Below are 121,896 nucleotides of genomic sequence, written 5' to 3'. Positions count from 1 at the left end.
GAGACATGTTAATCACTAGGTATATGAAAAGTTTGAGCCTAGTGTGTTGTCTCTGAGGATCTGGGACCAAGCAATTTAAGATAAGGTCTTTAAGGGTGATATTTAATTTAAACCATCTGAATAAAGTGAAGTATTCTTGGATCTTTTCCAACATGAATTGTGCAAAAGTGATTAATTTGATTGCCTTTTTATTGGCATAGTCTCTTTGCTGCCTAATATGGAGTGCACCCAAAAACCTTTCTCTATAAAGGAAACTGGTAGATGCAGCATTATAGGTACAGTTTGATCAGAAATTTGGAGGTAGCGAAAGAAGAGAAAAACAATCCCAGAAAAGCCTGGTACTCCTTTATGCCCCCTTAACTACAGCATGCTCCTTCTAGACTTTCATAGTGTCACCAAAGATCACCTTCTATGTCTCCGACACCCCTACTACAAAGCTAATTCAGCCTCTCTATGCTTTATTTTTGCTTTATCGATAGTGCCTTGTACATCAAATGCTTTTTCATTTCTTTGAAGGCTTTCAAAATACTATGAAATATAGGCAGTGCTATTTTTTAAGTCAGTATATAGACTACAGAACCCGATTCTCTGAAATGCATAATTGATCAGATCCTGCATTTCCAGATTTCATCATTATGCCTGGCTGCAAAGACACCATTCTATCTGACAAGCAGTGCCTCATGCTGTGGAAGCCATATGAAAATACACAGGCACCAGTGCTATGGAGCACCTCACATACTCTCTCAGTCCAACTCCATATTTTGTGGAAATAATGCCTTTTAAAAATAGGTCCAGTTGTTGACAAGTGTTGCACTAAAATTTCTAGTCATTTCAGTTATTTTCCATTTCAGTGCTGATTACCAAAATAAAAATGTCTGCCTTATAATAATATAAATAAATGAGCAATGCTGTAGCTCAAGAGACTTGATCGCAGTATTCTTCCTGATTATTTTTTTCAAGTTTTTTCCTGAAAAGTCCAGAGGTGGTATTCAGCAGAGCAGCCAACATATAATTTGAGATATTTTAATTCAGATGATTTCAAATCTTATGTAGATTCAGTAATGTTGTCCATTTAGGGAGTACTGCTGAACATCCATTTATAAAACTTTAAACACCTACATTTACATCAGTGTTATAAACATTTCAAGTTATATATGCAATATCTGCAGGCCATTTGGATGAACAAGTTATACAGTTGGGGGTAATTCTATAAATATCTGTGTCGATTTAGGTGGAAAGTAAGCTTGCGTTAGTATTTCTCGTTTAGCGCATGGTTAGCGCGCACTAAAAACGCTAGCGCACCTTAGTAAAAGGAGCCCATAGTTACTTAGCCAGTCTTCCACAAGTTGCTTCCCTAAACAGTGGAACACCATCCTCCTCTTCCCAATTTGATCATTAATTTGGCCTACCAAATGAGGTTAATAAAATGAAGGCGAGTACAATATCTAACACACACCAAATTTGCTTACTATACACTGAAGATGCTCTTTCTGTTAATTGGCAACTTGCCAAGTCTTGGTCACATAGATGCTTGTGCTTTCAGTAGCTCTAGACATCAAACTGTCAAAGTCCTTTGGCAGTGCACACACAAGACTGTGTAGGAAGACGAGTCAGTGAAACGCATAGCATAAAGCTACATGCAAGAGTGTGTGAATGTTCTGCACCTTTTGAAAAATGAGAGAACATTCCTGTCCCTCTACCCACTCACCCCGGCACACCCTTGGTGAGCTTACACCTGATCTGTTTGGTACTCTGAAGCTTCAGACAGATTCTCTGAGAAACTGAGGAAGGTCTCTTGGAACTCTGTGCACACAATCTCAAATCGATAATGTCTGAACTCCACAGCAAGTGTGCCAAAATAGAAGAGGAAGCACATGACCAGGGTCCACTGGATCCGGGCTGCATACATGTGGATGTCCTGTGACATCAGGATAAAATCTGAGGTGAAGGAGTTAAGAGAAAACACAGTGAGATAAGGACAGTGACAGTTGCATATACTATTACTGCATTTATACCAGCAGCATTGTTTCTGTTCTATAATGATGTTAGAAATAATTATTTTTAAAGCATTGTTAACAGCATAGGGGCCAGTGGAGGTCTGGCAGTAGATTTAAGAGGTCAACACAACTTTTTCAACTGCTTAATTGCATACACTTTTTGGTGTGGAAATGAGATGCAGAATTTTCACAAATTCATAACTTTTCCCTTCATTGCCAGGCGTCAAGATTTTTGGGCTAGTAAAATGCCTTCATAGCACCAATCAGATCTTAGATCCTACAGCTGTAAAGAACTAACAGTGTCATAAGGCTAAAAGCACCTCATCTCCCCTCAATCTTTCATCCCTCACAGGCCAATGTGAAAAGACTCACTGCAGGTTCTTATTTGTATAAGTCAGTAGGAGCTGAAAAATAAGTCACTCAATGGTAGGGCTGATCCTGCCAAGTTAAGGGTAAGCATATTTTTGGATTTGAAAGCCAAACTAGGGGCCTAGTATGGGTAAAGGAAGGAGAGGTATCCCTAGGCTTAGAGGTACAATGGAAGTGACAGGCTCTTGGTTCTGTAGGTCACAGCTTGCTCATCTCTGGCCTCAAAGAAAGTTAGTCAGTTAGTACTCTGCTGCACTGAATGTGTAGCCAGGAAAATATATCACTAACAAAAGGCAAAGAAAAAAAAAAAATTCAATCAGAAAACAAACCAGAGTATCAAGCAGAAAAATCCATTTTCTCTAACAAAATTAGGACTGCAAGTCCATAGATGCTAGTTGTTAAAACTAAAATAGGCTTACCCCGTCATAAAGCCAGTTACATAGAAATATACACAGAAAATCAAGGCAAAGACCATATATGGCCTATCTATCCAGTCCAACCAAGCAAGCCATCTACTATCCCCTTCCTCTCCTTTACGGTCTTCGTGTCCACCAATTCCACAGAGGCCCATTCCACAAATTTACTAACCTTTCTGTGAAGAAGTACTTCCTCACATTAGTTCCGAGTCTGTTCTCTTTCACCTTCATCCTATGCCCTCTTATAGAGCTTCCCTTTCAAACAAAAGTCTCGCCTCCTGTGCTAGAAACCATATTTCTCATCAAAGAAATATAGAAAATGATGGCAGATAAAGATGCAACAGTCTATCCACACAAACTGCTCAGCTCTAAATCCCTTCTTCTCCCCTCAGATATCTTCTTGTCTCAGGCATTATCCCAGGACAAGCAGGCAGCATATTCTTAACGTATGGGTGACGTCACCGACGGAGCCCCGGTACGGACACTTTTAACTAGAAAGTTCCAGTTGACCGCACCGCGCATGCGCGGGTGCCTTCCCGCTCGACGGAGGAGAGCGTGGTCCCCAGTTTCTTCGTTTCCGCGGAGCGAAGAAGACGCATGTGTTTTCAACGGCCGTTGAAAAATCAATTCCTGCCTTCCCGCTCGCGTAATTTTTCGTTGTTTTTCTCTTTTTTCCCTTCGGGTTACTTTCCCTTTTATTTTCAAAAAAAAAAAAAATCGTCGGATTTTCTTTATTTTTCAGGCCGGCCCCGGCGCGGCCTGTTGCCACCATACAGGCCTCCGACTTTGATTTTGCGGAGGCCGTGTTTCCCTTCATGCCCCCTCAACCGGCTTTAAGAAGTGCCAGCGGTGTGCACGCCCGATCTCTCTTACCGACCGGCACAATTGGTGCCTGCAGTGCTTGGGTCCAGAGCATCAGGCGGACACCTGCACCCGCTGTGCTACGCTTAAAAAGCGCACCTTAAAAAATAGGCAGATCCAGCAAAATATTCTATTTGGTACCGGATCTGCCATGGAATCTGCCGTGACGTCGACGGCACCGCAAAAGTCGACACCGACTACTTCGACTCCACCGGATCCTTCTTTGGGGTCGCTGGCCCCAGGTAAGCCGGCTAAGAAGCCTTCCACTTCCCTTGAGCGCCCTCCTGCCACGGTTGCGACACCGGCAACCCCGGCACCGCATCGACCCCGCAAACGCTCCGCTCCGATATCGGTGAGTGCCTCGTCATCGGCCTCCTCATCGCCGGAGCGTAGAGCGGCACCTATGGTACCGAAGAAAAAAGCGGTACCGGTGCCTCCCCTGAATGACCGCATCACGGCAATACTCCAAACACAGTTACAGGAGCAGCTGCAACAACAGCTCCAACAACTGTTGCCGGCGTTGCTGGCAACCGCACCTTTCGGTACGGGACCGGTCCGAGCCTCGCACCGTTCCATCGGTGTCGACCCCCTCGGTACCGCTCAACACTTCCACGCCGGTCCTCTCGGCTGAGCCACATCTTTCCCAACCTACGGTACCGACCCGCTCTGATGCCGATCCTCCTCGGTACCAGGTACGGCACCGGTCTTCCTCACCCGGTACCGCCTCGGTCCGGGCAAGTCTCTCTCCAAAACCCGCCATGCAGAGCCCTCCACACCGATGTCCCGCCGTGCGCACCCCGACATCAGGGACCCAGACTTATGGGAAGAATCCCCACACGGTACCGAGGAAGACGCTTCCTCCACGGACGAGAAACCTTCAGTGACTGATACCGTCTCAAAACCTGAACAGTCCTCGTTCACCAAATTCCTTAGGGAGATGTCTGCTGCTCTTTCCATTCCCTTAAGAGTCCGACTCTAAAAAGTCACAGGCCTTTCTCGATGCCTTAGACTTTGAGCAACCTCCTAAGGAATTCCTCAAGTTACCCGTACATGACATCCTACGGGAAACTTTTTATAAGAACTGGGAGAACCCCCTCACTGTCCCGGGGGCCCCTCGCAAATTGGATAGCTTGTATCGGGTCATTCCCATCCCCGAGTTTGACAAGCCTCAATTGCCCCATGAATCTCTCCTGGTGGAGTCCACCTTAAAGAAAACTCAGGGCTCCAGTGTCTATGCCTCCACCCCTCCTGGCAGAGAGGGAAAAACTATGGATAAGTTTGTCAAGCGCCTTTTCCAGAATGCAATGCTGGCCAACAGGGCAAATAATTACACCTTTCACTTCTCCTTCTACATGAAGCATCTGGTGCAACAACTCTCCGCCTTACAAAAATACATCCCTGAACGTAAGGTGCCTCTTTTTCAACAACAAATTTCCAGCCTGCTCCAACTCCAGAAATTCATGGTGCGCTCCATTTATGACTCATTTGAGCTGACCTCTTGAGCGTCTGCCATGGCTGTTGCCATGCGGCGTCTGGCCTGGTTGAGAGTTTCTGACCTCGACATTAACCACCAAGACTGCCTGGCTAATGCACCTTGTCTTGGTGATGAACTCTTCGGGGAGTCCCTGGACTCAACAACCCAAAAACTCTCGGCTCACGAGACCAGGTGGGACACCCTGGTGAAGCCTAAAAAGAAGACCCCGCCTGCTCGCCCCTACAGACAGCAGTCTTCCTACCAACGCAGGTTCTCGGCCAGACCTCTCATCCCGCCTCAACAGCAGCCTCGCCGACCTCGTCAACAGCATCAAACTCAGGCTCGCTCACAGTCTCACCAACCTGCCAAGCCTTTTCCTCCGTCAAAACCTTCTCAGCCCTTTTGACTTTTTCCTCCAGGGCATAGCCAGTCTCCCACCATCATTGCCTCTTCCTCAGCCTATCGGAGGTCGCCTCCAACTCTTCCTCAGCCGTTGGGAGGTCATCACATCAGACCAATGGGTCCTCAACATCATTCGCCACGGCTACTCTCTCAACTTCCAGACTCTTCCACCAGACAATCCTCCCGTAGAGTCTGCTTCTCACTCCTCCCAAACCCCCCTCCTCCTGAGGGAGGTCCAATCCCTCCTTCTTCTCAATGCCATCGAAGAGGTGCCTCCGGACCAAAGGGGTCAGGGATTCTACTCCCGCTACTTCCTGGTTCCCAAGAAGACAGGAGACCTCCGTCCCATCCTCGATCTCAGGGACCTCAACAAGTGTCTGGTCAAGGACAAGTTCAGAATGCTCTCCCTTGCCACGCTTTACCCTCTTCTCTCTCAACACGACTGGCTATGTTCCCTGGACCTCAAAGAGGCCTACACTCACATCCCAATCAATCCGACTTCACGTCGCTACCTACGGTTTCAGATACAGCACCGTCACTATCAGTACAAAATGCTACCCTTTGGCCTCGCATCATCACCCAGGGTGTTCACCAAGTGCCTTATTGTGGTGGCGGCCTTCCTCAGGTCTCACGACCTCCAGGTGTTCCCCTACTTGGATGATTGGTTGGTGAAAGTGCCTACATCTCCGCTTGTGCTACAAGCCACTCATCACACCATCTCGCTCCTCCATCTACTGGGGTTCGAGATCAACTACCCCAAGTCGCACCTACTTCCCACACAGCGACTTCAATTCATTGGAGCAGTTCTGGACACCACTCTGATGAGGGCGTTTCTTCCCGCCGACCGACAACGGACCCTGCTCCATCTCTGTCGTCAGGTGCTCCTTCATCACTCCGTCCCAGCTCGGCAGATGATGGTCCTCCTGGGCCACATGGCCTCGACGGTCCATGTGCTTCCTCTGGCGCGACTCCACCTCAGGACACCTCAATGGACTCTTGCCAATCAATGGTCACAGACCACGGATCTTCTTTCTCATCCCATCTCTGTGACATCGTCTCTTCAGCGATCTCTTCACTGGTGGTTGAACTCCTCAAATTTTTCCAGGGGTCTACTCTTTCATCTACCCCCCTCACTCCATGATCATAACCACGGATGCCTCCCCCTATGCGTGGGGAGCTCACCTGGGAGATCTACGCACCCAGGGACTCTGGACCCCTCAGGAGCGTCAACATCACATCAATTTCCTGGAACTCAGAGCCATGTTCTATGCTCTCAAGGCCTTCCAGCACCTTCTCTACCCTCAGGTTCTTCTCTTGTGCACAGACAATCAAGTCGCCATGTACTACATAAACAAGCAAGGCGGCACCGGATACCCCCTCCTCTGTCAGGAGGCCCTCCGAATATGGACCTGGGCCACGACCCACAGTCTCTTCCTCAAGGCTGTATACATCCAGGGCGAACAGAACTCCCTGGCCGACAATCTCAGCCGCATCCTTCAACCCCACGAGTGGACTCTGGACCCTCCCACACTCCACTCCATCTTTGCTCGCTGGGGCACTCCACAGGTGGACCTCTTTGCAGCCCCTCACAACCATCAGCTGCCCCAGTTCTGTTCCAGACTCTTCTCTCCTCATCGTCTGACCCCAGACGCATTCCTGCTCGACTGGACGGATCGGTTCCTCTATGCCTTTCCTCCTCTACCTCTGATGTTGCGGACATTATCCAAACTCCGCAGGGACAGGGCCACCATGATTCTCATCGCCCCTCGGTGGCCTCGCCAACACTGGTTCTCCCTCCTGCTTCAGCTCAGCTCAAGGGAGCCCATTCCTCTTCCTGTGTTTCCTACTCTACTTACGCAGCAGCATCAGTCTCTACTACATCCCAATCTGTCTTCGCTCCACCTGACAGCTTGGTTTCTCTCGGGCTAACCTCTTCAGAGAATCTGTCTCAGCCCGTCCGTCGCATTTTGGATGCATCTAGGAAACCGGCCACCCTCCAATGTTACCATCAGAAGTGGACCAGGTTCTCCTCTTGGTGTCTCCTGCGTCATCACGATCCCACCTCATTGGCGGTGGAAACTGTATTGGACTATTTGCTCTCTCTCTCCGACGCTGGCCTCAAGTCTACCTCAATCAGAGTCCACCTCAGTGCCATCACTGCGTTTCATGAGCCTATCCTCGGAAAACCGCTTACGGCTCATCCTTTGGTTTCCCGGTTCATGAGAGGCCTCTTCAATGTCAAACCACCTCTGAAGCCTCCTCCTGTCGTCTGGGACCTGAATGTGGTTTTATCAGCTCTCATGAAACCTCCTTTTGAGCCTTTTGCCACAACTTCGCTCAAACTTCTAACATGGAAGGTGCTTTTCCTCATTGCCATCACCTCTGCCAGGAGGGTTAGTGAGATGCATGCACTGGTTGCCGACCCTCCTTTCACTGTTTTTCACCATGACAAGGTGGTTCTGCGTACCCATCCTAAATTCCTTCCCAAGGTGGTCTCGGACTTCCACCTCAACCAGTCCATTGTGTTGCCTGTCTTTTTCCCTAAGCCCCATTCTCATCCTGGGGAACAGGCGTTGCACACGCTGGACTGTAAGCGTGCCCTTGCATACTACCTTGACCGTACCAGGGCTCACCGCTCTTCATCTCGGCTCTTTCTGTCCTTCGACCCTAACCGTCTAGGTCGCCCTGTCTCTAAACGAACGCTTTCCAACTGGCTTGCTGCCTGCATTGCGTTCTGTTATGCTCGGGCCGGTCTCTCACTGGAAGGTGCTGTCACGGCCCACAGGGTCAGAGCTATGGCTGCTTCTGTGGCTTTCCTCCGTTCCACGCCCATCGAGGAAATCTGCAAGGCTGCCACTTGTTCCTCAGTTCACACGTTCACTACTCACTACTGTCTGGATACCTTCTCCAGACGGGATGGACACTTCGGCCAATCTGTGTTACAAAATTTATTCTCCTAATGGCCAACCATCCCTCCTCCCTCTCTGTTAGTTTGGAGGTCACCCATACGTTAAGAATATGCTGCCTGCTTGTCCTGGGATAAAGCACAGTTACTTACCGTAACAGGTGTTATCCAGGGACAGCAGGCAGATATTCTTAGGACCCACCCTCCTCCCCGGGTTGGCTTCTTAGCTGGCTTATCTTAACTGGGGACCACGCTCTCCTCCGTCGAGCGGGAAGGCACCCGCGCATGCGCGGTGCGGTCAACTAGAACTTTCTAGTTAAAAGTGTCCGTACCGGGGCTCCGTCGGTGACGTCACCCATACGTTAAGAATATCTGCCTGCTGTCCCTGGATAACACCTGTTACGGTAAGTAACTGTGCTTTCTTCGTCTACTTCACCACTCTATCTGCATTCACCACTATCTGTAAAGAATATTCTCTCTTCACCTTCATCCTTTGACCCATCATTCTAGAGCACTGTATTGCAAACTGCGTGACACAAGACGCCGGTAAGGAGGAGAGGCGCCGGCTGACTGCTTACAGGACGTGCCTCTCGCAGCGAGAGGTATGTCCCTGTAGGAAGTCAGATGGCACCGATGACTCTACTTCTCTCCCCACACCTCCCCTCCTCCAGGATCCCCCACCGACGAAGTGACAGGTTCAGGGTCACAGCCGGAGGGCCCCCGCAAATACACTGATGTCAACGTGATGACATCACACACGTCGACATCTGCGCACTTCCAAAAACCTTTTAGCATTTCAGGCTGCTTTCTATGACAGGGAATTTAGGCCACTGTTGCATAGTGCTTACTCTCTTACAAGCACTTTAGAACTCAATTGAAAACTCATCTTTTTAAAAAATATTTAGCGAACTAATTTAAATCATCCTTAGGTTATGTTATTTTTAATCTTTTGTTCACCGCATTGAACTTACGGTTATGCGGTTTATAAGTATGATGTTATGTTATGTTTAGTGTGCTGCGACACCAAAAAGTTTGCAGGACACTGTTCTAGAATTTCCTTTCCTAGGGCCAGCCCTGTCCTTTCAATTCAAAAAGGTCCACCTCCTGTGCATTTATGTCATGGAGGTATTTTAATGTCTCTATCACATTGCCCCTCTCCTGCCTTTCTTCCAAAGTATGACTATTTAGATGTTTAATTCTGTCTCCATATATTTTATGTCAAAGACTAATGACTATTATAGAAGCTGTTATTTGATTTATATCCTTTTGAAGGCTCTCTGAAATTGTATACAGCATTCTAAATGAGGTCCCAACAGAGTTAAATAGAGGCACTAATCACCTCATTTTTCCTGCTGGCCATTCCTCTCCCTATTCATCTGAGCATATTTGTGGTGTATACCAACACCTTATCTATCTGATTGACCACATTAAGATCATCAGTTATGATCGTCCCAGATACCACTCTTCTTTCATGCACAAAACTTCATGCAAAAAAGAAACTAAAACCCTGCTCTTCAGAAAAAATACATAAAACCTATTTAACATGACCAGTTCCTTCCCAATCTCCACCTACCACACCATCTACCCCTTTCAAATCTAAAATGTTTCTAATTACCCAATATGTATCACCTCCAGTTCCCGACAATTCTTACGTAACTCCTATGTAATTCCTATGACAATTCTTATGTAAAGTTACAATTCTTATAACCTCCTGATAAATCTTATGTAATCCGCCTTGAACCGCAATGTAATGTAATGTAAAACTTCACTCACTATACTGTACCACTTCTTGAGTACGGTATTTGCAGCCCAAATGCATGATCCTGCATTTTTTTTTTTTTTTTTTTTGCATTAGTGCTTAGTTGACAAACTCTAGACTAATTTCTTAAGCTTTGTTAGATTCTCCCTCATGTTTTCTATACCCTCCAGGGTGTCTACCCTGTTGCAGATTTTGGTGTCATTCACAAAGAGGCAAATCTTTACTGACAGCCCTTCTGCAATATCACTTACAAAAAATAATGAAAAGAACTGGACCAAGGATCAATCCCTGTAACACACCACCAGAAACATCCCTTTTCTTACGGTGAGCTCTATTTACCATCACTCATTGTCACCTTTCACTCAATCATTCTAACATGGTCATCTTCTCTGCCTGTATTATCATGCCTCTAGCACTTTAAAAGCACCTCAACAAGAGAGGGGCGGAAACCTAGATCACACTGTCTATTTTCTTGGCTCATAGATAATTAAAATAAAACAAAACAAAAAAGAAAAGAAAAGAAAAAGAGAAGCAATTTGTCCTAACTCAGAACCAATTTAAAAGAAACAGTCTATTCTTAGTTCATCTCTCTTTGTATTTCCTATGCCACTCTCTCTCACACAATGGCTGCTTTAAGAGGGACTTGTAAAGAAGATGGGACAGTGAAAGAACAATAATATTGAAAAATAAGAAAAAATCCTTTAATATCCTATATAAAATGAGTTACCATCCCAAACAGAGAGGGAGAGTGCAATTATGCCAAAGATGAACATGGCACCATCAGGAAAGTACCACATCTCCCAACCCTGATGTTGGTCTTTGAATCCCCTTTAAGTGGATTACCAAATCATCCAATATTTTAACTTTCTTTAAGCATAAGGCAGAAAGGATACAGAGGATCACACAAAGGGTTATAGTAGCCGCCAAAATAACCCTGAGTATTCCAACTTTTCTTCCTTCATTTTTGATATTTACTCTGAGAGTCAAAGCAGACTGAATCCAGCAGGTTAATGTGCCAAAGCCAAATGTCAAGGACGTGCCAATGTTATGTATTTCCTCATCATTTGTAAGCTACAAATGAAAAAAAAGAAAAATTTAGTGGTCTATGAAATACAGGAATGCCATGAGCCATGCATAATGACTTATGTAGCCTCTAGAACTACAGCTGAAAAGCTAAGTACACAAAGGATCCACTAAATGAACATCTCTCTTAACTTAATGAAGCAGATCATTCATTGGATAAAACTTTGCCGCAGACATCTATTTCAACATTCTCCTGTGCTCAGATTCATACTACTGCAAAAGGACATCATGGTACCAATGTTCCCTCTAAGGACCGAGTTCATATAAGCAAATATTTTCCATTTCATTACCCTGATGGTATTATACACATTGTAAATTAAGAAACTACAAATATAAATTTTAAAAAATAGAAAATAAGATGATATTTTATTGAAAGGATTTAAAAACATTTTTTCAGTTGGCTCTCAGAGGACACCACCTCCTTCCCCAGTCAAAACAATAAGTTCTCCTGAACTGAGAAAGGTAATTTTGGTCTCTTGACAGTTGGTCAAAAATGTCAATGAAAAAAGATAGCATCTTAATTCTATTTATTAACCTTTATAATCAAGGGTATCACACACAGCTCCATCTCCAGGGACAACTGACCGGCTCCCCCCAAAGAAGCGCAGAGTAATAGTCATCGGGGATTCCATGCTGAGGGGCACCGAGGGACCAATTTGCAGACCGGATATGCAATCTAGGGAGGTCTGCTGTCTGCCTGGAGCCAGGATATGAGATGTCACCGCCAGTCTGGATAGACTACTCACGCCCCGAGACCACTTTCCTATGCTTCTTGTCCACATAGGAACCAACGACACTGCCAGGAACACACCGGAGACCATCACCAGAGACTTTGGAGCACTGGGTGAGAGGCTGAAGCGGACAGGAGCGCAGGTGGTTTTCTCATCGATCCTCCCAGTTAGAGGCAAGGGAAGAGCCAGAGATGAACGTATCCAGAGGACGAACGAGTGGCTATAGGGATGGTGCCGGGATATGAACTTCGGATTCCTGAACCATGGGGAAGCGCTACAAGGACTTCAGGGACCAGACGGACTCCATCTGACCAGTAGGGGTAAGAACGTCTTCGGACACCGACTAGCCCACCTGCTTCACAGGGCTTTAAACTAGGTAAGTCGGGGGAGGGTACCCATTCACATATTAGTGCAGAAAGGAATTATCCTGATGTAGTGAGTCGAAACTCCGCTTCCATGTCCAAGGTAAGTACCCACATTGCAAACAGTTCTTTAGGAGTCACAGCGACTCGGGTAGGATACGCCTCACAGGGACTTAGCAAACACAAGATATGGAGGGCCATGTATGTCAATGCACACAGTTTAGGTAACAAAATTCTAGAATTGGAGGCTGAAATAAGGAATGCTGACCTAGATGTGGTGGCAATATCTGAAACTTGGTTCACGGACTCAAATGGGTGGGATATGGCTATACCGGGCTACAATCTACTTCGTCAGGACAGAGAGGGCAGGTTAGGAGGGGGGTAGCTCTATACATTAAAGAGGACATTAAAACCACCAGGATCACAGATGTCAAGTACACCGGGGAGTCCCTCTGGGTAAACCTGGCAAGAGGCAGAGAAAAATGCCTGTATCTAGGTGTGGTATACAGACCCCCAAGACAACTGGAAGACAGAGAATATCACTCTACGAGGAGAAGCTGTACTGCTAGGGGACTTCAATATGCCTGATGCAGACTGGAACTCATTTTCAGCGACAACCAGCGGTAGCAGGAGGCTCTTAACCTCCATAAAGGGAGCACGTCTCAAACAAATGGTAACGGAGCCCACTAGGGCCCAGGCGATCCTCGACCTGGTATTCACCAACGGGGAAAGCATCTCAGAGGTCTCAGTAGGAGATACGCTAGCCTCCAGCGACCACAACATAGTATGGTTCAATCTTAGGAAAGGCTTCCCTAGATCAAACACGAAAACAAAGGTACTCAATTTCCGGGGCACAGACTTCGCACGCATGGGAGATTTCGTCCATCGGACGCTGCAGGACCAAGCGGAGACCGATGATGTAGAAGCTAATTGGTTAACACTAAAATCAACCATACATGAAGCAACTAGATGCTTCATAAAATCAGTAAATAAACGACAAAGAAACAATAAACCCCCAATGGTTCACCGCGGAGATATCGCATCTCATTAAGGAGAAGAAAAAAGCATTTCTCTCCTACAAGCGCATGGAGAAAAGAGAGGCAAAGGTAGAATATAGGACCAGGTCTACAGCGGTCAAAATGGCAGTTAGGGAGGCAAAACTTCGAGTGGAAGAAATTCTGGCAAAAAACATTAAAAAGGGGGATAAATCCTTCTTCAGGTATATTAGTGACAGAAAAAGGAACACAGGCGGAATAGTACGTCTTAGAAGACCGGACAGAAGTTACGTGGAAGCAGATTCCGATAAAGCCGAACTACTGAATGAATACTTCTGCTCAGTCTTCACCTGTGAGGCACCAGGACACGGTCCGCAGTTGAAGGCAACACAAAGCACAGAAGACCCGTTTCAGAATTTTGAGTTCACACCAGGTGAAGTTTACAGTGAACTGGCAAGACTCAAGGTGAACAAAGCCATGGGACCAGACAATTTGCACCCAAGAGTGCTCAGAGAATTGAGCGATGTCCTGGCGAAATCGTTGGCTGAGCTATTTAATCTCTCCCTAAGTAAGGGGAAAGTTCCCCTGGACTGGAAATTAGCTAATGTCGTTCCTCTGCATAAAAAGGGTTGCAGGGCAGAGGCTGCGAATTATAGACCGGTGAGTCTCACATCAATAGTGTGCAAACTCATGGAAACACTAATTAAAAGCAAATTGGACACGATCTTGAATGAAGGGAATCTTCGGGATCCCAGTCAGCATGGATTCACCAAGGGTAGGTCCTGCCAATCCAATCTCATCAGCTTCTTTGACTGGGTAACAAGAAAGTTGAACTTGGGAGAGTCTTTGGACGTCGTGTACCTGGACTTCAGTAAAGCTTTTGACAGTGTCCCACACCGCAGGCTGCTAAGCAATATGGAATCGATGGGGATGGGAGAGACACTAACTGCATGGGTCAATGATTGGCTGAGTGGCAGACTTCAGAGGGTGGTGGTTAATGGTACCCTCTCTAAAACATCGGAGGTGACCAGTGGAGTGGTGCAGGGCTCAGTCCTGGGTCCACTCCTTTTCAACATATTCATAGGGGATCTGACTCAAGGGCTTCAAGGTAAAATAACACTATTCGCCGATGACGCCAAACTATGTAATATAGTAAGTGAATGCAGTTTACAGAATTATATGGCGCAGGACCTGCTTACATTGGAAAGTTGGTCCTCAACCTGGCAGCTAGGCTTCAATGCTAAGAAATGTAAGGTCATGCACCTCGGAAGCGGAAATCCATGCAGCACGTACTTCTTGAACGGAGAAACTTTAACTAGGACTTCAGCAGAATGAGATTTAGGAGTAATCATCAGTGCAGACATGAAAACTGCCAATCAAGTGGAGAAGGCTTCATCTAAGGCAAGGCAGATATTGGGTTGTATCAATAGAAGTTTCGTCAGCTGAAAGCCTGAAGTCATAATGCCGTTGTACAGGGCCATGGTGAGACCTCATCTGGAGTACTGTGTGAAATTCTGGAGGCCACATTACAGTAAAGATGTGCGCAGAATTGAATCGATTCAGCGGACGGCCACCAGGATGATCTCGAGGCTCAAGGGTCTCTCATACGAAGAGAGACTGAACAAATTGCAGCTCTACACTCTCGAGGAACGTAGGGAGAGGGGAGACATGATCGAAACATTTAAGTACCTCACGGGACATGTCGAAGTGGAAGATGATATCCTCTTTCTCAAGTCTCTTTCCAGGATTTTTCATTTCTTCTTTTCCTTTCGGCTTTCTTCAATTCATTTTTCTACCTCTGTCTAGATTTAACTCATTCTTACTATCTAGTCTTCAAGTTTCCTCATTTTTACGGTCTACTGTCAGTTTTCCATTTCTTTCCCTCACCCTCACTCTCCTATTTTACTTCCCTTTATTCCCAGTCTTTCATGAACTCTGCCCTCTTTCTATACAGTTTACCCCCTATATCTGCCCTTTCTTTCCCCTTCCATCATTATCTCCTTCCTTTCCTTTGGAAGTATTGTTACTAAATGGAGTGAGTAACCCTCCCTGATAACCTTAAGGACCCACGAGTCTTTTTGATGAGAGCCCAATGTCGATAATATAATTGTAGACCTCCAATAGGTTAGGGAACAAGCTGAGAGGGAGATAAGTTGGCCATGCTCCCTAGTAGCACGTCAAAAAGTCTGAGATGGCTTTTAAGGAGCCGAAGTCTGGGTCTTTTGAGGTCGCTGTTGATTTGTCTCTTCTGTGGTGGCAGTTTGGAAGAAGAGGTATGTTGCAGGGTTTCATCTCTTGTAAGAATAAGAAGCTGGTTTTGGAGCAGACTTAGATTATTGATTCTTAGTGTTTGATCTATTCAAATAGTTCCAATTCTGCTCATGCTGAGTCAGCTTTTGAGTAGCAGCCTCTATTCTATCACCAAAAAGTTCTTCTCCCAAGCATGGAATGTTGGCTAAATGGTCCTGAAGATTAATATCCATGTCAGAGACTTGTAGCCAAGCAAGATGTCTATAGAATCGAGAAAGGAGGAATCTCTTCAAAATTTCAAGAAACATTTAGAGCTTCTTTTACGAAGGTGCGCTAGGGCCTTAACGCGCGGAATAGTGTGCGCTAGCCGCTACCCCCTCCTTTTGAGCAGGCGGTAGATTTTCTGCTAATGCGTGCTAATCCAGTGCATGTGCTAAAAACGCTAGCGCACCTTCGTAAAAGGAGCCCTTAAAGTCACATTTTTTTCAACTGGCCTTTTTAAATTGATGAAATTAATTTGGGACTGCAGTCTGCATTTATAAATTTTTATAATTTTAAAATTTGTATTAATTAATTTAATGTTTTAATTTGGATATTATAGGATATTATGTAATAGAAATGTTATTATTTTTTCTTTTTCTTTTCTATTTCATAATTTGAATTGAGTTATATTGTAAACTGCTTTGATCCTTTTTTTGTTGTATATGTAGTATATAAAGATTTTAATAAACAAACATGGCAGATGCCATATATTTTCTGGTTTGTAGGAGACAGAGTGGCCTGCTGAAAATCCACAAGATGTTCTGGGGGAATATACTGCTCAAAGTCAGCCAACTTCTTTATAAGATATTTAAAATAAAATGACATGTAGGAGTTGTAATTAAGCACTATATTGGTCAACATAGAGATTTGGTAGAGATGGCGACCAAACTTGTCCATAGTATCATACTCATGCCCCGGTGGTGCAGAAGGGTAAACTCTGGTACTGGAGGATTTTTTGAGGTCAATTCCACAACCAACGATTGGTGTTGTAGTTGCAGTTTGTCAAATCCAGAACAAGAAATTATGTAGAGTGAATCAATTTTTCTTGGGGCTGCAGTAACAGAAAGAGGGGTCTTCCAGTTTCGAAAGAATGCCTCCTTAAGAAGATTATGCATGGTAACTTGAGAAGTTCTTTAGGAGGTTTGTCATAATCTAAGGCAGTGTTTCTCAACTCAGTCCTGGAGTACCCCCTTGCCAGTCAAATTTTCAGGATATCCACAATGAATATGCATGAAAGAAATTTGGATATAATGAAGGCAGTTTATGCAAATCAAGTTTATGCAAATTCATTATGGATATCCTGAAAATCTGACTGGCAAGGGGGTACTCCAGGAGAAAATAAGATGATATTTTATTGAAAGGATTTAAAAACATTTTTTCAGTTGGCTCTCAGAGAACACCACCTCCTTCCCCAGTCAAGACAATAAGTTCTCCTGAACTGAGAAAGGTAGTTTTGGTCTCTTGACAGTTGGTCAAAAATGTCAATGAAAAGACAGCATCTTAATTCTATTTATTAACCTTTATAATCAAGAGTATCACCACTACTTTATCCTAAATTAAAAATAAAATTATTTTTCTTTGTTTTCTGGCCATTCACTTCTCTGGCTTCTGCTTTCCTCTTTCCCAAGTCTCTTTCCAGGATTTTTCATTTCTTCTTTTCCTTTTGGCTTTCTTCAATTCATTTTTCTACCTCTGTCTAGATTTAACTCATTCTTACTATCTAGTCTTCTAAGGCATCAAGAAACTCTGTTCTGGGCTGTGTCAGCCTCTAATTTGAAAGGAAGCGGCTTGCCCAACAGTTTAATGTACTTAGTAAAGGAAAGTCCTTCAGGAGATCTTCTTGGAGGAGATGGATCTGAAGGTATGCCATATGATTCAGGGGCAGACAAAGTGAGATCAGAATCAACTGCAAGAACCCCAGGTGACTCTCTGTAAGATGAAGATTGTAGTGGAGATCAATAAGTCGATGCTCCTCAATGTCTACAGTACCAATCTGATGATGAAGGGAAGCGACGGGAAGTTCACTTATCCCTGGAAGTATGGGATTGATGCAATGCAGAATGACGGTGCCTCAATGCAGCATGTCTATTTATGAAGAGCGTCTATTTGTCAAAGATATCGATGCTTTGATGAAGAGCAACGAAGTTTTGATGGAGAGCATCTATGTCTACTGGCAGATCGATGAGAGGTAGACTGACGTCTTGATGGAGATATGGAAGCGGTACCCCGTGGCCTTGAGGTGCTATGCTTAGGCTGGGCCGGTACCGAGGGAGTCGATATAAGTACTGGCATCACATGCAATTTAAGCATGTTACCGGCCAAAGTCTTTTAAGCACTGATAAATTAGATGTAATTTAGGCATTCTGAGGCTGATGGTCCATCTGCACTGACATCACCCAAGATCAGATATGACCGATATAATCTCCCATAGCCCTTTGCTGACATTGGTTAGGCCAACAGAAAATAGTGACAGCTAGCAATGTAAGGCTGGGCTGGCAGCTTACAATAGTGTCTTTTATCCCGCCAATACCTTTCAGTTCTAGGTGGTTTACAACAAGAGTTGGCCTGGGCATTTACATGGTTAAGAGATATAGTATGCATCGGGATCTGTGGAGGGTCGATCAGGTTTAGTTAGATCATTTGACAAATTTCTTAAATAGAAAAGTTTTAAGTTCTTTCCTGAATGTTTTGTAGTTGGGCGTCATAGTCAGCAGATTGGAGAGGTGGCGGTCTAGTTTTGCTGCTCTGGTGGCTAATAGTCAGTCGTATATTTTTTTTGCTTTGTATACCTTTGATTGGGGGGGGGTGAAATGTGCATGAGTTCTCCTTGGTCTGGATGTGTTTTTCCTGATTAGGTGGTTGCTCAAATAGCTTGGTCCATTTCCATTTAAGGCTTTGAATAGGGTGCAGTAGAATTTGTATTGTATGAGTGCTTGTACTGGAAGCCAGTGTGAATCTCGGCAAGCGGTGGCGATGTAGTAATATTTTTTCAGCGAGTAAAATCAGTCTAAGAGCTATATTTTGGACTGTTTGTAATTGTTTTTGCATGTTGGTTGGGCATGACAGGTATAGGGTGGTACAGTAGTCCAGGAGTCCTAGGATTAGCGCTTGTACCAAGAGTTTGAATTGTTCGTTGTTGAAGTATTTTTGGATTTGCCTTATGTTGTGCATGGTTGCGAATGCCTTCGGGATCATTTTGCTGATTTGAAGTTGCATGGTGCAGCCTTTCGTCTATCATTATTCCCAGCAGTTTTAGGTTGGGTTGCATGGGGTATGTGATGGAGTCTATTTCTAGATTTGTTATGGTTGGGGTTTTGGTTTTTTCTAGAAGTAAGAAATTGGTTTTGTCTTGATTCATCTTTAATTTGTCTCTCATCCATTTGGACACTGTTTCTAGTGCAGTGTGTAATTTGTTCATTGTGTTGGGGTTAGTTTGGTTGAAAGGCAGGAAGATGGTGATGTCATCTTCATAGCTGTATGAAGTTATGTCTATTTCATCTAAGTGTGTGCCAAGTGTGGCTATGTAAAGGTTGAAGAGTATTGGAGATACTGGGGAGTCTTGGGGGACTCTGCAGGGGTTGTTCCAGGATTCTAACTGTTCCTTGTTTGCTTTAACTTTGTATTTTCTTTGAGCGGAGGAATCCTTCAAACAAATTGTGGATTTTGCCTGCGATTCCTATTGCCTCCAGTGTTTGTAGTAGGATGTTGTGATCTACTAGGCCAAATGCCGCTGTGAGATCGAGTTGTACGAGTAGCATTTTTTTTCCCTTTACTTAGGTGTTGTTTGGCTGTGTCTAGGAGGAAGATTAGTAGTGTTTCTGTGTTGTAGTTGCCTCTGAAGCCTGATTGTGAGAGGTGGAGTATGTTGTGGTTTTCTAAGTATTTGGTGAGAAGTTTTGCTACAAGGCCTTCCTTTAGCTTGACGTAAAAAGGTATGGAGGCTATAAGTCTGTAATTGGATGGCTGATCTGTAGCTCCCTTTGGGTCTTTCAGGATAGGGGTTATGATGATTTTGGATAGGTCTTGTGGAAATTGGCCCTCTGTTAGCATGTAACTGATCCACCGCATGAGGTGGGTGTGGAATTTAGTCCTGGCTGCTTTTAACAGATATAGGTGGCAGTGGTTGAGGTCGCGGGCTGCATGATTGTATTTGTTGTAGAGTCTTTCTAGGTTAGGCCATTGTAAGTTTGGGAAGTCTGACCAGTTTCTGTCTGCTGCGTAGGCCTCTTTTTCTAAGGATGGTAACAAAATTACATAACATAAACTTTATTCTTCTATACCACCACAATCAAATGATTCTAGGTGGTTTACACAAAAGAGAAACTGGACAATCAGCAAAATATTAATGGAGAAAATAAAACATGTTAGCTAAAAAAAGACAGTAAAATTTTTAAGTTATGAATAAAACTTCGAATTAGGAGATAAATTTATGAAATAGTATAGTCTTGATTTCTTTTCGAAATGCACTGTAAGACAGCATGGCTCCTCCAATATAATATGGTAGTGAGATTTCATCAAGATGGCTTGGGGTCCCAGTGAAAGTGTTTCTGGCTATTGAGATTTTGTTTCTGAAGAATTCAGCCAGTTGGTTTGCTTTGGGAGGGAGGGGCGGTTTTGGTGGCTAGGTAGGGTTTGGTGTCTGCGAGTTCCTTTATTAGTTTGAAAAGTTTTTTGGTGTCTTGGATTTCTGTGCCTATTTGACTAGTGTAGTTTGATTTTCTTTTAGCTTTTGTTTGTTCGGTATTCTCCAGGTTGTTTTTGTGTGTTCTTGGTTGTCTTTTCTCCATTCTCTTTCAAGACGTCTGCATTGTTGTTTGAGTTGTAGCAGTTTGTGTAAAAGATAAGGCTTTAAATAGGGTGAACTGGCAACGCCCATATGTTCAGCACGTATTTGTCGGCGCGTGCTTGTCAGCGCAGCTTTGTCCGCCACACTTTTGACGCATCATCATATATACATATTTAGCCTTTCTAAGCAAGTAGAACAAAAGTAGAAAAGTGAAAAAAATGGTCAAAGGCCACTTGGAAAAAAAACACTATGAGTTGAAGGCAACGCAGACTGGACGAAGTCTAGAAAAAAAGCACTTTTTTGCTCCATGGAAAATGAAGAACTGAGGAACTGCAAGTCAATGTTGGGCAGGAAGCCACTCATGCATGCGTGGTGTGGGCAGTCACAAAGTTTCTTAAAACTTAACTTGACAGTTCACTTTTAACACTATCCATACCGGGCTCCATGGATGTCATACGTGAGAATATGCTGCTTGCTTGTCCTAGGACAGACATGTCAAACTCTGGCCCACAGGCCAAATCTGGCCCGCGGTGTAATAAAATTTTGCCTGACAGACAATTTGCATTTAAGCTGGCCTGCCGGTACAAGAGCCACAAATTGAACTTCTTCATGTCTGATTTTAAGAAAAAGCTTGCAAGGAATGTTGCAACGATTATGCTCTCCTGTTTTGTTAAATTTTCACCACTGTGCAAATCAAACTGGTGCCGGGCAGCCTTTGAGGCTGCTGTGAGTGCTCAGTGACAGGCTGCCTTTTGGCTCTGGGGTGGCGACTTACTGGAATAGGCAAGCGCTGATTGGCTACAGACTTGCCTGCACTCCCTCCCACTTGTATCATGTTATGTCGAGCCCCGGCCAGATTGCAGGAAAAAAATAGAAAAGAAAAGAAACTTAGCTGGAGCCATTTTCTGCATTCAGGGTTTATTGTTCTTCCCTTTTTAAAGAGGGTTTTTTTTTTCTAATTTTAATTGTAAGACCGAGGTACTCTGAAATCCCAGCATTTCCAAACAATTCTTTGGCAGAATAAAGGCTTGGTCAGTGTAACACTAGAATGATAAAATGTTTTCATACCATCAGTGAAATGAATTGTGCATTGTCTGAAAAGAAATCTAAGGTAAATATCTTCATTGCTGTCCATATTCTGCTCTACTAAGTAAATCTGAAAAATTTACAGAATGTTAGCATTCATGTGCCAAGTATCCAATTAACTGTGAAAGTGCTAGCAGGGTGCCTAACGTGATATATAAGTGACACAGTGCATAAATGCAAGGGAAGTGTGTAACATGGAGAGGGAGGAGTGGAAGGTGAGTGAAACTCCCAGTTAAATGTGTGACTGAGTTAGGTGTGTCCCTTCTGCACTTATGTGACTGCGGTCTATGGCTGGTGTAACTGCATTTTTTGGTGGTGGCCCTAGATGCCACCACGTGGGTCGGGTTCTTTTTTTTTTGTTATACAAGTAATAGCACTAGCGCTCTAGACCAGTGTTCTTCAACCACCAGTCCATGGACCAGTGCCAGTCCACAGAAATTTCCTGCTGGTCCACAGGGCCAGCACGTGCATCAGGCCCAAAACAGTGTTCTTCGACCGCCGGTCCACGGTGCGATTGATGCGGCGTTATCTTTGAGCCAGCTCCCTCTTCCTAACTGATTCAGTGCACAAAGCCACGGGCAGTGGCTCCTACGGGCATCCTGCACCTGAACCGGAAGCCTTCTCTCTGACATTGCAACACCAGAGGGAAGGCTTCCAGATGAGGCACGGGACGTGCAAGGTGCAATTAGTACTATTATGGGGGCGGGGTCTGGGGTGGAGATTGGGTAGAGATGGGCGGGGTCTGGCACACGACTTAGCCCAGTGTTCTTCTACCGCCGGTCCACAGAATAATTCTTTTATTTCTGCCGGTCCATAGGTGTAAAAAGGTTGAAAAACACTGCTCTAGACCAACTTTGAAATTATTATTATTTTTTGTTATAGGATATTAAATCTTTATAACAGTAAATCTATTATTTTAGCTATACTTCTACTAAGACTAAGGGGTCCTTTCATTAAGGTGCACATTTAACGCGCGCTAAATTGGTTAGCGTACCTTAATAAAAGGATCCCTAAGTATCTTTAAAAAATTTGGCCCGCGACTTAGCCTTTGTTTTAGATTCTGGCCCCTTATGTGATTGAGTTTGATACCTCTGTCCTAGGATAAAGGTTAATTATACAATTACTGGCTGCTGGTAAACATATTACTTACACTTTTTTTTAAATAAGCCTTTGACAAATAATTTAGTTTTTCTTTCAAGTGTCAAAGACCCATGCTGCAAACACTTAAGAGTTAGAGCTTAAAAATGAATGAAGTTAAGATGGAGAAAAGTGCACCTCAATGAGCTCATTGGGTAGGGGAATGCTTCTTAAATTTCTATACCTGAAAATTTCCAAGAAGTGTCATTCCAAATGAAGCCAAGCACAATGAAACCAGGCCACTCACATTAAGCCAGGGATTCAGCACCCTGGGCTTTAGATGTATAAAGCGCAGAACTGCAACTATAAGGGCTAGAACACAGAACGAGAATAAAAGAAAACAGGAGTGGATTATGGCATCAGTTTTTTTTGGATACATTACTTGTGCTGCACACCACAAACAGATATTACAGTAAAATACTAGCTAGTACTTTTCAGTTCTTTCCAGTCATGATCCTGTGACACAAGGCATAAGAACATAACATAAGAATAGCCTTACTGGGTCAGACCAATGGTCCATCAAACTCAGTAGCCTGTTCTCACGGTGGCCAATCCAAATCCCTAGTATCTGTCCAAAACCCAAAGAGTAGCAACATTCCAGGCATTTTGTTATCATTCATTTTTATTATCTGAATAATGGTTTGTTTGTTGTTGGGGGTTTTTTTTTTGGAGGTTTTTTTTTTGGGGGGGTTGGGGGTGTTCTTTTTAAAAGACTTGGGGTAATATGCAAGTACAGCACTCAGTTGGCTTGCACTGGCCCATGAGTCCTAAATGGTTTTCTTATAGACATACTACAGGAAAATGACCTGGTGTAGGGACAGTCCTCAATTAAAAGCTCAGGATGTAGTAGGGCTTGCCTACAAGGCTATGGTCAAAGTGATGTTTTTTGTTTCTTTGTTTCAGAGAAAGCAATAACACCCTTTCTTGACTTAAAGTACCCAATGGGAAGCAATACCGACTTAATTGCTTGAAATAATCAATTCACCTATTGTTTTATCATCTGGCTTTAGGTCACTAATCTTTTTGTCCTAACAAATTATAAATTTGTCTTATGTAATTAAATGTACCATTAGCTATATTTCTTTTCCTAAAGACCCTTCTCCCCTTCAGCTGTTCATGCCATGTTTATGCTTTACATATTTTAGCGCGATACCTGCCTGCATGGGTAGTCTATCAGTATTTGAGAACAAGCACAGCATCATTCCCCGATTTATAATTGCAGACAGATCTAAGGCATTTCATTTTATAATTTATATAGATATCCAATTTTTTTATTTTTAGCACTACAAATTATTACTGATGTTTCTCAGAAGTTGGGTATTATTGCAATCTGGCTATCAGAAATGGACTCAAGAACCTTCCACAACAAATGCCATTCTTTTTCCATTTTATGATCTACCACTACTTACTTGTCTACTATCTATACATGATGTTTCAATTCCTTTAAGAGACTTAAAATTTTGGTAGTTACTTTAAATAAATCGCTCACATTTTCAGACCATAAATATTTTAAACTATTTAACATTGTATCATAGTAGATGACGGCAGACCTGGACAGTCAATCTAATATGCCCAATAAGATAAATTCATAGCATAAGTGATACTATATATGCATACTTGACCTTGATTTGTCCTTGCCTTTTTCAGAGCACAGACTGTATAAGTCTGCCTGCCTTGTTCAACTACTAAAGCTGTCATCGAATCCCTACTCTAGTTCATCCAAATCTGTTCAGCCATTATCAGGGCACATACCATAGAAGTCTGCCTGGAACTGGCTTTGCTTCCCAATCACTGGAGTTGCCATCTAAGCAATGCTAAGTTTGTTTTGATTTTATTCTTTCCATTACCGTTATTCTTCACCACCTCCCGCAGGAAGGCATTCCAGGGAAGGCATCCCAAGGCTCTGCCTGGACCTTCTCCTCTTTTCCATAAATACCCACTCTCTTGGTACACTGATCTTCTCTCATGGTTTTCAATATCACCTCTATGCTGATGACTCCCAGATCTACCTCTCCACACCAGATATCTACAGGATTTCAGGCCCAAATTTCAACCTGCCTGTCCAACATTGCAGTTTGGATATCTCACCGCCATCTCAAACTGAATATGGCTAAAACTGAACTCCTTTTCTTTCTGCTTAAACTCAACTCCCCCATCTCACCGTTCTCTATTTCTGTGGATAACACTATCCAAACTACAGACCAGTGAGTCTCACGTCTATAGTGTGCAAGCTCATGGAAACACTGATCAAATGACATCTTGACACAATCCTAGACGAGGAAAACCTACGTGATCCCCACCAGCACGGATTCACCCAGGGCAGATCCTGCAAATCTAACCTGATTAGTTTTTTTGACTGGGTTACTAGGCAGCTAGATGCCGGAGAGTCACTGGATGTGGTGTATTTGGACTTCAGTAAAGCTTTTGATAGCGTCCCACACCAAAGGTTATTGAACAAACTGAAATCAATAGGATTAGGGAAAACTCTAACTACATGGGTTGAGGATTGGCTGAGTGGTAGACTTCAGAGGGTGGTGGTAAACGGTACCCATCCAAAACGTCAGGCGTGATCAGTGGAGTGCCGCAGGGCTCGGTCTTGGGCCCGATTCTATTCAACTTATTCATAAGAGATATGACCCAAGGACTTAAAGGAAAGGTATCAATGTTCGCCGACGATGCTAAACTTTGCAACATAGTAGGTAAAAGCATTTTGCCTGATAATATGACGCAGGATCTACTGCTGCTTGAACGGTGGTCAGCAACATGGCAACTAGGCTTCAATGCTAAAAAGTGTAAGGTTATGCACCTGGGTAAGAGAAACCCGCACAGAACTTACATACTAAATGGTGAGACCTTGGCCAGGACCACGACGGAACGTGATCTAGGGGTGATCATTAGTGATGACATGAAGGTTGCAAATCAAGTGGAGAAAGCTTCCTCCAGGGCAAGGCAAATGATGGATTGTATCCGTAGAGGTTTTGTCAGCAGGAGACCTGAAGTTATGATGCCGCTGTACAGGCCCATGGTGAGGCCTCACTTGGAGTATTGCGTTCAATTCTGGAGACCACACTACCGGAAGGATGTGCTGAGAATCGAGTCGGTTCAACGAATGGCCACTAAGATGGTCTTGGGGCTCAAGGATCTCACATATGAAGAAAGACTGAATAAACTGAGGCTGTACTCACTTGAGGAACGAAGAGAGAGGGGTGATATGATTGAAACGTTTAAGTACATCACAGGCCATATCGAGTCGGAAGAAGATATCTTCTACCTCATGGGACCCTCGACCACCAGGGGGCATCCGCTGAAAATCAGGGGAGGGAAGTTTCATAGCGACTCCAGAAAATACTTCTTCATTGAAAGAGTAGTGGATCATTGGAACAAACTCCCACTGCAGGTGATTAAGGCCAACAGCGTGTCGGATTTTAAGAGAAAATGGGATATTCACATGGGATCCCTAAGGGAGTGAAACCAGGGGGCGGGTATTTGGAATGGGCAGACTTGGTGGGCTATAGCCCTTTTCTGCTGTCTTTTTCTATGTTTCTATGTTTCTATCCTCCTTCCTGTCTCATCAGCTCGCAACCTTTGACTCAGATCCAAAAAAACCGCCAAATCTTGTCGCTTCCTCCTCTATAATATTACTAAAATCCGTCTTCTTCTCTCTCAACACACTACCAAAACTCTTGTCCACGCTCTCATCACCTCATGCTTAAACTACTGCAACATACTTCTCTCAGGCCTCCCGTGCATCCGTCTCTCACTTCTTCAATTCGTTCAGAATTCTATTGCACAACTCATATTCCGTGAGAGCCACTATTCTCACATTAACCTTCTCCTCAAGTCACTTCATTGGCTCCCCGCCATTTCCGAATACAGTTTAAACTCCTCTTGCTGACTTACAAGTGCATTCACTCTGAAGCCCCCCCAATATCTCTCTTCACTTATCTCCTCCTATGCTCCTCCCCGTGATCTCTGTTTTCCGGGCAAGCTGCTCTTATCTGTACCCTTCTCTTGCACTATCAACTCCAGATTCCATCCCTTCTTTCTTGCGGCACCGTATGCCTGGAACAGGCTGCCTGAATCAATACGTCATGCTCCATTCCTAGCAGTATTCAAGTCCAAGCTAAAAGCCCACTTTTTTGAATCTGTTTTCAACTCCCACTCACTGCTGTCAGATACCTAGACCCACTATATCATTTCCTCTACCATAATCTCCCCAACCCTGAAATGTCCTGTCTAAATTAGATTGTAAGCTCTTCAGAGCAGGGACTGTCTATTTTATGTTAAAATGTACAGTGCTGCGTATGCCTTTCAGCGCTATAGAAATAATAAATAGTAGTAGTAGTAGTAGTGGTAGTAGTAGGTATCTAACATCCTCTCCACGAAAAAGCTATTCCTGACATTTATTCCTAAATCGGCCCCCCTGCAACCTAAATTCAAGTCCTCTAGTTCAACTACCTTCCCATCTCAGGAAAAAAGGTTTGCATATTAATACCTTTCAAATATTTGAATGCCTATCACAGCAACCATCTCTCCCTTTCGTCTTGGGTTACATATTCAGATCATCAAGTCCAACGCTCCACATGATGCTATTCCATCAATAATCCTTAAATGACATTTTACTATATTTGGTCCAGTTATCCAGAATATTATTTCCAATAGTCTATCTACACGAATAATGCCCCAGAACTGGAAACTTGCCTCTATTCATCCTAAACTGAAACACCCAAGCTCTCCTTCCCTTGAATGTTCAAGTTATAGGCCAACAGCTAATCTCCCATTTTTAGCAAAACTTACTGAAAAAGTTGTATTTAATCAACCGAGTTACTTAAAAAAACCAAAAAAACTGACATACTTCAACCAAATCAAACAAGTTTTAGACCTAATCATTCTACAGAACTTTCATTAATAGGTTTTACCACCTCAATCCTATACTTTCTGATTCAAAGAAAATCGGTCTTATTAATTTCTCGTGACTTAGCAGCTTTCGACACTATTGATTATTCTCTTTTACTGCATAGACCAGTGTATCTTAAACTGTGTGCCAAGGCACACTAGTGTGCCTCTTGAGATTCCAAGTGTGCCGTGGCACACTGAAGAGGAAGAGAGGCGCCTGCCAGCTGATTTCCCTACGTGGTACAGTGCCAGCACTGCCCAAATCGCCGAAGGCCTGCATGTTTCCCCCTTCTCTCTAGCATCCTACGGCTTTCCTCTAGCCTCCCAGTCTCACCTTTAAAACTAATTACAGCAGCCTGTAGAGGATCACCGGTAGGTAAAATGATTTTATTTTCAATATAGTGATTGAAATGTGTCAGTTTTGAGACTTTATATCTGCTGTGTATATGAAAAGCAAATGGAAAACATTACAATTAGTAAAGGGGATGGGATCTGGGGTAGAGCTTGGGTGGGCCTAGGGAGGTCTGTGATTGGGGTACTCAGTTGATATTTGTTAGACTTAGGGGGTACTTAACTTGAAGTAGTTGAGAAACACTGCTGTAGGCAATCAGCTGGTGCTAGCGCCTTTCCTTCTCTCCGGCTCTCTTCCCTGCTGGCACCCTCTACTGGCATTTCAGGGTGCATCTGGAGGATCTCTGCACATGTGTGGATGGCGGTGAAGTCACGCATATGCGTGATGTCATCATGGTAACATCTGCACACTTCTGGGTGCCTCAAGCCATGGCCACTACCTTTCGTGTGCCCCGGATCGAGAAAGTTTGAGAGACATTGACATAGGCTAAAAACTAGGGATCTCATGAATCGTCTTAGACTGGTTTATCTCTTACTTTTCAGACTGATTCTACCAGGTATTGGTAGGTAAGTCAACCTCAGAAGCCTATACCCAAGATTTTGGAGTACCACAAGGCTCTATTCTATCCAATCTCTTTCTCACCTTAGCACAATCAATAGGTTTTACAGTCTTTGTATATGCAGATGATATACAATTTTTGCATCCTTTAAATTCTCAAAAATCCAGTCAAAATTCAATAAATTAACCAAAAGTTAGAATAAATTAGTCAATGGTTAAATGATAACATGCTCTCCTTAAATATTACCAAACCTAAAGCACTTCAATTCCCTTGTAATGACGAAGAAGCTCTAATAGATCTTATCTGCATACGATCAACGCCAATTCAAATGGATATTGCCATCAAACTACTGGGCGTAATCCTGGACAATAAATTAACTTTTCATCAACCATTCTATAGTTCAAAAAATATTTTTATAAATTATGAATGATACACTGAATTTTAGCTCTTTTAGAACCTGCATCACTTAAATCTTAATTCATTCTCTTGTTATTACATAGCTTGATTATTGTAATTCTTTGTACCCGGGTATTTGTCAAAAAGAGATCAGAAGATTACAAAAACAAAATACTGCTGTGAAACTTCCATCTAAGGCAAAAGAATTTGATCATGTTACTCCATTTCTTATTGATGCTCACTACTTTTAAATCCAGACAAGAACACTCTCCAGCTTTTATAGACAGATTACTTCTGCTGTATAATCTTTCATGAACATTACAGTCAAGAACACCTTCTTACTGTTCCTTCGTTACATCATATTATTTCCAACATTACTCGTAAATCTATTTTCTCTGTAACAGCTCCTACTTTATGGAATGCCATGCCTTCCTATCTCCGTCAAGAATCCTCCATGGATAGGTTCAAAACTTTCCTATTTAAGGATGCATACAACAAAATAACAAAAAGAGGTTTCTTTCACCACTCTAACATTTTTTTTACTAAATAAGAACATGAGTATTTTAACCCAAACTTAGACAAAAACTGGACAATTTTAAATATTTAACCTTTGTATTCTTTTCTTTTAAAACATTGGGGTCCTTTTACTAAGGCAGGGGTGTCCAATGTCGGTCCTCGAGGGCCGCAATCCAGTCGGGTTTTCAGGATTTCCCCAATGAATATGCATGAGATCTATTAGCATACAATGAAAGCAGTGCATGCAAATAAACCTCATGTATATTCATTGGGGAAATCCTGAAAATCCGACTGGACTGCGGCCCTCGAGGACCGACATTGGACACCCCTGTACTAAGGTGTGCTAGCCGTTTTACCACTTGCTAAACACTAACACATCCATTATATGGATGCATTAGTGCTTAGCACGCGCTAAAATGGCTAGTGTGCCTTAGTAAAAGGATCCCATTGTATTCCCCCCCTCTTTCCTTATGTATCTTAGTTGTATGTTTTCTGGTATTCCCTATATTTGTTTTTTAAATTTCTTCCTATTTACTTTTATTGAAGACCGCTCAGATATCTGATGAGCGGTATATCAAGATCTGAATAAACTTGAAGTGTTTCCTGATATGGCATGTGGTGCAAACTCCATATAATTTCCATCACTTTTCTCTGAACTGCTTCAGGTTTGTTTTTTTACATCCTTAGCAAGTTTATGGTTTCCAAAAACTAACACAATATTCCAATGACCTGTACAGAGGCATCAATACCACCTGGTTATACCCCTCTCTATGCAACTTGACATCATTCTGGCTGTGACCACTGCCTTGTCACATTGTTTCATCATTTTGAGATCCTCAGACACCATCGATGTGAGGAACTGGAACATAACATAAGAATTGCTGCTGCTGGGTCAGACCAATGGTTCATCTTGCCCAGCAATCTGTTCACACGGCGGCCCTTAGGTCAAAGTCCAGTGCTCTAAACGAGTCCAGCCTCACCTGCATACATTCCAGTTTAGCAGGAACTTGTCCAGCTTTGTCTTGAATCCCTGGAGGGTGTTTTCCCCTATAACAGACTCCGGAAGAGCGTTCCAGTTGTCTACCATTCTCTGGGTGAAGAAGAACTTCCTTATGTTTGTACAGAATCTATTCCTTTTCAGCTTTAGAGAATGCCCTCTCGTTCTCCCTACCTTGGAGAGGGTGAACAATCTGTCTTTATCTACTAAGTCTATTCCCTTCAGTATTTTGAACGTTTCGATCATGTCCCCTCTCAGTTTCTTCTTTTCAAGGGAGAAGAGGGGGTCTGAACAAGCAAGTCAGACTGCTGGAGGGAAGAGTACTAGAACTAGAAGCACTTCTAGCAGTTGAGGAGGAGACCAGAGAGGCAGAAAACTTCATGACAGAGAGGAACATTGAGGAAGAAATTAGGGAGTTAGAGAAGTTCATCGAGGAGGCATACAGAGAGGCCAAGGAAAATCACCAACAACAGTGGAACTGCCAAGATACACCTACAGTGAGTGAGGACCACCTGGAGGACAACCACAAGGAAGGAATAGATGACACAGCAGTGAGACCTAGAAACAGTGGAGGGAACCCACAGGAAGACGAGTCCAGTGCAAGCCAATGCCGAGATGAGTAAGGATGGAAGCTCACCAAGGACACGGACCTGCGGCTAGAGAGATAAGAAAAGATAGAGAAGACAGCAATCGTCGTGGGGGACTCCATCATCAAACAGCCACATAGCGGGAGGAAGAAAGGATCGGCTGGTGACCTGCCTACCAGGAGCAAAGGTAGAGGATATAGTGAGCCGCATCGACAGGATCATCGACAGTGCGAAAGGAGTAGATAAGGCGATGGTGATCCACTTGGGACAAATGACGTGAGCAGCAACAACTACAGCAGGGAAACACTGAAAGACCAGTTCTGGATGCTAGGAAGGCGGTGACGATCAGAACGCCAAGGGTAGCGTTCTCGGAGATCTTGCCGGAACCCAGGGCAGACAGGAAGAGGCAGATGGAACTGCAAGCAGTCAACGCATGGATGAGTCGCTGGTTTGAGGAAGAAGGATTCTACTTCGTGCGCAACTGGACGACGTTCTGGGGGAAGAGCAAGCTATACAGGAAGGATGGACTCCACCTCAGCGGAGACGGAACAAGGCTACTTGCAAGCAACATGAAATTGAGAAGTTTTTTTTAACTAAGAAGAAGGGGAAAGCTGACAGTCAACCAATAGTCAATGGTTCGGGAAACAGTATCCCCAGAGGATAACATGCAAGAAGATTGCAGGGAAGACTCACCGGATCATAGGCAAGATAGAAATCTCAACAGATCGAAAGGGACAGAAGTGAGGGAGACAGAAGGGGGATAGAAATGCAAAACAGCAACAGGCCGCAAACATAAGTACAGTGGTACCTCGGTTTACGAGTGCACCGGTTTGCGAGTGTTTTGCAAGACGAGCAAAACATTTGCAAAATCGGTGCCTCGGAAACCGAGCATGGCTCGATTTACGAGTGCCCCCCCCCCCCGCAATCCGGCACCTCCCCGCCACGATCCGACCCCCCCAACACGATTGGGCACCCCCCCGCCGCTTCTTACCCTCATCTGGGCACTCTTGAAAATCGGCCTTCTCCTCTGCTGGGCCTTGAGCATCTGAGCATGCTCAAGGCACAGCAGAGGAGGAAGCCGATTTTCAAGAGTGCCCAGATGAGGGTAAGAAGCGGCGGGGGGGGGGGGGTGCCCAATTGTGTTGGGGGGGGATGTTGGATAGTGTCAGGGGGGTGCCAAATCGTGGCGGGGGGGGGGGTCAGATCATGGCGGGGGAGTGCCGGTTCGAGGCAGGGGGGGTGCTGGATCGCAGGGGGGGCCTTCGAGGGGAGCAATGCCGGTTCTTGGGGGGGGGGGGAACGCATCAAAGCGAGTTTCCATTATTTCCTATGGGGAAACTCGCTTTGATAAACGAGCATTTTGGATTACGAGCATGCTCCTGGAACGGATTATGCTCATAATCCAAGGTACCACTGTATATGTATACAAAAGCAAGGAGCCTAAGGAATAAAATTGGGGAACTGGAAGCTATGACACAAAAAGATAACCTAGACATCATTGGCATCACGGAAACATGGTGGAATGAGGACAACATCTGGGACACTGTGCTACCAAGATACAAGTTATACTGCAGGGACAGAGTAGGACAAAAAGGTGGGGGGTATTGCCCTATACATAAGAGGGCATTGAGTCTACCAGAGAGAACACGCCGGAAATGAACAATACGGTAGAGTCTCTATGTAGATAGTTGCGCGGGGACAGAAATCCCACCCGTCCCCGTCAGAATCTACTCCATCCCCGCCCATCCCCATGAGGAATCTCCTCCGTCCCCGCCCCATGAGGAATTCTCCCCATCCCCGCCCGTCCCCATGAGGAATTCCGATTTTCCCCGCCGTCCCCCATAAAAGTTACCTGTCCCCTTAGTACTTATTTGTATTTGGAACAGTGGAGAGTTAAGTGACTTTCCCAGAATCACAAGGAGATGCAGTGGGAATCAAACCTAGTTCCCTTGGATCTCAGGCCTCTGCACTATTAGGCTACTCTTTAACCTGTCTGACACTATTTGGCCATATTGTTTAAGATCTTAAAGAAGTTGACTAAGAAGCCTGAATCTGTCTATCATACCATCACTCCCTCCACTCCATCATTCATTCATCTATCTCTCTCCATAAGTATGCAGTGTGCTGCTAATGTCTTATCAAGGGTTTCTGGCCAGCTTTTCTTCGCTATCGCTCTTTGCTGTCATTAAAAAAAAAAAAAAAAGTTAAACGAGAGATTAACAGGGAATTCCTTTTCTGCAGTCTGTCTCTTTACACCATCACCATGCATGCCATTCTCAGCTGTCCATCGACCCTTGTTCCATCCAGTTCTCCTCTTCCCCCTGCCTTAGCCCTCTGAAATAATTTCTACACTGTGAAGACATAGTTTTGTTTGCACAATGTGCATGTGAGTGCCTCACAACTGCACAAAGAATAACTGAGAAATGCAAGAAGCTCGAAGTGTGTCAGACATAGTATTTGCCCCCTCCCCCACCAATTATACACATAAGGCGAATAAAGATCTCTGCAATCTGACTGCATCAGCCTCACAGGTTAACTCGATACCTTATTGCCCGAAAGGGAAATCTGTAAACGCTGAAAATGAAGGCATTCTAAGAATAACAGAATTTCCTCTCCCGGTCCACCTCACGCACTCTCTGCACACTGGAGAGCCCCGATTCAATTTTCTCAGCCTTCCTCCAAAAGGGGAGGAGGCGGAGGTAGGGGAGGTGGATCCCTGTCGCGTGTCTTTGTTTCCAATTGGCCACAGCTGGGTTGAGGGCGGATGTTATGTAAATGCATGGGTGGGGAGGGTGGACTTCATATATGCTGATTTCCTATTCTAGCCTTGCACATACCACTGCCCGACCAATCAGCAGCAATGCAGTGAGCTCAGCACGTAGGCACACTGAGCGCCTTCGTGCTGAGCTCACTGCTCAGAATCGCTATTCCCGCTGCGGCGCCGGACTGGTATCATCTTGAAAATTAGGTAGACCTCAGAATGGGAAATCCCAGTTCCATCCCCGCGGGAATCCCATGGGCCTGGGAGGGGTCCCCGCGGGAGTCCCGTTGACCTTAAGGGGATCCCCGTTCCCATGCAGACTCTATCTCTATGGCTCAAAATACTGGGAACAAATAGAACTGATACGAAGATTGGCATCTACTACCAACCTCCAGGACAGTCCGAAGAAACTGATTGAGAAATGACGGATGAGATTAAACACGAATGCAAGGAGGCAACGCAGTTATCATGGGTGACTTCAATTATTTGGGGATAGATTGGAACCTAGGCAACTCCAGCTGCAGTCGGGAGACCAAGTTCCTGGATGCTGTAGGCCAGGGGTAGGCAATTCCGGTCCTTGAGAGCCGGAGCCAGGTCAGGATTTCAGGATATCCACAATGAATATGTATGAGATGGATTTGCATGCACTGCCTCCTTGAGATGCAAATCTATCTCATGCATATTTATTGTGGATATCCTGAAAACCTGACCTGGCTCCAGCTCTTGAGGACCAGACTTGCCTACCCCTGCTGTAGGCGATTGCTTCCTGGAACAACTTGTCATGGAAAATACAAGAGGAAATGCAATTCTGGACTTAATTCTAAATGGACTACAACAGGGATCTCAAAGTCCCTCCTTGAGGGCCGCAATCCAGTCGGGTTTTCAGTATTTCCCCAATGAATATGCATTGAAAGCAGTGCATGCACATAGATCTCATGCATATTCATTGGGGAAATCCTGAAAACCTGACTGGATTGCGAGGGACTTTGAGATCCCTGGACTACGAGGACCAGCGCAAGATATAGAAGTAGAAGGGACATTGGGAAACAGTTATCACAATATGATCCACTTCAACCTAGATACAGGAAAATTTGATCCAGAACGACGGCCACGGCACTGAACTTCCGAAAAGGGAACTACAAAGGGATGAGAGTCATGGTGAAGAAGAAGATTAGGAAGAGGATAAGCACTGTAAATACACTAGAGCAGGGGTGCCCACACTTTTTGGGCTTGCAAGCTACTTTTAAAATGACCAAGTCAAAATGATCTACCAATAATAAATTTAAAAAAACAAAAAACAAAACGCAGAGAAATATGTTATCATTTATATTCTGGGGTTTTTTCAAAGAGGTCAAGGCAGATGACTCTATGCAATGTCACCTCAATAACAACTATACAAAAATAGACAAATGTATCCCCTTCCCTTTTTACTAAACTGCGATAGCTTTTTTTAGTGCAGGGACATGCACTGAATGCCCCGCAGTGCTCTCGACGCTCATAGGCTTCCTGTGCTAAAATCTGCTTTTGCGGTTTAGTAAAAGGGGACCATAGTGCAAAATATAGACAGCAGATATAAATTCTCAAAACGGACACATTTTGATCACTAAATTGAAAATAAAATCATTTTTCCTACCTTTGCTGTCTGGTGATTTCATGAGTCTCTGGTTGCACTTTCTTCTACAGTTTTGTAATTTAGTTTACAGTCAGTTGACGACTATTTGTTCCTCACCGGCTCTCTTCCTCCAATTAGGCCTGTACAATTTTACTCTTACCATTGCAACAAGGCTCTTCCTTTTGTTGCTTTGGTTTATTTGGTTATTCATTAGTTAAGTCTTTTGTCCTTAATTTTTAGCTTACATGTATTAAGTGTAGTTTATAACTGATTAAAATTTGTCCATTATGTATTACTTCTTAATTGGTTTATTACTCTTATTTCTTAGCTTTTATGCAATGGAGGTTTATTTTTATTCCCAATTATTTTTTACTCCTTAGGTTCATCTCTCATTTTGTCACAATCTACATTATGTCTTAGCTTAACATCACTCGTTAGGTATGTTCTTTTAGTTAAACCAAAAGATCCGATCATCTTTATGTGTCCACTTTATCAGTCGTTTTATCCCCACCAGTTTCTATTACTAGTAACCATTCCACCTTGATGAGCATCAATACGTACTTGTGCACTTTTATCATAATCGAAATACATCTTATCACTTTAATTGCATTCTATATATGTCCTTTTATCATTTCACATTCACAGTTCTGTATTATTTCACATTTTAACTTTTTACTTTTACATTAAACACATGGTGAACTGTTTCACCCACATTCACACTTGTTCACAATCTTCACTTTTACACTTTTTTCCTACTGTATTACTTAATTTAAAAGATGTATGTTCTATCTTAGGACCACTGAGGAAGACGACCGAGTTGAAACACAGCTCGTGTTGGTTCTGTACTTTTTAAACTACTGGATACAGTTGATTATACAGAGAACTACATTTGTTAAGTGTTTAAATAAATCAAACATCACGAACATCAACTCTGCAGTAATCCTTTTGTTTCTTGCTTGTATCATTCCTCTGTGGATTAGTTGGCTAGCTGTTTTGTTTGCTGATGTATTCTACATCAACTTGCAGATGTAATACAGTAGTGAATGAAGTAGTAAGCAACATTCTCTGACATGTTCCATTATTTTATGTTAATCAAAAGCCACTATATAGTATTTTATTGTATCTACAATCAGAAATACAGAATGCACACTACATTGCAAACACAGTAAGCTATTTAGAAACATCCAAATTGTTTTTAGACCTAATAATTCTGAGCCCATAATCTGACCATTAGATGTAAGTGACTATGGATTGCCTCTCATCCTAGGCCATGAACACCATCTCTGGAGCATCTCCTCAGTGCTAGCCAACCTGAAGAATAGGAGACCTCACCATAGGAATCCAGCCCACATCCCTCATGTAGCAATGCTGCTGAACCCAGAATCTAACTTCTTAACTGTGTAGAAAGAAAACATGAATGCTCTGGGATCTATACATTTTACATGTGTAAGTACTTTATTTCATAGCACCATTCATTTCTGACTTACAAGTACTCTTGATAGAAAATAAATGGGTGTGGGGCCTAGTCTAGTTTGTCACATTTATAAATATTCCAATAATTAATTTAAGACTTTACTAAATAAGTACAGACAAGCACTAGATACAGAGATATTCTTATTTTTCAAATAAATTACTGATACATTAAATCATCCAGTCCAGTTTCAGGTGGTTAAATCTTTATTAACTAAGGAGGAAAAAATGACTGATTGTTTATTAAGGGAATGATTCTGTAATTGGATACGCTTTAACTTTGGAGTTAGGCAACTATCTTATGTAGAATAGTGCTTAAATTGGTTGCCTGTCATGGCACAAATTTCTTTTAAAAACTTGCATTAGTGTATAAAGTTTTTCAATGAAATGTCCCAAAGTATTTTCAGAAAAATTGAGTATACTCGCAAATGCTCCAACTTGTTTCCTGCATTCATCTCAAAATAACTTGTTCCATTTACCATCATTAGATAAAGTGAAATTGATTGGAACACAGATAAGATTTTGTTATGCAGGACCATGTCTGCAGAATAAGTTGCCAAGTGATTTGCAATCTATAAACAGCTACTTAAGTTTTTGAAAGCTATTGAAAACTTGACATTTTCATGAAAATTTTTATTTTGCCTAAATGAATCGATTATGTATGATGACTGTGGATTGAGACCCCTGGGGGGTTGTGGTATAGCTGTTGAGATTTAATCTTATTTTATATAAAATTTTTATTGAATGATGGAAGTGGTTGTTAGAATTGCAAATCACTAACACTTTGGTTTCAAGCAGTACATCAAGTATTAAAATCAAATCAAATCACAATAGTGCATTGGGCTGGCAAAAAAATTCCCCAATCCTTGCTTCTCCCTTATTATTGTGTACATTAAATAAGCAGCATCAGCAAAACGGTTCAGCATCATTAACTTTATAAAGACAGAAATCATGTGATTATTCTCTTAAGGTTCTTGGAGGCAAAATATTTACTTTTGGCTACCAGAATGGGATATTGCTGCACTGCTAGAAAGAAGAGACTACTGATCCTAACCATGCATGGTATACCAAAACAGATTTCTATGGCCATGCAAGATAACATAAGAAAAAGAAGTACCAGGTTGTTCCTACCTAGGAATGCTGCCATGTTCATGACTTGGCTAAATACGCAGCTTGCAGGCGGTGAATCCCCTGCAATGCTTTAAAGAGACAAAATGCATCACTGGAATTACATGCACAAAACTGTGGACACCCCTGTCACATCAAAGAAACATAGCGATAAACACTGTTCATTTACCTTATGTAAGGTGGTGGTTTAGAACCAGGCTTCCTAAGTGGAACAAACAAAACAAAGTATGAAAGAACTAAATTCTTTAAATTTGCTTAAAAATAATTTTTTGGACTTTTAGCCTGCTTTTCCAAATGATGCTTCAAGTAGCTAACAGTATTTTTAGAATTCAGGGCAATTAATTTAACTTATAAAAAAATTAAGTCATACCTGTCTGACAAGTGGAGGGGGGAAATTTTGTTATCCTCCACAGCGATAAAATATCTGTCAAAACAGAGCAAGAGTTCATGTAAGGCACAAATAGTATGGCACACATTTACATCTGTGATTTTATTCATTTCAGCTTTCCTAGAAAGCAGCACACTTTCTACCCCGATCTTTTGGAGCATGGGAAAAAAAGTGGAGTAGCGAGGCAGAGTCTCTCCTGTAGCATGATTTGCAGAACAGAAAGATGACAGCACCTCTACTGACATTTCACATTTCTTTAACATACTGCACATTAAAAATCATATGCAAGTAGTTTACATAAAATAATCATAATAAAAATGGTAGGAGGAGAGAAACATGAAGAGACCTAAATTATAGTAGTATAACCATAAGTCTAACATAAAAGTACACCAGGGAGAGGGGCAGGGGAGTGAGAAGAAGCAGACACAGATTAGAGCAGGGGTAGGCAATTCCGGTCCTCGAGAGCTGGAGCCAGGTCAGGTTTTCAGGATATCCACAATAAATATGCATGAGTTAGATTTGCATCTCAAGGAGGCAGTGCAAATCCATCTCATACATATTCATTGTGGATATCCTGAAAACCTGACCTGAACTAGAGTGAAATCCTGATGCCAAGGATCACAGCAGCAGAAGCAATCATAATACAGGTCATTGGGTTTTAGTCAGAAATGCTTGGGAGAAAAGATAAGCCTCAAGAATTACCTTGCACTTTTGAAATAATAGTTCTAGTTGTAGTTCAAGAGAAATGGTATTCCATAGTGTAGGAGCTAAAACAGAGAAGCAGGATGTCATGCCAAAATGTGAATGAGTTTAAAGATAGGAAGGCACAATCAGTAATGCTGTTGGGAAGAACACAGAGGCCAAACTGGGGCATAAGAAATCTATGTAACAATTGTGGACTTGGAAAGTCAGAAAAAGAACCCTAAACTAATCCAGTGACAAAATGGGAAAGCAGTGTTCAATTATAAGGAGTGATATCTATCAAATTTCCTAGCACCATGGATCAGCATACCCACGGTATTTTGAACAAGTTGTAAACATCAAAGTTGATATGGCACACCATGGAGAAAAGAATTGCAGTAATCTAAGTGCAAAATGATTAGAGTGAACCAGTAGGCAGAGAGGAGTTGCATCAAAAAAGGGATGAGCTATCTGGATCTTCTGAATGTAAAAGATATTTCTTAATTAGTGAGAAAACGTCAGACAGCATTCAACCATGACTCCAATAATCTCTACTCTATCCTTAGGTGGGATCTGCATACCATGAATTGTAGAAGTTGGGGTTAAATCAAGAGAACCTGTCGAAGGGAAAAGTAAAGTGACGGCCTTAGCAGCATTCAATTTCAGTCCATATAGTGTAATTCAGGTTGTTCACCCTCTCCAAGGTAGGGGATCGATTCCGTATAAATGTAAGGAAGTTCTTCTTCACCCAGAGAGTGGTGGAAAACTGGAATGCTCTTCCGGAGGCTGTTATAGGGGGAAACACCCTCCAGGGATTCAAGATAAAGTTAGACAAGTTCCTGCTGAACCAGAACATACACAGGTAAAGCTAGTCTCAGTTAGCACACTGGTCTTTGACCAAAGGGCCGCCGCATGAGCGGACTGCTGGGCACAATGGACCACTGGTCTGACCCAGCAGCGGCAATTCTTATGTTCTTATTTTATATCAGCAATTGCACGTGAGGTTTGAGTTTCAAGGGGAAACAATAATTGGACATTGCTCGAATAAATGAAAAGTATGATCCTAAGAGTTTGCAAGAGAAGGGCAAATGGTGATAGAAAGTTGTAAAAAAAAAAAAAAAAAATGGTCCTACCACTGTACCTTGGGAACCCTACAAGAGCATAAACGTTAGAAAAAAAATAGAGTTAAGACTAGGCTACTTGAAGGGATCTTCTGTATAAACAGGAGTGGAACCATATTACAGGTGAACCATTTACCCCAAGTTCCTCCAGCCAGATGAGAAGGATATCATGACTAGCAGAGTCAAAAGCTGCATTTAAATCTAGTCAGAGGACGAGAACCTCTCTGCCACCATCTAGATCAGTGGTCTCAAACTCAAACCCTTTGCAGGGCCACATTATGGATTTGTAGGTACTTGGAGGGCCTCAGAAAAAATTGTTAATGTCTTGTTAAGGAAATGACAATTTTGCATGAGGTAAAACTCTTTATAGTTTATTAATCTTTCCTTTTGGCAAAGTCTTAATAATATTGTAATTTATAGCTAAAGAGACATATGATCAAGAAACTGTTTTATTTTACTTTTGTGATTATGATAAACATACCAAGGGCCTCAAAACTGTACCTGGAAGGCCGCATATGGCCCCCGGGCCATGTGTTTGAGACCACTGATCTAGATAGAATACGATGGACATAATCAGGAAGAGCTAATAAAGGTATGTTTAGTAGAAAAATGCTGATGAAATACTGTCTGGCAGGGATGTAAGGTATTTATCTTTCAATAAATGAGGTTAGTGTTTGGCCCTTTCTCCTCTACTACCAACTTACAACTCTGTCCCTTGCTCCGCCGTATGCCTGCAACAACCTGCCTAACTCAGTGCAGTGTGTCCGGCTCTCTCTCTAGTGGTATTCAAATCTAGGCTGAATGCCCACTTTTTTGAAGCTGCATTTTAAGAGCTAACTCTAACGACCTATAAACCACCAATATCCCTCTATAGTCCTCTACCCTATCTGCCTCATCAGGCCCTTGGAAATCCCTACCCGAGCAATATGCATAGATTTACCTTTTGTCCTGTGTGTCCGTCTTAATTAGATTGTAAGCTCTTTTGAGCAGGGACTGTCTCTTGAGTGTTTAATGCGCATCTCAATTGGTTGCCTGCAATATTATAGGGAAGGGTAATAATTTTGTGGATACTAGCTTAGTCTCTTCCTGCCCAGCAGGTCTTGTCCTCTTTTTCCTCTGCGTTAGGACCTTAGCGAGCTACGCGCAGGCAGTAACACAGGGCACATGGTAGGCAGGGGCTCCAAAACGAGTCCTGTCCATTGCTTTCCCTGCTTGGTTGTGACTCAGTCGGTACAATAGGAGCTCAAGGCGGCTTGGTGCACAAGATGTGTTTCTGGGTCAGAGAGCTTGCTGATGCCTCCATGAACAGTTCACAGGAAATGTGCAGGGCCTCAGACAGTATAAGAATAAGAAAAAAAAAAAAAAAAGAGTTGGAGAACCTCACAAGAAAGGATAAAAAGGCAAGTGGAAATAAAATATACACACTATTATGGAGGCATTCTCAGAATCAATCAACATCCTGTGTGACCTCAGATAAGTCTCTATAATTCCTAGTTGAAAGTGAAAGTGTTTAAAAGAAAAAAATAACTAAAAGGCTACTATTTTAACACTGCAGCCAGAATTTCTTTTAAACGCTGGTTGCAATGTTTAAATATCTACCCAAATATTCTATGTCTGCCAATAGGCAGGAATAAGTGGCAACATAAATAAATTAGGACAGCTCTTTTCTTGTCTAAGTTATCTGAATAGTGGCATTCAATATTGTCACTATATCCTGGTTCTCCCTCCAGAATGCCCCAGAACTAATTCAGATAATACAGCTGAAAATTGTTACAGGCATTCCCTGCACTGTTTAAAACTGTATACCGCCTTGAGTGAATGCCTTCAAAGGCAGTAAATAAATACTAATAAATAATGCCACTAAAAATCAATCATTGATCCGGACTAGTGCTAGTGTTTTGAAAATAGGGCCCTAACTTAAGTAAAACCCAAGACATCCAAAATACAAGTTTCCTGGTGTCCACTCAATGGAGGATGTGCAGAAAGCCACCACCAAGCCTAACTGTGCAATTACATCAAAGTGTGCACACATGTTATTGAGTGCAGATAGAGCTTCAATGTGCGAGACATGGCTGCAAAAACCCAAGGGAACGGTAGTTCAGAGGGTGAAGAACTTATGTGCACGACAGAAGACCGGGACTTAGGTGTGATTGTATGTGATGATCTTAAGGTGACCAAACAGGATGAAAAGGTGACAGTGAAAGCTAGAAGGATGCTAGGTTGCAAAGGGAGAGGTATGGCCATTAGGAAAAAGGAGGTATTGATGCCCCTATATAAGACTTTGGTGAGACCTCATTTAGAATATTGTGTACAATTCTGGAGGCCGCATCTTCAAAAAGATATAAAAAGGATGGAATCGGTCCAGAGGAAGGCTGCTAAAATGGTGCATGGTCTTTGTCATAAGGTGTATGGGGACTTTAGAGGAAAGGTGGGAGACTGGAGATATGATGGAAAAATTATATTCTTATCTGTTAATTTTCTTTCTTTTAGACGCAGCAGATGAAACCAGAGACCAATGGGATAGCACACATCTACCAGCAGGTGGAGTTAGAGAAACTGATTAACAGGTGGTCCTATTGGCTGGCACGCTCCCTGTAATCTCAGTATTGCTCCTTGCCCAAGAATCCGGAGCCAGTAATCTGCTTACCATATAAAAAACTTCTTTCCCATAACAAATTTCAAAGGTAATAATACAGAATACAACTACCAACTATAGCAAAACTTCTGAAACTTGCAAAAGACAAACCGACACAAAATCCAAAAAGGGTGGGACTCTGGATTCATCTGCTGCGTCTAAAGGAAAGAAAATTAACATGCAAGAACATAATTTTTCCTTCCTTAGCAACAGCAGCAGATGAATCCAGAGACCAATGGGATGTAGCAAAGCAATCCTCAATCTGGGTGGGAAGTAGAGAGTTGCGCGGGGATGGAAATCCCACCCATCCCCACCCGTCCCCACCAGGATCCTCTCCATCCTATGACAAACGGACGTCTTTCCCAAGGTTTGCCACAGGGAAAGGAAGGAAAGTATACAAACCCCAGTGCAGAAGGGCTGATCAGGTCAGTGCCCAGGACAATAAATTAGCTGACCACCTGGTGAGTGACAATGAAATGGAAATAGAACAGGAAGGCTTAGACTTACCTGAAGCAGTCCCAAAGCCAGACAGGAAGAAGCTGCCTTGCTATTGTCCAATGCCTGTAAGGCAGAAAGCTCACAAGCAGTTTCCCCTCAGAGAAACGGCATGGGCTGAGGAAGGAATTCCCTTCCCCCATCCAAAGCCAAGGGGGAGTGGTTCTTTCCCTCAGCTTAAAGCCAGGCTCATCAGAGAGCAAAGGGAGGAAGGAGGTGGAGCAGAATGAGGCTTGGCAGTAGAGCAGAGGCAGGACGGAGCTGAGCAGTTCCTCAGCATTGACTGGGAAATGACTGAGGAACAGGCTGGTAATTTGGCCACCGAATTCCTTCCCCCAGAGCCAATGGAGGAAAGTGGAGCTATACAGGAAAGCTGGTCAGAGGAAATGGAGAGCTGAATATCCTGGAAAAGGTCTGTGAACAGAGGTTTTGGTTTTGGCTGTATTTCTCTGTTTGCTCTTTGAACTAATGACTGTGGGAGTTACCAGGGAAAATAATCCTGTACGGCAATTTCACATGGTAGTGTGCTGGAATTTGTGAAGGATACAGTAATCTCCTCTTCAGGTTATGTTCACAGCTGAACCAAACGCCAGGCTGTAATGCTGGCTAGTTTAAACCCCAGAGTTTCCTGGCTTCAGGACTCCGTGAAAATGCCCAGCTGTAAAAAGATTGCCATAGCAACTAACTAACTCAATTAGCCTGCCTGCCTCGTAGGGAGAAGGAGATTAACCCTCTCAGGGAAAAGCCTGCTCGGGTCTAAGGAGAAAGTCCAGCTCAGCTAGAGAGAGTGAGTGCACTGCAGGACAGCACAGAATATTTCTCAGACATGAACAGGAATGTCTCTTCTGTAAAGCTACAGTGGAAAGTTATTTGTGCTAACTGTTTCACCTCCTAGCCTCATGAAATACTAAGGACTGTATGTGGTTTATCAACCAAGCCCAGAGCTGATTACTGGGTGACCAGGAGTGAAATGAACTTTTTCTGTTGGTTTCTGTATGATGTTCATGCTACCAGGAAAACCTGGAGTGGCACAGTAATTCCACGGCCGGTGGCCAAATAAAAGCTTATGTTTGCACCAAGGCCATTCTGACAAAGTGTGATTTTTTCAAAGCCCTTGGGGAATAAGCTTAGTTGGACATTTGCCAGCGGCTACCAACTTGAAAGGAGACCCTAATTCTAAAGGGACCACGCCAGTAACAAACCTTGTGTCACTACCCGATGGCTCAGGGTGTTCGCAGAGAGCGTGGGTGTGACAGTCCCCACCCGTCTCTGTCAGAATCCTCTCCGTCCCCACCCAACCCCGCAAGAATTACCTCCATCCCCACCCGTCCCCATAAAAAGCAGCAATTACTTCTGACAGGATCATCAATTCCACTGTTTCTTTTGTGTTTGCGCTGCTGTTTTCCTTGTGGAATCTCTTTGGCAGAACCCTTTTTTTGTTTTCTGTTCAGGTAATTAACTTATAAACCCCCTCTTTTACTAAGGCTGACATGTCCATTATATTATATGGATGAACCCTGCTTCCAAAGCCTTCCATCCCCATGGGAGTCCTGTTGGCTAGAGGGGGGTCCCTGTGGGCCAGAGGGGGATCCCCATGGGAGTTCCGTGGGTTAGGGGGGGATTCCCGCGATCCCCGTTCCCTTGCAGACCTCTAGTGGGAAGCGAACGCTGCCTCCGCAATAACTGAAGCACCAAGAACAATCTCTGCACGCGCTACCACATCCAACCGGTAATGCTTAGAAAAAGTATTCTTAGAAGAGCAAGTAGCCATTCGAGAAGTCTCTTCCAAGGAAAAACCTCTGGACTCAACCAAAGAAGTAGCCATCGCTCTTGTTGACTGGCCATGACGTTTGTCTGGTTAACTACTTCCCTGCCATCCAATAAGCAGAAGCAATTTGTTTCATGGACCCATCGAGAGATGGAGGCTTTGGAGGCTGCCATACTTTTGTCGCGGCCCTTGAATAACACCAAGAGGAGACCTGAACTTCTAAAGTCATTAGAAACATGCATATATTGTAGAAACATCCTACGCACTTCTAAGAAACGAGGGGAAGAGAATCACATCCCCCTAGTCCTCCTGCCAGGAAGCAGGAAAGAAAAGCGAAAGCGGCTGAGAAGAAAGGATGACACAATCTGAGGCAGAAACGATGGTACTGTCCGAACGGACATACCAGAATCCGTAATTTACAAAAAAGAATTCCTGCAGGACTAGGCCTGCAAACACAGAAAACCCTTCGAGCTGAAGCCATGGTCACAAGGAACAGCGCTTTCAACATCACATCTGTTAGAGTGTGATTAGATAAAGGTGCAAACGGATTCTTCTGTAAACTGCAAAGAACTACTTTAAGACTGTAGTCCAGACAGGGCTTCTTAAAAGATGTACGAATGTGCTGTACTCCTATAAGGAACTGAACTATATCAGGCTGAAAAGCAAGAGAACAGCGAGATACCTGGCCCTTGTAACAAGCTATGATTGCCACTTGAAGGGTTTGGAAGGGTGGCATACCCTGAGAATTACTAAAGAATCAAAAACTCTCCAGACATTAAGGTAAGCAAGATGAAAACGTCTGTATTGCCTAGAAAAGAGAAGAAATAACCTGCTCTACATAACCCTGACACCCCAGGTGTGACTTTTTAATAGCTAGGTCGTAATACCAGAGAGATACGAATTTCTATGTTGATCAGACCCTGGGAGAGAAAATTCGGAGTAACCGGGAACCTCAACAGTTGGGAATTATAAATACCCCTCAAATCTGCATACCATGGACAGTGCGGAGAGTCTGGAGATAGTATGATTAACATGGCCTAAAAGCGAGCCCGAGATACCCATCCAATTATTGGGCATGGGAAACAATTAAAAAGACAAACCATAGGCGAGAAAGAAGCAACGCTCCTACCCCCTCTGACTACCACTCCCTGCATCTGCTTAAGAAACTAGAAAGCTTTGCATTTCGAGACGAGGCCATGAGGTCTAGTTCTACAAGATCTCACTTCTACACAGAGAGCAGGAACATCCGAGTGGATAGTTTCCAATTTGCAGGATGTAGAAGTTTTTGTTGAGAAAGGCTGTGTAAACCCTTTTCCTGTCCTAAAAATGAGACACCAACAGAAGTGGAAGATGAGATTTCGCCCATTGAAACAGAACCCTTACTATGCTTGCTGAGGATTTCTGGTACCTCTCTGGCTGTTGAGAAATACTACCACCCTGACACTGTCCTAAAAGACTTATCGTCAAGTCAGCAACATGGTCTGAAACTGCTGAAGCACTAGTCTGATCGTTCACAGCTCAAGACGAATGAATGAGCACTTAAGTCTCCTCTTGAGACCAGACTCCTTGCACTGAGGATTGAAGGCACTGAGCCCCCCAACCTGGCATGCTTGGTGACTATAAGCCAGTCCAGCAAAGACCATGGTATGTCTTTGAACAGATTGATCATGCTGAGCCACCAAATTATGCAGCGATGCTTGAGGAGCCTACTGGATACTACTATTGAAGCCTTGAGATACCGAAAACCACCAGAACACAAGTGACTGCTGCAATGTTCTCACGTGAAAGCGAGCCAAAGGTCCCAGTAGAATCACCATCACGGATCTTAGAACCTATACAGAATCTCATACTCTTGTTCTTGGTGACTAAAGAAGAAGGCGAACCTGAAACTGTAACCTGTCGCCCCAGTCTCTGGGAAGAAACACGTTCCTTACCTTCGTGACATGACGAGGAACATTGCCAGATATTTCAACAATTGGCACAGGACAAGAGAGCTCCTTGTAAATTTGAAGACTTGGATCCAAAGAATGAAGAAAAGAAATCACCCGTTTGTGTTTGAGAAATTGACCTGGCTGGAAGACGTCTGAATCAACCAGTTGACCAAGAAAGAATGTACTTGAATCCCCTTTGCGAGAAAATACTGCCACCATTACCCTCATGTTCTAAAATTCTCGTGGAACCATGGCTAGGCCAATAGGCATCTGTGGAAACCGATATCGCTGCTCGAGGACAGCTGAGCAAAGATAGATACTGCTGATGCAGTGACGTTAGGAAGATGTAAATAAACTCACAGTTTTTGCTTGGAAAAATCTAAGTCTGAGAAACTAATTGACCTGTAAGAGATCCAGCCCCAGTCTGACTGACTAATTCCCTGTTTTTGGGCACTATAAAGTAATTGGAATAACTTCCCTTAGTTTCAAAAGAACTGAAACTAATACCTCGAGTTTCAGTAACACGTAAAGAGGGTCTCGCAGTGACGCAACCTTTTGGAAGCTGAATACACGGTGACCCCAAAAAAGAATCTGAAATGGGAGAAGAGGATTCAAAGTTGCAATCACCCTGAATAATGTCTAAAAAGCCCTGACATCGTGTCCCCGTCTCCGTGAGAAAGCCTAAAGCACTGTCAGAGGAAATCAAGACCCCCTTCAAAGTGAAACACAGAATATCAGGGAACAGACTGGAGTATAGTTGTAATTTCTGAAAGAAGAAAGTAACTCTCCTGTGAAAAATCCAGTGTTGTGATGTAAGAAGGAACATGTTAGAATTCTGAAAACAGAACCGTGATGGTGAGAACATAAAAGAACTCCTAGGATTAAGGTGCGGTAATCTCTGCTATCCGGAAACCCTAAAATCCAGTATTAACTCCATGCAAGCTTCTCCAAAAATCTACTGCCCTTAACGGGAAGGCGCACTAGGCTTAATCTGGAAGGTGAATTCTCCGCCCCATGGAAAACAAGCTGCACTTTGACGGCTAGAGGACAAGACTTGCACTCTTAAATAGAACTCCAAGGATGATTCCAACATAGAGTTTGCTACCCTATGGGTTCGGAAAAATAGGAAAGTTGCCCCTGATTAGAAGTAGCCGCACAGTTTTGGCTACCTGAGAATCCGGCGTGATAAGCTCAGAAACCTGTAGGTCCTGGCATCCTAGCGGACCACTGTCTCTCAACCTCTGAGGATGATAGCTGTTATAATGAAGGACAGTGTTCCGGTCTGTCTCTTTTTGATAAATTGAGGTGATAAACTGCTCTGCCCTTAATGCGACAGTAAGCAGGTTGTGTACGGTATAGTTTGCCTGTGTGATAAATGGTATCTGGGGCAAACGTGACGAAAGATCAAATTTAGGGTGGCTGAACATCTTAGTAATCTCAGATTGGGTAAGGAGGATACCCAGCTTGTTTCTCATTGGCAAACAAATGTTCATAAGGTAGAGGATATGTGGTTTTGATTCAAGTGTCTTTACCATGTGATGATAATATTTCTGAGGTACTGCTTAGAAGGGAACAGAGATTAATTTGAGTGGAATACAGTTGAGCCTTATGGACTCAACAAAGAAGTGGAATGGAATCTGTTGTAACAGGAATGGGGGCTAAATATGGTTGTATTCAACAAAGAAGTGGACTGGAAGTTGTTATAACTGGGAAAAACCCCCAAGCTTAGACTTTAGGTCAAGCCATAACATGGAGACACCAAAAGTCAGATCTGAGGAACTCACTGAATGCTGCGGTGCTCGAGTCTGATACACATAACATAGAGGCCACAGCAAAAGCTGCTAAAAGTCAGCTCCCGGGGGGGGGGGGGGACACAAGCCTCCCATACGTGGAATAAATCAGCTCTTTCAATGGTCTGTTAATGTCATAACCAGAGCCCCCCCCTCCGAGTGCGAGTGCAATTCCTCCCCTGCAGTGTCTGTGCAGCTGGCCGCACACAGGCCCGAAGGTGTTCGGCGCTTCCCACAGCACGAACACCTTTTCACTGCCTCAGCCGCCATGCCGACGAAGCAAGTGCACACCGCCCACACAAGCAGCTGATAAAATACTTAACTCAAACTGACAGAAACTGGCAAACATAGCTGATACACTACTGACAGAAACCGGCAGATACACAAACAAACTAAAAACTAAAATTGCTCTTACCAAAACTGACAGGAAATTTGCCAAGACTGGTAGTTGTAGCCTGGAGACTGTAAGCAAAACCCAGTCCTGCTACAGCAACTTTGTTTTTCTCTCTTTTTCTTTTTTTAAATTGGGAAAGAAGATAAAATTGAGAGAATTACCAATACTCCTCAATCCACCGGAGGGGAGGGTGGAGCAGGAACTTAGGGGAGGGGGAGCAGGTGTAACTCCCAAAGCCGGCACCATTCAGCTGGACACTCCTGTCTCACTGAAGGGAATTCCAACAGGAGAAAAAGCACAGTTACTTACCGTAACAGGTGTTATCCAGGAACAGCAGGCAGCTATTCTCACATGAGCATGACGTCATCCGACGAAGCCCCGATGCGGACGCCTCACAAGCAGACTTGCTTGAAGAAACTAGAAGTTTCGAGTCGCCCGCACCGTGCATGCGCGAGTGCCTTTTCGCCCAGTGCACCGGGCGCGTCTCCTCAGTTCAGATAGCTAGCAGAGAAGCCAACCAGGGGAGGTGGGTGGGTTGTGAGAACAGCTGCCTACTGTCCCTGGATAACACCTGTTACGGTAAGTAACTGTGCTTTATCCCAGGACAAGCAGGCAGGCTATTCTCACATGTGGGTGACCTCCAAGCTAACCAGAATGGGATGGTGGGAGTATTGGCAACTTAGGAGAATAAATTTTGTAACACTGTTTGGCCAAACTGTCCATCCCATCTGGAGAAAGTATCCAGATAGTTGTGAGAAGTGAAGGTATGAACCGAGGACCAAGTAGCAGCCTTGCAAATTTCCTCAATAGGTGTAGATTTGAGGAAAGCTACTGAAGCTGCCATTGCCCTGACTTATGGGCTGTGACTTTACTGTGAAGGGGTAATCTAGCCTGGGCATAGCAGAGCGAGATACAAGCCGCCATCCAGTTGGAGATGGTACGCTTAGAGTTAGGATGTCCCAACTTGTTTGGATCGAAGGAGACAAAAAGTTGAGGAGCAGTTCTGTGTGGTTTGGTGCGTTCCAAGTAGAAGGCCAAAGCACGTTTACAGTCCAGAGTATGAAGAGCTGATTCTCCAAGGTGAGAATGAGGCTTCGGAAAAATCAATGGAAGTACAATGGATTGATTGAGATGAAATTCTGAGACCACTTTAGGCAGAAATTTCAGATGAGTACAAAGAACCACCTTATCATGATGGAACACAGTGAAAGGTGGGTTAGTAACTAAAGCCTGCAGTTCACTGACACGTCGAGCAGAAGTGAGAGCAATGAGAAACACCACTTTCCAAGTGAGATACTTCAGATGAGCCTTATCAATTGGTTCAAATGAAGGCTTCATGAGTTGAGAAAGGACAACATTGAGGTCCCAAACCACAGGAGGCAGTTTGAGAGGAGGTTTGACATTGAAAAGTCCTTTCATGAATTTGGAAACCACTGGATGAGCAGAGAGGGGTTTCCCTTCAATAGGCTGATGGAAAGCCGCAATTGCACCGAGATGGACTCAGATAGATGTAGACTTGAGGCCAGAATTGGATAAGTGCAACAGGTAGTCCAAAACAGAAGATAAGGAAAAATGCCCAGGCTCCTTATGATGAGAAAAACACCAAGTAGAAAATCTAGTTCATTTTTGGTGATAGCATTGTCTAGTCGTAAGCTTTCTAGAATCTTCTAAAACATCTCTGACAGATTGAGAAAACTGAAGAGAGGTTATGTTGAGAGGTACCAGGCTGTCAGGTGTAGAGACTGCAGGTTGGGATGAAGCAGAGATCCCTGACTCTGTGTAAGCAGAGAAGGAAAAACTGGTAGAAGGTACTGCTCCCTGCTGCTGCTGAGTTGAAGTGGAAGGGAGTACCAAGGTTGTCTCAGCCATCGAGGAGCGATTAGAATCATGGTGGCATGATTGTTCTTCAACTTGACCAGAGTCTTGAGAATAAGAGGGAATGGAGGAAATGCATAGAGGAAATGATTCATCCATTCCAGAAGAAAAGCATCTGCCTTGAGGCGTTGAGGAGAGTATATCCTGGAGCAGAACTGAGGCAGTTTGTAGTTGTGGGGAGCTGCAAAGAGCTCTATCTGTGGCATGCCCCACTGTGAAAAAATGAGGTGAAGAGGCGAAGAATGGAGAGTCCATTCATGAGGTTGCAGGAGATGACTCAAGTTGTCCGCTAAGCAATTCTTCGCCCCCTGAATATAGACAGCTTTGAGGAAGGTGTTGTGACAGATTGCCCAGTCCCAAACTTCCAGAGCTTCTTGACAAAGAGAGGGCGACCCTGTCCCTCTCTGCTGGTTGACAAAATACATGGTGACCTGGTTGTCCGTGCGAATGAGGACTACTGTGTCGTGCAGATGTTGAAAAGCATGGAGAGCTTTGAGGATCGCTCCGAGTTCCAACTGATTGATATGACACTGATGATCCATACTGGTCCAGAGGCATTGAGTACGGAGACCATCGATATGAGCGCCCCAAGCATAGGTCAAAGAGTCTGTCGCGAGGACCTTCTGATGAGGGGGCGTTTGAAAAAGCAAGCCTCTGGAAAGATTGGAAGAGAGCATCCACCAACGGAGAGACCTCTTGAAGGAAGGAGTGACTGAAATTTGTCGGGAAGGAGGGTCGCAAACGCGTCCATTGAGATGCCAGGGTCCACTGAGGTATCCTGAGGTGAAGTCTGGCAAAAGGAGTCACATGTACTGTGGAAGCCATGTGACCCTGAAGTACCATTATGTGTCTCGCTGAGATGGAAGATTGGGATGACAAAGATGTAGAAGAGCCTCCAGACGTTGTTGAGGAAGGAATGCTCTGAGCTGGACAGTGTCTAAAACAGCTCCAATGAATTGCTGATTCTGAGAGGGTTGAAGTTGAGATTTGGGAAAGTTGATCTCGAATCCCAAACCTTGTAAGAACCAGATAGTCCTTTGGGTCGCTATCATAACCCCTTGAGACGTGGAATCTTTGATGAGCCAGTCATCTAGGTAGGGAAATACCTGAAGACCATGATTCCGTAGAGCTGCTGCTGCCACTACCAGGCACTTGGTGAACATTCTGGTAGACGAGGCCAGGCCGAAGGGTAGAACTCTGTATTGGTAATGCAGATTCCCCACCCGAAATCTGAGGTATTGACGGGAGACCGGATGGATAGGAATATGAGTATAGGCCTCCTTGAGATCCAGAGAGCATAACCAGTCGTTCTGCTCAAGAAGGGGATAGAGAGACGCCAGGGACAACATTCAAAACTTTTCTTTGACTAAAAATTTGTTGAGAGCCCTGAGATCTAGAATGGGTCGCAGATCGCCCGTCTTCTTCGGAACAAGGAAGTAACGGGAGTAAAATCCCCTGCTCTGCTGCTCCAAGGGAACAGGCTCGATGGCATTGAGATGAAGCAGAGCTTGAGCTTCCTGAAGAAGGGCGGTCTGGATAGATTGGAAGGATACTCTCTTGGAGGAAGCTCTGGTGGAACCTGAATGAAATGAAGAGAGTATCCTTCCCTGATGATGGTAAGTACCCAGAGGTCGGATGTAATTATCGTCCATTGGTGGTAAAAATGATGGAGACGACCTCCGACAGGGGGAAAAGGAGACTAGAGACAGAACGATGGAGCTTATGCTCTGTTGTAAACAGTCAAAAAGGCTGAGAAGCCTTAGGTGCAGCAGAAGGTTGGGATTGCTGTTGCTTCTGAGGATGCTGCTTTTTCAAAGGAGGACGAGTATAAGGAGCCGGCTTTGGAGGAAAACGCCTCTGATAGATGACCGGAGGACGTGTAGGCTTGGGTGGAGTCGGCTTCGGCTTGGGTCTGACGATGGAAGCAAATGATTTTGCATGGTCAGATAACTTCTTTGTGGCCGCCTCGATGGATTCGTCAACGAGGTCGTTGCCTTGACAAGGAAGATTAGCCAGGCGGTCCTGAAGATTAGAGTCCATGTCAATGGTTCAAAGCCAGGCAAAACGACGCATAGCCACTGAGCAAGCAACCGCTCGGGCAGACAGCTCAAAAGCATCATAACATGATTGAAGAAAATAGAGATGCAATAGAGAGAAACTAGCAATTACTTCTTGGAACTCAAAATGCATTTGATTGTCCAGATAAGTTAAAAATTTTGGGAGAAGAGAAAGAAGAAATTCAAAATAGGTAATGAAATGAAAATTATAGTTGAGGACTTTAGAGGACATCATAGCATTCTGGTAGATGCGACGTCCAAATTTGTCCATAGTTTACCCCTCTCTCCCAGGAGGAACTGTGGCATAGACCTTGGAAGGATGGGATCTCTTTCAAGGATGACTCAACAAGCAGGGATTGATGAGAAAGCTGCGAGTGGTCAAAGCCTTTGTGATGCACAGTCTTATACCTCGAGTCCAACATTCCAGGAACTGCTGTTATGGAAAAGGAAGTCTCCATGCATCGAACAAGTCTGATTCAAAAGCTTATGAAGAGGAAGCTTGAGATTCTCAGCCAGAGGTTGAGGAGACGCATGACTTCTAGATATTCCTTAGAATATTTGGAGCCAGTATCCAATTTTACATCCAAATCCAAAGCCATCTGTCGTAAAAAAGACGAAAAAGATAGCTGGTCCGGGAGGCAGCCTGCGTCGAAGAAGAAGCTTTGGCATGGAAAAAAGCATCAAAGGAACCTGATGACTTGGTCGAGGCAATTGAGGCCAGGATATCCTCGAGGTCTGGCATCGGAGACCTGGAACGAGGAGTCAGTGGTCTGGTCGAGGCCGGAGTAAAACAAGGCTTCGAGGAAGATGAAATATCCTGCGAGGAACGATGCCTGGTAGAATGCCTCGAGGAAGGTCTCGAACGATGATGAGAGCTGTGTCTAGAACCAGATCTCGAGGATCGAGGAGACTTCGCCTCGAAGACGCATGGAGCCAATGCCAACGTGTGAATAGGGCTAGAGGCTGTAGATCGAAGCTCCAGAGGCTTGGAGGAGGAACCTCGATGTACTCGCAAAGACTCTGCTCCTTGCTGAGAGTGTGAGGAATCCTGTCGATGCACTTGCAAAGAATCTACTCCTTGCTTGTCGTGCTGAGGTGGCAGACCAAACACTTGCAGAGACTCTGCTCCCTGCAAACAGTGTGGCTCCAACCGGGGCATAGGAGGCTTCCCGACGTCGCAAGGGGTTGCTGGATGCCCAGGCAGGATAATAGGAAGCAGCTTAGGACCCATAATGGTAAGGTACTGAAGGAACTGCTTCTCTAATATGGTCTGGAAAGAAGCCGACAAGGTGGGTTCCGCGTCTGAAACTGGCCCATCTTGGCTGGAGATTCCTTCGAGGTAGTGTCAGAGTGTTTTGACTTAGGAGTCTTGGACACTTTAATCACCGACTGCTGAGCTATCTGACCTGAGGAAACAGGGGAAGATACAGCAGGTGATGTCGAAGCAAGAGCCGCTGCAAACGATGAAGGTTTGATGAGGCTCGAGGTGGAAGCAGGAGGCGCCGAAGGAGCATCGATGGAAGTCGAGGTCGAAGACGCCTTAGAAATCGAGGGATCAGATGGAGACTCCATGTCGAAGAGCTTATCCACAAAAGGCAACGACGCTTAAAAGCTCGAGGTTGAAGCGTTAGGCAAGGTGTGCACGAGGTTGGACGATGTTTTGGCCCAAGGCACTTGAGGCAGTGTCTGTGAGGATCTATAAGGGAGATCGTGCACCTACACTTGCTACACTTCTTAAATCCAGTAGCAGGCCAGGACAAAGGCTGAAAAATAGCCGCCGCAAAGTCGAAGCACGCAGGCTGCGGCCGAGTGGCCCGTCCCAGAGAACGAACGGAAGAAAATAAATTTTTTTTTAAAAAAAACTAAATAAATGAAAATAAAGTAAAACAGCGATTCGTGAATAAAAAGACACAAACCGCGGTCGAAGAGAAGGCAAAGTGAACGAAGCTGAACGCAGAGAGTCAAAGACCGACGTCTCGGTTCTGCGGAAAACTAAGAACTGAGGAGACTCGCCCGGTGTACTGGGCAGGAAGGCACTCGCGCATGCGTGGTGCGGGCTACTCAAAACTTCTAGTTTCTTCAAGCAAGTCTGCTTGTGAGGCGTCCGCATCGGGGCTCCGTTGGATGACATCACCCACATGTGAGAATAGCCTGCCTGCTTGTCCTGGGATAATTAATTGTCCAGTCAGAGCCAGAATCCAGGAGCTAGTTGAATATCAACCATCACCTATTGGGAGATAGAGCATACTGAGATTACAGGGAGCGTGCCAGCCAATAGGATCACCTGTTAATCAGTTTCTCTATCTCCACCTGCTAGTAGATGTGTGCTATCCCATTGGCCTCTGGATTCATCTGCTGCTGTTGCTAAGGAAAGAGATGTTTAAATACCTATGTGATGTAAATGCGCATGAGTCGAGCCTTTCATTTGAAAGGAAGCTCTGGAATGAGAGGGCATAGGATGAAGTTAGGTGATAAGGAAAACTGCTTGAGTACCTGAATAAATGCATGTAAACCGTTCTGAGCTCCCTTGGGAGAACGGTATAGAAAATTGAATGAATAAATACATAAATAATCTAAGGAAATACTTTTTTACAGAAAGGGTGGGAGATGCGTGGAACAGTTTCCCAGAACAGGTGGTGGAGACGGAGACTGTCTGAATTCAAGAAAGCCTGGGATAGGCACATGGGATCTCTTAGAGAGAGGAAGAGATAATGGTTACTGCAGATGAGCAGACTGGATGGGCCGTTTGGCCTTTATCTGCCACCATGTTTCTATGTATTAAAATGTGTGTTGAGTTCATTCAAGTGTTCCATGCAATGCTGAGTGTATTCCATGCTATGCAGACAGCTTTTGACGTACAAACACAGATAATTTTTTGCCAGGTCTGGGGCAGTATAGAAGAGGATTTCATGTTAGTTTTTAAGGTTTAAGAGCCAGTTTTATCTTGTTTGCAAGCAGAAGAAAGCCTCTGCAAATTTCAAAGGCAGAAGGGAAGCAACAAAGTTAAAATACACTTCAGCTTCTGTTCTTCTGTGCCTAAATACAAGACTCACAAAAATTTTATAGGCAAACAATTTTTGAGAGCCTCATATTTAAGTGCAGAGAAGGTGCTGATGTGTATTAACATATTTGTTTTCTGTTTGAGAATGTGCACAATATGTTGTACCTTCTGGAAAACCTATGTACACATATAGCCAGCACTCTCTCCCCCCCCCCCCATTACCTGCAAGCTTTCCACTCATAAAATTTGCATTGCACAGTATTATGTTCACAAGAAAAGCCACACATGGCTCTACTACAAGCCTTTCTACATGGGCTCCAATGTGAGCTGCAGTTTTATGAAATGGGGAACATTTTCAAGACTTCAATGCTTTTTAGAAGAGTAAAAGTAGAATTAAGGTCCCTAAATAAATAAGTCATATCTCAGTAAGTGTATTTTTATTCACCAGAAGTTATATGTGTACTTTCAAAACATGTGTGATTTACATCATCATTTCACATTAGTTAAGTATATACACGTACTACGAGTTATCTGCATAACCAGCTGATATTCAATCACCATGTGTGTGGGTACCTTGTACTTCAAAAATGTCTGAGCACAAGTAGGCCCATACATTTCAGGTGCCCTATTGAAAAAGCACAGTTACTTACTGTAACAGGTGTTATCCAGAGACAGCAGGCAGATATTCTCACATGTGGGTGACGTCACCAACGGAGCCCCGACGCGGACAGCTTTTCAAGCAAACTTGAAAGAAAGTTCAAGTTTGCTGTGCTGCACCACACATGTGCATGCCTTCCCGCTCCATTAGAGGGCGCATCCCCACCTCGTGGTCCTCAGTTCACATAGCCAGCAAAGAAGCCATCCCCGGGGAGGAGGGAGGGTTGCAAGAATATTTGCCTGCTGTCCCTGGATAACACCTGTTACGGTAAGTAACTGTGCTTTATCCCAGGACAAGCAGGCAGCATATTCTCACATGTGGGTGACCTCCAAGCCAACCAAAAAAGGGAAGGTGGGAGGATGGCAAGTTAGGAAAACAGATTACGCAAAACCGACTGGCTAAACCGGCCATCGCTCCTGGACAAAGTATCCAGACAGTAGTGTGAGGTAAAGGTATGAACCGAAGACCAAGTGGCCGCCTTGAAGATCTCCTCGATAGGCGTAGACCTGAGGAAAGCGACCGAAGCCGCCATCGCTCGGATCTTATGTCCCGTGACCCGACCCTGCAGCGCGAGACCAGCCTGAGCGTAGCAGAAGGAAATACAAGCCGCCAACCAATTGGACAAGGTGCGCTTGGAAACTGGCCGACCATCAATCTATTGGGATCAAAGGACAAAAACAATTGAGGAACCTTCCAATGAGACTGAGTGCGTTGAAGATAGAAAGCCAACTCCCTCTTACAGTCAAGAGTATGAACACCACCTCTCCAGGATGAGAATGTGGCTTGGGAAAAAAGACAGGAAGCACAATGGACTGATTGAGATGAAAATCAGATACCACCTTGGGCAAAAATTTAGGATGAGTGCGGAGAACCACCTTATCATGATGGAATACAGTAAAAGGCGGATCCGCCACCAAATCACACATGTTTTGCAGCTCACTAATCCTACGGGCAGAAGTTAAGCGCAAGCAAAAAGATCACCTTCCAAGTAAGAAACTTCAGGTGAGACTTATCCAGAGACTCAAACGGAGGCTTCATCAGCTGAGCGAGAACTACGTTGAGATCCCAAACCACTGGAGGAGGCTTGAGAGGAGGATGGACATTCAAGAGCCCTCTCATAAAGCGAGAAATCAAAGGATGAACCGAAATAGGTTTGCCATCAAGCTGCTGATGAAAAGCAGCAATCGCACTAAGATGGACCCGAACAGAATTTGTCTTAAGGCCAGAAAGGGACAATGAAGCAAATGGTCCAAAACGGAAGACAAAGTAGCTGACGAAGGATGAATAGAATGCAAAGCACACCAGGAAGTGAACCTAGTCCACTTCTGGGAATAACATTGCCTCGTAGAGGCCTTACGAGAGGCCTCCAAAACATCCCTCACCGACTGGGACAACTGAAGAGAAGGAATCGGGTGGAAAGGAACCAAGCTGTCAGATAAAGAGACAAAGCCGCGGTGCTAGAAGGCAAGTAACACAGAGAGAGACAAAAACAGGGCTTCTGGCTCCGCGGAAACTTTAGAACTGAGGACCACGAGGTGGGGATGCGCCCTCTAGTGGAGCAGGAAGGCATGCACATGTGTGGTGCAGCACAGCAAACTTGAACTTTCTTTCAAGTTTGCTTGAAAAGCTGTCCGCGTCGGGGCTCCATGGATGACGTCACCCACATGTGAGAATATGCTGCCTGCTTGTCCTGGGATAATTTACTGTAATAAGCACTTACAAAATTGTAAGAAACAAACAAACAAAAAAGTGTCAAGCAGATTATAAAACAAAGGCAAGCAAAATTTCTAAAGCACAATAGCATCAGTGGTATGAACAGTAGGCTTGACTGATCTGTCTAAGAGGCTCTTGATTCCTTGGAAACTTTCATGGACCTTCCATCAGGCTGGTTGTCAGAGTAACCAGAACATGCAAATGAAAAGGATGTTAAGACCAATGTATGGAAATAGAGCTATTGAACATTCCAAGCAGGTATCATGAAAATCAGATCTGCTGGCAGCCCTTCAGGACTGACTTTACTGTACAGCCTCATTCTCTGTGTAGCAAGGATTCATTCTCAGGATGAACCTGTGATGACCGCACTATCTAGGGACCACCCTTTAATTAGCCTCTCTAAAGAACAAGTTTCTTTTAGGGGGTGCTCTGCTACAGTATCACTACTATCCTGTTCAAGGGTCATTGATCCTCTTCTAACCTCTTTGTGCCACTCTTAATTAGTCTCATGGTTTTAAACCATGCAGGAATCAGCAGGTCCCATAAGACTATAGGGTTCCCATATGGTTCCAATTACAAGATGTCTAGAGTGTTATCAGATGGTTAAAAGGCAGTTACTATAGGCCCAAAAGGTAAGTTAAAGGGACCATTATTTTACTCACCCAAGGTGCCCAATCTCACACTTACAAAACGAAAAACAGCATGCATAGATATACCCCAATTCAAAATGAGCAGAAGATCACTTACACTATCCAGAGTCCAGCAGTTGTGAATATAGAAAACACAAGAGGTAAGAAGAGCCAGACGCTGCATCTTTTCCCATCCATCTGTTTTTTAAGAAATGGTGAAAGAAAAAACAAAAACACACAACAAAAAACACACGCACATGTATTAAGTGTTACTTTAGAGACCCTGCCCAAATTAAGTGTGTGTCAGAGCAAAGCATGAGGTCACAATAGCATGAGGTCACAATGAAGGGGAAAAAAAAAAAAAAATCAAGTTTATGCTAATGTTATGGTTCCCTTGATAAACTCAGAAAAATAACTTTAAAATGTGTTCTAATCTGGATGTGTCTTGTATTTTTAATATTTACTCCTTAAAAGCATCAGTACTAAGAAAAGCAGATCTAGAATTAGCTAGCAGTGAAAACAAAATCATTAGCAATCCCCCTCTTCTTATTTTCACTTCATATGTGCTGGTACTCTGCAGACAAGCATAAATGCAGGTGGTGTGTGAAGACGAGCTGAGGTATAAGCTCTGCAACTGGAAATTTCTAGCAGGACAAAAATTTAAGTTATATGCCTTTTGTTTAAAAGCCTTTATATCAAAATTAAATAAAAATGTTAGACACAACAATTAGATAAAGCATGTGGAGCATGGGTGGTGGGGCAGATGTTGCAGGCAGGGCAATTTGAAAGGACCAATTTACTAACTGCTAATGTTTTGCCTGCTTCTTCCTGGGATAAGTAGTAGATTTAAAATAAACTGGAGAAAACATTTCTTCACACAACATATAATTAATTAAACTCTAATTTATTACCGGAGAACAGTGAAATCAGTTGGGGTTAAAATCAGCAGGGTAAAAAAAAAAAAGAGCAGGATTTAAAAAAAAGGTTTGGATAATTTCCTAACAAAGAAGTCCTTAGGCCATTATTGAGATGGCTTAGGGAAATCCACTGCTTATTCCTAGGATAAGCAGCATAAAATCTCTTTTACTACTTAGGATCTAGCTAGGTACTTGTGACCTGGGTTGGCCACTGTTGTAGACAGGATACTGGGCTTGATGAACATTTGGTCTGTCCCAATTTTCAGTCTGAGAGCAAGAGCAAGGGCAAATGTGGCCCTAGAGGCTGTGAAGCAACCAACTGCTGAGCTTCCAAGGTTCTGCATGCAGGTGATGGTACAGCTCATAGGGCCTTGCTCATACAGCTTTTCTGGATGTGGAACTGCTATTGTATTTCAGTCTGTGAGTTCTAGATATTAATGGTTTCTAGGGCTCTGGGAAGGGGGAGCAGGAATATGCTCCTTGCCAGGAAGGGTGAATCGCTTGTTTACTCTTTCCAAAAATACTAGGAAGTAGTAGACTTAAAACAAACCAAAGAAAATATTTCTTCACACAACATGTAATTAACTCTGGAATTTGTTGCCAGAGAATGTGTTGAAATCAGTTAGCTTAGCAGGGTTTTAAAAAGGTTTGGATAATTTCCTAAAAGAGAAGTCCATAGGCCATTATTTAGATGGTTTGGGAAAATCTACTGCTTATTCTAGGATAAGCAGCATAAAATCTGTTTTACTACTTGGGATCTAGCTAGGTACTTGGGACCTGGGTTGGCCACTTGATGAACATTTGGTCTGTCCCAATTCTCAGTCTGAGAGCAAGAGCAAGGGCAAATGTGGCCCTAGAGGCTATGAAGCAACCAACTGCTGAGCTTCCAAGGTTCTGCATGCAGGTGATGGTACAGCTCATAGGGCCTTGCTCATACAGCTTTTCTGGATGTGGAACTGCTATTGTATTTCAGTCTGTGAGTTCTAGATATTAATGGTTTCTAGGACTCTGGGAAGGGGGAGCAGGAATATGCTCCTTGCCAGGAAGGGTGAATCGCTTGTTTATTCTTTCCAAAAATACTAGGAAGTAGTAGACTTAAAACAAACCAAAGAAAATATTTCTTCACACAACATGTAATTAACTCTGGAATTTGTTGCCAGAGAATGTGGTGAAATCAGTTAGCTTAGCAGGGTTTTAAAAAGGTTTGGATAATTTCCTAAAAGAGAAGTCCATAGGCCATTATTTAGATGGTTTGGGAAAATCTACTGCTTATTCTAGGATAAGCAGCATAAAATCTGTTTTACTACTTGGGATCTAGCTAGGTACTTGGGACCTGGGTTGGCCGTTGTTGGAAACAGGATGCTGGGCTTGATGGACTTTTGTTATCATGTTTAAAGGGTGTGGATAAAATTTTTGAAATGTGCAATGAAACTACTTTGAAAATATGAGGGATGGGTGAGCCTAGCTTGCAGGGAAGGAACACTGACCAAGGTAGAGTGATAGGGAATCCAATGGCGGAAGAAATTAATAAGGGGCACAGAGTAAATACAGATCAGGAGGAAATACAGAACAGAGAAGTATAGAATGGGGTATTGGGGGATATTAAGCATCCTCCCCCAAAAGTCAAACTACATTGGGAGAAAGAAATGAAGGAACATGAGAATAGCCTTACTGGGTCAGACCAATGATCCATCCAGCCTGGTAGACCGTTCTCACGGTGGCCAATCCAGGTCACTAATAACTGGCCAAAACCCAAGGTGTAGCAATATTCTATGCTACTGATCCATGGCAATCAGTGGCTTCCCCCGTGTCTCTCTCAATAACAGACTATGGACTTGTCTAAACCTTTCTTAAAACCAGCTACATTATCCACTCTTCCCGTATCCTCTGGCAACGCGTTCCAGAGCTTAACTATTCTCTGAGTGAAAAAAAATTGGTTCTAAAAGTATTTCCTTGTAACTTCATCGCATGGCCCCTAGTCTTTGTGATTTCTGAAGGAGTGAAAAATCGATCCACTTGTACCCATTCTACTCCACTCAGGAGAGGAGGAAGATGACAGGGAGGGACAGAGATGTCTAAGATAAATGAAAGTAGATGGTGTGCATAGGTTTTTTAGGGAAGAGGGACTATTACAGATCCCGACGCATACTACATCTCTTAACCATGTATTCTCCCTGGAAATGCCCAGGCCAACTCTTGTTGTAAACCGCCTAGAACTGAAAGGTATTAGCGGGATAAAAGACACTAATGTAATGTATTAAGGTCTAGCTGGGAGGGGGAAAATATAGGTGTATAGATGGTCCAGGGTGGACTGGAAGCATGAGTGTAGTGTAGATGGGCTGGAAGTTGGATGGTAAACTGTGGTGACGAGTTGGGGTTGGGGAGGAAGAGAGACTGGTGAAACTTGCAGTGCTACCCCTAGCATTTCTTTTAGCCACAAGTCCTCCCTATATGGCACCACCTGCTGTGCTCTTCATTTAAAGAAAGCCTAGCCAGTTGTGTTCACAAGCCACCATGCTCTAAATTTTCTTTATAGGGAATTGGTAATTTGTGGCGAGAGTCGAGCACCTTCAATCATTTTGAAAAAGTTGGCTCCTATGAGAGCACCTATCAGAGAGGGACACTGGTCTTCATGTAGCAGCTCTTACATGCTGCACGTGGCTGACCATCAAGCCTTCCCTCCAACATCAGCTTTGACGTCGGCGAGAAGGCTTCCGGGTCAGCCATGTGCAGCGTGCAAGAGCCGTTGCCCGGATCCCTATGCGGCTGAAGGCAGGAAGGAGCAGCCCAGCTGGACAGCCCTAAAAGAAGAAACTGGGATCCCCCACTGACCCATAAGACTTCCCTCCGACGTCAGCTCCGACATCGGAGGGAAGTCTTCCATGTCGGCTTTGGAAGGGGGGGGGGAACGTAGGAAGGATGGCATGGGATCCCCGGTGGCGGCTTCGGTGGAGAGGGGGCAGACAGGAAGGAGGGAATGGGATCCCCGGTGGCCGTGTAAACCCAAACAAGTGGCTTGCGTACCCCTAAGGGTACAAGTACTGCGTGTTGAAAAACTCTATACTAGCATTCTCAGCACAGCTGCCTTTAAATTCACTCATTCTGTAATCAAAATTTTTGGCCACTTTATTCAGTTAAATAAACCACTCTCTAAGATTCTATAATGCTAGACTGGCTTTGCACTAAGAGGAAAAAAGTAAAGTGAGAGATCCAGGGACAAAAAGCGAAAACTTAGTCCTACAAAGCACCATAGTAAGAATAAATTTCTTACCTTGTGTCAAGCAGTTAACTGGTATCCCAGGGCAACTCAAAATAGTCCAATTCAGAATCTACAGATTCCTATCTACCAACAATGGTAGAGAATTCAATGACCAGACTTCCTAGCATTATAAGAAAATGTTTATTAAATCAGTACTTAGAGACAGGGATTCCACATTCAGACTTCCTGTCTGAACCACAAAGTTTCATGAAGTAGCTTATACAGTGTTGCAAAACTGCGATTTGCATCAGTATACCCAGGATAATACATACATGGTTAGTTAGTGCACACACATACACAATACCAATTTGTAACATAACACTTTCTAACCTTGTTAGCTGCCCGTCCCTAATGAGTGATGCCCTATAGCACTACCTTTTCTGGCAGAAGGTACATACAATGATACAAGCCAGACATGCATAGTTTACTAAAGTTTGTCAAGAGGTTGCTTGAGGAGATTAATGCCTGACCTCATGTCTTCACATACTTTTGATGAAAACAAATTTTGCCCATAACCATATAGTATAGCTATCATACAGGTACAATGTATCAGATATTTTACATAGAACATATGCCAGTAATTTAAATATTCAAAACAAAGAACGGCAATGGTATCAGTTCAATCAATGCTATAACGTACTCCACTAGTCTCGAAATCACATCACATGCGTTCCTCAGATTGCCACACCATTCTATAGTGTGGTAGCATATCCTCACTGGAGCATTGTTTTATGTGACGATTTTGGACTAATCTTTGATCTTTAATTATTTAACATATATATAATCTGTAATTTATAATTTATAAAGTGATACTGTGCAAATTAAGTGACTTATCTTTTGAACCGGGTCTGCATCATTCCCCACCGATGCGTTTCAATGTTTTCTTCAGGGTCGGGGACATGAATGACTACAAAGTAAAAATAACACATTCGATCAGCAAACCGGAAAAAGACTGCTCAATACATCAATAAAACAGAATATATTTACCAGACGTGGCCGGGATTACAGCATAACGCTAGTCCTGAATAGTATGTCCAGGGTTACAAAATGGCCACGGCGTTCTAGGTGGAGTTATTAAAGGGCCTCCCCCTAACATGTGACCCATATCTATCCAATGAAGGGACCAGTACGAGATAACCCACTGATTCATATAATCAAATATAGAAATAAAAACATGCTATTTTCCCCCCCAGCGCTCAACATCAAACGTAGCATTCTTCGACACTGGCATATAGTTAAACTAATTTTAGGACCTGATTTTGACCCCCCCCCATATTTGCATATAAAAGATCTAAAAATTTGGGGCAATTGATTACTCCATATAGGGAACATCTTGATCACACTTCGTGGGGTCACTATACCTGCGGACATTGCCAGTGGTGTGAATATGCCCTTACAGGTGACAGTTGGGAACATCCACAAACAGGGCAGATCTATCACGCTAAATATAAAACAGATTGCAACTCTACTCATGTAATATACATGATTACATGTCCCTGTCCTAAGATTTACATCGGTCGCACCACTAGGGCTATAAAAACACGTCTAAACGAACATAAGTCTAGGTCCACACCGGTGCAGAAACGGCTCCTTTGGTCCGCTACTGGACTTTACTCAATCATAACATCACCGATCTGAGGTGGCGGATCATAGACAAGGTATATGTCGGGTAGGATGGAGGTAATTTAGAACACAGGCTTACTATTAAGGAACTCCGTTGGATGTTCACGCTGAATACTATGAGCCCTCACGGTCTCAACCTTACAAGTGACTGGCTGACTTCGGCCATTTAATGCTTTTCTGTACACATTAACTACCAGTATCTGTTTTTTAAACGGTGTTTGCAGTAGCAACAGCATGTTTTTATTTCTATATTTGATTATATGAATCAGTGGGTTCTCTCATACTGGTCCCTTCATTGGATAGATATGGGTCACATGTTAGGGGGAGGCCCTTTAATAACTCCACCTAGAACGCCGTGGCCATTTTGTAACCCTGGACATACTATTCAGGACTAGCGTTATGCTGTAATCCCGGCCACGTCTGGTAAATATATTCTGTTTTATTGATGCATTGAGCAGTCTTTTTCCGGTTTGCTGATCGAATGTGTTATTTTTACTTTGTAGTCATTCATGTCCCCGACCCTGAAGAAAACATTGAAATGCGTCGGTGGGGAATGATGCAGACCCGGTTCAAAAGATAAGTCACTTAATTTGCACAGTATCACTTTATAAATTATAAATTACAGATTATATACATGTTAAATAATTAAAGATCAAAGATTAGTCCAAAATCGTCACATAAAACAATGCTCCAGTGAGGATATGCTACCACACTATAGAATGGTGTGGCAATAAACTGGACAAATATCGATTTCCTTTGCCTGAGGGGGAGAAATCGGCAGCCGCGTGCAGTAGCAGATTGCTGGGAAGTAAAAAAAAAAAATGGCGCCGGTGCACGCGGAATCGGACGAGGATGAGATTACCATCGAGAGCACACCAGTTGAGGCAATCACTCCCCAAATGTTGCAGGATTGGTTTCGAGCTTTAAAAGAGGAAATGGTGGGTGTTCGTCAGGACTTAAAAATAGCAATGAAGGAGCTGCGGTCTGAAGTGGCTGAGTTGGGAGGCCGGGTGGGAGACACGGAGGATCGAGTTTCGGAGCTGACACAAGATCTGCTGACCATGCGGGCTGAGCTGGATCAGCTGCCGTCCTCCATCCTGACCTTGCAAAATCAGATGGAAGATTTAGAAAATAGATCTCGCCGATGCAACTTGCGTTTTAAGGGCATACCAGATTCGGAGGAGTATAAAGATAGTGCTACAGTGGTGAAAAAGATCTGTGCTGATTTACTAACTGAGGCACTTGGATCCCTGTCTGGTCCGATAGTGCTTGTGCGGGCCCACCGCAGTTTGGGTCCTGCACGGAGTACAGGGCCTAAGGATATTATTGCTTGTTTCCAGGATTTTGGGATTAAAGAAAAAGTTCTACAAGTAGCGAGGCGTAAACAAGAATATCGTTGGAATAACATCTCTGTGGGCATTTTTCAGGACTTAGCCTGGGCTACTTTACAAAAACGTCGGAAATTTCAACAGATAACGCAATTGTTGCGAGCCGAGGGCCATCGTTATCATTGGCTGTTTCCATTCGGGGTGTGGATCACGATAGATGGCAAATCTAAACGTTGGTGATGTGGAGGAGGCGTGGGCAGCCCTGAAAGAATTGGGGTGCAAGAATGTTCCTGAGGTTCCAGTGGCCGTACCTAAGAAGGCGGAGAAACGTTCCCCTGGTGTTTGGTCCGCTGTTGGGCGCACGGGGAAGCGGCAATTGAAGGATCAAACCTGAAGGATTGTGGAGATTACTATCCATTTTTTTCCTTTTTTCTCCCCTCTTATTCTGGGACGTTTGGTCCTGGTTATGGGGAGTCTGGCATTTGCCAGGGGTTATCCAGACTGTTCTTTGCAAAGACTAATTTGATTTTGCTTTTTCAGAAAGTGGTTGTGCAAAGAATATAGTAAGAGATTATCAAGGCAAGCATTATTGTCTGTGATATTTTTTTTTTTTCCTTGTTTTATTGCTGATGTTGTTCATTGTGGTGGGCATTTTTGGTTTTAAGGGTATGGGAGAGGGACGCTTGTATAAAGGGATCAAGTTGCCTTCTGTGGGGGGGGGGGAACCTTACTTCTTCTCGCTGGCTGCCCAGGTCTTGGGCAAGTCGGGGTCGAATAGACAGCAGGGGGGGGGGGGAGGGATAAGGGGGATCATTTACGGAAAGATAGTTCTCTTGTCCTAGGCTCATGGAATGCCAATGGATTAAATAACCCAGGGAAGCGTAGTATAGTTTTTCGTGAATTGCATCGGCTGAAGTGGGATATCTGTTTACTGCAAGAAACATATTTAAGAACAAGGGATGAACGGTTATTGCATACACCTCATTATGATCATTTGTGGACCCATCGGGCTAGAGGCACACAGAGGGTGGGGAGTTTGGCTATTTTAGTCCGTAAGGGGACTGGGTTGGTGGTGGATGACGTATTTAAAGATGGGGGAAGGACGATGTTTAGCTATTAGGGGTCAGATTCAGGAAAAAGTGATTACTATTATTAATGTATATGGGCCTAACACAGATCAATCTCATTACTATTCTGGTCTTACTGAGGGACTGCGTGCCTTTGTACAGGGTGCTATTTTTTGTGGAGGGGATTTTAATGTGTGTCCCGATCTCTCTTTGGACCATTCAGGGGGGACGAGTGGCTCTTCGACATCACAGTAAGGCCTTGGTTAGGTTTATGCACCAGTTGGGATTAGTGGATTGTTGGAGATTACTCCATAGTACTCAGAGGAATTACTCTCATTACTCCCATGCTACCCAGACATACACGAGAATAGATGGCATTTGGGCACACAGAAACCTTTGGGGAGGGATTCAAGAGGCGGAGCTGGGTAACATTCAGGTTTCTGATCATGCTCCTGTATGGGTGGAGTGTAAGGGTCTCAGGATACAATCTGGTAGAAGATTTTGGCGCTTAAATGAATCTCTTTTAGGGGACCCTATCATATTGCAAGAAGTGCGGGATTCTATTGTGGAATATCTACGTATAAATGATAATGGGGAAGTGGGAGATGGGATTCTTTGGGATGCCTTGAAGGCGGTAATCAGGGGTATTTTTGTTAAATGGGGAGCCCGTAAAAAACGGGATAGAGCTCGGCGCTCTTTGGGCCTCCGTGAACGATTGATGGAATTAGAAAAACAGCATAAGTCTGATCCTCGACCCAGGGTATATGAGGAATTGAGTAAGGCACGGTTGGAATTATATCAACTACAACTTGAGGATTTAGCCTTTAGGAAGACGCAGTTGAAACAGGCTTTGTTTGAGAATGGAAATCGGTCTAGCGCTATGCTGGCCCATTATTTACGGGCCCGTAAGGTTTCCACTACCATACAGTGCATTCGTGGTACAGGTGGGGACAGGCATAGGACTGATAAAGATATTCAAAAACAATTTGTAACTTTTTTTGCAGAGTTGTATAGTGGGGACACCTTGAATAATGACTCTGAGATCACAGACTTTCTGAATATAGTTCAGTTGCCTAGGCTATCTGTTTCGGAACAGGAGGGGTTGGATCTTCCAATAACGGAGGGAGAAGTGGGAGGGGTCATAAGGGGTTTAAAAGGGTGTAAATCTCCGGGGTTGGATGGGTTGCCGAATGTGTTCTATAAGACTTTTAGAGAGCAGATTATTTCTTTGTTGGTAAGGGTTGGTAATGGGGCGCAAGATGGGGGTTCTCTGCCTTCTTCCATGGGAGAGGCAGGGATTTTAGTTTTGTTAAAACCAGGAAAGGACCCAGAGCAGTGTGGAGCATATCGTCCCATCTCCTTATTAAACGTAGATGCCAAAATTTTGGCCAAAGTGTTGGCTTTGAGATTGGGACGGGTGTTGCCGGAACTTGTCCATGTTGATCAGGCTGGATTTATCCAGAGGCATCAAGTAGGAGATAATATTCGTCGAACATTACATTTGATTTGGGAGGCCCAGCAACATCATAGTAAAATGGTTTTACTATCTATTGACGCTGAAAAAGCACAGTTACTTACCGTAACAGGTGTTTTCCAGGGACAGCAGGCATATATTCTCACATGTGGGTGACGTCATCTACGGAGCCCCGATGCGGAAGCATTTTCAAGCAAACTTGATTGAAGATTTAAGTTTGCTCTGCTGCTCCACGCATGCGTGCCTTCCTGCTCCACTAGGGGGCGCATCCCCTCGTGGTCTCCAGTTCACTTAACTAGCAAAGAAGCCAACCTCGGGGAGGTGGGCGGGTTGTGAGAATATATGCCTGCTGTCCCTGGATAACACCTGTTACGGTAAGTAACTGTGCTTTATCCCAGGACAAGCAGGCATGATATTCTCACATGTGGGTGACCTCCAAGCTAACTGAAAAGGGATGGAGGGAAGTTGGCAATTTAAGCAAATAGATTTCACAAAACCGATTGGCTGAATCGGCCATCGCTCCTGGACAGTGAGTCCAGACAGTAGTGGGAGGTGAAAGTATGAACCGAAGACCACGTGGCAGCCTTGCAGATTTCCTCGATAGGTGTGGACCTGAGGAACGCTACGGAGGCTGCCATCGCTCGGACCTTGTGTCCCGTTACTCGACCATGCAGCGCGAGACCAGCCTGAGCGTAGCAGAAGGAGATGCAATCGGCCAACCAGTTGGACAAGGTGCGCTTGGAAACTGGGTGACCTAACCGGTTTGGGTCGAAGGACAAAAACAATTGTGGGACTTTCCGGTGTGGCTGAGTGCGTTGGAGGTAGAAGGCCAACGCTCTCTTACAGTCAAGAGTGTGGAGCGCCACCTCTCCGGGATGAGAGTGGGGCTTGGGAAAAAACACAGGTAAGACAATGGACTGATTGAGGTGAAAATCAGACACTACTTTAGGCAAGAACTTTGGATGAGTGCGGAGTACCACCTTGTCGTGATGGAATACCGTGAAGGGTGGGTCCGCTACCAGAGCCTGTAACTCACTAACCCGCCGAGCGGAAGTGAGCGCAAGCAGGAAAGTTACCTTCCAAGTGAGGAATTTTGGATGGCATTTGTCTAGGGGCTCAAATGGAAGTTTCATTAGTTGAGCCAGAACCACGTTGAGGTCCCAAACCACCGGAGGGGGTTTGAGAGGAAGGTGGACATTCAGGAGACCCTTCATGAAGCGAGAGACTAAGGGATGGAGCGAGAGGGCTTTTCCCTTCTAGGGGCTGGTGAAAGGCCGCAATCGCACTGAGGTGTACTCGAATGGAGTTGGTCTTTAGGCCGGAGTGAGATAATTGAAGTAAATAGTCAAGGACCAGAGGGACGGGGACCGACACCGGGTCCTGGCTGTGGGAGGAGCACCAGGTTGAGAATCTGGTCCACTTTTGGGAGTAGCAGGTTCTCGTCGAGGTCTTTCTAGAGGCCTCCAATATCTCCTTGACTGATTGAGACACGGGGAGAGAAGTCAGGGGGAAAGAAACTAAGCATTCAGATGAAGAGATTGAAGATTGGGATGTAACAGCGAACCCTGACCCTGTGATAGTAGAGAGGGAAACCGAGGCAGAGGCAGTGGATCTCTGACACTGAGTTGAAGTAGAAGGGAAAACCAAGGCTGGCGTGGCCAGCGAGGAGCAATCAGGATCAGGGTGGCTCGTACTGTTTTCAGGTGGACAAGCGTCCGCAGGATCAGAGGAAACAGTGGAAACGCGTACAGGAACCTTCCCTCCCAGTCGAGGAGGAAGGTGTCGGCCTCGAGCCGGTCCGGGGAATATATCCGGGAGCAGAAGAGAGGCAGTTTGTGATTGTGGGGGGATGCGAACAGGTCTATTTGAGGTGTCCCCCACTGTTCGAACACCTGTCGTAAGGTCTGAGAGTGCAGTGACCACTCGTGTGGCTGGAGGAGGCGGCTGAGTCTGTCCACCAGACAGTTTTGTTCTCCTTGTATGTACACCGCTCGAAGGAAGGTGTTGTTGGAGATTGCCCATTTCCAGAGGCGCAGGGCTTCCCGGCAGAGGGGCCAAGACCCTGTTCCCCCTTGTTTGTTTACGTAGTACATTGCTACCTGGTTGTCGGTTCGGATGAGAACCACCCGGTCGTGGAGCAGGTGTTGAAAGGCTACAGCTGCGAGATAGATGGCCCGAAGCTCTAGCACGTTGATGTGGCAGCGACGGTCCTCTGCTGACCACATCCCTTGAGTGCGTAGGCCATCCAGGTGGGCTCCCCAAGCGTACTCCGATGAGTCCGTGGTGAGCATCTTGTTGTGTGGGGGGGCGAGGAAGAGCAAACCTTTGGAAAGATTTGAAGAGTCGGCCCACCAGCGGAGCGATCGTTGCAAGGAAGGAGTCACACTCACGGGGTGATCGATCGAGTCCCGATCTTGGCGCCATTAGAAACATAGAAACATAGAAATAGACGGCAGATAAGGGCCCACGGCCCATCTAGTCTGCCCACCTTAATGTCCCTCCCCTACCTTTGCCCTGTGAAGAGATCCCATGTGCCGATCCTATTTGGCCTTAAAATCAGGCACGCTGCTGGCCTCAATCACCTGTAGTGGAAGACTATTCCAGCGATCAACCACTCTTTCAGTGAAAAAGAATTTCCTGGTGTCACCTCGTAGTTTCCCGCCCCTGATTTTCAACGGATGCCCTCTTGTTGTCGTGGGACCCTTGAAAAAGAAGATATCTTCCTCCGCCTCGATGCGGCCCGTAAGATACTTGAACGTCTCGATCATGTCCCCCCTCTCTCTGCGCTCCTCGAGCGAGTATAGCTGTAATTTGTCAAGCCGTTTTTCGTATGGTAGATCCTTGAGTCCCGAGACCATCCGGGTGGCCATTCTTTGCACCGACTCCAGTCTCAGCACATCCTTGCGATAATGCGGCCTCCAGAATTGCACACAGTATTCCAGGTGGGGCCTCACCATGGATCTATACAATGGCATAATGACTTCCGCCTTACATTGAGAGGCTAGGTTCCATTGAGGGATTCTCAGGTGGAGACGGGCGAATGGTGTGACGTGGACGGTGGAGGCCATGTGGCCTAGTAGAGTCATCATCTGTCGAGCTGATACCGAGGGTTGCAGTGAGATCCTTCGACTCAGATTTACTAACGCCTCTAGACGTGGAGGGGGGAGGAAGGAACCGAGGCGAACCGTGTCCAGCGTGGCCCCGATGAACAGCAGGCACTGCGAGGGGCTCAGTTGGGATTTTGGGAAGTTTACCTCGAACCCCAGACTCTGTAGGTAGATAATAGTCTGTTGGGTCGCTGAGATAACCCCTTCCCTGGACAGGGCTTTGATCAGCCAGTCGTCCAGGTAGGGGAATACCTGAAGGCCCTGGGAGCGTAAGGCAGCTGCGACCACCACGAGGCACTTGGTGAAGACCCGGGGTGACGATGCTAGGCCGAAGGGGAGGACTCGGTATTGTAGGTGCAGGTCCCCTACTTGGAAACGCAAGAACTTGCGGTGAGCGGGGTGCACTGGAACATGTGTGTACGCCTCCTTCAGGTCGAGGGAGTAGAGCCAATCGCCTTTTTCGATCAGGGGGTAGAGGATCGGTAGGGAAAGCATCCGAAATTTTTCCCGTACCAGAAATTTGTTGAGTCGTCTCAAGTCTAGTATTGGGCGTAGGTCTCCCGTTTTCTTCGGTACCAGGAAGTAACGGGAGTAGAAGCCCTTCCCCCGTTGGTCGGGGGAACCTCCTCCACTGCTCGCAGGCGAAGTAGATCTCGAGCTTCTGAGAGGAGTAGGGGTAGTAGCGTTCGGTTGGGAGGGCACTTCCCTGGGGGGCTGTCTGGGGGGGAATGGCTCGAAAGTTGAGAGAGTATCCTAATGAGATCACGCCAAGGACCCATGCGTCCGACGTGAGTTGTTCCCAGTGAGGGTAAAAAGCTCTGAGGCGGCCCCCGATAGGCAGGGAGCTTGGAACTCTGGCGGAGGGGGTCAGCCCCCTTCCGCGTATCCTGTCAAAAGAACGGGGATGGTTTGGTAGTTGCCGGCGGTTGGGATTTGGGTGGGGCCCGGCGGTGGGTTTGCGGACGCCTGGGTGGAGGCCGGGAGAAGGCAGGCGTGGATTTTTGCGGGTAGCGGCGCGGAGGGGCCCTGAATGGCCTGGACGCGGGCGGTTTTGGCTTTTGCCGGACAAGGGAGGCAAATGAGCGTTCGTGTTCAGAGAGGCATTTTGTAGCCGCCTCGATAGTGTCGTCAAACAGCTCTTTTCCCACGCAGGGGAGGTTAGCCAACCGGTCCTGTAAGTTGGGGTCCATGTCGACCAGGCGCAGCCAAGCTAGTCGGCGCATGGCGATAGCAAAGGCTGCCTCTCTGGAGGAGAGTTCGAAGCCATCGTAGGCCGCGTGGAATAGATGGAGGAGTAGGTTGGAGAGGGACTCTACAAGCAGGCTAAATGCCCCTTGGCGAGAGGCTGGTAAGTCAGTCTCAAAGGCTCTCAGTAGTCCGATGAGGTGTTTGAGGTAGGATGTGAAGGTGAAAGTGTAGCTTTGCACCCTAGAGGCCATCATCGCATTTTGATATAGTCTCCTGCCGAACTTGTCCAGGGTTCGGCCTTCCCGACCTGGGGGGACCGTGGCTGAGACACGGGAGGGGTGAGCCTTTTTCAGGGACGATTCTACCAGCAGCGACTGGTGGGAGAGCTGCGGTTGTTCAAACCCCGGGTAGGGTACCGTACGGTACTTGGCTTTCATTTTGGAGGGGACAGCTGTGACCATGTAGGGGGTTTCCAGGTTCCTGAAGAAAGCCTGTTGGAGTACCGGATTAGGCGGTAAGCGAAGGGACTCTCTGGGCAGTGATGGCATGTCCAGCTCCGCTAGGTACTCCTTTGAGTATCTGGAGTCGGACTGGAGGTCTAAGTCCAAAGCGTGGCCCATGTCCTGGACAAAGCGAGTGAAGGATGGGCGGGATGTTCCCGAGGCCCCGTGTGCAGTCGGTGAACGAGACATCCGTCGGGTGGAGAAGGACGGGGAGGCTTCCCTCGAGTATCGAGGTTCCCGCTCCGATCCACGTTCCGAGACCGGGGAAGCACTGTGAAAATGTTCCGGGGTCGGGGATCTCCGACGTCTCGAGGAGCCCCTCGGAGACGATGCCGGGGTTCGGGGTACCGATCGATGTCGAATCGGTGACCTCGACCCGGACTCCCTCGGTGAAAGCCTGACACCTCGGATCGGAGCCCCGGTCCGAGGGGGAGTTCGGAGGATGCGTGGGTTGGAGAGTGATAGCTCCGCCACCCTGAGCGGTCCCGTACGAGATGTAGGGGAACGGCCTCGTAGAGTGGGGGAACTCCGGGTCTTCTTGGAGGTACGGCGGTTCGAGGTTTCTGTCGGTTTAGCACGACGTTTTGCCCTGTGGCGGTCTGTGGAGGGAGAGCGCCTCGGGTGCCTCGGAGAGGAGTCAGAAGAGGATGAGATGCGGCGAAGCTTGCGCACTTTTCTCCGAGGTGGCTCGACGCGAGGCTCAGGCTGGTCTGGCACATGCGGGGTCGAGGTCGAGGCCGGTTGTAGATGGGCCATTGCAGCGGACAGCTCCGACGAGATCATTGCTCGGAGTAGGTCCTGGAAGACAGGCACGGACAGCATCGAAGGCATGTCCACTGCCTCGGTGCACTCCACCGGGGGCGACCTCGTATCAGAGTATTCCCGTGTGGTGGAGGCACGGCTCGAAGGCTTGGAGGGCTTCGCCGGCGCTGTAAGCATGGGACTTCCGCTATGCGTCGCCGGTGTCCCCGAGGCTGGCTTCTTCGCTGTTGCGGAACCTGAAGAGGGGACTTACCCGGAGCCGAGGCTTTCTGCTGTCCCGAGGACTTCGGAGTCGAGTCTCGAGGCGATGCCGAGGTATTCGGGGCCGAGGTCAAGGCCGGGGCCGACCTCGAGGCTGAGGTAGAGGGTTGGTCTGGGGCGAAAAGATCCGCCATGCGGGCTTTCCTTCGACGGAGGGCCCGGTTCTGGAAGGTAGCGCACTGGGGGCAGGAGTCGGTTGGATGAGCGGCCCCCAGGCAGAGGATGCACCGGCGGTGTGGGTCTGTGATGGAAAGAAGCCGCTCACACCGGGTGCACTTTTTAAAGCCGGTCAAAGGCCGGGACATAGAATCGAAAGTGGCCGCAGCTCGAGTAGCCACGCGGCCACGGGGACCCGGAAGCCTCCGGGTCGGTCAAAAACGAAGCAGGAATCAAGTTGAAAAGGAAAAAATTCGCGCACAGCGACTTAATCGAGAAAAAACAAGAAAAAATCGCGGTGCTAGAAGGCAGTTGGGGCAGAGCCTGAAAAAACACGACTTCTAGGCTCAGCGGAAAATTTTGAACTGGAGACCACGAGGGGATGCGCCCCCTAGTGGAGCAGGAAGGCACGCATGCGTGGAGCAGCAGAGCAAACTTAAATCTTCAATCAAGTTTGCTTGAAAATGCTTCCGCATCGGGGCTCTGTAGATGACGTCACCCACATGTGAGAATATCATGCCTGCTTGTCCTGGGATAAAGCCTTTGATCAAGTGAGTTGGGAATTTTTGTGGGCAGTCATGGAAAGGATGGGAATAGGGGGAATGTTTGAGAGGTGGATACGGAATTTTTATTTGGGGCCCAGAGCTTGTATTAATATTAATGGGCTTTATTCAGATTTCTTTAATATTTTTAGAGGGACTAGACAGGGTTGTCCATTATCCCCTTTACTTTTTGCTTTGTATTTAGAACCCTTGGCTTGTTATATTCGGGAATTGGGGACAGTTAGGGGAATTCATTTGGGGGGGAGGGAACATAAATTAGCGCTATTTGTGGATGACATTCTGTTATATGTGAAGGATCCGGAGGTTTCCTTCCCGGAGCTCCTTGAGGTGTTTAGGAAATTCAGAGATTTGTCTGGCTTTACAATCAACATGGACAAGTCCGAGTTTTTGAACATTTCTTTGGAGGAGGGGGAGGCAAAGTGGTTGGATGATAACTTCCCGGTGCGACGAGCAGGGGATCATATTCGTTATTTAGGTATTCTGATCCCAACTGATTTATCGCGTCTTTATGACCTTAATTATTTTAGGATAGTACGCTTAGTGCGGATGGATATGCAGACTTGGAAGGGGCTATGGTTGTCCTGGTGGGGACGTATTGCGGTTATCAAAATGAATATCTTACCCCGTTTATTATTTTTATTTCAAACACTCCCTATTGAGGTGCCTAAACGACTATTGAAGGTATTGCATAAGGAATTTCGCTTTTTTATTTGGCAAGGGAAGCACCCCCGGTTGAGTCAACAGGTGCTTTGGTCTGCTTGGGAAGACGGGGGTAGGGCGCTGCCAAATTTGTATTGGTACTATGAAGCAGCACAACTTCGCTTTATACTTGATTGGCGGATAGCGGTATTTAAGCCTGGGGTTCAAATAGAGCAAAGTTACGTTCCTCATTGTGCCCTGAATACTTGGCTGTGGACCTCTTTGTCGGTTTCAGAGCACTTGCAGGGACAAAGGAATCCATTTTTTTGTCATCTGGTACGGGTTTGGGGATCTTTGTGTCAAAAGGAGAGGGATGATAGAGGGGTTTCTACTCTTGCTCCGCTTGCGGGGGAACCGCGGTTTCTTGCAGGAATGGAAAGGGGGGCTTTTCGGAGATGGGAATCTCAGGGTGTTGCTATATTTCGGGATGTACTTATTGGGGGCTTCTTGCCTACTTTTGAGGGGTTAGTGGCTAAAAAACCGGGGTTGAGGGGTGAATTTTTTACATATATGCAATTGAGGCATTTTATGATTTCGGTTGGTTGGGATAAGGGAAATCCTCAGGGATCTGAACATTTGGAAAATTTATAGGTGTTATTGAGTAGAGTGCCGAGACCGATTTCCATTCTCTATAAATTCTTGCGAGTAGGGAGGTGATTTCCCTTCCTTTCTGGCTACATTGGGAACGGGACCTTCGCCTTCAATTTTCTACAGATGACTGGTCCCGTATTTGTGCTGAGGTCCAGAGAGCATCTCATTGTATTTTAGTCTAAGAAAATACATATAAAATCTTAACACGCTGGTATTATACACCTGAACGGTTACATCTTATGTACCCTCTGGTTCTTGACTCTTGCTGGAGATGTGGTAGGGGTCCTGGCTCCTTTTTGCATATTTGGTGGGAGTGTGGGGTGATTCAGAAATTTTGGGTGCTTGTTACTCGCTCTTTGACAGGGTGGATCCAGGATCCGATACAGCTTTTACCCCAGATGTGTCTGCTCGGGTTGCATAATGTTAGAGATGCTCCTTGGCAGACAAAATTGATCTGAATGGGGTTGGCAGCAGCCAAATGTTTGATAGCACAGTATTGGAAGAAGTTAGTTGCTCCACCAGAGGACGAATGGTTGGAAAAATTACGAAAACTTGCCCAGATGGAATGCTTAGCTGCTAAGCACTATGGTTATTATGAACATCAGAAGCGGACTTGGGACAACATTTTTCATTGTATTTGATCCTATCTTTCTGTTGGGTGGGAAGGGGGGTTTGGGGGGGAGGGGCAGGGTGGTTGTTTGGGAGTCTCTTTGAAGAACCAACAATGGGACTTCCATACAGTGTGTATTTTGTTGATGCTTCTTTTTGGGTTTTTTTCTTTTATTTTCTCATATGATGGGTTGTGGGATTGGGGTATAATAGTGAATTGTATACTGTACTTTGTAAGCTATATTGAGTGGTTGTAATGTACTACAGTGGTGTTCTTGTGGTGAATATATTGTTTTTGTCTTTATTATAAAATTCTAATAAAAATTGAAAAAAAAAAAGAATGGTGTGGCAATCTGAGGAACGCATGTGATGTGATTTTGAGACTAGTGGAGTACGTTATAGCAGTAATTTAAATAAACTTCTATGTGACCATCTCATTTCTATGCAGACCTCATTCTATAAGACAGCAATGGCCTTCAATAAGACTTTTTAAATGCTGGCTACTGCACTCGCCCACATTCCTTCTCTGTAATCTTGACTGTGACTATACAATAGAGAATGACACGGTGGATATTACCCGTGGCTAGCTGCGAGTAGCCGCAGGTAACCCGCCAAAACGGTGGAGAGGTGACAGGTGCTCACCGCAGGTGTGGGGACAAGGCCATCCACCACCCCGTGGTCCGGTGACGGGGCAGTGACGGGGACAGATTTTTTTCCCCGTGTCATTCTCTACTATACAATTCATAACAGCAGAAAACAAATGCCTATTATTTCCTTCATATCCTAACCCAAGAAAGGGAACAGGTCCCAGATGTAGATATGTTTTTATACTGAACCAATTTTTGTTCCTCTGCACAAACATCTTGATTGTGGAGTAATGAAGAACCTGGCACTCCTACTGTAGAAGCTACTCTGGAAGCCAACTTAGCTGAGCTTCCAGGCAACAATTAGGGTGTGTCCCCTGGCAACCTTCCTGTCTGAGGGAAGTACTTTTAAAACCCAGACTAAGCAAAACAAACACTTTGGATGTAGATAAAATACTGAGGCAAGGATTCTCAAAAACCGGCATTGAAAAGCAACTGTCTGCTAACACAGCCATTTTGATAATGAAATCGAAAAAAGTGAGACACTAAAAAAAAAAAAAAAAAAAAAAAAAAAAATTGCACATGCAAATGAGGTTGGCAGACAGGCGCAAAGATTCGCTAAACTTTCATGTGCCCATGGGAGGGGCCTTAAACAACTTGGGCCAATCAGAGCCTCGGACCCCTCCCCAGATGGACCGGGAAGTGGCCTAAGGCTCTGATTGGCCCGGACGCCTAAGGCCCCTAATATGGGGCGTCCAAACCAGCAGTCGGTGTCGGGGGGGGGGCATCTGTGTCAATGAAGGGGCCTGAGGCATCTGAGCCAATCAGGGCCTTAGCCCCCCCCCCCCCACATGTATCACATGATGCACTGGGGAGGGGCCTAATGTCCAATGTTGTTCTCATCGTCGAGGGAGGAGGAGCAGGAGGTGTTTTCAGTACCTCCTGCTCCCAACTTTTAAGGAACAGGGCAGGGGAGCCTGGAGGGGGTGTGAGAACTTTCATGGCAGGAGGGAGTGTTTTCGGAGGGGGGAAGACCCTTCGTGGTAGGAGGAAGTGGAGATCCCTCTTACCGTTTTAGTTTTTTTTTTGAGGGGGTCACCGCATTTGTCCGGGGGGGAGGTCATTTTTTTTTTTAAATGGGACAGATATTTTGTGTGAAAACCCCCCTCAAAACAGGCAGACCAGTGTTTCAAGTTGGCCACCACCTGGGATCTCTCCCTGCCTGCCCTCCCCCTGCTGAAGCCACCGCTGCTGCAGATTCCTCCCTACCCCACCCTACCCTTGAAGCCGACCCTGTCACCTGACACGCTCCATTCCCCCCCCCCTGGTGCAGTAACAACAAGGATGGGACAGGTGCATGCAGCGATTGCACATGGCCAGCCCAGCCTTCCCCCCTCCCCCGACATCAATTCTGACATCAGAGAGGTTCTGGGCCAGCCAATCGCCACCTGGCTGGCTCAGAACCTTCCCTCAGACGTCAGAATTGATGTTGTGGGGAAGGCTTGTGGGCTGGCCACATGCAGTCACTGCACGCGCCTGGCCCATCCTTGTTGTGGCTGCGGAGGTGGGAATGGAGCGTGTTGGGTGGCAGGGTCGGCTTCGGATATGGGGGCGGGGAAGCAGGGAGACATCAGCAGCGGTGTCTTCAGTGGGTGGGGGCAGGCAGGGAGAGAGGAAGAAAAAAAGTTGGACTCATGGAGGGACAGAGAGATGTTGGTTGCGGAATGAAATGAGGTCTGGAGGAGGGGGAAGCATGCAGAAGGCAGAAAGAAAGAAAGAAATATTGAATGCACAGTCAGAAGGAAGTGCAACCAGAGACTCGTGAAATCACCAGACAACAAAAGGTAGGAAAAATTATTTTATTTTCAATTTAGTGATCAAAATGTGTCAGTTTTGAGAATTTATATCTGTTGTCTATACTTTGCATTATATTTGTCTATTTTTCTATAGTCGATACTGAGGTGACATTGCATAAGAACATAAGAATTGCCGCTGCTGGGTCAGACCGGTGGTCCATCGTGCCCAGCAGTTCGCTCCCGTGGTGGCCCCCAGGTCAAAGACAAGCGCCCTGGTTTGACCTCTTTGAAAAAAACCCAAATATAAATAATTAACCTTTTCTCTGTGTACAGTACACTTTGTGTTTTTTAAATTTTGTGGTTACCATTATGTAATAAGATTGTATTGTGTGTATATGAAAAATGGATGGAAGAGACTGCATTACAATTAGTACCCCAAGGCTCGGTACTTGGGCCGATCCTTTTTAATATTTATATCAATGACCTGGAAAACGGAACATCCAGTGAGATCATCAAGTTTGCAGACGACACAAAACTCTGCCGGGCAATCAGATCGCAGGAGGACAGTGAGGAACTCCAGAGCGACTTGTGTCGGTTAGAAAAATGGGCGGAGAAATGGCAGATGAAGTTCAACGTGGAGAAATGCAAGGTAATGCATTTAGGCAGTAAAAATAAGGAATACGAGTACAGAATGTCAGGTGCAACTCTGGGAAAAAGTGAACAAGAAAGGGATCTGGGTGTACTGATAGATAGGACCCTGAAGCCGTCGGCACAATGCGCGGCAGCGGCAAATAAGGCAAATAGAATGTTGGGCATGATAAAGAAAGGAATCTCGAGTAGATCGGAGAAAGTTATAATGCCGCTTTATAGGGCAATGGTCAGACCCCACTTGGAATACTGCGTCCAACATTGGTCTCCCTACTTAAAGAAGGATATAAAACTGCTGGAGAGGGTGCAGAGACGAGCAACTAAACTAGTGAAGGGTATGGAGAAACTGGAATATGAGGATCGACTTAAAACACTGGGATTGTTCTCCCTTGAGAAAAGGAGACTGCGTGGGGATATGATCGAAACCTTCAAAATACTGAAAGGAATCGACAAAATAGAGCAGAAAAAACTATTTACATTGTCCAATTTGACACGGACAAGAGGACATGAAATGAAGCTAAGGAGGGGCAAGTTCAGGACTAATATCAGGAAGTTCTGCTTCACACAGAGAGTGGTTGACATCTGGAATACTCTCCCAGGGGAGATTATTGCGGAATCGACAGTCCTAGGCTTCAAAAGCAAACTAGATGCATATCTCCTTGAGAGAGGCATATAAAGATATGGTTGGCTATAAAATAAGCCAGGTGTATACCTAGCAGGGCCTCCGCGTGTGCGGATCGCCGGACTTGATGGACCGAAGGTCTGATCCGGAGATGGCGCTTCTTATGTTCTTATGTTCTTATGTACTATTATTATGGGGGTGGAGTCAAGGGCGAATTTTGGGTAGGTCTGGGGTGGGAGCTTGGGCAGCGGTACTCTGTTTGTATTTTGTTAGGCTTAGGGGGTACTTGGCTTGAAAAGGTTGAGAAACACTGGTCTAGAGCAAATCGGGTTTTACGACTGGTAAAACCCAATGCTAAATAGCCAAGCGATATTTGTGTATCAATCGCTTGGTTATTTTGCATGGGGTTTTACTACTTTGCATGGGTCGGATCAGATCGTTAAATGGGTGATTGAGGGGAAAAGCACGCAGTGGGCAGTTTTGTGCATTGGGGAATCCAATCTGATCATTCGCTAGATCAAACTGGTTTAGCGACGATCGGGACACGATTGGTAAGTTTTGAGCATCCCCCAGTATATCTCCTTTTGCAATGCTCAGACTAGGCTGACGCTTGAAGGCCGTGTTATAGCACAAAGTTTGAGCAATGGCAACTTTAGTAGCTCATCTATGTTCCACTACCATTGAGAACATCTGTAACACAGCCACCTGGTCCTCAATTCATATCTTCGCATCCCACTATTGCCTGGACATTCATTCCAAAAGGGATAGTCGGTTCAGCCAAACAGTTTTACAAAATTTATTTTCCAGTTAGAAGTCAATTTCCCTCCAACTGTTTTCGCCAGGCTCATGGTAATTATTAACTTGTAACCTATTCTGAACTCTCCTGGGAGGACGGAATATAAAACTAGCTAACTAACTAATAGTCCTCTTCTCAGATGCATGATACTGGTAGCAAGGGAGAATATGCTGCCTGCTTGTCCTCAGATAAGTGAAGTTACTTTCCTGTAGTGGGTTTTATCCAAGAACAGCAGTCAAATTTTCTCACAACCCGCCCACCTCCTCTGTTTGGCTTCTTGACTTTGTAATTGAACTGATGGTCCTGCGAGCTGGAAGCAGGCGGAAAGGCACTCGCACATGCGCGGTAGTGCTGCCCGATTTCTGATTCGAATCGATTCACCGATTCATTATGGGTGAATCGATTCGAATCGATGTGTATTTTAAAAAAATCAGCCTCTCCGATTCGGGGCACAACCCTCCTCCCTGTGCCCAGCTGTTATCGCGGTCACAAATCCTGCTGTCACCGCCACCGCCACTCAAAACATTTTTTTTTTAAAAACCCTCTCACCAGCTTGTGGATTCCCTGGATTGACTCTGATAGGCCGTCCCGCCTCCGAGGAAGAAGGAAATTGCATCATCGGAGGCAGGACAGCCTATCAGAGGCTCTGAGGCTGCAGAAGGGAATTGACCCGCTAAAGCTACGGAGGAGAGAGCGGTGCAGCTGCTAATCCAGGATAGTGTTACCGGGAGGGTTTGAAAAATCGCATGTTTTTCGGGCTTTTTTTTTTTCTTTTTTACTTTCTTTGGCCGGAGTCAGACACAGAACTTCAGGCTATGCCAAGTCAAGCCAGGGAATCCACAAGCCGGTGAGAGCCTGTTAATCAGGAGGGGATATGGTGCCGATGGACCTGGAAGACAAGAGGGAGGGGTGCTGAAAGGAGGCGAGGAGAGGAGGGAGTGGTGCTGCTAGTCCTGGGAGGTGAGTGGTAAGGTACTGCTTCTAGTCAGAGGGGAGGGAAAGGGAAGGGAGAGGAGCCCTGCTAGTCAGAGTGGAGAGGTGCTGCTTGCCCTGGGGTAGAAAGAAGAGGTGCTGCAGCTAGTTGGTGGGGGAAACGGAAGTAGAGAGGAGGGGAGGGAGAGGTACTGTTGGAGCTGAGTGGTGGAGGGAGATGAGAGGGAGAAGTGCTGCTGGATTGGGAACAGATGAGAGTGCTGCTGGACTTAAAATGGAAGAGAGAAAACTGCAGCAGGACTGAGGGAAGAGCAGTGGAGGAGGAGAGTGGATGGGGGAAGGGGGAAGAACAGTGGAGGAGGAGAGTGAGAGGGGAAGAGAAATGCTGCTGCTGCACCCAATTGGGGAGAGAGAGGGAAGGAGGAATAAGGAAGCCCAGGAAGGGAGAGGAGAGAGATGCCAAGACCATGAGAGGGAGGGAAAGGAAAGGCGATACTAGACCATGGAGGGAGAGATGTCAGGGCATGGGGGGGAAGGAGACAGATGCCAGACCAGGGGAAAGGAATGGAAATGGAAGGGGAGGACACAGATGGAAGATGGATGGTTAGCACGGAGAAAGAAGCGAGTTATCAGAAGACAACCAGAGCCTGGGACCAACATGATTTGAATAATGACCAGACAGCAAAAGGTACAAAAAAATCATTTTATTTTCTGTTTTGTGATTACAATATGTCAGATTTGAAACGTGTTTCTTGAACCTTGGAGAATAAGGTATCCAAACACAATGGGTAATCTATACAAGAGTGGGTGTTATGGGCCCTGGAGCAATGGGTGTAATCTCTTTCTGATGGATGCAAGACCCTCAGACATCCGGTAGGTGTAATGTATTACTTAAAGTGGAATCCCCTTGGTCTTATCTACTAGTTCAGAGGGTCTAGATATAGATCTATCTATAGTAGGATCAGCCACTCCATTGAAATCTCCCCCCACTAGGTTTGGGCTATTGGAGTATTGTAGTAAGGTACTGATTAGAACTTTGAAAAATTTCTTATCATAATTATTGGGTGCATACAGATTAGAGTATCATTTCTGCCTCATTAATTTGCACTTTAGCTATATATATCTATATCTTCCTGACGGGTCTATGTGTGTGCTAACCTTTTCTAACTGTAAAGCTTTACGGAACTCCGGCCTTTCTAGATACTGCAGGGGCTTCTATATAATCTCCCACCCACCATGTATTTAATTTACTGTGCTCTATTGTAGTTAGGTGGGTTTCCTGAAGCATGGCTATAGAAGACTGATGCCTGTTCAAGCTATGTAGTATCTTAGACCTTTTCACAGGTGAGGATATGCCATCCACATTCCAGGAAAATACTTTAAGATGCATGAGACTTAGAGAGTGAAGTACATAAACCAAATATCAGAGAAAGATATATACATTTCCAGTGGGGATCGTCCCAGCCACCTATCTCCACCTCCTTTTTTTTTAAGTTAAATGCTATTCTATTGAATTTCCTGTATGTACTTGCTCCAGAGATTATGGTATATCAGATCTGAGCATGTTATGTTCGCTGTTATCAAATGGCCCCAGCACCATTACTTCCTGCACTGCACTGAGGACTAGGTATAGAATTGCTTTGCCTTTTGCCAGCAGCTCCATAAATTAGTCATTGATTTCATCAAGGAATTTTAGCTCCCTAGTATGCCCTGATGTTACATTTACCCAGTCAGTATCAGGGTAATTGAAATCGCCCATTATTATTGTGTTACCCTATTGTTAGCCTCCCTAATTTTTGATAACATTTCAGCATCTGTTCATTCTGACCAGGTGGATGGTAGTTCAGTTCTATCACTATGCTTTACCCCTGTACACATGGAATTTCTACTCATAGGAATTCCAAGGTGTGCTTTGGTTCCTGTAAAATTTTTACTCTATTAGATTAAAGGCTCTTCTTAACAATTTCCACCAATTCGATTTACCCTATCACTGTGATGCAATTTGTATCCCGATATCAGTGTTTCATTGGTTATCTTCCTGCCACCAAGTCTTAGGGCTCCTTTTTACTAAGGTGCGCTAGCGTTTTTTAGCTCACGCAGGAAATTACCGCACGCTACACTGCACGCTACGCCTCTAACGCCAGCTCAATGCTGGCTTTAAGGTCTAGCGTGCACGGCAATGTACGCACGCTATTCAGCGCGATAAAGCCCTAAAGTAGCTTAGTAAAAGGAGCCCTTAGAGATTCATATTATATCTATCTTTTCTTTGGTGCAATGTGTTCTAAAACTCCCATTTTACTTCTTAAGCTTCTGGTATTTGCATAAAGACATTTCAAACAATGTTTTTGTTCCTATTTACAACTTGCTCAGCAGTTTGACATAGATTATTTGTAATCTTTATAATTGGTCTGCTTTCTGTTTAAGGACACCTGGTCTACTATGGTTTCTATTACAACCTTGCTATCAGGGTGCCCTGACTTCCCTATTTTGGTGATGTCTTTTAAAGATACCCATGCTGTTTAAGTTCTCAAAACTTCAATACTGCAGACAAAAATGACCCCATAACCTATTACATTATCTGATAAAGTAACAAGCTGCTTGATCCTGCAAAATAGCAGTTACTTACCTGTAGCAGGTGTTGTCCAAGGGCAGCAGGCAGATATTCTCACATGTGTGTGAAATCATCCACGGAACCCAGTATGGACAGTGCAAAAGTGTACTGTCACTTTTAAGATGAAAAACTATTGAAATGCCCATACCGCGCATTAGTGCTGCCCAATTCAGGAAAAAAAAAATTTCGATTTGATTCAGCCTATTGAATCGATTTTTCAATTCGATTTTCCTGCCCAATTGGGTATTTTTCCAAACATCCTGGTGGACTTATTTTATAGCCTCTTCACCCCCTTTGCCCTCTCCTACCCACACTGGTCCTGTGATGTAAACAAAATAAACAAAAAATACTTTTCCTCTCTCTGTTAAATCCTAGCTCACGTTTGCAGTCTTAACACCAGCTCTGGCAGGATGCTATCATTGGACCAACAGAAATATCTGACCATGCCCTTATTTGGATAACATTTCAGCAATCGGACAATCCTGCAACTCCCTACCAGTGGAGGTTTTCCTTAAGATTTGTACACAGATTCTAAATTTAGTTTATATACATGAGAAATGATAACAATATCACTCCTCTAATGCCCAACATGCGGATAACCCTATCTTATTTTGGGCAACCATAGGGATATTATTGCATACTCTGGGCCGCAGGTTGGACACCCCTGGTCTATACACTCTTGACTACTGCATTTTTTTGCCGATTGCTTTACAATCTAGATCAGTGACCTCCACAGTTAATGCACAATTACGTGAATAAATCACTTCCTAGTCTCTTAGCATTTCTTTTTTCTTTTAACAGAAAACAATAATTATAAATGACAGCTTATTTTAATTACCAAAATTGAAAACAATTTTTCATCTTGATTAAGAATAAGAAGGCCTCAATCTAGGAAGACCACATGTGCAACATTTAGTGGTTGTTTTGAAAAAAAAGCCTTCCCCCACCCAACAGCATCACAGCTGTTAAAAATTTAGAAATGATGCATTTTACTTCATCACTAAATAGGATGAGTAACAAGTAAGGTAACCAACTTTTGGCCATGAATTTAAGTGAGATTTAGTTGCAACAAATTTTGTGCATTTTTATGTTCATGGATAATATATTAAACAAAATAATTTACATTGTATTTAATATACAGGTCACATGCTAACTTTGTATTGATTATTATGTTATTTTTTTGTATTTATATTGATGAGTACCTCCAAGTGTAAACTGTTGATAATAATGGGCCAGCAAAACAACAAAAAGATTGTGGAACAGAAGATCAGATGTACCAGTTTGTAGTTTAATAAGCGTCCAAATAACTTAAAAACAATATCTTAAAAACAATTCACAAAGGGTGTATACAGTCACAAGTGACCCACAAAATAAAAACCAAATAATGTATAAATTAAAAATGACCCAACACGGGCCATGTTTTGGCAAAATAAAAAAGCCTTCCTCAGGGGTCTTATGGGGTCCTTGGCTGTCAAATATAAAAACATAAGTCACAAAAAAATCAAGTAGTTAAGAGGCCCATGTTGGGTCATTTGTATTTTATACATTATTTGGTTTTTATCTTGTGGGTCACTTGTGACTGTATACACCCTTGTGAATTGTTTTTAAGATCATTGTTTTTAAGTTATTTGGACACTTATTAAACTACAAACTCGTAGATCTGATCTGTCCACAATCTTTTTATGCCTGCGACCCGTTCTGAGAATGGGTTACAGGTTAACATTCAAAATACATACCTGCTGGAGAGAACGGGATAGAAAATAATATTTATTTATTTAAGTAAGAATTTGCCATTACCTATTTAGTTCAAAAAGTAAATAAAACCATCATTTAAAAGGTGGAATTATTAAGCAATCCGTTAACCGGCAGTCTCCTCAACACTCTCCAGGCCTCTCCACATATCCAATACTTATAGTCTATGCTAAAAAAATTAAGTGACTACCTGCTTCCAAAACCATGACACCACATAAGTCGCGACTCCTACCTGCCAATCAGCAGAACAAAGCAGCAGAGCATCCTGAAAACCCACCCCTTTCACCAGCAATCTATGGTGCGCAACTCTGGTAACTTCTCTAGCTTGAAGAAGAAATAACCATTCCGGCACATCATTTGCCATGAGCGCATCTTTCCCGAGGTCCAACCAAGAAGCCTGCATAATTCTTACTCAGTGCTGTGACCATACCTCAAAATACACCATGCACTTTTCTCCTCTTCCATCCACTAAGTGCAGTCACTCACAGTCACATTTCAACAATTGCAGCACAGGAGCGCTGGGTTGCGACTGGTTGATAGTGATACAGAGTCTGAAGAGGAAGGAAAAAAGACAATGAATGAGAGAACCAGCTGCTGGGGGATCTCCGATGTACCAATGCTCAAAGCTCCAACGCCCATCCCATACCGCAACAAATAGGAACAACAGTGCAGAAATATCTCCAATACAAATACTCAAAGATAATACGGGAAAGTTAGTCACACTTAAAATGCTCAAAGATATGGGAGTTCCTGGGAAACATGGGAGAGTTGATCATCCTAGTAACAAATGACCCCAAGAAAGCTGAACCAATGAATACAAGCAAATATTCAATCAGAAACATTCTTGGGGGTGACATTTTCTAGTGGACAATCATGATGTGGACTGGTGTTCCATACACTGGGACCAATGTAAAAGAGCTCCACTTCAGCACACAGTTTCTTAATGGACACACTGAAACAAGTTTTACTTTTGATATGGTAAACTAATGCAGTGCAAATTATTGCGGTGTTAAAAAAAATGTGCATAAGATGTGGACATGTGGGTTTTGCAACAGCAATTTTTAAATTATCTCGGCTTTGTTTATTGTGGCCTTTTCGTGTTCTTATGGGACATAAAATAATTATAAACAATAAAAAAGTGTACAGATAGAAAAATATACATTGCTACAGCAATAATGTCAGTGTTCTCTGAATCAAGTGTTTTTTCTCTTTCTACTTTCCTGTCAGTGCATGAGCCAGTCTTAGTTCAGTATTAATTACTGAACAGAGGAGCATAGGAGCCAACTTTTCAAAATGATTTGGGGTGCTAAACTCAATGTAAATTATCCCTTCCTCAATACTATCAATAAGGACACCTTTTACAAAGCTGCAGTAGTGATTCTCTTGCAGCAAATGTACCGAAGCCCATATAATTGAATGGGCTTTGGTGCATTTGCCACAGGGGAAATCACTACCGTGGCTTTGTAAAAGGGGCCCGAAGTTTGTTCAATATTGAGGGTGTTCAAGAACCCACAGCACCCACACAGCAGGTTTCTAAGAACAAAGGGAATTTAGATCATGCTTGGGCAGGAAAGCAAAGTGAAATTTAAAAAACCCTCCCCTCTTAATGAGGATACTGTATTATGTCCAGCTAACATAGTGGCCCTTAATCAGACAGCCCCAAAGCTGCCACATCCCCATAGACCAATAATATTTATTTGGTTCTAGAGAAGTTTATTTAATAAAATTTAGTATACTGCTATTTAACAGATATCAAGGCAGTTTACAGAATAAAAACAACACATCCATTACAATAAACAAGGAACTTACCAAGCAAAACAAGACTAGATAATAAAATGGGCAAATCACTCAACAAATATCGGGCAAGAAAGGAAGATTTCATATTTTATCAATTCAAGAACTACAAGGTCACATAATTACCAATACACAACTGATTCTTCAGACTCAGTTTGAACAGTTTTATTCACAGTTATTCCAATCAGAAAATATAAGCTCGGAACAGATAATTTCTGCTTTCTTAGATAAAATCTCACATCTTATCCTCTCAAATAATATCAAACAAGAACTTGACTCCCCTATAACATTCAAGAAATCTTAAATTTGATTTCCATTTTAGCTTCTAATAAATCTGCTGACCCTGATGGCTTTACTTCTGAATTCTTTAAAAAATTTAATGTCAAAAAAATGTAATGTATAACTAGCTCTGCAACTTTTTAAGCTATTATAATTTTTTTTCATGATCACCCCAATCAACAACACAACGTCACTGAAGCTACCATCATAGCTTTTCCAAAACCAAATAGACCAAATCCTTGTTATAAATTGCAGACCTATTTCACTCCTTAAAACGGATTATAAAATAGCTAAAATACTATCCAATAGACTAAATAAAGTTATTGAATCACTTATATCAGTAGGTTTTATTAAAACAGGTACTTTGGTGATAATTTAAGATTATTTCAGAACATCAATAATTTGGCTAAGACAATCTCAGAACGCTGAAAAAGCATTTACAAGTGCTAAACTGATTTAAGTTTGGAGCTCATTTATTTCTTGGGTACATACTCTCTACTGGCATCCCTTATCTAGAATACTAATCAATAACATGTTGACTAAATCAAAATACAAAGGGGACCTGCCAGGGATGCTCTCTCTCTCTCCTCACTTCTATTGAATCTAGCTCTTGAACCCCTATTATCCTTAATTAGATCTTGTCCTCAAGACAAATTAAAGTTGCAGCTTATGCAGATGATACTCTCTTATTCCTCCGCAATCCAATCTCTCTCAGCATTTATTCAAATTGTTTCAGACTACTCATAATTTTCTGGATATAAGGTAATTGGGATAAATCTGAACTTATACCTCCAAGTGATTTAGCTTCTCCTTGATTTCAGTCACTTAAGCTTTGCTTGGTCTTCCAAAGCAAAAAAATACCTTGGCATATACATACACAGACTATAGAAATTAATACTTTTAAGATTAAAGAGACTTAGGGCTAGATTCACTAAGCAATCTGATCGTGTACTGATCGGTTTGCGACCCCTTTGTGACCCGATTATTCCCCGATTCACTAACCTTCCTCCCAATCTGATCAGCACCTGATCCAATCAGCGCATGCAAATGAGGGAAATGGCATGCAAATTTTGGAAGGCAGCAATTCACTAATTTCTACACAACCGACTGGGCTTGCCGATCAGAAAAGAAGCAACTACTGAAGACCAGTCACTTCTATCCTGGCCGACTCTCCTGCCCTTTAAAATTACAAGCTCACAATGCTTTTAGCAGAATATATAAAAAAAGGAATTTTTCCTTTTTTATATATTCTGCAAAATGCTTTGCAAGCCCGTGGTTTTAACCAGACAGCGTCCCCCCTCCCGCCTGCTACCACCATCGTTGCCCGCCCTCCTGCCATCGCAAACTCGGCCCACCCCCTCCCTGTACCTTTAAAAATGTTGGGAGCAGGAGGGCCCAGTCCCTCCTGCTCCTTAGGCCTCCAGTGATCTTCAGAAGCAGGAGGAAGCGCGAAGTCCTCCTGCTGCTGCTGTTCGCGATGCAATACCGGCCTTAGGCCACGCCCCAGTGCATCTTGTGATGCATGGGGAGGGGCCTAAGGCCCTGATTGGCTGAGGCGCCTCAGGCTCCTCCCGTGGGAGGAAATAGTACAGATGGCAGGAGGAAATGGGAACCCTACTGCCATAATTTTAAAATCGGTGTCGGGCTCACATGATTTTTTGGTTCAGGGAGGGAGGGAGGGAGGGAGGGAGGGAGGGGGGAAAAGGCACTTGTCGGGAGAGGGAGGGGGTCTAATTTTTTTTTAATTGGGCTGATATTTTGCGTGTGTAAAACACGCAAAATATCTGCCTGATTTAAAAAAAAATTTTAAAAGCCGGCAGAAGCCCTGACATCAGTGACAGGAGGTTGATTCTTAGAAGAAAAGTGGAGCTATTAGAGAATCAGGTGCTTAGTAATAACTCGCGACTGATAAATTTTCCAAGAATAACTATGATTACACCTACAGAATGATTACACCTAGAGATATGCTTAAGAGATATCCAACAGAAATATTGGGAGTTCCGAAAGATAATCTTCCGCCATTTTCTCAAGTCTATTATCTTCCCAGTAAAAAGTCGCATCAACAGCAACCTGCTCCTACTGAAGGACAAACATTGAATATTTCTGAGATATTGGAGAAGTCAGAAAAAGAAGTGGTAACACCTGCAACATTAGTAGCTACTTTAGCTCTTTCTATAGATAAATCTTGGTTACTGAGACTATTCTTTAAGAATAAACAGAAGGAATTTCTTGGTTGTAAAATTCAAATGTTCCCTGATGTTTCAAGGGAAACTCAAAAACGTAGACTTGATTTTCTTCTTTTGAAACCGGAGGTCACCTCGTTGGGGGGGGGACTACCTTTTATTTAAGACATCCTTGTAAGTGCATTGTCCGTTATCATTCTATTAAATATGTATTCTTTGAGCCTCAACATTTGATTAACTTTCTGGCTATGTCCCCTCTGGACAAGGAGAAAATTCAACTTGAGCTCTAAAGAAAATAGTAACTCCCAACCTGATCTATAGGCACACTTTTACTTCTTTTGGTTGTTTTCTTGTTTTTTCTCGCAAATTAATTATTGGCTCTAAAGAGGACTTGAGCTAATTTCACCATAATAGTTTTTTTCTTGTAAACTACTTAATTTGTTAAGTATGGATTTATATGATTGTAGTATGTTTGGTTAAATTTGCTTTCTGTACAAGTTTTACTTGATGTTATATTGAAATCAATAAAATACTTAAATATAAAAAAACAATAAAGGACATAAAATTTAGCATGAAAAAAATAATAATGGCATACAATCTGGTAAAACTAGGTATTGCTTCCAACTGCATCATCCTTTATCACAGTGGTATTCCTGCAGAATTATTTGCACTAATACAATTACTGCATTGGACAATAACGGTAATACAAGAAAATCCTGAACCAACACATTATTGGTGCTTAATTACATTAGCCCCACTGTGTACACATTTGCCTAAAACTAAGATTTGCACTCACGCATAAGGCCTTTCTACAACTTTGGCTCTTCATGATTAATAAAAACAAAAATTAAAAATTATGGATAAACAAACCTACAATAAGACCACACTTATAGTCGACCGTATTTTGGATTGTTCTAACAACGCCTCAACAACACAGAAGTTAAAAACAGGGAATTCTAGACCGACGACACCGAAACAGAAACCCTTGGTAATCCCCTAAGGACGTGGATAAATAAAAGCAACCTGCCCACGTTTACAACGTAGATACACAATGAACCGACCAAAGGAAAATGTGCCACAGTTGGCAAAGAAGGAACAAGGAAATTATATATTGCAAGTCTCCCCCGTTTCTCAGCCTTTGACTGCGCGCGCGAGCCGAGCACCCCTCTTCACCTACATTCAAGGACCCTCCCCCTCCCTCTTCCATTCTCCCTGGTGCGGCGCGTCTCCTCCTCCTCTCTTCCCCTCTCACGGCTCGGCATTTCCCTCCTCTTCCTCAAGCTCTCCGCTCGCGCCCCCTACCTCCAAGGGTGCTTTCGAGTTGGCCAGCAGCAGTTCATGCCAGCTGCCTGACACGGAGGCACCGCTGTCCTTCTCCAAGCACCTTTACAGCTTTTGGGCAGAGAGCGCGAGGCGGCCGAGGCAAATACGTCACAAAGGGCGGAGCAACAACGAATGAAAAACTCAGGGGCAGCAGCGCGAGTCCAGCAGTCCACCGCGGAGCGAGCGTTGCACGTCTGTGCCGAGTCTCTCCCTCCCTCTCGTGCATCAACGGGAAAGTAGGTCAGACGGGGGCGGGGCTTGGCAAGTACGTGCCGCGCGCCTAAAGCTGGAGGCTCCGCAGTGGATGTCATACGCTATCGCAATAGGAGCCAGCTCTGTGGGTGCTTGAGCGCCCCTGATATTGAGCAAACTCTTTCACTGTGTTCAGGGAGGAGTAATTTCCATTGGGTTTAGCACTCCCAATAATTTTTAAAAGTTGGCTTCTATGGCTATTGCTGAGTGGAGAGAGTAGATCACCAGGAGATAGTGAGAAGTGAAGATCATGATGGACTGCATTTAGGGGTGGGGAAAGGAAGGAAAAATCATAGGCCTAGATTCACTAAACTCACCAAGCTGATCCTTGGCCTGGTGACCTATTCACTACGAGTCCCTATGCAAATTAATGTGATTGGAGGTACGCCCCACTCCAACCCCACGGATTGTTGCAGAGTGATCCAGACGCATGCGCCGAAAAGCATGGATCAGGGAATAGGGGAGCACAAGAGGAATACAACAGGCCTGGGCAGGATCCAAGCGCCTGGCAGGAAAGGCCGGGACGGGTCGGGCCTGGCTGGCTGAGCCCTGCTCTGCTCCTCAGACTCCATGGAGTCAGTTAGAGCACTGCAGACATTTTTATTAACGCCGCACAGATCCGAAAGTGCCCCGGGCAAGGCACGGAAATCATTTCTCACAAGTCCCAGATCTCTCTTTAATAAAGCAGAACACGCCGTAGTGCAGCCCTGTTTTAAACCCACGGGTTAAAAACACAGGTTCGCAGAGAGGCAGGGCTCTTTTTGCACAAGGGAGATGTTTTATTATTTCAGGGCTGGGATTTCAGTGCAGCAGAGAGCAGGACAGTCAGCAAGGATGTGAGCGACTGGTCCTCAAAAGTCGCTTCTTTTTGGATCGGTAAGCCCAGTCGGTGTTCCTTCTTCTGTTTAGTGAATCGCTGCCTCCTACTTTGCATGCCATTTCCCCTCATTTGCATGCACGGATTGGATCGGGTGGGAGGTTGATCGGCCAGGAGGTTAGTGAATCGGATCGGGATCGGAGAAGGCTCGCAAACTAGTCGGAGAAGGCTCTCAAAGCTTAGTGAATCTATCCCATAATGAACCATATGGGAGGAGGGGAAGGAAACAGGGGAGGCAGGTGGTGGACCACTTGTGGGGAATGAGGAATAATGCCAGACTATATTTTCAGGGAAGTGGGCAAAGGAACAAGAGAAAGGGGTAGTGCTGGACAAGAATGATGGACTAGACTAGGGAAAGTGCTGGATCGGGGAGAGGACAGGAGAAAGAGAAGGAAACTAATGCTGTCAGCAGATAGATTAAGAGAAAGTCTGATGCTATAGATGGGAGAAGGGGGGCTGATATTGAGGCTGGATATTGAGTCGGAAGAAAGATCTCATGACTTGGCTAGAAGAAGGATAAGGGGGCTGTTTCTGGCAGATGGTGATGGGAGAAGAGGTCTGATGGTGGCAGATGCTAGGACTGGTGGTTGAGCTAGAGGAAGGGCAGGATTAATCAGGGCAGGATTAATTTGTTGAGGGCCCTAGGCACACAAATTCACTGGGCCCCCTTCCACACCCCACCATGCCCATCCCTCTTCCACACCCACTGCTCCGCCCCCATTTATTTACCCATTTTCTTATTTACTTCTTTTAGTTTAAATTATTTACCCATTTTCTTATTTACTTCTTTTAGTTTAAAATTCAAAACAAACAACAAAGATTACCATACTAGTGCCAGTGTAGGTTTTTTTCTATGCAACCTCCAAACATCTCTGACCAAATCCCCCCTTCCTTCCTAGAGGAAGAGATCTTCAGTTGGCAGGGCTTTGGGAAGCCCACCAATTTATATTTTGTGTTTGAGTAGGAAGAAGTGAGAGAGTGGGGAGAAAATTTGGTAACCACCCAATTTGGGCTCAGTGCCACTGCCCACCCTTTCCATCTGCTATCTGCAAATAAATAAACACACCAAAAAAGCTAACATATTTGCAAAAAGGCCCCTGTATAGAATAACACAACTGTAAGCAACAACAAACTTAAAATATGTAGACAAAAAATTAAACCTGAAGAAGCCATACGCTGCATGAAGTGCAACACTAGAGAAAGAGAAACCATACTCTACACTTTGGAAAATAAAAAGAAAACAGTTTAGTGCAGCAGGAGAAAGTGGGCATCTCTCCTGCTGCAAGGGGGGATGATGTGTTCGCCACCACTGCAGGAAAGAGGTGTTGTGATGCAGCGGAGAGAATGGGCATCTCTCCCACTGCATCACAACACAGGGGCTTTCTAGCAATCTCTGATACTGGCCGGCACCCCTGGACCAGTCACTTATTTTTGTTGCCAAAAACTGACACCGCTTTTTGAAAATGGCTCAGCATTTTTTTAAGAATCCATCGAAGGGCTCATTTCAATATTGAAGAGCCCATTTGCATGTCAGTGTTGGAGACTGCTAGAAACCTCGCTGAAAAGAGAAATAATCCCTTTTGATAATCCACCACTAAACTGCATACAAGCTAAACCACCGGAAAAGTTTAGTGACGGCATTAAAGTTTTGAGAATCTGGGCCTTAATGCTTGAAGACCACACAGAAAATCACTGGAACCAAGTGTGTCCTGAGGAAGATAACCTGGCACAGCAGGGTAAATGGGAAGTGCTTTAAAGCCACCAGTAGGAAGAGCAATTCAGGATTTATTAAAGATTATATCTGATCCCTCATCTTGATTTGTTTTAAAAGCTATCTTCTGGAAATTCTGGGAATGCTGCCAATGGTATATTATTTACCAGCTGGAAGATGCAGAGCATTTGAAGGAGGGGGTTTCCAGGTAATCGGTCATCTGCTAATAGTTTAAATGCCAATCAACTTTTGGAGATTTGGCTAGCAGAGGAATCTTAATTGCAGCATTGACTGTGGCTTTCAACTCTAAAATTTTTATCCTGTTATGATCCAGATACAAATTCTTTGACCTAAAAATCTGTTTACCTGAGACTTGAAGAACAGTTTGCTGTTAAGAGGCCAGGTTGAAATCTGAAGCAAAGTGTTCTTTGTTCTGATGCTGTTGTGGTAAGTTTGCTGTGAGTACCATACAGATAAAAAAAAAAGTGAAAAAGATGGGATTTGATATATTGCCTAACTAATATTGTAAACCGGCCAGAAACCTATGATGGTCGGTATACCAAATTATAAATAAACTTGAAACTTGATTATACCACATACCATAAACTCTGTATTGACTTGATATTAATATTAAAATACAGTAAATAAAAGCAAAGAATTCCCCTTTCGCCTGAAATTCCTTTCTGCCTTTTCCTTCTCAGGTTCCAGCTTTCTCCATTCTCTCTATCACTCCAGCTGCAGTTTTGTTTTAATTCTCATCTCCCCTTTCTGGTCTGAGTCATTCTCTCTATCATCCCCCTAACTCCACTTGTAGGCCCAGCATCTTTTCCTTCCTTCTCACCCTCCTTTCTGATCTTGGTCACTTTCTCTCCTCCCCCCCCTTCGCTCCCCCCTCCCCCACTCTTATGGTTCTAGCAATCCATCTATCTCCCCTCACCCGCCATGCCCTTTACCCAGCATATCCAGCATCCATGTCCCCTCTTTCCCCCCTATACTTTTGGTCCACCTTCCTCTCCCCTGGGTCTGCCTTCCCTTCCTCAATACGGGTCTGGGCCCCCCCCCCCTTACTTGTCTGCAGCTCTCCTGAAGCAGAAGCAGCCACAAATCTTCCTCCTTCCAGCCCCCAAAGCAGCAGCTGGTCCTGACAATCCCCCACCCCTTCCTCCCTCCAGCTCCTGAAGCAGCAGTGATAGTGGTCCTGACAACCCCCCCCCCCTCCCTCCTTCCCTCACCCGAAGCAGTAGCAGCATCTGGTGAGCAGAGGCAGCACCATAAACAGGCTGCTTCCAGCCAGCCATGGTAGGTGAGAGAGGACCCCTCATGAGACCCCTTAGGCACAGGACTAAGAAACTAGTCCTAACTGGAAAAACAGGCCAAGTACAAAATGGATTCTAAAGACTTCATCTCTGACACACAAAACTGCATGAGCTATTAACAGCATGCAGACAGCTGCTGTGGAAAATTCTAAGAAGAACCACTGGTCACAAAAATAAACAACTACAGCAGGTCAACATGACCTGGCCTGGAAAGATAGCCACAAGGGCGGTGGTTAAAGATAACTCATATGACCTAAGTACACAACATGAAGAAAGCACTGATAACCACAATCCCTAAGAAGCAGCAGAAGAAGAGGCCACTGGGAGAAGGGGGCCCACTCTGTTCAACATCTACCTTGCCTCATTGGGAAACTTTCTTCAAAACCTAAAGGTTAAATTCTATATCTATGTGGATGATATCACCATTGTTATTCCCCTTACTACTTTGATCTCCAAGACTAAGATTCATCTATCATCCATTCTAAAGGAAATCGAACTAAGGATGACCGACTTCAAATTGAAGCTCAACACCGACAAAACTAAATTTTTCTTTGCAAGCCCCAATGACAAAATCAGAGACCCATCGATCTCCTTGAATGATCAGGACTTCCCTATTGACCACTTCATTAAAATCCTGGGAGTCACCCTGGACCACCACCTCACTCTAAATGCTCACACAGATTTATTAGTTAAAAAATGCTTTTCGATACTATGGAAACTCAGAACCATCAGAAAATACTTTGATGCTCCATCCTTCCGCTTACTGGTTCAATCTTCCATCCTGAGCCTGCTCAATTACTGCAACATTATTTACTTGGGATACTACAAAAAAAACCATCCTAAGACTCAGAGTCATTCAAAACTCGGCAGTTTAGCTGATCTTTAGGCTGAAGAAATGGGAACACATAAGCCCCTACTATCAAAAACTCCACTGGCTGCCCCTAGAGGCGCGAATCCTGTTTAAGTTCTCCTGTCTGTGTTACAAATCAATATTTGGCCTAGCCCCCACTTACCTGGTTTCCCACTTCAATCTGGCAAGTTATCTTAGGCCCACACGAAAAATACATCTGTTCTCCTATCTGACAATAAAAGCCTGCCACTACAAAAGATTCTTGGACAGAACTCTTGCCTTCCAGGCAGGCAAATGGAACGATTGGCTTAGTAACATTTTCGTGCTGTCATCATCCTACTTCAATTTTAGAAAACTGGTAAAAATGAGCTTGTTCAATCGATTTAACTAAGAATCTACTCAGCTCTGCTTACTCAACCAGTAACCCTAATGAACTATATAGCTTTCATATTCCTTCATTATGTAAGATTGTATTGCTGACTTTGACTGTAACCTCTTCGCTGATTGTCCAGCGCTTCTTGCTGTAAACCGCCTCGAACTTCTATGGCTTTGGCGGTATATAAGAATTTAAAAAAAAAATTAATTAAAAAAAATTAAGCTCAGGGTATCTTGACCTCAGCACCAGAGAAACACTGTCATGGTAGATAGTGAAGTTGTTTTTGACAACACCCGAAGCCTTGTACTGACCCAAAGTTACCTTTAGAACAACCAGTCACTAATTTGAAAATGTAACCTCCAATCAGAATGAGACCATGACATTCCAGGCTAAAGGGATAAAAGGCCAAGAATAAGGAAATGGACTTAGAGGGAACTGAATTTTCATATATTACTAGTATCTAGCTAATTCCTTCCCTTGGCACATTGCTGTACAATCATTTTATTGATGCCAATCATGTAAGCTGACTATTGATTTACTATTTGATTAAAACACTTATTTGATACAGCACTTGTGCTTCTGTTGCATGGTCATTATCCTGCCAGGGCTGGCTGCAAGCAGCCTGTTTATGGCACTGCCTATGCTCACTGACTGCTGCTACTGCTTCGATTAAGTGTGTGTGTGTGTGTGTGGGGGGGGGGTTTGTTGGGACCAATTCTTCTGCTTTGGAGGAGTGGGGGGAAGGAAAAGGGGTTGTCAGGACCAGCTGCCTGCTGCTTTGGGGGCCAGAGGAAGGGGTGCTTTCAGGACTGGCTGCTGCTTTGGGGGCTGGAGGAAGGGGTGCTTTCAGGACTGGCTGCTGCTTTGGGGGCTGGAGGGAAGGAAGGAGGGAGATTTGTGTCTGCTGCTAATTCTTTGGTGGGCTAGAGGAAGGGAGGGAGATTTGTGGCTGCCACTGCGAGGGAGGGAAATTTGTGGTTGCTGCTGATGCTTCGGGGACTGGAGGGAATGAAGGAGGGAGATTTGTGGCTGCTGTTGCTTTGGGGGCTGGAGGGAGGGAGATTTTTGGTTGTCGTTGATGCTTCGGGAGCTGGAGGAAGGGAGGAGGGGTTGTTGGGGCAGGAGCACACGACTTTGGAGGTTGTTGTGGGAGAAGCACGGGAAACAATTATTTTTTTACCAGCAATTTTTTTGCTCGTTGATTGAGAATGCCAGTTAGTTGAATACTGATTAACTGGGATTCTAAAGTATCTGGAACAATGGAAGGTTAAATGATGCCCAAAATAACAAGGAACTGCAGTGGGAATTGAGCCCAGTTCTTAAACAATATCAAGAACCTAGTGGAATATAGTCAATCACTACTAATAACCTTTCACAGAAAACAAGAACTTACAAGTTGTGCACAAGATGAAAAATCCTGTTGAAATCCAACATAAACTCAAAATAGGAGAAAAAGCATCAGGGCACAGCCCGGGACTGGATGTCCTTACAAGCCACATACCTCTATTTGTGCTTCAGTGGCAAAAATTTGCATTAATTGAATTCATTCATAAGAACATAAGAATTGCCGCTGCTGGGTCAGACCAGTGGTCCATCGTGCACAGCAGTCCGCTCCAGCGGCAGCCCCTAGGTCAAAGATCAGTGCCCTAACTGAGATCAGCCCTACCTCCGTACGATCCGGATCAGCAGGAACTTGTCTAACTTTGTCTTGAATCCCTGGAGGGAGTTTTCCCCTATAACAGCCTCTGGAAGAGCGTTCCAGTTTTCCACCACTCTCTGGGTGAAGAAGAACTTCTTTACGTTTGTACAGAATCTATCCCCTTTTAACTTTAGAGAGTGAACAACCTGTCTTTATCTACTAAGTCTATTCCCTTCAGTATCTTGAATGTTTCGATCATGTCCCTTCTCAGTCTCCTCTTTTCAAGGAAGAAGAGGCCAAGTTTCTCTAATCTCTCGCTGTACGCCAGCTCCTCCAGCCCCTTAACCATTTTAGTTACTCTTCTCTGAACCCTTTCGAATAGTACCATGTCCTTCTCATGTATGGCTGGACGCAGTATTCCAGGTGAGGGCGCACCATGGCCTGGAACAGCGGCATGATAACCTTCTCCGTTCTGTTCATGATCCCCTTCTTAATCATTCCTAGCATTCTGTTTGCTCTTTTCGCCACCGCCGCACATTGCATGGACGGCTTCATCGACTTGTCGACCAGCACTCCCAAGTCTCTTTCCTGGGGGATCTCTCCAAGTACCGCCCCAGATAGCCTGTATTTGTGTATAAGATTTTTGTTACCGACATGCATCACCTTACACTTATCCACGTTAAAACATTTGCCATGTTGCGGCCCATTTCTTGAGCATGTTTATGTCACATTGCAGATCTTCGCAATCCTCCTGCGTCTTCACTACTCTGAATAACTTAGTATCGTCTGCAAATTTAATCACCTCACTTAATCACCTCACTCGTCGTACCAATTTCCAGATTGTTTATAAATATGTTGAAGAGCATGGGTCCAAGCACTGAACCCTGTGGCACTCCACTGGTGACGCTTTTCCAATCCGAGTATTGTCCATTTACCTCCACTCTCTGTTTCCTATCTGCTAGCCAGTTTTTAATCCACGTGAGTATTCCACCCTCGATTCCATGGCTCGCAATTTTTCGAAGTAGTCTTTCATGTGGAACCTTGTCAAACGCCTTCTGAAAATCCAGATATACAATGTCGACCAGGTCGCTTTTGTCTCTGCCTGTTTACTCCCTCAAAGAAGTGCAGCAAGTTCATCGAGCAAGATCTTCCTTTGCTGAAGCCGTGCTGGCTGGTCCTCATCAGATTGTATCCATCAAGGTGCTCAAATGATGTGGTCCTTTATCAGCGCCTCTACCATCTTTCCTGGTACCGAGGTCAGATTCACTGGTCTGTAGTTTCCCGGATCACCCCTCAAACCTTTCTTGAAGATTGGCGTAACATTCGCCATCTTCCAGTCTTTCAAAATCCTTCTTGATTTGATTGACAGATTTGCTATTAGTTGAAGCAGTTCAGCTATAGCCCCTTTCAGTTCCATGATTACCCTCGGATGGATGCCATCCTATCCTGGGGATTTATCATTTTTAAGCCTATCAGTCTGCCTGCATACCTCTTCTAGACTGACCGTCAACCCTGTCAGTTTCCCGTCTTCATTTACCACATATAGCCTGTCGGCTTCCGGTATGTTGTGTATATCCTCTTCGGTAAACACAGACGCAAAAAATGTGTTTAGTTGTCGGTGACAGCTTTGTCTTCTTTTAGCATTCCCTTGGTCATCCAATGGCCCCACCGCTTCCTTCGCAGGTCGTTTCCCCTTAATATATCGAAAGAACGGCTTGAAGTTTTTTGCCTCCTTGGCTACTTTTTCCTCATAGTCTCTTTTGGCCACTCTTACCTGCATGAATATATAGCCTCATGGCTATATAATTAAAAACAAATCCTTTTTTCATGATGAATAACTTTTGCAATAAAATGTATCTTCCTGATGTTCCTTTCCTAAATGTTTTTTTATTTTCGTTTTTTTTTCTTTTAAAACAAATGTAGTTTTTCCTGATATTCCTTATGTATCTTTAATTAACTATGGATAGGTTTGTATGTTTATTGTCTCAAATGATTTTATTTGTTCCCCCCAATTTTTATTATTGTTATACGCATTGAAAATACTTGATATTGCGTTTAAATCAAAACTACAATAAACTTGAAACTATCTTAAACAGAAAATTATTTTTAGAAAGATCTTTTTTTCCTCGGAAAAGCATTAAAAAAAAATCAGATTTAAATAATCGTTTTTTATCCACCCTGGCTTATATGTAAGTAAGTTCTTTGTATTACACTGGTCAACAAAAAAAAATATTTTCTTTGCCACTGAGAGCTTAAGAAGTGTTCTTAGTTAATATACCCCCTCCTTTATTAACACGTAGCATGGGTTTTAGTGCCGGCAATAACGGTAACGGCTTTGACGCTCATAGAATTCCTATGAGCGTTGGAGCAGTTACTGTCAGCGCTAAAACCCGCGCTATGCATTAGTAAAGGAGGGGGTTAATGATGCTAATTTCAGATCTGTAATTGAAATTCAGCTAGCACATCAGGTTTCTGAGATACATGTTACTGATTTTTTAGACAGTTTGCCATATCAGCACAATATTGCAAGTATGAACTGTGTCCCACCAAACTTGTGTTAAGGAGTTTATTCTGAAAATAAACACAAAGACAATAAGAAGAAATATGTTCATAAACAAGTTCATGCATGAGACCTTTAATATCAGTACAGAAACAAATGTTTCCTTCCATTTGGTATTAGAAAGCCAGGATGGTGTGACGATCACAGAAAAATATATTTTGGTGTCTTGCCTTAAAAGATTCCATTGCTTCAGCCTTTAACCCAACAATTCTGCTTTCTCCTTTGACAGTGACAAGTCTCTAACCAGATCATTAAGATCTTCTTGAGTTAGCAGGTGAGGTTGGTTTTCATCCACTTCAGGTTCATACAACTCCTCCACAGCAGCAGAGGCACATTCTTCATCTGAACTTTCAGTACGTTGTGCTGCAAATGTGGAAGGAGGAATTAGAACTAGATTCTCTGAATCATGAGGAACGGGTTTATTGCTGACAGGCAATCAAGATACACAATTTTTGATTTATTCATCTTTGTGAATCCAGCCATTTTTGTCATGCAAAAATAACAGTCTGAGTGATGATTTGTTGGCTCATGCCACACCATGAGTACAGCGAAAGGCATCTTCTTCCGTTTCCTATTCAGCCACTGCGTTAATCCGGAATAGCAGACAGTGCAACACACATGAGGTGCCTATGCTTTATCTTGGTCGCCAACTTTACAGCCAAAATAATGCTTGTATGCACTTTGAAGTCTGCTGGACAGATTCTTTTACTGATCTTGTGCAGTAAATTGTCCACAGACATAACAGAAATGATCAGGATGGTTAACACAACCTCGTCTGTTCATAATAATTATAATATCTTAGACAAAAACAAACAAAATATAAAAATTCACAGGTAGAAAAAGCAGCACAATCACTTTTCAGTATAAACTTTCAAATTACTGGAATATGTGATCAATGAGCTGTCCTAAAATGCAATATTGTGTTACAGAAACAGTAAAATACCAATGCTTCACTGTAGCGTTATTGACAAAATGATATAAACACAAACTGACGCATAACTTAAAAATAGGATGTGATAGACAAAAACTGTTTTCAGATTTAGAGTCAGCATGTGGCTCTTGTTAAGGTACAAGTGACAGAAATCTAATAGCAAAATGCTTGTTGACCAGTGTTATTTATGTTATTTGTAACCTGCCTTCAACTCTTCTCTACAAGGATTTGGCAGAACATGAAATATAACATAACATAACATTCTTGAGCCCTTTTGTGTATTTCTTTCCAACTTCTTTTGGGTTGGAAGGAATAGCAAGACATATTCTATTTGAACTGTGTTTGTGGGGAGGGGATGAAAAACTCTAGGTTGTTCTGTTAACAATCAGTCCAGAATGACATAGTGGCTTATTATAATCTGTTTCTTCCTATATTATACTTACTTCTATACTCCCAAGCCTGACTTTAAAGATCAGGGTCAAGAATCAGACAACAAAGTGTTGGAGAACTCGAACCAATAGAGTAAAAGAACATAGCAGATTTGGTCTAAAAGACTTTGGCATGTTTCCCATCCGAGGCTTTCCTGCAATCTCTGCTAGGGGGAGGGGGATAAGTTAGATGATCTTCAGAAACCATCTCTTAAGTCACAGTAATGATTTTTTTTTTTTTTAAATTCTGCAGTAACATCAATTCAGTTTAATGCATATTATTTTGCCAATAGCACCCAGTGGAAATAAAGGAATGTGTGGTAAATATGAGGTTGGTTTGAAAAGTTTGGTAAAATAAAAAAAGCAAGTTAAACAACATAGTCTCCATCGAGGGCTATACATTTAGGGCTCCTTTTCTCAAGCCACGCTAGTGGTTTAACGCGTGTATTAGCGCATGTTAAACCGCCGGTCACGCTAGCCGCTAACACCTGCCTTGAGCAGGCGGTAGTTTTTTGGCCAGCGCGGGGGTTAGCGCGTGATTAAAAGTCACACGCTCTAACCCCGCTAGTATGGCTTGATAAAAGGAGCCCTTAGTCCAGTGAGTTTCCAGTTTTTCTCGTATTATAGGAAAAATAGCTGGACTAAGGGTATAGCCCTCAATGGAGATTATGTTGTTTAACTTGTCAGATAGTGTGTCTTCAGATTGAACTTTGTAGCTGTGAGATTTCAGGAAGCATCTCTCAGTGCATGCTGCATAATCACTCAGTAACATGGGAGCAGCAGTTTGACTTTTAAGGGAATGATTTAAAGCTGTGTGTATGGATAATTTTCCTTTGTAAATATATTGCAATACTTTTTCTTCTGTATTTTTATAAATGATGTAAGTTAGTATTAGAATGTAACTTTTAGAAATCCTTGTGTGAGGGGGAAAGACACTCTCCCAATATGCATGCAAGTGCCTTATATGGTATCAAATATTCTTGACCAATCATATGCAAGTAGAGATGTGTCCTCATATATTAGGTATATATAAGTAAACATAGCAGGATGGAATTTTGAGACCATTTATTCAGAATAGCTGCATTTACACTTTCTGACTGACTACAGTTATTGGAAAAATAATGGAAGTGTTGCTGAAGGACAGGATAGTGAAATTCCTAGAATCAAATGGGTTACAAGATCCAAAACAACATGGTTTTACTAGAGGTAAATCGTGTTGAATCTGATTGAATTCTTTGACTGGATGACCAGAGAAATAGATCCACCTGCTCCATGAATCCCAATCAGGCTTCAGTCCGTCATTCAGCCCTGGAATGCTAATCATCTCCCTCCTCAATTACCTATACAGTATATTAAGCAAGTGATTAAACACACTCATACTTCAACTGGACCTCAGCAGTGCCTAGTGAACCAAGATTTGCTACTACTCCACCTAGACTCCTTCGGAATATCAGAAAGTGTCCTCAACTGGTTCCGATCCTTTGTCTCAGTGTAAGAGAAGGGGAGTGGCCAACCCACTTCCACAAAATCTTCTTTTTCCTATATAAATCCTCCAATACATTTTTGAGGTAATTATATTCTATTCTAAGACCTTTAAAATGAAAGTTCCTACATTTGTGAGTACTATTGTATTTTAACAACGGAACATGAAACGAAACAAAAATCCATACAAAAAAGGAGATTATTGCTGAAAAATAGCTGGAAAGCGATGACCACAAATGCTCGCAGTCTAAGCAACAAAGTTCATGATCTGCAAGCCCTGATGTTAGAGGCAGATCTAGATATTGTCGCTATCACAAAGACATGGTTCAGTGAATCACATGGATGGGATGCAAACATACCGGGATATAAGCTTTTTAGGAAGGACAGAGATGGTCTAAAAGGTGGAGGAGTAGCTCTCTATGTAAACATCAATATCCAAGCAACCGAAATGCAAGGGACCTGGGGAGAAGAAGAAGCGATATGGATTGCTCTGAAAAGAGAAGATGGAACTTCTATCTATGTGGGTGTAGTCTACAGACCTCTGACTCAATCGCAGCAAATTGATAAGGATCTGATTGTGGATATCCAAAAGTTTGGAAGGAAAGAGGAGGTTCTGCTGTTGGGAGATTTCAACCTGCCAGATGCGGACTGGAATGTTCCGTCGGCGGAATCAGAAAGAAGTAGGGAGATTGTGGATGCCTTTCAAGAGGCTCTGCTCAAATGGTGACGGTACCCACAAGGGAAAAAGCGATATTGGATCTGGTCCTCACAAATGGAGAGATTATCTCTAATGTTCGAGTGGGTGCTCACTTGGGAAGTAGCGATCATCAAACGGTTTGGTTTGATATAACGGCTAAAGTGGAGAGCGGCCGCACGATACTTAAAGTCCTAGATTTCAAACGTATGGACTTTAATGCAATGGGAGAGTACCTGAAGAAAGAGCTGTTAGGATGGGAGGACATAAGAGAAGTGGAAAGACAGTGGTCTAAGCTGAAAGGCGCGATAAAAATGGCTATGGACCTTTATGTGAAGAAAATCAATAAAAACAAGAGAAAAAGGAAGCCGATATGGTTCTCCAACCTAGTGGCTGAGAAAATAAAGGCGAAAGAGTTGGCGTTCGTGAAATATAAAAAAAAAAACAAGAAGAGGAGAGCAGAAAGGACTATAGGGTGAAACTGAAAGAAGCCAAGAGAGAGATATGTCTGGTGAAAGCACAGGCGGAAGAACAAATGGCTAAAAATGTAAAAAAGGGAGACAAAATTTTTTTCAGATATATTAGTGAAAGGAGGAAGATGAAAAATGGAATTGCTAGGCTAAAAGATGCTGGGAACCAATATGTGGAGAGTGATGAGGAGAAAGCAAATGTGCTATATAAATACTTCTGTTCTGTGTTCACAGAAGAAAATCCTGGAGAAGGACTGAGATTGTCTGGCAAAGTTACACGAGAAAATGGAGTAGATTCTGCGCCGTTCACTTGAAAAACTGAAGGTGGACAAAGTGATGGGACCAGACGGGATCCATCCCAGGATACTAAGGGAGCTCAGAGAGGTTCTGGCGAGTCCTATTAAAGACTTGTTCAACAAATCTCTGGAGATGGGAGTGATTCCTGGGGAATGGAGGACAGCGGATGTGGTCCCTATTCATAAAAGTGGTCACAGGGATGAAGCAGGAAACTACAGGCCGCTGAGCCTCACTTCAGTTGTTGGAAAAATAATGGAAGTGTTGCTGAAAGAAAGGATAGTGTACTTCCTTGAATCTAATGGGTTAAAGGATCCGAGGCAACATGGCTTTACAAAAGGTAAATCGTGCCAAACGAACCTGATTGAATTTTTTGATTGGGTGACCAGAGAGCTGGATCGAGGACATATGCTAGATGTAATTTACTTGGATTTCAGCAAAGCCTTTGATACAGTTCCTCATAGGAGGCTGTTGAACAAACTTGAAGGGCTGAAGTTAGGACCCAAAGTGGTGAACTAGGTCAGAAACTGGCTGTCGGACAGACGCCAGAGGGTGGTGGTTAATGGAAGTCGCTCGAAGGACGGAAAAGTGAGTAGTGGAGTCCCTCAGGGTTCGGTGCTGGGGCCAATCCTGTTCAATATGTTTGTGAGTGACATTACTGAAGGGTTAGAAGGAAAAGTGTGCCTTTTTGCAGATGATACCAAGATTTGTAACAGAGTAGACACCGAAGAGGGAGTGGAAAATATGAAAAAGGATCTGCAAGAGTTAGAGGAATGGTCTAATGCCTGGCAACTAAAATTCAATGCAAAGAAATGCAGAGTAATGCATTTGGGGATTAATAATAGGAAGGAACCGTATATGCTGGGAGGAGAGAAGCTGATATGCACGGATGGGGAGAGGGACCTTGGGGTGATAGTGTCCGAAGATCTAAAAGTGAAAAAACAGTGTGACAAGGCAGTGGCTGCTGCCAGAAGGATGCTGGGCTGTATAAAGAGAGGCGTAGTCAGTAGAAGGAAGAAGATGTTGATGCCCCTGTAAAGGTCATTGGTAAGGCCCCACTTTGAGTATTGTGTTCAGTTTTGGAGATCGTATCTGGCAAAGGACGTAAGAAGACTTGAGGCGGTCTAGAGGAGGGCAACTAAAATGATAGGAGGCTTGCGCCAGAAGACGTATGAGGAGAGACTGGAAGCCCTGAATATGTATACCCTAGAGGAAAGGAGAGACAGGGGAGATATGATTCAGACGTTCAAATACTTGAAGGGTATTAATGTAGAACAAAATCTTTTCCAGAGAAAGGAAAACGGTAAAACCAGAGGACATAATTTGAGGTTGAGGGGTGGTAGATTCAGGGGCAATGTTAGGAAATTCTACTTTACGGAGAGGGTAGTGGATGCCTGGAATGCGCTCCCGAGAGAGGTGGTGGAGAGTAAAACTGTGACTGAGTTCAAAGAAGCGGGGGATGAACACAGAGGATTTAGAATCAGAAAATAATATTAAATATTGAACTAAGGCCAGTAATGGGCAGACTTGCACAGTCTGTGTCTGTATATGGCCATAATGGCTGGGAGGGTGTAGATGGGCTGGAGTAAGTTTTAACAGAGATTTCGGCAGTTGGAACCCAAGCACAGTACGGGGTAAAGCTTTGGATTCTTGACCAGAAATAGCTAAGAAGAAAAAATTAAAAAATTTAAATTGAATCAGGTTGGGCAGACTGGATCGACCATTCGGGTCTTTGTCTGCCGTCATCTACAATGTTACTATGTAATAGTTTACTAAAATTTAATTTATCATATATGCATCTACAAAAAAGGAGAGGTAGCCCCCCCCCCTTTGGAATGCAATCTCTGTAGTAAATTAAAAAAAAAAAAAAAGTCCATCTCTATAACAACCAGGTCAAAGGCCAAACCTTATCTGCCACAGGTCTGTGGGCACACATTGAAACAATAAAACTTCATAAAGCTAAACTACAGCCCCTGGTTTATCTTTTCTGGCCTTCAACAGAGCTTATCAATTAATTCTAGTGCCCTGAGAGAATGCCTACTCTTCTCCTGTTTCCAGCGGCCACAGTACAAAACACATATTTTTTCAGATCAATATGTTATCACATATTTGTCTACTTGGTTTGTGTTCTGGTTTATCCAAATGTTATTTTATATAGCCACTCATAAAACCTTCTCCTCTGCTCTTAGATTAAGTCCTTATCTTATCAATCAATCCCTAAATCCTAAGCAATGGTAAGAAAGCGTAGTGGCTATTTTTTTTTTTAAATTTCATGCTTACCCATTCCACCATATACCTGCCCATTTTTAATAGGCTGCCACCCCTAGGCTCATTTGAGCCAAAAGGCCATATCAGAATGTATCCACACACCTTGTGAGAAATAACACTGTGCTCCAGACTTAGATATTGAACCTAATATGTATTAAGCTAGCGGAAATAAAGGGTGAAAACCTAGTGAAAGGACAATGCTAGACCCAAGTTTTCATGCAGTCATGCAATTTTACAAAATGGATACTGTTCTCTCCCATAAGTTAAAGAAGGGTGGACTTAAGCTTTCTGGTTGCATCCTGGCTTTCTGGGAGAAGCAAAGTCTACTGGAGATTTGAGTCCACAGAGCATACTTTGCTTACACATCTTAGCATAAACACTCATATACTTGATTTATACAAGAACTGAGAAAATACCCACATAAAATGGGGGCAGAACAGTATCTCTCTTTTAGCTTCTTTCATTTTCATCTGGTATTCCTTTTTGTGCTTCTCTTCTTGAGCATTGTTATATTTCATGAACGCCAACTCTATTGCCTTTATTTTCTCCACCACTAATTTGGAGAACCATATCGGTTTCCTTTTTCTCTAGTTTTTATTTATTTTCCTCATATAAAGGTCGATAGCCATTTTTATTGCTCTTTTCAGCTTGGACCACTGTTTTTCCACTTCCCTTATGTCCTCCCATCCTTTTTTTTTAACTATTTAAGTCAACTTGGAACTTAGTACAGAAAGAGATTAACAACCAATGTGGGAATACATAACAATCAAGAGACAGCAAAGTACAATAAAGCACCTGCAAAACCGAGGCTTCACCAGTCAAAAAGTAGGAGCCTCAAGTTGAACATATTTTTACATTTTCCCCCAGCCCCTTCCCCTCCCCCTCCCCTCCTGTCCCCCCATTTCCCCCCCCCAACTCCCCTACCCACTCCCCCACTTCCCCCGGAAGCTGTGGCGTGAACAGTGTATAGAGCCCGAAACTGCTTCCAAAGAGAAGCATAAGCAGTGGCCTTGGATGACAAACCCTGCTGCGAGCAATAGAGACACTCCCAGGTCGCCATTTCTAGCATAGTATTAGTCCATGCTTGCAAAACTGGGAACTCTTCAGCCATCCACATGTGTAGAATAGCCTTGTTAGCCAGCAGGGTGCCCACCATAAGAAAATGACACTCAGCATCCCAGTAGCTCTGCTGTTCCAATTCTGACATCAGACCCAACAAAAGTATCTGATAAGACCATTCACAAGAGCTCGCTACCACCCTCTGCAAAACCTGAAACACCCCATTCCAAACGATAGACAAAGTAGGGCATTCCAAAAAGTGGTACAGAAGGGTGCCTGTGCCGATCTTGCATTTAGTGCACCTGTCATCATCCCACAACCCCATCTGCTTACCATGGCGTCTACTAATATAAGCATTATGGAACAGCTTATATTGAAGTTCCTGTAATCCTGCATTAGGGCCAAGGGAAGCTGCCAAGGTAAAGCCAAGAGCAAGATCCCACTCCGAGACCTCTTCTCCCAAGACAGACTCCCATAACCGCGCCAAAGCCGAGAGAGACGGAGGGAGGTGCCACTCACGCCCCATGCCATAGCACACCGACAGTCTATTATGAGAAGCTGGAGTGTCCATGAATAGTTGGTCTAGCTCCGTAAATGCGGGGCACATACCTCCCTCCCGGCCTATGGATAGAATGCATGTGGGCAAAGAAATGAGTGGAGGGAAGACGCCAAGCCATCTGACAGGTGGGAAAAGAGAGAAGAGTACCGCTGCCCAGCTGTGTCATCTGACCAATGAACCTACAACCGAGCCGCCTCCACACCTCAAAAAAAGAACCTGAGATACCAGATGGAAAGGCCGGGTTACCCACTAATTCCACAAAGGGGATGGCCCCTGAGCCTGACCTATAGAACCCTGCCACTAATCCCAAGCTCTTTTCAAGGCACGAAGCATGAGCGTGAGCCAGATCCGGCGGTCTCGCACATGCAAAACGGTGAATACAGAATATGAATGGGCTTCCAATTGCTATATCTGAGAGGGGGGTGAATTTGTAATGTTCGGTATAAAGTTCATGTAGCCAGCGCAACAAAGCCGCCATATTATATAAGCGCAAATCTGGTAGGTGCACCTCCCCCCCCCCCCCCCCAAGGCCTATCCTGAATTAATTTATGATAACCTATTCATTCCCTAAGGCCCCACCATAAAAAAGAAGAAATTATGCCACGATACACATCGACTTCTCTGCGCCACACCCAAAGAGGCAGCATCTGGGGGTCAAATTAAAGATATGCCAGATTTCATTATGACCCAAATTACAGATGAAATTAGGGTATATATGATTTGGGAACAATTTTGTTATTCCTGATTGGAAATATTTTTGCAAATTGTTTTCAAAATATACAAAGTCATACTGTCAGCTAGACAATTGTTCAATTAATGTAATAAGTAATTCTTCATTTACTTTTAAAGCAAATTTATTCAATGGATCATCTTCCTATTGAAATATGGTCAATTTGAGCAGGAGTTAGGGCAAATTATAGTTATGCTTATAATATAAAAATCCCATGGAATCCATTACGCATGAAAATAATTATAGACCAGTAGCTAGTATTCCACTGTTTACAAAACTAATGGAAAGATTAGTAAACGATGAGCTGGTAAAATATTTAGATAAATTTAACATCTTGCATGATTATAAATCTGGATTTTGTTTGGGCTATAGTCAGGGCAGGATTAATTCTTCGAGGGCCCCTAGGCACCCAAGTACGCTGGGCCCCCCCGGCCCTTAACCGCCCATGCTCCACCCCTACCCCGCCCATACCCTGCTCCTGTCCTGCCCCCACCCTACCCATGCCCTGCCCCTGTTCCACCCCCATTTATCTGTTTTCTTATTTACTTCTTTATTTTCACTTGTATTTTTTTTAAAATTCAAAACACAAAGATTAGCATACCTGTGCACAGTTTTTCTTCTATGCAACTCCCAAACATCTCTGAACAAAACCCCCCTTCTTTCCCTTCCCACCTACTTGCCCAGGACTTTAACTCTAAACCCTTTCCATACATACATAAAAGTGTTCAAATGCATTGTAAAGCAGTAATACTATCCAAAACATAAGTCTATATTAATAACCAAGTTTGCAACTCCTCTCAACTGCCTCACTCTATGTCATCCAACTGTAACCCATATGTATATGTATGTATAAAAATACAATTACTTAATCTACTTTAGTGTAGTGGAGAATTCGCACAAGCAGAAGGCACAACAGTGTGAAGAAGAGGGGTGTCAGGAAGCCTTGAAGAAGTGGTAGTAATCTGTGAAACATTGGCTTTAAAGTGACGCCACATTTAGACCTCAACACTTATAAGAGCATTGCTACGTTAGCGATTATTGCCCCATGCTGGAATTTATCAGCTTAGCGGCAAGAGCTAAGTCTGTACGGAAGTTTTTTGGAGCCATTGATGTGGGTGGAGGAGGTTTGAGCACGTTTGCTCAACTTAAAATAGACCTGAGGCTTTTTTTTCCATTCAAGGCATTGCTCTTAGCCAAAAGAGTGGAGCACTTTTGTTGCTGTGTATGATGTATAAAAATACATACATATGGGTAACTACTCTAGTATGTTCCACTCCATGTATGTTAATTTGTAACAAAACAACAAGGCAAGCGGTCCACCAAAGAATCCAACATAGAACAAAAGAAGATAGGCAGCCAATAAGGAGATTCAAATCATGGAGATTCAAGGTGCTCCCAGGAACCATGCCTGATGCATTTCACCAAACAAGGCTGGTCAACGCTAACAGAAAACCATGTCTTTCATACACACAGGACACAGAACCACCCTCACCCAATATGGAATAAGTAATCACAAACTAAACTCCCTACACCCTTTTTACTGAAACTGCAGTCGGCAGTGCACAGAGTCCTGCCATCCGGCTCCTCCATGGAGCTTTTTTCAAAGCTCCAGCACAGAAGCTTTTTAGGCTTCCTTCAGCTGCAATCGGCAGCGTTTTTCTTCAATTTCGGGGCCAGCTCCTCCACGGAGCCCCACCGAAACCTCCCCCCTTCTAGGACTGCTCCAAGAGAAGGACTCTTCCGACTGAAACTGCAGTCGGCAGTGCACAGAGTCCTGCCATCCGGCTCCCCCACGGAGCTTTTTTTTCAAAGTTCCTGCACAGACCTATTTTCTGTTATAAACTGCATCTGATATATTTCTGCACCTATAGCCTGCTAAAACAAACACTGACTGCTTCTATTCCATCCACCGCATGTACAACCTGCAACTACATGTTACCTGTATAGCTGCATTTACAACCTGCTACTACTTATTTTAACCTACCACCGCATGTTACTTGTTACTACAACCTGTCACCACTTGTTACAAGTATAACCGCATGTAAAACCAGCTACTGCATAATTAGCCTGCCACTGCATATATATCCTGTGTTACTCCTCTACTGTTATTGCATGTTATCGCATGTCTAGTTCTGCCACCACTTACTTAGCCTGCTCTGCCCATCACTACTACCTCTTATACAGCCTAGCCCCTCCTCAGTCTGCATCTTACTATCAGCACTAATCTCTCCCACCTCCTGCCTGACAAACTTTGCCCAAACCCTCTCTCACTATCTCTCCTCGCTCCCACCATGAAGCCACCCTCCTGGCTCCTCCTTCTACTTCTCTGCTCTTTCACCAATACTTCCCACTGCCAAATATCTCTCCCCCCCCAAACTCCCCGACTCCACAATCTCAAATAACACCTGCCCAGGCCTCAGAATCCCCACACTAGTACACACTAGAACTCACCATTTCAAAAAACACAGAGGAAGAAATCACACCTCCTTAAAACCTGTCCCTCCAGCCAACCTACCCAACCTCACCTCTGTCTCTCTCACCCCTGTCCCCACACTCTACTGTAACGCCAGATCAGTCCGCAATAAGACCCAAATAATAAAAGACCTACTCGGTGACTCTGATCCAGGTTTCGTGTGCATCACAGAATCATGGATCGAAAAAGATGATTCTTTCACACAAAACGAACTCTGCCCCCCTGGCTTTCATGGCCTCTTCTCACCCAGAATCAACCGGAAAGGAGGAGGCCTGGCTCTGCTTTACAAATCATTCTTCAATGTTCAGCTCCTTGAAAAGGGCAGCCATACCTCACTAGAATTCATACTAGCTTCAGTTAACGACGAACTCCATCCCCACCCACTAGGCATCTTGCTACTTTACCGCCCTCCTATCCCCTGGAATAAATCCTCAGAACTTGTTCTAGAGACTATAACAAGAGCCTTCCTAAAATTCCAGAGACTACTGATCATAGGAGATATTAACCTCCACCTTGACGATAACACCAGCAAGGACACAACTGAATTCAAAGACTTCCTCACCTCCCTAGGCTTCACCACTCCTTCGCCCACACCTACCCATGATAAAGGACATACACTAGACATCATCAGCTTCCTCGACCTGACTGAGCACAAAACTTATGCCGAAGAGACCCGCTGGGACCACGTTCCATGGTCTGACCACCTTCTAGGCTCTTTCTGCCTCCCTATCTTCATGTCTCATCTAGGTACTCCACCCCAGCCCACAAAATCTATCACCTACCGCAAAAAAATCACGAGTGAACTGTTCTGGACCCAATTTCTTAATCAACTTCCCCCTTCTCCTAAACACGCAGACCCAGAGTCCAACTGGCATAATTGGGTTACCCTTTCCGGGACTACCTACCTCGCTCTGGCCCCTTTATCTACAAAACCTATCTCCCACTCCCACAAAGCCCCCTGGTACCTTCCATACCACAGGGAATTAAAACAGAAATGTCGAGCCCTGGAATGGAAATGGAAAAAAATCGAAATCCCCCTCAGACAGACCATCCTGGCGAGACAACATCAAGTACTATAACACAGTACTAAAAAAAGCAAGAAAGAATTTCTATGGAGATAAAATCACCAGATCAAAAATCAAAATAGTACTCTGTTCTACATCTGGCGAAACTTAACCTCAAAAATCGACTCCACCTTTCTCCTCTTCCCCCCATCCGCAAATGACTTAGCCAAATTTTTCAATGAAAAGATTTCCACCATAAGGAGTTCTTTCCCCCCAGTAGTCTCTTACAACTCTCTTCCTCCCAATGACTCAAACCCTATCCCAGCTGATAGATCCTGGATGACATTTGAACCCATATCTGAACCCCAGATCTCTAAACTCTGTCTCAGACTGAAATCCTGCAAATGCATCTTAGATCCTTTCCCCTCCCACCTTTATGAAAACATTCCTGCACAGGCCATCTCCTCCCTTACGAGACTTATTAACTCTGCTCTACTATCGGGCCTGTTCTCCACAAAAATGGGTCACATTGTCTTGTCACCTATTCTGAAAAAAGCCAATCTCGACCCCCTCCTTACCATCAAACTACCGTCCCATAGCAAATATCCCTCTACTTACCAAACTCCTAGAAACCATAGTTGCTACCCAGCTCTCTTCCTATCTCGAGAGATTCTCCATTCTCCACCCCTACCAACATGGCTTCAGACCCAGCTTCAGCACCGAATCCCTCCTAGTTTCCCTAATTTCAAAGGTGCAACAACTACACTCACGTAACAAATTCGCTGTCCTATTACAATTCGACCTTTCTGCTGCTTTTGACGTTGTCCACCACGACATACTACTTTACCAACTTTCCGAGATTGGAATTGACTCCACCGTCCTAATGTGGTTCTCAAACTTCTTACGCTCCCACTCCTGCACCATCAACACAAATGGCACCATGTCCACTCCTTGGACTCCATCTTGCGGTGTCCCTCAGGGATCACCCCTTTCCCCTATTCTCTTTAACATCTACATGTCCTCCCTGAAACTCTTCCAACTATCCCCCCTTGAAACAATCTACACATATGCAGATGACATCCTTGTCCTCCTTGAGACTGACCAGAACCTCACCAACCTCCACGAAAACATTACAGCTTGCATAATGAGACTCCGTGCCTGGTCCCTCTCGGTACAGATGAAACTAAATGAATCAAAAACAAAATTACTTTGGCTCGGCCCAAAATTCGAACACCTGCCCACCCTTTTCGCATTACCCACAGGCGATGCACTACAGCTAGAATTCTCATGCAAGGTCCTTGGCATCATTATCGATTCCTCTCTCTCCCTCAATGACCACCTCAACTCCTTGGCAAAATCATGCTTTTTCAGCCTCCACATGCTGAGGAAAGTTAGATCCTACTTCAGCCAACAACACTTTGCCATCCTTGTCCAATCCATCATCCTCTCCAAACTAGATTACTGCAACGCCATCTACTTAAATCTATCAAAAAAAAAGTCTTCTAAGACTCCAACTAATCCAGAATACTGCAGCCAAATTGATCTTCTCAAAACACAAATCTGACCATGCCTCCCCCTCCTTGCCAAACTTCACTGGCTCCCAATAATCTCCAGAATCCATTTCAAATGTTCCTGCCTGGCTTTTAAGATCATTCACGGCATCCTCCTCCCCATATCCCACTATCTTTCAACTCCTCCAGTCCCGACTCCTCCAGAACTGCCCAAAGGTATAAACTAGTCTTCCCCTCTCTACGCAGCATCCACTATGCAGGCAAACTGGGAAAATCCCTTCTCTTCAAAATCACAGGTCTTTGGAACGACCTCACCATCCCGTTGCGAAACCTGGGCTCCCTTCAATTATTCCGCAAGCAACTGAAAACTTGGCTTTTCATCAAATTGTAACTCTATCCTCCCCCCTTTTTTCTCCTCCCTTCTACACATAAATTCATGTAAACCTTTTTCTTCTTCTCTATCTATTATTTCAGTTCTTGTAAACCATGTTGAGCTCCATACTCATGGAGATGATGCGGTATATAAACTTAAGGTTTAGATTAGATTAGATTAGATTTACAAAAGCACGGAAGAGGTTTGTAGCGCTGGCTGGCGGGCTGAATGTTCTGTGCTGTTCTGACGATCATAGGAATTCTGTGACCATCGGAACAGTGCAAAGCATTCAGCATGCTGCCTTGTGTTATAAACTGAAGGAATGGTACAGTTTAGGGGTGAAGAAACAGTAGTGCATATCCACCAAAATTGAACAAAATATAAAGATAGCAGATGTAAATTTGAAAAAAAAAGAAATAACAAATCACTTTACAAATTAACAAATAAAAATAAAACAAAAAATGGAAAATAAGATACCATTTTATTGGACTAATACATTTTTTAATTAGCTTTCAGATGTCAAACTCTGTTTCGTTAGGTCAGTAAAGTATACTGCTGTTACAGTATCCTGTCCTGACCTGAGGAAGGAGAATTTGGTCTCTGAAAGTAAGCCAAAAATATATTAAAATTAGTCCAATAAAAGGATCACCATTTCTATTTCTAAACATTTATCAACACAGCTAAAATATTACTTTATCCTAAAGCAATAAAATAAAAAATAGACTTTTTTTCTACCTCTGTCATGTGGTTTCTGCTTTCTTCATCTTCTTGTCATTAGCTTCCTTCTATCCAGTATCTGCCCTTTCCAGAAAATCTCTACCTCCCTCTGCCATCTCTCCTTCTGCTCCCCCGCCCCTCTTTGGTCTAGCATCCATCATCTTTCCTCTGTTCCCCCCCATGGTCTAGCATCTCTCTCATTCCATCTCTCCTTCTCTCCCCCCTGTGGTTTTTAGTGTCTCTCTCATTTCCTCCACTCAGATCTGATATATCTCTCCCCCATTTCTGGGAATTCTCTTCCCTTTTTTTCTCTGTTCTTCCTTCTCTATTTCCTGCCCCATCTAAATTAAATTCTTTCTTACTATTCAGTCCTCAGTTTCCCTCTTTTCACTGTGTCTACTCACAGCTTGCCACCCCTTTCCTTCATCCCTCATCTATCTCACTAACTCGATCTTCTTCCCCCCATTCAGCATGTGGGAAAGCAGCAGCAGTGGTGATGCGATGCTGGGCTACAAGAATGGAGGGAGGGGATATGTTGGAAATTGTGGGACCAACCAAGAGACACGGGTGGCAAGGACATGAATGAGAGGAAGATAACCTCTAGCCCCTCACCGCTGCTGCTTTCCCATATGCGCCTGAAGCTGACGGCACAAGTTCTCTCCGCTTACATCATATACCCCCTTCTCTCTCTCTCCACCCCAGGCAATTCCATCAGTTATCCTGCCCCCCTCAGTGAATTGCCTGGAGTGGAGGGAGAGAGAGAAGAGGGCAGATGATGCCACCCCTGTCCCTTGGTTGGTCCCACAATTTCCAACATATCCCCTCCCTCCATTATTGTAGCCCAGCATCTCATAAGCACATAAGCATTACTCTGCCGAGTCAGACCATAGGTCCATCATGCCCAGCAGTCTGCTCTCGTGGCGGCCCCCCCAGGTCAATGACCTGTAGTGATCTATTACTCAAGAGCATTTTGTCTTGTATAGTAACCCTCTAATTGTACCCCTGGATTCCCTTTCCCTTCAGGAACTCGTCCAATCCCTTTTTGAAACCCAAAATCTCCTCTCCTGACATTTCCCTGTACTTTTTCCTTCACTATCTTATTATCCCATCTCTATTCCCTTCTGTCCCTCTCCCCATGATCAATCATCTCACCACCTCTCTTCCCTCCCCCTCAGGGTCAAAGATTGCTTCCACTCTCTTTCCTGTTGTTCTTTCCACCCTGTCACCTTATGATCTAGCACCCCTCCTGCCCTTGTCCAACATTTCCCCTTCTATCATCCCCTACTCCAACATAACGTATTTCTACTGCCCTTCCCCTCCCCAGGCCTATGACTTCCATTCATTCACTGCTTTCTCCTGCCTCTGCTGAAGCCTGCCCTCCTCCCCCTCGATCGGCAAAACAGCCCCCGCCCCCTCAATCGGTCTCGATACTCCAAGGAATACCTCGATACCATGCACTTGCCTCGTCCTCCGGCAGAGTCCTTGCGACTTCCCCTGCACAAGCTCCTCGACCAGACCTTCATGCGATGCTTCGAGTCTCCTTACTCTATCCCGGCGGTCCCTGGCAAATTGGATGTGCGGTACCGCACGGTGCATCATAAAGGCTTCAAGAGTCCTCAGCTTTCTCACCAGTCCCTCCTGGTCGAATCCTCGCTCAAGCGGTCTCATCCTGGCCAGGTCTATGCTTCAGTGCCTCCGGGCCGCGAGGGCAGAACCATGGATAAGTTTGGTCGACGCATCTATCAGAATTCGATGATGGCGTCTCGAGTCCTGAACCTGTGCTTCGGAAGTTCACACCCTACATCGAGTCCCAGGCTAGGTTTGAGTTTGAGGAACTGGTTGCTTCGCTGTCCCAACTTCGGCTTCAGTTAATGCAATCTGCCTATGATGCGTTCGAGCTCTCAGCCCGAGCGGCGGCCTGCTCGGTGGCGATGCGCCGGTTGGCCTGGTTGCGGACCATTGATATGGACCCGAATCTTCAGGACCGCCTGGCGAACGTCCCGTGTGCTGGGGAGGATCTTTTTGACGAATCCATCGAGACTGTTACAAAGAAGTTGTCTGACCACGAAAAGTCCTTCCAATCTATCCTTAGGCCGAAGCCTAATCCTCAGCAGTCTCGACCTTCTCGTCCGCCGTTGATTTATCAGCGGTGTTATCAGCCGAGGCAAACTCCTCCTGCGAGGCAACCGGCGAAGCGCCAGCCTCCCCAGAAGGGTCAGCCTAAGTCTCAGTCGCCTGCTGTCCCTAAGACCACTCAGCCTTTTTGACTGTCTCATCGAGGGCATAACCAACCTCGTTCTGCCTCCCCCTGTTTTTCCCATCGGAGGGCGCCTCCATCACTTTTATCATCGCTGGGAGGCCATAACAACCGATCTCTGGGTCCTTACTATCATCAGGGAAGGATACTCTCTTCATTTCTATCGGGTCCCTCCGGACCACCCTCCAAGAGAGTATCCTTCCAACTTGACTCAGACCGCCCTTCTTTTCCAGGAAGCTCAGGCTTTGCTCCAGCTTCGTGCCGTGGAGCTTGTCCCGTCGGACCAACTGAACCAGGGGTTTTACTCCCGGTACTTCCTTGTTCCGAAGAAGATGGGCGACCTACGACCCATTTTGGACCTCAGGGCCCTCAACAAATTCCTAGTCAAGGAGAGGTTTCGCATGCTGACTCTTGCTTCTCTCTACCCTCTCCTCGAGCAGAACGACTGGTTATGCTCTCTGGATCTCAAGGAGGCCTACACTCACATTCCCATTCATCCGGCCTCCCGCAAGTTCCTCAGATTTCGGGTGGGACATCTACATCTGCAGTATCGAGTGCTTCCATTCGGTCTGTCCTCGTCTCCCAGAGTCTTTACGAAGTGCCTGGTGGTGGTGGCCGCTGCACTCCGGAACAGGGGTCTTCAGGTATTTCCATACCTCGACGACTGGCTCATCAAGGCCCTGTCAGCTCCAAAGGTCATTTTGGCGACCTTGACCACGATCTGCTTCCTGCAGAGCCTAGGCTTCGAGATCAATTTTCCCAAATCTCATCTGCAGCCTACCCAGTCCCTTCCCTTCATCGGGGCGATACTGGACACCATTCAGCTTCGAGTATTCCTTCCTCCTCAGCGCATGGATGCTCTTCTTCGTCTCTGCCAGTCTGTATCTTCTCGCCAGTCCATCTCAGCGAGACACATGATAGTCCTCCTGGGCCACATGGCCTCTACAGTTCATGTGACACCCTTTGCCAGGCTCCATCTCAGAATTCCTCAGTGGTCCCTAGCTTCTCAATGGACTCAAGTGTCAGACCCGTTGACTCGACACATCATAGTCACTCCTGCTCTTCGGCGGTCTCTACTTTGGTGGATGACCTCTTCGAATCTATCCAGAGGTTTGCTGTTTCACACTCCTCCTCATCAGAAGGTTCTCACAACCGATTCCTTGACCTATGCCTGGGGGGCTCATCTGGATGGGCTTCGCACTCAGGGATTCTGGACCTGTGTGGACCGACTCCATCAAATCAATCTTCTGGAGCTCAGAGCCATCTTCAATGCTCTTCAAGCTTTTCAACATCTGCTTCACGACATGGTGGTCCTCATTCGCACCGACAATCAGGTCGCCATGTATTATGTCAACAAGCAAGGGGGCACGGGCTCGGCCTCCCTCTTCCAGGAAGCTCTCAGAGTCTGGGATTGGGCGGTTCGCCACAACACCTTCCTCAAAGCTGTCTACATTCAGGGGAGGGACAATGTCTCGGCGGACAAACTGAGTCGTCTTCTCCAGCCTCACGAATGGACACTCCACTCCAAGCCCCTTCATCAGATCTTTGCTCAGTGGGGAACGCCTCAGATAGACCTCTTTGCAGCTCCCCACAATTTCAAGCTGCCTCAATTTTGCTCCAGGAGCTACGCTCCTCATCGCCTCGAGGCAGATGCTTTTCTGCTGGATTGGGGGAATCGCTTTCTGTATGCGTTTCCGCCATTCCCTCTCATTCAAAAGACTCTAGTCAAACTGAAGTCCGAACATGCCACCATGATTCTGATAGCCCCTCGGTGGCCCAGGCAACCTTGGTTCTCCCTTCTACTTCAACTCAGCAGCAGGGAACCGTACCTACTTCCAGTGTTTCCTTCACTGCTTACTCAGCATCAGGGGTCTCTGCTTCATCCCAACCTGCAGTCTTTCCACCTGACAGCTTGGTTCCTCTCAACGTAACTCCCCACCAGTTTTCCCAGGCGGTGAGGGATGTCTTGGAGGCTTCCAGTAAGCCTGCTACTCGTCAATGCTACTCCCAAAAATGGACTAGATTTTCTTCATGGTGTATTTCCAATTTTAAGGAGCCTCAGCGAGCCTCCCTATCCTCTGTTTTGGACTATCTTTTACATCTGTCTCAGTCTGGTCTCAAGTCGACATCTATACGAGTCCACCTGAGTGCTATTGCGGCTTTCCATCAGCCTCTACAAGGGAAACCTCTCTCTTCTCATCCTGTGGTTTCCAGATTTCTGAAAGGACTTTTTCATGTCAATCCTCCTCTCAAACCGCCTCCAGTGGTTTGGGATCTAAATGTTGTCCTTTCTCAGCTTATGAAACCTCCTTTTGAGCCTCTGAGCAAGGCTCCACTAAAGTTTCTCACTTGGAAAGTGGTTTTTCTGGTGGCCCTCACATCTGCTCGCAGGGTCAGTGAGCTTCAGGCCTTGGTGGCGGACCCACCTTTCACAGTATTCCATCATGACAAGGTGGTCCTCCGCACTCACCTGAAATTCCTGCCTAAAGTGGTCTCTGAATTTCACCTCAACCAATCCATTGTGCTTCCAGTGTTCTTTCCAAAGCCTCATTCTCATCCTGGAGAATCAGCT

At 44.4% G+C, this 121,896-nt stretch overlaps 1 protein-coding gene across 3 annotated transcripts; it reads right to left on the bottom strand.

Annotated features, from left to right (window-relative positions):
- Positions 1 to 1,009: 1,009 nt before the first annotated feature.
- TMEM150C (transmembrane protein 150C) lies at positions 1,010 to 92,726 on the bottom strand. 3 transcript variants are annotated; one of them, XM_033914436.1, is made up of 10 exons: positions 92,473 to 92,722; positions 87,345 to 87,465; positions 63,254 to 63,362; positions 59,184 to 59,263; positions 38,300 to 38,353; positions 38,099 to 38,131; positions 37,933 to 38,000; positions 22,840 to 22,967; positions 11,077 to 11,254; positions 1,010 to 1,938 (listed from the first exon to the last, which is right to left on the bottom strand). In XM_033914436.1, exons 4-10 carry the CDS (start codon positions 59,261 to 59,263, stop codon positions 1,730 to 1,732), a joined length of 750 nt encoding a protein of 249 aa, XP_033770327.1. In that variant the 5' UTR covers positions 63,254 to 63,362; positions 87,345 to 87,465; positions 92,473 to 92,722; the 3' UTR covers positions 1,010 to 1,729. The 3 variants fall into 3 exon arrangements, with proteins under 3 accessions (XP_033770327.1, XP_033770338.1, XP_033770349.1); XM_033914447.1 differs by lacking the exon at positions 92,473 to 92,722 and adding an exon at positions 90,356 to 90,463; XM_033914458.1 differs by lacking the exon at positions 38,099 to 38,131 and having other exon boundaries at positions 92,473 to 92,726.
- Positions 92,727 to 121,896: the final 29,170 nt, after the last annotated feature.

The sequence above is a fragment of the Geotrypetes seraphini genome, chromosome 1, assembly GCF_902459505.1.
Source record: "Geotrypetes seraphini chromosome 1, aGeoSer1.1, whole genome shotgun sequence".
NCBI classification, from domain to species: Eukaryota; Metazoa; Chordata; class Amphibia; order Gymnophiona; family Dermophiidae; genus Geotrypetes; species Geotrypetes seraphini.
The sequence above is the reverse complement of the archived record's forward strand: the minus strand, read 5'-3'. Positions and strand labels throughout refer to the sequence as shown.

Excerpts from the sequence above, each read along its gene's own strand:
- TMEM150C (XM_033914436.1), bottom strand. The coding sequence starts at position 59,263 with ATGGATGGGAAAAGATGCAGCGTCTGGCTCTTCTTACCTCTTGTGTTT. Across the intron at positions 38,132-38,299 it reads CCCCTCCACTTGTCAGACAG|GAAGCCTGGTTCTAAACCAC; the intron begins GTATGACTTAAT and ends TGTTCCACTTAG. Across the intron at positions 38,001-38,098 it reads AAACCACCACCTTACATAAG|CATTGCAGGGGATTCACCGC; the intron begins GTAAATGAACAG and ends GTCTCTTTAAAG.